Raw genomic sequence first — 121,965 nt, 5'->3', positions numbered from 1 at the left:
ATTCGACGTGCTCTGCTGTTTCTAATTCCTTGCATCCATGCCTCAGTTAACGAAGAACATTGTTGCCACTGCCTCGTGAGCATTCCTTTACCTTGTCCTGATCAGACCGGAGTTGGTGTTTGTTTTGGACCTCAACAGGCAGCAATACTGCTAGATACAGAAGGCGAGAGGTTGAGGTTAACGCCACTCAGCTATGCATTTGGAACTATTCATGTATTTCTGCTCGAGCCTATGTTTTGTTACTTCAGGGCAAAGCTTTAAGCTCCCAGGGGATTGTGTTCATAATCATGAAAAAGACACAGGTCTACAATTAAGTTACAGCACCACATCTCCATTTTCAGGAACTTTTTAGCATTAGGAGTTCGGAGAAAGGACGTTAATGGGAATCGCGGGCGGTGTAGAGAGAGCTTCTCGTAGAAAGAACTGGAAAAATCCATCATTGAATTTGGAGAACATTTGTTACAATATGAATTTTCAATCTTTCAGATCAACATTTTTGTTTCTACACAATTCAGATCAACATTTTTGCCTGGCCAGTGGCCATTTGCTTTTTTCTCTGGGCTGGACTGGTCTACCAAGATGCCTTCTGGCCCCTGTCCTCTATGGCTTTGTGCCATTCGTAATCTTGGACTTGATCCATTTTTCTAATGGAATTCTTTATGCGGTGGGAGAAAAAAAAGTGCCTTCGGAACAAAAAAAAGGATTTGTGAGGTTTTTCTTGGAGTTGATAATATCAAAGTTAGATAAATTAATATTAATATTTTATTAAAAATCCAATTAATTTCATAATTATTATTCTTAAGCAAGACTTTTAATGCAAAAATAAATATTTTATAATATAAATTAGTCATTATAAAACACATCCAACTAACAAAATCATCCATGAAGAAAGATCATGCATGTCTAGTTAGGAGTAACACTGTCTAAAAGGGATTTCAATTTTCATACTTGAATGTCATGTTTGATCGACATATTTATAATTCTTTCATCTTTCTAGGAACTGAGTTGCCTTCAGCTGTACATCAATTGTTATGCTGTCAAGCCCAGCATGCAGAAATCAAGTCAAAGGAAACTCGTAAATGAGAAAATGCAAGACCCAGGACATTCAGGTTAGCCAACCTTAGCTAGAAAACCCACATTCAATAGCATCAGTTAGGGTCCCCGTCTTCACATGAAGATAGGTTGATGCATGGAAAGAAATACCTTCCTCTGTGAAGGGTTTTGACTTTATGCAAGAAGAGCTATCACGGAAATAAGAACCAGTAAACGGCTGGCACAGATAAAAAGAAACAAAAACAAACTACAATAATCAAATCAAGATATTTGTGTAATTAACCAAACAACTTGCCTATATATACAATGTTGGTCCATTCTTAAGAGCAGCAAAGTACCAGCAGCATCAGCACACAAAGCCCTTAAGATGGGTTGCTTCAAATTTATGGTCAGCTGCCTACTCTAGAAGTCCTCTAGAAATTTAAACAGAGAGCACCTCGATTTGAAACAAATTATGGATGAAGCAACACCTAAGTCAAAGAAAAAAAACCTGTTGTTGCGTGTTAGCCAATAAGCCATCTTCACCAAGATGAGTTACACAGATTCTCCACCATAGCCATCTCCATTTTCTTTACTCAATCTGGATTGTGTGGAAGATTTCCTGGGAGACGATTTTCCTGTTTGTGGCTTTGGATTGTGTATATTGAGGTATGTGTAACCAGACATGCCAGCAATAGCCATAAATGCGCCAGATATACTGGTCATTCCTGGATTGGAGCCAAAGATGCAGAAGTTTCCAAGAAGCACAACACATGTTTTGAATTGACCAAGAACAACATGTGAAATAGCAGACGTCGCCCTGAAAATTAAATGAGACGAAATGAACATATAGCATGTGAAATGAACATAAACAGGTAGATATGTCCAGTTTATTTATCATAACTTCCTCTTTAAGATTTAGCAAGTAAAATAATATTAGTTTAAAGACATAGCTGCGGACTTCCATTCATCAAGTTAGTTCGCATGGTGACATCATATACAACAAGGATACAGCAAGAGAGCACACAGCAATATGAACATATAGCAATCAGCAGCCTGATTGTTCTTTAGGCAGGCAGCATATAGGTTGAAAACTGGAGAGGTGGCATTGTATAGGGTGGTTTTGAGGAACAATCATTACCATTGTTTTAAAGGAAAAGTCGTCTTGTTTTTCTCTCCTCCTAAAACAATTGGGACGTATAACGCTACTCTCTCATTTACTTGCATCTTACAGTTAGGACCCTTTACATTGTTTACTACTCTCTTGATTGAATCCAGTTCAATATCAACCTTGCACTAAATTTTTAAGCAGGTACCAGTTATTTTTAAGACTGCACCTATTTGACATCCTTAACGATTTCCTAGCAAAAATTGCTCTTGTAACAATTTACCTCCTGTTTGTAACCTCATAACTAACAAACCCTTGGCTATAGAATCTATAAAATGTAAGTTAATCAATACAAATACAAGCAGAACTGAAAACATATTTACTCTCAGCATAAAGACAACACACAGTGAAGGGATATCTTGTTTCCCTGGTTGCAGTCAAGCAGTAGATTTCTGGTCAGAATTCAGTAGTCACAAACTGGTTTTGGAGAAGACGGCTCTTTGAAATCCAAGGTCAATGAGAGTAAAAACATAATTTTAGCCTGTAAATCCGACTAATAGAAGCAGCTGGTCCAAGAATTCCACAGATGTAACAAGCTTTAAAATTTTTTATTATGAATTATCCAACGCTGCAAAGGGGTGGATTTGAAATTTTGCTAGCTTAGTATATTAGTGCAGATTTCATAGAATGTCTGTGTTTTGAAATTTACCTCACCTTTTCTTCCAATTAAATCAATGTTGCCCCTATGCCTATCAGTTTCACATCTATATGATCACATGGTACTTGTCTCTTCAAGAAGATTTAAGAAAAAGATTCTAATGTCAAAGTGATAAAATTTAGCCCCTGTTAACTCTTTTGCATTTTAACAAACACATTAAGCATTCTGCAACTACCAACAATGATGTCAAGCTTATAATACCATTCCAAGATCAATGACCTCCCAACCCAACTGTGTAATCATAATCAATGAGCCAACACAATTAAGGGCCTGCTAAAAAGTTTTTGTTATATGTTCTCACTGTAACAATGGGGCATAAGTTCAGACACCAATCCTCACAACTCAAGAGTAGATTTAGAACAAAGCTTAACCAAATGGTCCAGCACCCTTTTACAAACTAGCAAGAGGCTTAGAACTGGCTACATGGATCCTTTTCCTGTATGCAATTATGTCATGGACCAAGTGTCATGTCATATTGCTTTTGGTTTACCTCTTCCCTTCTTCACTCCTATCATCTGAATGCAATAACACTTGATCACCTGATTATCCATTGGTCTAAATTGTAAGTGGCCAAAGTATTTTATATACCCTTCCTTTCGTTTACCTACAATAGGCACCACTCTACCTTCTCATTATGCAGTCATTTATTGTATTTCAACGCATGTCCTAACATTCTCATCTCAGCTATGGTCAATTTTTTTTAATCAAGAGACTGCTTCCCGACAAACCAAAACTTGCTACATAAAGCAAACCCTCTCAATTTTATTTTATTTTTAAGTTTCACCTCGAGGTATACTTAACAGCTTTAATGGCACAAACCATTCCTTGCAACAAGAACCATTCTCTGGTAATCAATAGATAATTGTACTTCCCAAATCAAAATTGCCATCTTATATGAAAAACTTATCCTCATCACTTACCCACCTTTAGAGAATCATGGGCAAGTCTGGTTCGCATTCAAGCCCATGATTGCACAACCACAAAGTCACGAACAGATTATGCTTTACACTTGCACAGGTCTCGAGGCCGACAATAGGCTCTGAGAACATTCAAGAGCTAATCTCATTTTGCATTCCTTGTTTAACTGCAATTTCTCAAATCTTCAATACAGATTCCATTTTGTCCATTCTCAATATTTATGGCATCAAATAACCCAACAAGAACAATTTCTAGCATCGTCCTCTTGGCCCTTTCAGCAATATCTTTATCTCAAATGTCAGAAACTGGAAACTGCAAAGAATTCTCTTAAATTGGAGTCACAGCTTCCTCCAGGGTTTTTCTAGAATCTTCTACACCTTTTCTCCTCCACACCCCCCCCCCTCCCCCCTCCCCCCTCCCCGGGTTTTCCCCATCCCATATTTTGTCCTTCATGTATCCACAAAAACATGATACTACTTATTTTATCTGCCTTTCATCACAAGAAAATATGGAATCCCTGCTCATGAAAAAACTTAATTATGTGTTCTTAGGCCTGATGTATCAGTAGAGTTACAGTTATCAACATATTTGATGTCTAAGCCTCAGAAAATAATGTTATACCAATTAGCAAAGCATTTCGAGAACATTTTGGACAGATTAAAGTAAGAAACATCCTTATTCTTTGATTTTGTAGCAACAGTGCAATTATTATAGTTTTTCATATCTAATTACGTTCAAGTTTTTGTTATTATTCTTGCCTACTATAGAAAATTCACCAAAGCCTAGTCTAAACAGTAATCAGAAAATGCACAAAACCAAGTCATGTTTTTGTGAGAATTAAAACCAAGTCAGGCTACATCTGTCATTCATTATGAAAAATGGTAAAAAGTGACCACAGCAATGGAAATAATGTCAGTAAGAAACCAAACAGATATGTTTGTGTCTGCAAAAAGGCAATAAAATGAGTAGCCTGGGGAAGAAAAAATGGTAGATATTAACAGCAAGTTCAATTGCAATAAACCTCCTACGAGAAGAAAAATTTTCAGCAATTTTTTGAGAATTCTCCAATTATACCAAGGTTGCAACTTCGGTTCTCAAATTGTGGACAAAGGACAGTACTGGATAAATCACTAGATGCCAGTTCTATAAAAATGTTGAGTTTCTTTCCTTCAACAAAGAAAGTGCAAAATCATTAAAATGGGGAATTCTCACCCAAGCAATTGAAACTCAATATCCTACAACTATAAATCATAATTAATGTGCCACAACTCAGAGGTTGAAAATACTGCATTGGCAACCATGAACAGAACAGGCTGAGGCCTTTGACAGTAAAAAGAATGAAGAGAGCCCACTTACCCAAGCGCCAAAGCACCAGACCACTGAAGCAAAAAGCCAAGAACAGCAGACAAGAGAATTAGTGCTGTGTTTCTGAAATTCCAATCATAGGAGAAGACACCAGGGGGGTCGAAGAAAGGAATCAAAGTAGCAAGGAAAAACAATGTAATTGGTGTAGTCTTCCACATTAACCTGTTAATTGATTCACAAGTCATGCAAGATGGAAATGCTATTGGGTGGTAAGGAATGAAAATGAGGGGGGTTACAAGGAAAAACTTTAAATAAAGTCTGCTACGTACGCCAAGGCTGTCCAGTTCTCCCGCTGTTGCAGAGTGGACCAGAGAATCTTATTGACTGCACTAGGAATTATCCATGCCAATGCTACACAAGCACCAAAGAGGCTGAATTGCAAATCAGTTACTGTAGCCACAGCAACACCAATAGAGACAACTGTAAGTGCAACCACCTGAAAGATTTCATAGAAGAACCCAGGGGATAGTGTCAACTTAAGTTATTTGCAGAAATTAGTCACTCTACACTCATTAATTCCCACCTAATAGAAATGCCATGTACAAGAAAACTTCCAGAATCAACTTACAAAGCCATTTATGGGTACTCATTCAATGCATGATTTTGAAAGTACATTTTAAAGATGACGGATGACTTTAAACAAAATAAACAAAGAAATTAACACTTCCAATTATATTCCTCCTAGAAGGTGCAAGTTAGTCCTTCAACAGGTAAACTAGAAGTAATGGTACTCATTTAATGGATGGAAAGTATAAGTTCCACATGTCCAAATATGTTGCTAGAGGTTCCATGCCTCAAGATGCAAGGATTAATTGGAAGATTCTAACATGAGCGAACATGACCTTCAGTCTTACTGATCAAATCCTAACTATCAAAGTAGATTTTAGTCTCGCGAAGGTAATAATGATACAAGACTAAAGCATTTATGAGCAAGTCCACTTCTAAAGCCCAAGATATTTTCACCAAAAAAATGTTCATTGATAAACCATTTCTCCGAATAAAGTGGAACTCCAAATGCTATCCATATATGAGTCCATACTGATACTTTCTGTGCCACTTTCAAAATTATAAAGCACTTCCCACATGAATGATCTTTCTCCCACAAGTCAATCAGTTGAAAATGAACAGGAGAAAGATCAATGCCTTCTTATTCAGATTGTTTCATCACCATAACAAATGGTAAAGCCTATTTTTGTAAGGAAGTGCTTAAACGCATATGAGCAAAAACTTACCTTGGAGAAAGAAACTCTCTTTTTAAACCATATAAATTCTGCTAAAACAATCGACGGCGTAACAGCAATCTTAGCCATCTGATAGAAACCAACACTGCAAAAAATCATGAAACATATTAAACACGACACTTTAAACAGGACTACATTGTGGAAAATGGGAATGCCATATTTGACCTATTGTATTTCAGGCTAACATTAGCTAGGCCAGTAGAGAGGGACATAACAAAGCCAAGAGTGAATAAAGATAAACGAGTAGATTTGGACGGAGGAGATCCAGGAAGTACAGAGAAAGCTTTTAAAATGGCCATCAGTGCCCAGCTTAGTAAATAGTGAATAAAACTAAGACATATAGGAAAATGGAAGCCAACTCCTTGAAGCACCTGCCATGAAAAGAAAACAAAGGCAAATCAACTCAAAGAAGCTGCTACTTTTAGCAATAAAAGACGCTGATACAATTAGATATAGCAATACACATTTGCAAATGTTAGAATACGAACCCATTTGTTCATGAAAATAATACCCACAGCAACCAAGAAATTGAATGTAAGAGCAAGGACAGGGCCACATGATCGTTTCTCTTGTCTCTTTGCGCTTTCAGAAAAGCGAAATCTGCTAAATAAAGACGACCGCAATTCTTCCAAAGCTTTTCCTGCATTGATGAGCACAAAGATGAAAATGAAGATCAATCAATCACATTTAAGGGGACAAGCAACTGTAACAAAAACCTCCACGGTTTACACAGAAAGCTACTAGCCAATGAGCAAAGCAATCACCTTGTGTGAACAAAATAATAAACTAATTAACCATGTCTTGAGCAGACCAGTGGATTTTAAATAAAAGAAGAAATAAAATCATTAACATTTAAAGTTGACGACAGTGAAAAGCAAATATATAATGAGCAAAATCCCAGATTTTGAGCAGCTAGGCAGGCAACTCTACAATCTTTCAGTTGTTTTTCATCCCTTTCGAAAATAATAATTAAAATCAAAATCAGCCACTAATTTAACAGAGTTGAAGAGCTACAACCCATATATATATAAAAAAAAAAAAACAAGAAAAACCAACTACATACTCCAAAAACAGCAATTGCAGCAACTAAATAATAGCAAAATTTACATAAAAAAAAAGCCTTGCTAGACTGATACTAACATAAGCTAAATTGATAAATTGAGTGGCATGAAGCAATGCAAATCAAACAGAGAAGGAAACTTCAAGAAATTTAAAGAAAATAAAGAAATGGGGTCTAAACAAATTCCTTAAAAAAGTTTACCTCTTTCACCAGCATCACTGTCTTTCCTCTTGAGTATCTTCCTCACATCTTTCCTTCCTAAGAAATTCAAAATTTCACGGCTATAGAGCATCTTTCTTTCACTAAGCAACTCAATTTCCTGTGTTTTCAGTCCAAACTGCTACCACTTCCTTCCTAATTCTAAACTCACAAAAAACAAGTAACCCGTTTCAAGTTTTTGATAACTACGAAAAAGAAGCACACTTGCATATGCAACACAACTGCCAAAAACTGGAATTTTATTTTATATAATTATTAATAGAAAAATGAAATGCGGAAGATACAAATAAAAAACAGAGAGAGTGACACGTGGGATACAAAGAGGGCGTTGATAGCGGAAATTAGAAGCTGAAAGAGAGGGAGAGAGTGAGGGAGGGGGGGATTCAAGAAACCAAGGTGGTCTTTTGTTTCTCTCTCTCACACATTCTTAATCACACCGACCGAACAGTGAAAAAGTAGTGAGAACAAGAGTGTCTTTTGTGTTTGCCTGTCCGCGTGAAATCTGTTTTGCCTTTTCTTTTCTCTTTCTATGTTTTGCCATTTTTCCTTAGGGCCTGTTTATCGCGTCCGAGGGCCTGTTCTGCTACGTCGGCCGTGTTTTTCAAAAAAAACAAATTAATTGATTTTTTATTTTTAATTATTTGAATATATTAATATTAAAAATAAATTTTTAAAAAAATAATATATTTCTTAAAAAACACAGTTAAAAAAAAAAAAGAAATGCTACGAAAAGCATCAATCAAACTAATCAAAGTTTCTTGATGGGTCCTCCACGGAATTATGCCTTGCATGCCATCCCACCCATCACGGCAGTTTGCTTTGATTGTTTCCGACTGTTTCCTCCGACTGTTTCCTTAATTGAAAAACTACCAGTGATATAACTTATTATCAACCCAAAACTTTAATCAACTCTTAATTTGTGTGCTCAGTTTTTTCTGAGTTTGGGTTTGATGCAAGCCATCCCCATAACATATTAAGAAATTATTTGTTTAGTTATGATCTCATATGGGACTGAAATCTTGGATAATAATTGGAAAAATAAATCGATTTAAAAGTTAAGTTAAATCCCTAAAAGTATAAGAGAGAAAGAAAAAAAAAGGCCAAGAACTATTACAATATTTAAAATGCATGAGAGGTTTAAGGAGCTTTGAACTCCATATTGATACTAGGAATAATTCCCATCTAGGTTGTTAGTTCTTTTTGTCTTTGAAAGTCCTTGAGATTTAAGTTTTAGAACAAAGTTAATTCTTTCATCCGATTTTATTATTAATTTCTTTTAAGGTTAATTTTCGATGTTGTTCAATTGTCAAACTTGAAAACCGAAATTCAATTAATTTTTGTATGTACACCTGTTTGTTTTTGTGTTTTAAAAACGCTTTTGAAAAAAATTAAAATTTTTTTATTTTTTTACTTTAAATTAATATTTTTTTAGTGTTTTTAGATTATTTTGATGTGCTGATATCAAAAATAATTTTTAAAAAATAAAAAAAATATTTTGATAAATTTTCAAGTAAAAATTACTTTAAAATAAAATAAAATAAATACTAATTTTGCACAATCTAAGATCTTGAGGACCAAATTCTGAAAAATAAGGCTTCATCCCAATTCTGAAAAACTCCGTCACATTCTTCTTCTTCTAGGATTTGAAGAAGACAACATCCGTCACATTCTTCGTCTCCAGCACGTGACCTTGTAGGTCTCAAGAGTACCATGCACTTGCGAGGCCACATCATCTGTGTCGGACGCTTGACTCTTTTACAATTGTTTTGGTCATATATTATAACAGTAGTCTATGGCCACGCATTCTACCGTGGATCCCACTGATTTTTTTTCCTTGAAACAATTAAATTTAGCTTTCTCGAGATTCTAACTAAATCATCAGAAAACTAGTTTCAATTAAATTAATTGATTTTATAGATGTAAATATAATATTAATAGTTGGTAAAACTATAATTTAATTTTTTTTAAAAATAATTTTTAAAAAAAATATTATTGGAACATTGACAAATTAGCTTAATCTTAGTCCTTACGTAATTCGTGACATGAATTTTATTGAGTTTAATAATATTTTTTTCTAAATTATTTTTTAGTTATATTCGTTGTTTATTTCTTAACTAATCCAATATTAAATGATAAAAAAATTAAAAAATATTAAAAACAATTAAAGAACTAACAATAAAAAAAACAATATTTGCCCAATGGATGAACTTGTCAAGGCTATAAATCATGTAGTCTGGGTTAGCACGTGAAACTTATAAACCGAGTTATTAACTCCAATGGAATTATAATTTGTTTTTTGAAAAATTATTTTTTATTTAACTATAATATAACAAAAATAAACGATCGCAAAATCAAACACAAACCTAATACTAAGATGCTGAAAACAGTAATGAAAAAACAAAGAAGAAAAGTTAAACTCATCAGACTTTTTCTATTAAACTACTTTTTTTAGAATATGAGAAAAAAAAATAGATGAAAACAAAAGTCAAGTTCAGTAAAAAAAAAAAAACACCCCAACAAAACCATTTTGGGTTCATAATTTTTTTCTTAAAGGAAAAAAATAGAAAAATTGAAAGACAAATGTAAATCAAGATATTTAATATCATAATATGAATAATTTATCTCACTGTGTTTAATGATTTTTTTTTTGTTCAAATCAAATTGAAATAGAAATTGATAAATACATAAGATTTATTAGATAAAATAAAAAGAAAAAACTACTATTCGAGGTTTCATATATTAAAAATATCATAATAAATAAATATTTTTCATTTATAAAAATAAATTTAATATTTAAAAAAACTACAAATGACTAATACAAATCTCTTAAAAAATTAAACAAATCCAATATAATTAAAAACTAATCACTATTTAAAAGAGGATAAATAAGTACAACAAATTACAGATAAGTAAAATACAAATTTAAAAATTATTTTAAACAACATATAAGTAAAGTTTTAAATAATAAAAAAAAAACAAATAATAAGGCCAAGCCTAGTGTTTGGCCCATGACTAAAGGGCCTGCAACGTCAAACCCAGTCGCGCGAGCTTTTTTTGTAACATAATGGGACTCATCCACCTTAATTCAATCTAGAAAAAAAAAAGAAGAAGAAGACAATGTGTCCTCTGCCTCAACAAATGACGCATCGTTTGGTATACCTAGATTCTAATCATTGTAGTGACCAAAAAATCAAGATGCCTGGTGTTTTTCACCTATAAACCAATTTTCGACCTCAAATATCTAGAAAACACTCTCATAACCTTGTTCAACTCATCCTTATCCCTTAAAAACACAAAAAATCATCCCGAAACCAAGAATTAACCCGAAATCCAATTTCTTCCTTGGATCAAATCTGATTTTTTAGGTATCTTCAAGGTAACAAAACACCTAATTCAAATTCTCCTCGTCATATGGAACCATTTGAAATAAAAATCTAACGTTTTGGTGGGTGTAATTGTTGAAACAACGTCGTTCTCTCTTTAGGATGGATTTCGACGATTGCCTTTCTCTCTCCTGTCATCAAATAAGAACTGAAAATAATAAAATTGAAGTTTAGTATTGAAATGAATATTTGAAAAATACAAAGAACCAGTCATCTTATAGCAAAAAAAAAATACAAAGGATAAAAATATAGTTGACCAACAAATTCGAACACGCCACCTATGTGTATTGTATTTCAGTCATCTATCTTGTAATTCAACCCTCACGCGAAAAAACAATTGCAACTTGACTCTAATTTAGGTTCAAATATGTAAATGCAATTGACTCTAATTTAGGCTAAAATACGTAAAAGAAAAGTTTAAGAATCAAATTAAAAATTTTCAAAAATTATACCCTTATAAATAACAATAAAATATAAGAGAATAAAGAGTGATGTGGTTGCCATAAAAAACCATATCTTTTAGCTTTATGGTAAAATAATAGATAATGTGACCCGTAGATCCTTTATTTTAACGTTTGCGAAGAATTTTGTTCATCTCTAGTTATTAAAATAGCAGGCTCTTTGTTTTTCGCCTTTAAAATTATTTCAGGAGAATTCATCCCTAACCCCACGTGTGAACGCCATCTCTTGAAAATACCGGAAGTACATCACTACCTCTAATGCACGTGGTTCCATTCAATACGACTATACATAAGACGACGGTGAGTGATTTGATGTCTTAATACTCCATAACAATTTTACTCGTTTGAAAATATTAAAATAAAATTAATTTTTTAAAAAATACATTTAAAATACAAAAATAACTTTAAAAGTTTGTTTAATAGTGTGGTAATGATCATTTTTTATTTATTTTTACTTAGAAATACATCGTAATAATATTATTTTTTATTTTTTAAAATTTATTTTTGACATCAACATATTAAAACGATCTAAAATTATTAAAAAAATAATTTAAAACAAAAACAATTTGAATTTTATATAAACAGTAAAAACAAACACTACTAGAGATTCATTCCATTGTTTTTTTTTAGAATATCTAGTAGAATAGGATATTCTCTTTTTTCAACCATATATGTTTAAAAATCCTTACAAAAATGATTATTGAAAAATCATACATTGCTACTAAGATCACTATCATCATCATCATCATCATGGAACTCCACCAAAACATAGAATTTAATTAACCACGTCCCGAAAGGAAAATTGTGGTGTTTGATATTGTGATAATTTTTATGGTTGTAGTTTGAAAAAAATTGTTTTATAAAAAAGTATTTTTAGTTGAGGTTAGTTTGGTAAAATATATGTTTGGTTAAAACTGTTACTGAAATTGAGGCTGAACAAAAAATAATTTAATGTGTCTTGTTAATAATACTTTTCAAATTGAGGTTATAAAATAACTAAAACAGACATATATTAATATTGATGGTTTTTAATTGAAATATTGTAGATTTAACTACTGCTATTACATCATGAAATAAACAATACTTTATATAAAGTATTTTTTATTATTACATTAAACTATCTGTGATTACATCACATACAAAACCTATCCGACAAGAAATACAGTTTTCATGGCTTCCCGAGCGTACAACAACATCAAGTAAAATATCATCATGAATAAAATTGAGATTGCGATCAAATTTTGCAAATATTACGTCATCACGCGATCTCCTTCTAATATAATTATGTAGTGTTATTGAATAATGTCAAATATTAATTTTTTGAATAAAACACAATATTTGAGAAATGTTTTTGGATTTTTTTTTTATATTTTACTGGGTCGGACTTGGTTTAATGCATTAAGATTCGAGCCGGGCTTGTTCCGGTCCATGAACAATGAAGACGCTCTCCACTGTTTTCCAAAATGAATAATGAAGAATGAATTAAATAGTGAATACAGGGAAATGCAGCAGAAGAAAAAGAAGGAGAAAGAGAAAGGGAAGAGTAATGAAAACAAGAGGTTGTTTTGGAAATTTTTTATAATGGGAACAGAGGAGAAAAGGGATGAAAATATGGGAAATGGTAGAATTTTTTCAGATCTGAACAATGAAGACCTTTAGGGTTGTTTTGAGAAATTTTTGCAATAGTTAATTATTTACACTGTCGGTGAAGAAGAGAGGAGAATATGTCCACGCGAAAAACAAATCCAAATTGCTTTTCAAGAAACTAAGTTTCAATCTCAATTTTAGATAGTATTCACAACAATAAAAATATGGTTAATATCTAACCAAACACTTATAAATAATATTTTCCTGTAAACACAACCATAATTACAGCACCAAACACGCAGTAGGTCCAACACCTGTCCATGTCGTATGCAGTTCTGAAATCCTTGATCAGTATCCAAATATTTGTTTTTTTATTCCAATTTCTAACTTTTTTTCCTATATTTAAAAGGTTCAAAGAAATCATTTATTTGAGGAAATTGCATTTAATGTGCTGAAACAATTATAAATGTCATTTCATTTTCCTATATACTCACAGGAGGGGACCAAAAAAAAATGATACACATTTAAATGTCGAAATAGTGATAAATTTATTCACCAAACAAACCAATGAAAATTAAAGGTTCATTTAAAAAATAACGATTGAGATTTTTTAAGAGTGTCAACGGGGCTAGGATTTGTGCTGAGACATCTGTGTTTGATAGGCAATTTAATCTGTTTTTAGTTAAAATTTAAGAAACAAAGTTGTTTTTTTTTTAAAATTTTTTAATTATTTTAATATATTAATATAAAAAATAATTTTTTTTAAAAAACAAATTAATATAATTGTTTTTTTTTTAAAAAAACACTTTTACAATAAAAAATAAAAACTCCTAAACTCGCCTTCCCTGAGACCCCCAAACCCCCCAACACTATCAGAAGATTCAACAGATCAATCAAAATGGCACCCAAACCCGATTCCCACACCCTAGCCGCCGCCGCTTCCGACCCATCATCCACCTCCTCCATGGATCCACTCCTCCTCCTCCTCAATTTTCTACCGTACTCCATCCTCCGCCCACCACGCCTCCGTCTCAAACTCCCCACCTTCACTCTCCCTTCCCCCATGACAGTTTTCTCTTTAGTCCTCCTCACCTACTTCATGGTCGTCTCTGGCATCGTCTATGACGTCATCGTTGAACCACCTGGTATTGGGTCAACCCAAGACCCATATACCGGATCTGTCAAGCCTTTGGTTTTCATGGCAGGAAGAGTTAACGGGCAGTATATAATTGAAGGGCTCTCTTCTGGGTTCATGTTTGTTGTTGGTGGTGTTGGCATTATTTTGATGGATCTGGCACTTGATAAAAATCGGGCCAAAAGTGTTAAGGTTTCTTATGCTACTGCAGGGATTTCCTCTGTTGTTATTGCTTATGTTATGAGTATGCTTTTTATTCGGATTAAGATTCCTGCTTATCTTCATTGAGTTTTCAGGGTTTTTTTTTATAGTATTTTAGATACTTTGTTATGGTAGAGTCTGAAATTACAATGCGGTTTGTCAAATGAGGTTATTGTGGATTTTTATGATCTTGGTTATTCTCATTTGATCTTGTGGTGCTAATAGATCATGAAACTATTAATAGTTCTGTTAATAAAAGTTGCGAATTTTGCAGAATCGGGAAATGATTAAAGCTCATCCTTGTTGTCAATGTTCTTGCACTGATATGGTGAATTCCTTGGTGTTTGAATTTCTTTTCTGATGACCGTGGACGAATTTCTTTGCTTCCTGACAGTTAAATATCTAAAATTATTCAGTTGATTATATGCTGAGATGGTGATTGAATGTGTATGTAAGATTAGCTAAGCTAGATTGATGCCTCCTTTAGTAAGTTGAAGTGCAGCTAAGTGCTCTACTTCCAGTAATAGTTTTGGGTTCTTGATTAATCAATTTTGCTGCAAAAATCTGTTGCTTTATGCATTTCTTATGATGTTGAACCACTCATTGTTGTGTCCGTTGACTTGATTAAGAAGCTTAGACAGGTTGTTCGAAGATCTATAGGTTAAAAAATCTCTAGTCTAGGCATCAGATCAAGCCTCTGTAGAGAGACTAGTCACAACTGGTGCAAGCTTCCGAGTGGTGATAATAACAGTGATTTGTAAGTATGAAGGGGGGTTTTGCAAACTGTATTGGCAGAAGAGAATCAGAGGTTAGGATTTATTTGCGAAGTGATTGTATCAAGGATTAACTGCTGTTGCAGTCCGTCGCAGATTTGGAGAGTATATCTGTATGCTTTGTCACCAATTACACCTCCACTTCAAGCGTCCTTTTCCAACCCTTCCTTCCCTCGCCCATAAGGCCATAACCATACTGTTCCCTTGGAGTCCGCCACATGGTCACCCATGATGCCGTCTCCTCCATCTTGCCACCTTCACATATTGTTTGGACAGGCAGGTTTTCTGGGAAAATGGAGGAGAATAAGCTCTCTAGTTTTTTTCTGTAAACTTTTTGTAAGGAGAAGGGAGCAGAGTCGTATGATTTCTCATGGTAAGTCAATCCCTTTACATTTTAGAATTGAACTTTTATTTCATCGGAGGATAATATAAGAATGTGAATGAGATGCTTACTAAATATTTGATTCTAAAAGAATCTGAAACAGATAATATCCATTAATAATGATGCATTATGATATTTATTTACAATTTACAAATTACAAACCAAAAATAAGGCAAACGCATGGAGACCTAGGTAGGAGATACCAAGCCTTGGGGAGTTTTGGTCACCCTCTCCTATCTGACAATCTTCATGCACTGAAGTATGCTAAAAGCTGTCTAACTTCATGATGCAACAAACGGTCTAGCAGCCCTAAAAGAAGTTCTTTGAAGAGAACAGACGACGGGGTGAGAACATCCTCAAGTTTCTAGGAGAAGCAAGGCCTTCAATGGAACGATTCCCTGTGTACTTAGATGATTTCCTATCGTATCCAGGAGAAGCAACCCCATCAAATGAGTGATAATGATCAGGCGAAACATGGAACCACTGTCTGTCTTTCCTGGACCCAATTCTTCTGCCATTGAAGGTCCCATACTTGACCAACTTACCAACCCATGACTTCTTTGTTGGGCTCTTGTGGCCTGCATTCATCTTCTCACTCAAATACTCCTTGACAACATGCAAACCTCTCTCCACCACCTCCATTGGAGGAGAAATGAGTGGGTTCCCTTCAACATATAGCTTTTGCAGCTTCCTCAGACACCCCATGGAGTCAGGCAAAGTTGTGATCTTGTTATAACTCACGTCCAGTTCCACAAGAGATATGAGGACGCCAATGGAGTACGGTAAGGTTTCAAGATATTGGAAGTTTTGGCTTACATTAAGGACTTCTAGATTGATAAGGTTCTCGAGGTCTTCTGGGAGGGACCTTAGATTGTTGAGCCTTGCATCTAGTATTTTCAAAGAAGTGAGGTGGGAGGTAGACATTGGAAGAAACACAAGCTTGTTCGAGTTTACTGAGAGCTTCTTGAGGTTAACAAGCTCAAACCCAATAGTATCTGGTAGTCTGCTTAGCTTGTTAAAGTTGGCATTCAATTCTTCTAAACATCTGAGACAAAAAGTACATAATTTGATGTAAGCATCACTTGGAATGATTGTAGTAATTATTACTTATAATTCAAATTCAGTAATTAATTGCTCTCAATTCATAATTCTTATATTTTATATTTTCTACAACTTCGAATTAGCTCAATTTATTTTCATATTTTATCCTATATTTTATATGTTCTACAACTTTAATAGCTCTTAATTCATAATTCTCTAATTTATCGTTTTGTCAAATATTTTTATTTAAATTGATAAAAATACCCTCACGTGAAATGTTCAAAATTAATATAATCTTTTTTTTTAATAATAATGGAAAATAAAATGAATTTTATCTCATTTTCTTTTTTAATTTATTTTTTAATAAATTAGATGGGATTTGAGTTTTTCAAGGATATTTTTGTTGGTTCGTCCGCAAATATCTATTATAAGAATATAGTGAAGAATTCATAACTGTATATGAAAACACCAACTTTATAAAAACTTTTCATTGATAATAATAACTTTATATTTTTTTTAAGGACTATAATACTCTTAAATTATTTAAATAACAATTATACACTCTTATGTTTCCTGTATAAATTAATTTTTAATTTTTTTTTTCTATTTATTTATTTTTTGCTTTTCGGTGTTTCCTTTATAACTTTTTTCCTTTTCATTTTACTATTTATACTATATTTTCTATACTCCCTTTTCATTTCGAATATAATATCCAATCTTGTGCTTCTCTTTAGGAAAACTACGTACAATAATTTTTCTTTTTAATTATAATAACATAAACTCTTTTATTTTTTTAAAACACCACTATATAAGAACCTTTGATATATATTAAAGGTACATCAAAATATCATAGAACTTTTTTTTTTCCTCGATCCATTATAGAAAAACCCTTTTTCCTTTCCTTGCTAAATTTATAGATTATGGCATTCAGTTTTTATAGTTGATTCAATAATAATAAAAAATGAAAACTTTTTTTTTATATATAGTCTTTATAATTTGAAAAAAAAGGCTTCTATCATTTCTATAATTAATATTTAGCTATTAAATTTATATATATGTATATATTATTTTTTAAGTAGCGAATGTTATATCTTTTACTTTGAATATTATTCATAAATATAGAGTCATCACTATAGTAATGTTTAACAAAGTTTTGATAATTCATATGCACGAACGCGCGTGCCTAAAACTAGTGATTTCAATTATAGAGATATATGAGAAGAAATTAGTTCTGTGAGGGCATATTAAACATTGAAACTAAATTATATAAACAAAATAAGCTAATTACTCTATTATTTCAAAGGAAAGGATACATCTCAAACATATTAAACAAAATAAAACGGCATTGGCAACTATGATGAACACAAATATATGTATAGCATGCCGACATCTACACTTAATTAGCCATCTTAATCTTTTAATTAAAGTCTAAAATGAATTAATTAATGAGTGGTGGGAAAATGGTCAAGACACTTCCAAAGGGAAATCTTCACGATCAAGATCATAATTAATGGAGTCTGAACACATGGATCACTTGCGGATTGTATGAAAATCGTCCCAAAAACTTTTTCTGCTTTAGTGAACCGATTGATAATTGTGCCAAAATATATATATATAAAGAAAACAGCTTTACTGAAGTAAAAAAGATTCACCTCGAATCATAATCTGCTATTTACCTCTCCATTACTATTTTCTGAATTTTAAATATTCCTCAACAGCAATGAGATTTTCCTTGATTTCTTGGTAATTGTTAACCTTGACCGTCCATAATGGTACAAGTCAAAGGTTTGTATTATCCCCACTAGATTATTCTACAACAACAGATATTTTTGTATAGTTCAAAATCGGTGAAATATATTTTTAGATTAATTTATCCATTAGTCAAAACTAGATTTATTTCTCAAAAGTATACTATTCATATAGACCCGATGGAGATGTTAATAAGTTTCTAATAAAAAATTTATGTATTTTGTCTATTATCCGTGAAGTTAACCGGCTAATATATAATTAATTTCACTAGTATTCCTAATATGAAGATATCAAAGGCATATTCGAGAATACACCTCAGGCACACAAAATAAAACAAAACATTTTTTTCCCCAAAAAACAACTATTTTTAATAATTAATAACCTGTTCATTTGATATATATTAAGATTGTAAGAAGGCATACATCCTCAAATTAATGGAACTGTTATTATCGCATATGGCTCATATTACTAAAGCTAGGCCGCAATGATGAGGTAGTGAATAAACTAACAGTAAGATGGAAAAAAAAAAGAAAAAAAACTTTGAGCTATATGCATATAATATATTTCTAAGAGCTGAAGAACATCAGGAGACAACAAACCTGCAATTCTCAATAGTTCTAGGTAGGGACTCAATAAGGTTGCCTGAAACATTAAGAACTTTGAGCTTTGACAAACATCCAATTGAGTTGGGGAGAGATTTAAGCTGATTTGAGTGAACATCCAACACCACCAAATTTAGCATTCTTGCCGTTAAGGATTCCGGTATAATCTGCCAAATTATACAGGCAGAAATTCTTTGATAAGTTAGTTTGCTTCCATTGTTAACCATGAATAAACATGTGCTAACATATCTCTGCAGAGGGTTTTGAATGGTTAACTATACTCAAAACAAACCCTAATTGTTTGAGATCTAAGAGAGTAAAATATGAGAGAAATTAACCCAAAGAAATTAAATAGAACTGGGATTTCCGGAAGGACATATACATGCAGACTAGTATTTTGTAGGAAGCTTAAGACTGAATCAAAGAAGGGGGGGATCAAAAGGAATAAGCTTTTTTTTTTTTTGGGATTAGCAAAAAATAGAAAAAGTAAATTGTTATAAGATTGCTTTCCTTTTTTTCCCCTAAAAACAACATTTTTAATTACTAGGTTCAAACTCAAAATGGTATCAGATGATATTTCAGCAACTCCAAAAGAAATGAATCCTATTCGCAACAATTGAGGCTTATTTCCATAAAAACAAAAAAGAAATCAAAGGGACAACAAAAAAGTTGTGTTAAGATCAATCAAAACTTTGTGTGCGTGTGTGTATACCTGCAGATCATTGTTGGAGAGGTAAAGTTTGCAAATAGTAGCTAAGTTGAGTGAAGGGTGAGGTAGAGTCTCCAGAGACATGCCACTCAGATCAACAACTTCAAGCCTTTCTTCCTCGATTGCCTTCCTTCTGTCTCCATTAATCTTCCTCCTATCCACTCTATTCATCATTTGCTGTTGTCGCTGCTCATACATCATCTTTACAACTCTAAATTAACCATACAACAAATACAGCAGGGTGATTATAAGATATAGGTATTTGAGAGAGAGAGCAGAGGCTATTGTAGCAAACGAAACAAGAACAAGAAAAGAAAGACAAGGGCTATGGTACTTTTGTGTGGGTTATATTTTTATGAGCATTATTTTGAGTCCCCGAAAGCTATGAATATATCTTTAGAATGCAAAGGACGTACGGATGAGGAAGATAACGAAAGGGCATGACGATTTTGGAAGTACTAGGCCGTATTGTTAGGGCTTGCGTGGCTATGTTTCTTGTTCGATAAAAAGTCAACTCCTTCCATTTTTTATCGCTCTCTCTCTCTCTCTCTCTCTCTCTCTCTCTCTCTCTCTCTCTCTCTCTCTCTCTCTCTTGGTTGATGGCCACAGGCTACCCGCTAATCTCGTTCCCTTTTTTGTCTTCATTTTTGTTTTTTTACACTAAGGCACCGTTTATTTGTGTTTTTCATAAAAAGTAGATTTTTAAAAAATTAATTAATTTTTTAGATAATATCATAAAAAATAAATTCAAAAAATAAGTTAAAAAATAATTAATTAATATTTTAATTTCTTTTAAAGTATATCAAAAGAATAAGAACCAAGTCCAACATATAAAAAAAGTTGAAGAATGATGAAATTAATAAAAAAAAATTATAAATGATTTTAAATAAAATAAATAACAATCAAAATAATATTGATCAAATCTGAAAAATTAAAAAGCTAAAAGATGATGAACCAAATTTGATAGATAAAAATCTTTAATTAAGAAAAAGATAAGAGAAAATCAAATACTAATAAAAAGAATGAGAATCAAAGTTGATATAAAAAACAAATTAAATCAAATTTTAAGCGATTAAATTGAAAAAAAATAATAAAAAAAAAATTGAGGATCAAATTTGATATAACTAACAAATAACCAGATATTTTTAAATTTTTACACCTTTTAAAAAGTATTTTCAGCAAAAAAAATATTTTCCTGGAAACCAGATCAAATTTTTATTTGACTGTAAAATATTTTTCGTTGAACAACTTTTTTAATGGTAAACAAATACGAGAAAGTTTAGAAAATGATCTTTAGAAAACCACTTTTCTTGAAACAAACGAGGTCTAAATCCCTAACAGATTGAGCAAAATCAAGTCCCCCAATTATGATGAAACGTTCAATTACATCCTCTAAACTATTTAAGCAATTTCATCCTCAATGTATGGCACATTTATCAACGTTAACGAGGAACGCGAAAGAAAAATTCTTGTAAAGAGTTTAGTTGAAATGAAACTTGTGATGGAGCAATTTCGATAAATGTGGGATATTTTTAGGCTTAGTTCTGTATTTTTGGGGGTGTAAATGAAAAGTCAAATCACAATTGGGGATCTTATTTGAAGTTATCCCGAGAAAAAAATAATTATGAAGCCAAACCAAGTAACCGGTCATAAGAACAATTTTTTTTTTTAAAAAAAGAGAAACCGATGATTAATTAATATAGAGATGGTAACCAATGTGCCATCGTGTTGGCAACTAATTAAAAACATAAATGTCCAATGGTTCGGTGGATTTAGTCGACCATCATACCTATTGATCATATTTTATGATTAATTATTTAATACCATAAGAATTAATATAAAAAAAGAAATAAAAATTCACCTTCGAGATAGAAAATCTATATTAGTTGGATAGAACGAATAAAATAATCCATATTGATATATTTTTTTTCTATATTCATACAACGAGATTTTTGAAAGATCACACAATATATATATATATATTTTTCTTACAGAATTCCTAACTGAAGATTTAAACCACACCACCTAAACAATTTATTAACGTTCTAAAATCAATAATATTTGATATGTTGATCACGGATTCAATGTTTGTAAATTGAATGGCATTTATGCTGTTCAAGGTTTAATTTGTAGGTAGATGCAACGTACACCATGGAATTAATTAATTAATTTCCTAAAATGTCATCGTAGAATGTATTTAACAATCTCCAAAATATCACATTTAATATATAATAAAGTATCATGGTATAATATACATTTACAGTTGTCTTCGCGTAGATGCTGATTAATATATCATGTATTTTTTTAATTAAGAATTTGTGTAATTGTTACATAAGAAATTAATCACGATGTAAATATGATTGTGTGCAGTGAAGAATAGATAATTTTTTTTTTTAGTTTATTGAGCGAACACGATGATGGGTCATCAACAAACTATTTAATTATATTAAAAAAATTATATACTTATAAAATTAAACATCAACTCTAAAATAAATAGTTTTTTTATTTGAAATTGTAATAATTCTATATAAAAAATATGATATTGAAATAGACCATGATATCTTATAGAAAGAAAAATAAAGCCGATTATAAAATTCAATTCCTAGTTAGTCCAATATCAAAGGATGAAATTGAAAAAAAAATTAAAAAAAAAACAGAAATTAAACCTGCGAACATTTTCATGGTCTTTCTAAGATTTAAAAACATTGTTTTTTCCGAAACCAATTTTATAAAATCAAGTTGAATAAAAAACTAAAGAAAAAAAAACACCCTACCAAACCCGTGAATTGTGGCAACCCTTCAACATGACCTAAATGGTTCAGATAAGATGAAGGTTCAAAAACACCTTAATAGAGCCTCCTCGACAAATTAAACTCGTTAACATCAAGATTTATGTTTTTCTTGTCATTGAAATATAGCTGAACCAGTAAATTTCCATTTTAAAGTGGCTTATTTTTTTTCTTAAATTAATGTTAAGAAAATGATATTTTTAATAAAAATTAAAATTATAAAAACCATAACAAATGTGAAGAAAGAAAAAGGAAATTAAGTGAACCAAACATAATTTTTTCGAGGAAATGTTAGATTGTGCATGAGAATATTTTGTTTTTGGAAAAATAATGATAATGATTGTTACTATTACTCATATTTTTTATTTAGAAAATTTAATTTTTAACGTAAAATAATATTCAAATGTTGCTAACGTGTTTTCTAATAAAATAAAATTTTTAATCATGAACTCAAAAGATCATCCATATTGGACAATATATTTTGTAGATATTGATATTATGATATATTGAATGATATTTTTTTAAAATATTAAGATGGTGACATGTTGGACTGATTTAGGTTAATATATCAAATTTGAGATTAAGATTATGTGACTATGATAACCCTATAAAAAACAAATCAAAATAAATTATGAAGGTTAGTTTCTAATCAATCAAATAATGTTCACAACACTTCCATTAATAATAAGTACCTTGTGCATATTATAGTTAAAACAAGACAATGAACATAACTAGGGCATCTTCATAAGGAAACGTTTTTTTTTTTTTTAGGAGTAAACACAATATTTTGTGCCAAGGATTTTGAATCCTTGATATGAATACATGTTTCTCATGAGCTTTTTAAGTTCCACTTGAACTTCACCAACAAAGATTCCTTTTAAAAATATATTAATTTATAGAAGAGACTTGTGGGGAGCATCATATTGGTCCTCTTTTCATAAATCATTAAAGATAACATTTAGTTATAAGCCTTTTTATTTTTATTTTTCAGAGCATGACATTTTTCATTGTCATTTTATTTTTGGAACAAACAATATTTTGTTAGGTTTTTTTTCCGGCATCTACCTGTATTGGTGATGGATATTACACATCCTTTTCTTTTATTACGATTAACACCTCTATTCTAGTTGTGTTTGATGGAGTCGTCATCATTTTTAGCACACCAATCTATTCTGTATAAGACCCCTTGGATTTTCTTTGTATACATTTGCATCATGAAAGGGATATATGTCATGCTTTGGGGCTTTTTCTTTTGTGTATGAAAAAAAAGATGTCATTTCTTAGACACGTTCGCTTTTTCCATGTGAATATGATTCTCTATCATTTTTTTTTACATTAAGAAGACTTCTATAAAGTAGAGAATAAAATTGTTTCCATATTGAGTAATTATACACCTTGATAATAAGAGCTTATATCACTACAAGTTCTAGCAAGTTTTTCACTTTTAATATCTCCTTATTGAATCTTTTTAGATAGGCCCTATTGCTGTCTCTTTTTAACTAGGCGATGAAAAAAGCTTCGTGGAGCTCTTTTTCACGACTATACTAGTGCTAAAGTGAGCAATTATCTTATGGTACAAGTCAATGAAACTAAATATAAAGTTTGGTTCTAAATTGTGTTACCAAGCTCGAGTAGGCCCGTTAAAAGTGGTAGGGAGAGTTTTGTACATGATATTAGTGTCATGAATCACCCATTCAAGGTCACTTCTAACATTATAAATATGCTTTCTAAGGTCAAATAGGTTATCATAGTTATTCAAGTTTATCTTAGTGACTACAAAATCACTAGGGAGACGTGTTTTTAACATATTTGAACATGATGAAGAGTTTCATATATGATGTCCAACATTCCTTATCACTATGTGGTTTTTTTGGCTTTGAACAACTAGAATAGGATTTCAATGGAGAATAGGGTTGTTGGTAAAGGCTATGGCCTATGGCCTTGCCTTTTGATCTATGAAGATATTGTTTTGATGATCATACATGAGAATGTTCCTCGTAGTGACAAAACCTACTTAGAATGATGGGGGTATTGTATCTACTTTTTCCATTTTATTTTGTGTAGTCTTTACTAGAAAATAGAAGTGTTTATATACAAGAGGTGCAAATTGTTGAAAAGTTGGTGACATATGGATAGTGAGAGTCTAAGCTATTGTTGGGTAGCCAAAACATCTATTATGAGTGCTTATTTATTGAGCATGTTGTTAGAGGTCGATCGAAGTTGATGAAAATGATGGAAGGCCTATAACTCTTCTACCCGTGTTTCCATGTTATCAATCATGAAAAGATCTCAAAATCAAGTGTTAATAAAGGGTGAAAAGGGTTTGGATAGAAAATGAGCAAAGCTTTTGTTTATTTTTCCACATACAACACCATTAATAAAGTTAGTGAAAGACTTTTAAATCTCTGAAATTTTTTATGGTTAATAATAAATCGCAGTGGGTTAATGTTATCTTCAAAACAAATTCTCTGATACGAGTTATTTTTTTAATTTTGTTGTTCAATGACCAATAAGTAAAAGAATCACGAAGATGAAAAATGTTTTTTTTCATATGCAGTGGAATGATGAATGTTCTGACCAGTATTGTTTGTTCAATTGAAGTCTTATAAAAAAGGTATTCCATGACTTACCTTTTTCAAGGTGATTAAGAGAGACAACGTTATTTGCAACTTACCTTGTAAATTTACTTAAGGAAAGTTAATAAATTAACCTTCCAGCCAGTGAAACCTATCACGTGCTAGGCTTAGGGTTGGGTGAGTCGATAGCTTTTTTTTTTATCTTTTCAAAGCACTCATTTATTTAAAAATAAAATTATTAAGAAATGAAATAACACGTTTAAAAAAATTGATGAGGTTTTGTTAAATTTTAACCAAATTCTCTAGATTATGGGTTGACCTATACAGTCAACTAAGTTTTCTTGGGATCAATGGAATAGCCTGTCAAAAAAAAGCTCAGGGCCACTAGATGGACTCAGGTCTAATAGCCGTGCTTCAAAGAAGATAGAAAATGAGCTCTCCTTGTTAGAGGTTGACCGATTTGGTCCTCTTTCCTAAAAGAAACTTTTAGTTTGATCCTTAAATACAAAATTATTATTATTATTTTGGTCTCAGTAAAAGATGTGACTGCGTCTCTGCCTTTTGCCCCTGAATGTAACCACTGCAGTATTCCTGGATTCGTCCTGCTTATAACCATTTTATTTCTTAGGAACACCCGTCAAGTCAGTGTCTCCTTGGCGATGACCATGATCACTGCAACTACAATGGCAGTACTGCTCAAACCCATGATCACTGCTCACCGCCTTCTCCTCTTCCAAACCCAAAAACACACTACAATTATTGCAAAACAACAAAAACAACATGGGTCTCTTCTTGTTGCCAGCTCTGCCCGTCAGAGTGATAACTACTGTCAAAATCTGGTCGATGAATTTGACCCAAATATTCCTATAGAGAAAGCCTTGACCCCACCTAGCTCATGGTACACTGACCCTTCTTTTTTTGATTTTGAACTCCATCGTGTCTTCTATAAAGGCTGGCAGGCTGTTGGTTAGTTCTTTACTTTCTTGTTTTTCTCTTCTTCTCGAGTATAATTAAATTGGTTTCATGAATTATAGCCAAGTGTCATCATCAATTTCTTGAATTTTCAGGATATACTGAACAGATAAAGAATCCTCATGATTTTTTCACTGGAAGGTATCGTTTATTTATGTGTTAAATGCCCACGTGTTGAAAAGTGGATCTTTCGTTTGCTTGCTTGTTTTTTCATGAATTCTTGAATTTCTTGTTGAGTTCATGAAACAACAAGGGAAATATGCTTGAAAATGGATTCTTTTTTCTATTTTATATCAGTAGATGGTCTATACGGCCTTGAGCTGCACAACATGGGATATCCCTCCTCTTTTCTAAGTCCCCCGCATCCTGGATGCTAGCAGGATTTGATATCAGTTGTCTTCTTCCACCGGTGATTAACTTACCGGTTAATAAAACTTGGCACTAATGGATTCTTGCATGTGTAACCAATTCATTTGATTCTTATAAAAATCAATGGAAATCATTGAATGCGGATTTTGTTTTGATGTGCATTTCAATTTCCAATCAATATTTCTTTCGTCCACCCCTTTATTCATTGTTTCTGAGAATGAAATGGAGGGTCAATTATATATGGCAGATTGGGGAATGTAGAGTTTCTGGTGTGTCGAGATGATGATGGCAAGATTCATGCTTTTCACAATGTGTGTCGCCATCATGCCTCTCTTGTTGCATCTGGAAATGGGCAAAAGTCTTGTTTTGTATGCCCTTATCATGTGAGTTCACTTTTGAATTTCTTTGGTTTTGACCACAAAACAAATACAAGTGTACTAGCTCACCTGCAAAATTCTAACTTTCAATGCATCTTGGAATAGTTCGTTTTGATTGACCATTTTGTTTATCAAGTGTGTGTTAAATTCATAGCCAGTGGAAACTATTTCAACTTCAACATATAAATACATCTAATTTTTCTTACAGGGGTGGACATATGGGTTGGATGGAGCACTTCTTAAAGCAACCAGGATAACCGGGATCCAAAATTTTGATGTAAATGTATGCTGAAACATATGGTCGCAATCCTATTTTCAATTCATGTAAGACATTTTCTGGTTTTATCGATAATTTTGTTGATTTATCTGATCATGGAACATAGGAGTTTGGGCTTAAACCACTAAATGTAGCAACTTGGGGGCCATTTGTTCTTCTCAATTTGGACAAGGAGATTTTACCTCAGCAAGAAGCTGGCAATACAGTGGGGAGTGAATGGCTTGGTAGCTGTTCAGAATTTCTTGGTGCAAATGGAGTTGATTCTTCTCTAAGCTATCTTTGCAGGCGTGTATACGATATTGAATGTAACTGGAAGGTAATTGTCCTTAACTTGCTATTTTGTCTTGAATTATCTCAAGGTCCTTTCATTTTATTCTGCCTCCTAGTTAATCATGTGGTGTTACATTTATTCATTGTTGTCGGAATGGATTTGATGTCTTCTCGATTAGAACCAAACCTTGTAGAAATCAGTGGCCATCACTATTGCTATCTTGATTTCATAGACTGCTGATGATCTTTTTTTTTTTCTTCTTTTTAGGTGTTCTGTGATAATTACTTAGATGGTGGTTACCATGTACCATATGCTCATAAAGGCCTTGCATCTGGTCTTAAGCTTAATTCTTACTCCACCAAGGTATGCTTCTCTCATCTTCTTCTCCGCATATCGTTCTATGCATTTTGTGTTCTGTATCATATTTCTCTTACCAGTCTAAAAGATTGCTTCAAATGTCTTTTTTTTTTCCTGATATATATATCATTCGTACTATGATTGTTGTCTTACATAAATGGTTGCTCTTTGAGATAGACATATGAAAAGGTTAGCATCCAAAGTTGTGATGGTGGCTCGACAGAAAGTGAAGATGATATTGATCGACTTGGGTCAAAAGCCTTGTATGCTTTCATTTACCCTAATTTTATGATTAACAGGTACCCTCTTGGCGACTGTGTGTTAATTCCCTTGTTATTTCAGTTCTCTGGTAACTCGAGTGTTTTATGGATCTCATAGGTATGGACCATGGATGGACACTAATCTGGTGCTCCCGCTAGGACCCAGGAAATGCCAGGTGATATTTGACTACTTTATTGAAGCCCATCTCAAGGTACTTTCTAGGCATATGCCTGCTTGTGTATTGCGAGGATACAGGATGATATAAATATTGTGTTGTCATTTATCAGTACATAGAAAGACGAAGGGTGGTTTTTTCTTTTCTATTTCTATATCAAAAACAAAAATCAAAGAAGGCATGATTTTGCTCATCTCAACTGTTCCAAAACTACAATCCCATCGGTAGTATTTTACTTGGTGGTTCTTGAAGGGGTTTTAGAGATGGGCTCGTGAACCTGATAAATTACAGGGGTGATGAGCTCCATATGCTATACCTATCATGCATGTGTAGATTGTAAATAATTTATCTGCTTCCTTTTGCAATTCTGGTAACCGATAATTACTTTTATGTGCCGGTGAAGATGTTCATTTGAGGATTTTAAACATTTTGGTGTCAGGACGACAAAGATTTCATAGAAAGAAGTCTAGTTGATAGTGAGAGAGTGCAGGTATGTCATCCACGCTCCATTACCGTAAAAGATTATGGCCAGTTTAGAGTTTATTCTAAGATTAATATAAATATGCAGATAGAAGATATCGTGTTGTGTGAAGGTGTTCAGAGAGGCCTTGAAACACCAGCATACTGTAGCGGCAGATACGCTCCCACGGTTGAGCATGCCATGCACCATTTCCACCAATTGCTTCACTATATACTCAAAGAATGATTCCTTGTTATTATCTAGTGCTTGCTATCACGACCCAAATGATTTCTTGTCTCTTGCATTTTCTGTTGTTTGGTGTGCCTTTTAAAACTGCGATTTAAAGCGTGAACGAAAAGGGTGTGTACCTCATTGGGAACAAGGCAATGGCACAATGTCAGTGTGCTCATAACGGCAGGCAGGCCTGTCTTCCATTTCGTTTCTCAGTATGTATTCATTCAGCTTCCAACATCGAACCCCCTATTACCGAGGCATCTGCACTGTCCAAAACATGAGCAGCGTTTTATCTCATATCAGTGGTGCAAGACAAGCCGGCGTATGGAAAAAAGAGCCGCAGCCACACGAATTCGCCATCTATGATCTATTAAAAATTGCAATTAGAACTGAAACGGTGCAGAGACTATTTGGAAATTATAAGCGAACTTCCACTTCAGATTAGGGATTTCCCAATCTGTTGATTAACTTCCAGCATCAAGACACCGAGTGGAGTCAACAACCATAATTTCCTCATTAAACTTTGGTGATTTGACAAAAATGAAAGCCCTCAGATTGACAAAACATTCCATGCATTAATTCAAAATATGTTTAATGCATTTGATTCCATAACTATAAACACAATCGAGAAAAACGTATGTGCCAAATTAAACTCAAGTTATTTTTCTCCCAGACAATCCTCGTTAGAAACCGGAGCATAAAGTTACTGGTGAAAAAAATAAAAAATTCTTCACAAGTATGTCACCATCCGTGCACATCTGTATCTTCCTATGAAGCAAATATGAAGAAACTGTGCTGATAGACTAGTAAATTTATATTAGCCAGGTTGATGTTAGTACTGTGAGCCTTTTGAGACTTCTACTGATCACCTGAAAGACAATGATTGAAAAATATCAGACTTGATATGCCACACGTTATGAAGAGAAGATGAACAGGAAAAATAAAGGATTCTTACTTGGAGAGTTACCACTTCGATGAAACATCTTCGTAAAGAACTTGTGCAAGGGAGTTTGTGGAACAGGTATCAGTTTACCAATTGCAGCAAGCGGCCAACTGGTTGGAAATAATAAAAAGAGAAAACTACAGTTTAGATATGCAAATATGAGCCAATTGGTATGATAACATGTATGTATGTTTCCATGCGCATCAGATAGTTGATGTGAGCTTTGCTACAGCCTAAATCTAGACATGATACGGGCCTTGTTAATTACAGTTTCTGGAACAGGATATCTCGAGCTTGCTATCTACAGCCATGCTCGTAAATAGCATTTGACGAAAATCATAACATAATTAGTTACTATAATAGAACTCAGAGAAATCCTTGAAGGGCTGCAGTTTACCTGATAATAGCAATAACTGCTGAAATCAGCCACTGTTTCCAATTGAGCTTGACTGTAGAAGTGAACTTCCCAACAAACTCAATAATGATAACCTATAAAAAGCAAAGGAAAAGCATGTTCATGGATAGCACACAGAAGACCCAAAACCTAGGGCATTGAATAAGTTAAAAAGGTCTTACCTGAAGTACAAGTGTTATTCCAACTATAACAATGAAAAGGTGGTTTTTTGTAATCCCTTTGAAAATATTTAATTCATCTGGCTTCCGGGCATTGAATTCATTGAAGATCTGCAGTTCAGAAAATTACTCACCTTATCATGCTTCGTAGTTATGAACTCTTAACAACCAGATCATATCAACAATGCTAAAATGGAATTTAACTGGAATCATTGTGATTGTTTGTTGCTTCATTTTGTTTAAGCGGAGTTAAAGACTAACCTGACAGAGCACAAATGCATTGAATATCAAGGTATTCTTCACCTTGTTTGCACGCTGAGGGGTTTCATGTTCCAACCCCAGTAAGCTCTTCCCTCGAAAATTAAGGACAAGCAACACGCTCACTTGATATGCTGCCTAAATTTTTAGGAACCACAATTGACAATTATCATTATTGTACTTTATGTGAATCAAAAAACACTAAGCACCAGATAATTTCTAGCAATTTAAAATGTTAGCACTGACAAGATATATAGAATAAAACCAAACACTAATGTTTACCTGTATCAGCAGGTTCCTCCACATGATATTTGTAATTAGTGGTTCCCTGAAAAAGAATATACACCATAAAGTAAATCATAGAAAATGCAAACATGATATTTGTAAATAGTGGTTACCTGAAAAAGAATATATACTATAAGGTAAATCATAGAAAATGCAAACACACATCTGAATTAGTTTGACAACAGAGAGCCAAAAGGACCATAAAAAGACCAGAACAGAGGCATTTTGCCTGGGAAATATCCTTGTAAAACAAGGGTTAAAACTTCTCATGCTGCTACGAAGGGCACCACAATTGTTACAGAAGAAACATCTACACTAATATTGAAACAAGTTATCTAGTAACATAAAGCAACGTGGAGCAGGCTAATAGCTGGATTTTAGGCTGAGGTGGGCAGGTTTCAACTTGTGGTAGGGGGGGAAGCCATAAGTCAGGCTCAAGAATCAAACTAAAAACAAAGCCATCCAAATCTCTTAAGAGTCCAGATGAGATGCTGGGTTTCAATTTGTGGTGGAGGGGAGCCACAAGTCAGGTTCAAGAATCAAACTAAAAACAAAGCCATTCACTTCTCTTAAAAGTCCAGATGAGATGCTAGTTGTATCCATCCAATATCCACTTCTAAATTTTCCAAATACAAATTTCCTTTCATCAAATTATAACAGAAAGCAGACACTGTTCTAGCTTAGAACAGCTTGATTTAGTTCTAAGATAATTTAAATTTTATACACTGACAAGGTGCAAACCATTTCAACATTTCGTACCTACGACCAACTGGAGGTCTATGCATCAGGTGATCTGTTGGAGGCTCAGTAGCCAGTGCCAGTGCTCCAAGAGTATCCATGATAAGGTTAACCCACAGGAGCTGTATTAAAAGATAGAACCAAAACATGAATACAGACTACCTGAAACAATTATCTTTTTTAGTTGTGTAACTAGGAGACTGAAAATACCTGCACTGCATTTAATGGGACATCACCAGAAGAAATTGCAGCCACGACATTTATAATAAGAGCTGCAACATTAACCGTAAGCTGAAACTGAATAAATTTCTGGATATTTGCATATACAGATCTACCCCAACGGACAACCTGCATTAAGGAGACATTAAAAATGATTGAAAATGCACTTACAAAAAGAATGAAACATTAATATCTGAGCTCCTGTGACAGGAAGATAATTTGGAAGAACCTGTGCCCTGCAATAGCATAAAAAAGAAAGAATTCTAATTGAAACTAAAATTAGCAGAAAAAAGTGCCAACCTTCACGACTGAAGCAAAGTTGTCATCCAAAATTATGATATCTGAGCTTTCTTTAGCAACTTCTGTCCCTTGAATACCCATTGAAAGGCCAATGTCTGCCTGAACACAAAAAATGAACAATATTATGATAGCAAGCCAGTAACTTGTGAGAAAAAGATTAATGATCATAACCATTGATACAGAAAACATAACAAGACTAGGGTTCTGCACTATTCAGTAACACAGATTTTAAACCAAACCAATTCAAATTTGTTTTGTTAAAAAACCAAGCAATTGTAATTATTAACCAAAACCACTGTTTTCGAAGGAAAAAAAACAATTGAAATTGTCCCACCAGATCATGAAAGGTGGCTGCATTTTAAGCTAATGGAACCAGTTAGGAGAGATGAATCAAATAAATGATCCTAACATCCAGAAGCATTTTATCAAACACTTGATTGACAGAGAATTCTGAATGTCCACCAAACTTCCTCCAAATGAACAGTGTGACGTACTTCTTTGGATGCATGTAACAATCATCACAACATTAAAAAAAACGAGCGTAAAAGAATAAAACAGTTTACCTCATGTAATGCAGGAGCATCATTTGTTCCATCTCCAGTTACAGCAACAACATGTCCCCTCTTTTTCAAAGCTTGCACAAATAAAAGCTTGTCATTTGGAGAAGACCTCCCCATCACCTAAAAAATATTGAATGGAGGATGTTTGTATGAAATTTGATTCTCGAGATATTAGACAATTGGAAAATATAAACACAAAGAACTAATAAAAAAACAGATGCAATTCATACCGAGATCTTCTCTGCGATTTCCACTCTTTCTGTATCTGAATAGTTACGAAACACTCTTCCTTCAATAACATTAGGCTCCACAGCATCTTCTGCTGAATTCAGTATCCCACATTCCAAGGCAATTGCTTTAGCAGTTTGAGGATTGTCACCAGTTACCATGCGTACCTATGTACAAAAGTTCCTTCTTATTATTTCAATAGCTGGCACAATCAAATAAGCATATGTTAAGGAAAATGGGTCCGAGATTCAACACGCATCAACTTGAGTAAAGAAAAATGGAACACTAGACTGTCTAATTGCAACTCTCACAGGCATAACCATATAAAGTTCTATTTTGCATGCAATTCCAGAATCTTGATAGTTAAAAATGTCTCCAAGTAATACATTGATAGGGAAAAGTTCTTCTTGACCCCGGTAACATGAACTAGGGAAATAAAGAGTAATCCACATTTCACTCAAACTTCTTGACAACCAAGAATCTTGAGTTCTTGTTTTGTTAATCAGGACCTGTCTCTCGCGCTTGAAAAGTACATTTATAAAGAATCTGATTGAGAAAGGGAGAGAACTCGCCAGAAAAAGAATTTCCCATGCTTTCATAATCACCTCCCAGAAAAATTCTAAATAAAATTTATGAACAAAATTAATTGTCCTTGACTACATCTATATATATTAAGACTGGGAGAAATAAAAGCACAATCCATCTTAGGAACCAAAACCTGTTTCAGTGCATTACCCTGAATTTGAGAAAACTCTCAAATATTGATTTGCATTTGACCAACAATATTCCAAATCACCAGCATAAAATAATGAATTGCATTAACATTCAAAACAGAAACCTAGATAACACTTATTTTCAACTCAATCAATCCATCTTTATATTTATGGAACATATTGCAAATCCAAAAGAGAGACAAACTATTTGAGCATCAAATATCACAATGACTTGACTCTCGAGAAGAGGGGGAACCAGGACATAGAAACATTGCAATCCATATGGAGCAAGATATCAAAACCATGAGTTTAGTAATTCGAAACAGGCACACAAATTTAAAAATAAATAAATAAATTTTGACCTAAAATATGTGGTCAGAAATTCAAAGGGCAAACTGAATCATTTATATCTGAAATTTGCTTTTTCAAAACAATCATTCAAAGAACAATGGACACGAGTTCAAAGTTATTATAAACCAGCATTCAGCATGCTGAAGAATCAATCCAACAGAGTTTTAAAAATATGAAAAGAGAGCAACAAGAGAAATTGCAGTGTCATACGAGAAATAATCGATAAAAATTGTCGATCACACAGGTTTTCAGCTTACAACATTAGACAAGCAGAAATACCTTCACACCAGCATTTTTGCACAGTTGAACAGCATCTCTCACACCTGGACGACATGGGTCCTGCATAATTTTATATGCAAGTTAGCATGCAAATTTAAATCTTAACAGTCAGAGTGAAATAAAATTCATTTGTATATGCAAATATGACAGCCGAGTGAAACAAAATTTGTTTACATAAATCAACAAAATGAATAAGTTAATTAGTTACATCTCATAATGTCATTAGTTAAATAGCATTGTCGGTGAGATAAAATGAGGATGTCATCATAAACAAGTGGGAATAAAAGATCATCTTGACCATATGGCAGCACATACCTTTATGCCAACAATAGCAAGCAAAACAAGATCATCTTGAGGTAATTCCCATTGAGTTTTCTGTTGTTCATCGGCTGGAACTTTGTCCATGTCATATGTTCTATATGCAATGGCAACACAACGCAAACTACTGGCAGCCATATCTTCAATAGATTTCTTAAAAAACGACACCTGCAATCAACGACCAGTTTCACTAAAACAAATCCTACTACAATGTCAAGATACCATTAACAATAATAGTTGCCTCTTAACATGATCTAAGCAAACATCACTGCTTTTTAGATTTAAAAATGTCTAAATAGAGAGAAGTCTGATAAGTCTGATGTGAGAGAGAACAGAAAAAAATCACAAGGACAAAACTTATCAGAGAAAGCAATCACTTAAACCAACCTTGTCTTGATCCAATGGCTCGATTTTACCACTTGCGTTGATATATTTCGTACATGAGGCTAATACTATTTCGGCAGCCCCCTTCCAATGTATATGCACTTGAGAGTCAGGCTGTAAAATGAAAAAAATTGTAAACACACATCTAAAAGTAAAATACAACATTTTTAGAAGTTCACAGTTTTCAATTTATTTCCGAATTACATATGGACTATATATTGCTACTCAGTGATGTTCAAATGAGTCGAGTTACTTCATACCACAAGAACGTTCTGCACATCACGGTTTTAGCAGAATGGTGCGATGGATGAATCATTAAGGCAACTTTTCAATTGCTATTAACATATACATGAGTTGTTACAAAAAAACACTAACAGTGAACTCTTGGGCTTAACATTCTTAGAAATGGAGGATAGTTTCTACTTGGCAAGCAATCAATTTTTCCCAAAATACAATCTCGCAATTAACTTTGTAAATTTTCTTTTTACTAAAGTTTCTATAGCAAATTAACATTATAATTATATTACCAGTTGTAGTGCCACGCCGCCTTTTTTCTTCTCAGAGTTGAATGGGAATACATGAATGATACTGGATTCAGATCGAACAGCTTCGAAATTCATCCCCAGCTGTAAACAAGGTAAACCCATGATCCGATATAAAAGCTATTACACCTTATAGCAAACGAGATGAAGTTAAGAAAAGTGAGCAAACCAGACCTTGACTGCCCATCCAAGAATGGCCTTTTCTGTTGGTGATCCAGAAATCTCTGGATCTCCACCTCCCTGCCAAAAAGCAGTTACAGCACATCATACAATGCAGAAGATTCTTGATCAGCTGCTCAATTACAGTCTTCATATTTAAGAAAAAAGAGAGAGTAATCCCTTGAACTTACCTCAGGAACAAAAACACTGCCGGTTGTGTTCTGTGCAATGCCTTCCACGAGTAAAGAAGACAAAGTAGGAGGCAACTGTGATTTACTGTCTGGAGGATCAATTTTTTGTCCTCCAGAATAAGCTTCTACAATGGTCATCTGTGAATAAAAGAAATGTTTTTGAAAATAATGCGAGAAGAAAGACAATGATTTACTGTCTGGAGGATCAACACTCATTTCCTCGTGATTTACCTGATTCAAGGTTAAAGTTCCAGTCTTATCACTGCAAATAGTTGTGGCAGAGCCCATAGTTTCACAGGCAGAAAGTCGGCGCACCTGCAATTCAACTTCTATTAAGCCACAGTGTGTCAAGGTTAGAAAAAGCACCAACAATAAAATAGAACATCACATACCAAAGCCTTATCCCTCATCATTTTTCTCATCGAGTAGGCAAGACTGTCATAGAAAAAACAGAAATGTCTATTGTAAGTATAAAAGATTCAATCATAAACCAGCATATGAAAGAAGTCACACCATCTGCCATATAATGGTAAAGTTGGGTATTAATCTGCTACAAAAGGTAGTAATATAGTGCGAGTGTTTTTCTTTCTTTCTTCTTTTTTGAAAAGCACAAAATGCATGTGTTAATGAAAGAGGTTAGTAATATGAGCTTTTGATGATCGTTGATGAAAAAAATAATGGCTGATGTTTGGATAAACAATACTGCCCGAGATATTGGAGTACTTTTCTGAGTAGGGAAACTCACGTTAAAGTAACTGCTAAGGGAAGCCCTTCAGGCACTGCAACTACAACAATGGTAACCTACAATGGTGATAAAGTTAGTTAATCAGAGGCATATAGAAACTAGAGGGAATGTTTGAAGAAAGAATTGCATACCGCAACAGTGAGAATTTTAATGGCTCCATCTACTGCTGTGCTAGCTTTTGTTTTACCCGCTTTAAACTGAGGACTTCCATCAAAATTTTTTGTATGGCCAGTGAAATATCTGTTGGATCAAATTCACAAATTCAACATACAGATATAAAGAGATGTGAAGAGGACACAGAAACAGATATCACAGTTACCTGACCAAAAGGACTATCAAGACAAGCAAAGCTACTGTAAGCCCCACAATACCAATGAAAGTTGCAACCCCATTCAAGCGCACCTGTAAGCAATCACTAATAATAAATATAATGTATAAGATATAAAACGTTAACACAAACCAATATTGAAAAAAAGACCTGCAAAGGTGTTTCTTCACCAGTGTCTTCTGAAATACTAGCCATGAGCAACCCCCATTCAGTATTAATTCCAACACCGGTTACCTGCCAACAACCAGAAAAAGAAAAGGAAAAGAAACGTAAGCTAGCAAGGTAAATAGAAGCCAATAAACCATCAACCCCTCCCATGAAAGTACAGCCTTTGCATCCTTAACTATATTTGTTAGCTGAGAACAAGATTTTCACAATCTCTACAACAAGCAAGAAAAGTTGCATTCCTGCTTCAAAGTGAAAGTCTTCAATAGCTTCAGGAACATTACAAAATTGGTTTTAAATAAGAAACCAGTACGATATTACCAATTAACATGAAAAAAAAAGGAACGAAGGAAAAAAAATGCAAAATGAGCATGAGGAAAATCTACATCAATGAAAAAAGAGTCCTCAAAGTATTCCCCAAATTACCAAAGGTCATTCATCACAATGGTGGTTTCCCTTAGGAGGACTGATATCCTCCCATATTCTTTAGGACATGATAATCATGTTGTTTTAATCTATGCCATTCAAATTAAAGAATGGCTAAGATCTTATTAAATGACATTTCAGACAAAAGCAAATCTAAATTTCACAATATTTGTTGCCACCTGTTTTACATAGATATTCTTCTGTTGGAAGAAAAAAAAAGGAAACAGATCCTATTCTGTCTAGAGTAGCCTATATACGTCTCTAGTTTGTAGCCATCTTAATCACTTACAACATCCATTTATTGTTCATGCACAGATGCACAAGCTGGGTCCAGAGTTACTAATTTGAAAGCAGATTTCTTGTTGTACAGTCTCTCTTTTAACTTGGTCACTTTTTTCTTTTATAGTTTCTACCATAAGTTTGAAGCGTACAGGTACTTATACAAAATATGCAAATAATAGTGTTAGAATTTGGATAAGAAAAGCTTACCCATTCATTAAATTTGGAAGGCTTACATTAAAATATAATGCCCTGCAGAATGTGAGAGGATCCGAATATCCATGAAACATAAAATGAATGGGGTCTGACATGGGTTAAAAACAAGCCCTCGTCCCTTGAGGAAAAACAAAAATGTTGCAGCACATACTATCTGCTTTTACATAGATATTCTTCTGTTGGGAGAAAAAAAATGAAACATATCCTATTCTGTCTATAGTAGCCTATATGCATCTCTAGTCTGTAGCTGTCTTTAATCACCTACAACATCCATTTCTTGTTCATGCACAGATGCACAAGTTGGGTCCAGAGTTACTGATTTGAAAGCAGATTTCGTGTTGTACAGTCTCTTTTTTTTAACTTGTTCACTTTTTTCTTTTATAGTTTTCTACCATAAATTTTTAGTGCACAGGTACTTGCACAAAATATGCAAATAATAGTGTTAGAATTTGGATAATAAGAGCTTACCCCTTCATTAAATTTCGAAGGCTTAGATTAAAATATCATGTCCTGCAGAATATGAGAGGATCTGAATACCCATGAAACGTATAATGAATGGGGTCTGACTTAGGTTAAAAACAAGCCCTTGGTCCCTTAAGGAAAAACAAAAATGTTGCAGCACATACTATCTGCTTTTTCCCGCTCTTTTACTCTTTTTTTTCCTCTTAAATAAATATAAACCAAAAACAATGTTGAGATCTTAGCTGTATCTCTCCACAAGTTGCTTAATGAGCCAAGATGGATTTTTAAAGAAATTCAAAACTATTGTACTTAGCAGAGAAAGAATAAAAATGAGAATGCATAAGCTTTACCAGCATAGTACCACTACCATCCGCAACTTTGCAGCCAGACATTAGAAATGGTTCCCTGGAATTCTTATGAACCTGCAAAGAAAGCAATCATACCTAAATACAAAGTGTGTAATAATGCAATTTCGACATGCTGAAAGATAGGTCCAAGGCTTACAATCTTGCTTTCTCCAGTCATGCTTGATTCATCAATAGCTAGAGAGTGACCAGTAATTAAAATTCCATCAGCAGGTACCTAAAGAAATATGAAGGATGCAGATGAAGTGTAGAAAATGAAACGAAATGAAAAATACCAAAAAATGTGAGGAAAAAGGAGCTTACCTGATCACCAATGTTAAGGGGTATGACATCACCTACAACAATATCATATATAGAAACTTCAATTCTTCTACCTCCTCTGATAACCTACACATGAGCCTTTTAAAGTTAACGTACAGGACATTCAGGTGCCCAAAACTTTAAAAAATGCGATAGTAGAAAAGGCACCTCCAAATGTATGTTTCTCTTCTCCTCGTTTAGATTTTGGAACTGAAGAGACTGTTTGTAGTCACTTATAGCTGAAACAAGAAAACATGGTGAAATTCAGTATGCTCCGTTCAGTATAGGAATAATGCATAGCAACCGATTCTTGTGGATGCTTAAAGTTCAAACTAATATTAGCAAAGACAAAAAAAAAAGCAAAAGATTCATATCCATCAAGAATATATACATCATCTTCATCAAGCTAGTCATTAGAAGAAAATTTGCACTGTTTGCAAAACGACCAGAGAGCATAACCAGATTTTCTAAGCATCTTATATGACATTCAGTCATAGTTGGCCGGCCCCTTAACAGGTCTTTCCTATCATACTGGATAACTCATTCAAACATTAAAAAATCCAATGAAGCAAGCAAATCACAGTTGAAGGCTTCTTTGATCTTCCCAAACAAATGAATAAAGACTAACATGATAAATGATAAGTGCAGAACAAGCTGGTAGATCATAAAAATATTCTGCTAGTACTGAAAAAGTATAGCACTTTATAGCTGCTCGAGAGTTAAAGCGTTATTAACTTATTATACCACATAAGTATTTGAAGACAGGAAATACTAGTGTTATAATGGAATAACACATGGCATTCACAAATATATATATATATATATATATACACTGACGCACTTAAATGGATCAATGTGAATTGATTCAAGATATAACAACAAAACAGTCAATGGAATTAAATGTATCTCCATTTTTTGTTCACTTCCGCATCACTGGTAGTTCTGTTAAATATGCAATATTGTCACTATTTAGCTGCTCTTCTATTTCCAATGTCTGCAGTTAGCAACGGTTTTATGATTACTATTGGAAATGTTTCGTAAATTCAACACACATGCGTTCAGCAACAGATCAATAGAAAGAAATGCAAGCAACACAACACAAACATTTCACAAGGCACCAGGCATCATCATACAAGACCTGCCACAGTTTTAGGACTTTCAGCATAAGACCAAATAGATTTGACTAACTTAACATTAAACTGAATCATATGGGTATTATCCTGAGATTAAAACAAAAAAAAATAATAAGCAATGGAGATCCCCAAATTTGCTACTCTATCCAAATATTATTTTTCCCAATTCAAATACATAAAGCACTATACATGTATCTCCATACCTGTCACAACAATGACAAGGATAACTGCAAAGGCAATGCTGGCCCCATCATACCATCCTTCCTTAATACCCTGGAAGAAAAAATCCAATACACTGACCAAGTAAACAAAAATTTATTGATAGGATGCAGGTCAAGAAACCATTAGAAACATATAGCACGCAAATTGACATGGAGTTCACATCCAAGAAACTATGTGAACTCAGTGGCAATTTTCCAGTATTTTCATGCACCAATGCCATCTTCATTTTGTGTGCTTATACATTTACATGACAGAACCAACGCTTATATCTGTGTGGACACATGCACATGATTCTTTTTTCTTAATCAACCATCAGTGTTATTTCCCAAAAGCAGACCAGATTATTACAACGTATATAATATAAGCACAAGAAAACCAAAATTTATTCACTTCCAAGAAGCGAGGATCATGTTGTCAGAAGTTGAACAAATCAATTCATTGAAACCTCTGAGTGAAGCATTCTTCTGATTTATACTGTCATCTAATGATGGCACAATCAGTTATGCCCTGCAGAAACTCACCTCTGTCTTTATGCCCAGCACCAAAGAAGCCACTGCAGCTATCATCAATATGATTAAAGTGAGATCTTGCCAAGCTTCCCAAAGGAACATCTACAGAAAGCACCAAATTAAATTTAATGTTTTTTCCTTTTATTTTTTTGGTTCAAAGAAGTAGATGGAGAAGGTAATAAAGAAAAACTAAGCAATGGCACTTGAGTACAAATTTGCAAAAGAAGTTACCCAAAAACTCCTTCCTTTTTTCTGAGGATATGTATTTGATCCAAATGCATTCTTCCGTTTCAGTAAATCAGCATCATCTCCATAAATTCCCTTCTCTGTATTAGTTTTTATGGCATCTGCAACTCCTTTTACCTGGTGCATATAAATAACAAGAAAAGGAATGTAAGATAAGAACAGTAAAACAATACATAAAATCAATGAGAAATACTTGTGGTAGACTTACCCCACCAATTTCCTCCAAAGCATTATGATTATGATCTCTCGTGATTGTAGAAAGTTGATCTTGGCTAATTCCAAAATCACCAACTGGGGGTGGCAGAATGTGTAATTCTGCAGTTCCTGTCAACCACAAATTCCAGTTGGTTCACATACAATCAGCATGGTACAACATTCAGAACCATGATACTTGTGACAAGAACACAATTAAAAGCCTGTAGGGCACTGAACATCTCAGACAAAAACAGATAAATCATAAAATACCCATTCAACTAACACACCAAAAGATGAACATGAAATCGATCTATTATACACAATACACAATATATAACTTCAAAACTGCTGCAGTACCACTACACCAGAGTAACCTTCAATTAAAATGAGAAACATGGAATACAAATAAAAAATAAATAAGACCAAGAAAAAGGAATGCCAGAGATTTCTAGAAGGATACGATGCCCTCACTTGAACTATTGAGTGAACAAAAAAGAAACATGAGGAAAAAATGAAACAAAGAAATGATTAAAAGACCAAACAGCATATCTGAGAATTTGAACAAAGAAATGATATGCAATACTGCTAAATACAGCAAACGAAAAGGAACGCAACAAATACAAACAGAAATGAGTGAAAGAGTGATGAAAAAGGAAATTAACAACCACCCTAGTCGAACTAATTGAAACAAGAACTCAAATAGATAGTGAAAACATATAATGGTAATCATTTATCCATAAGAAAAAAAATCAAACATAACCATCGTTGCAGCCTAATTAAAACAAATCATACTGTTGTTACAAAATCGCAAGCAAACCGCATTAAGGATAGTAAAGGAGCAAAAAAAAGGGTACCATTTACTCTTTTCCCCGCTTCTTTGAAAAGATATGCGGCCTAATCAAATCCAAAAAAGAAACATATATTAACAAAACATAACCTCCTGCAATTCAAAAAAAAATCCAAAGCGTTATTTATACCCGTATAGCTTGAGCATGTGCTCTTATCTTCCTTAATATTTGCTGTTTCTCTTCTTCCTTTTTCAAGTCCAATGTATACCGGAATCTTCTAGAAGCATTAAGTACAAGCGCAGCTTGCTACAAAATCCACATTTACATTAATTTTTTTTTTAAAATAGAACTTCAAAGATTAAATAAAAAAGATGTGATTAATTAACTATTATTTTCATTAATAACCTACTTAAAACAAACAAAATAAAATAAAATATACACACTATTATTTTCATTAATAGCCTACTCAAAACAAACAAAATAAAATAAAATAAAATATACACACTGTTATTTTCATTAATACAAGATTACTTTCCCTAATTACTAAAAACTAATCACCATCCCTAAAAACGGAAATAATATAAAAAAATAAAACAGAGAGATTCGAGTTCGTACCCGCCATCGGCGGAGGCGGCCGATGGATACGTTTTTGGTGCTGGGGATATCAAAAGGATCCGACGAGTCGCCGTCGTCGACATCAAAGCCAGTAGAACGACTTCCTTCGGCTTCCAAATCATCTCGCCGTCTTCTATACGGCGAGCTCTTGAACAAACTTGTCATTCAGTTATTTCTGTCGCAGGAGAGATGGCACCGTTACGAAAATTACCTCACTTCGATTCCTTTTTCCACCATTAAAATAAAAAAACCGCTTCTTTTTTAAAACAAGGCAAAATCAGAGAGCATTTTCTAGACTCCAAGAAAATAAATAACATGAGAGTTCTGTTTGCCTCGATAATGCGATTTGAAAAATCATTTAAATTAATCCTTAAACCGAACTCTCTCACTATTGCTTTTTTTTTCTTCTTGATTTAAATATTTGAAAAATGAAAGTCATTTCCTGTACTGAAAAAACGTATCCTAAGCGGCTAAGCCATTTTTTTCTTGGAAATCACGAGAAAAAACGAGGTGTGTTTTGATTTTTTATTATTTTTATTATTAATTAATTCTATTTTCTCAGTGAACACGGCTCGGGGGTGGAACGCACGGAAAATTGGAAAAGAAAATGAATACATAAATCTAACTGTGTGAGAGAGACGGAGAGGGGGTAAAAAAAGCGCGTGGCTTACTTGTTTTCTCCTCCTCCTTTCTTGGTAGAAACGCCTGTGAAAGAAGAAAAAAAACATTAAAATAGCAGCAGTTGAATGTCTTTATTACTGCGTGGTACTGAAGGATGAAAATGAACAGGCTATAATCAGTTTCGCAATTTTTTTTCATTCAAATGTCGTGAAGGATTGAAAAATTGGGCTCATGCAGAATCCGTTTATTTCTTTGTTTTAAGAAATTTTAAATTTTTTTATTTTAAATTAATTTTTTTATACGTTTTCAGATGTTTTAATATATTATATCAAAAATAAATTTAAAAATAAAATATTATTTAAATATATTTTTAAATAAATTCAAGGCGTTTTTGCCACAAGAATAACATCAGTTATTTAAAAATGGTAAGAATGTCTTTTTAAAGGAACCTTTACCGAGAGAGATACTGACTAGAAATACAAGTGACCGGTTATAGGCGGTGGTAGCATATCTTTTAATGCCGTTTTGGAGTATTAACTAAAAAACCAAAATGTTACTGTGCAAAATATACTGTGTATCCGGTGCCTCACACGGCACTGTGAACAAACAGATTGTTCACAATGTCTTTTTTTTTTCTTTTGTTTTTTAATTCGACCCTTATTTAACCAAATAATTTAACAATTTGTTGGGAAAAAATAAAATTAAAAGACTGGTCATCAAAATAAAAACCATGTAGAGAATGAGTGATTTAAAAAATTTATGTTAGAATATTTATTGTAATCCCTATACTTTTTAAATTATAGATATCGGATCCTTTTTATTTTCAAATTAAAAAAAAATTAATTTTGATCTTAAATTTCATTCTTATTATTATTTAGCCTCTAATATGAAAAAGTTGTTGAAATCTAGTAGTAATCAAAACATTTTGTTGGCACGAATTCCGCCATCAAAACATTTGAAATTAGTGTTAAATTATTCATTTTAATGAGGAGAGCTCACATTAGAGTTTTTTTATTTTTACCTCGAATTTACCAATAAAAACAAACTTAATCTTGTTTATATCTGTTTTTTCAAAATTATTTTTTATTTATATTTAAATTACTACTAATTCTCTTTTTTATTTTGTTTAGAGAGCGTTTTTTAAATTATGACTACTTTTTGGTTATCTTGTATGCATTTAATTTTTGAAGAGGTTTTTTTATTTATCTATATATTTTTTTATCTTTTGTATAGATGAATTTTGTTTTTAAAATTAAAAATATTTATTTTCAAATAATATTTATAATATGTGTAGCCTTACATGATATACATTTTTCCCTTTTATTCATTCATTTAGTTTAATGTATGTATCTATTTCTATTATCGTTTGATTAAATAAAAGAGTTATTGTAATAAAAAAAATTAATAAACACAATCAAGTAAATGCCACATGTTACGAGATTAAATATCTTGATTTATATCTGTCTTTTAATTTTTTAATTTTATGTTTAGTTATCATTTATGTTTTTTAACAAACATAATTCTTAATTTATTTAATTACATGTATGCATATACATTTTTTAAATTTTTGCTTAGAATTTTTTTAATTACAAAAATGTGTCAAAAAAACTATATATACAATTTTTTTTGAAAAAAATATAATTAATCAGTGTTGAAGCACAAGTTAAATATCTAATGTAAACTATACGTGACCAAATTCTGATTTTACATCTCCAAGACACCTCTTATTAAAAAAATAAAAAACAAAATGCCATTGATTTATTTTTTTTCACAACTTGCCAGGCATGTAATAGCTTACACTTGCAACTTGTAAAAAATGAGTTTTAAACTAGTTAATTAAGAGGCGTCGAGCATTGTGTTGCAGGGCATTTATTAATTTATTATTTAAAAAAAACCAGCACATAAAATTATTAAAATTAGAATTAATTTAATATTTTTTCAAAACAAATATATTTTCGAAAAACACTTAAAAACAAAACTTATTGCGCTTAGTCCTCCAATAATTAGGGTTTTTTGAAAAAAAGTTGTATTTAATATCACGCGCTTCTCGTGCCTTCCTTAATGTTGTGGTTGTGGGCAATTTGAATGATAGTTATTGGAGGAGCAATTGACTACTGAATCTTACAAAAAGAAAATGAATGGGGCCCGCGTTCTTTTTGCTACTCTACAAAAGTTCAAATAAGGAGAACAGTGTAATCTCAACCGTGAAAAATAAGAATAGTAAATTAATTTATTAAGTCCCTATATTTTTATTATTCTTTAAATTGGTCCTTTTGGTTTTGTAAACATAACTTATAGGTTATAATCTCTTTCTCGAGTTAACTATTAATTCCTTTTTAAAATTTATAGATTATCCTCCTAACTTCGTTTATGATTTGCGAGGGACAGTGGGGAAAAGAGAGCTTTTTTTTTCAGTTTCTTTTCTCTTTTTCTAGTTTTTCTTTTCCAATGAAAAATAAGAAAACTTATTCATTTCTTAAAATTCTGAAAGCCTTTTCAGACTCAAAAACTAGAAAATGTATTAATGTTATATTGTTTTCTTTTTTAATAAATAAATAAATTATGTTCTATGTTTTTTAAGTGAAGAGACTATCTAATTATTGACTAAAACACAATAATTAAACAATAATTTACATTAAAAAAGAATTGAGCCTAGGACCAAGAAAATGCGCTAGAATGCTCCTACCTATATCAATATAAATGATTGAAACAGCTTTGCAGCATGAATTTATGGCAATGAGCATTTTTCTCTCCAAATATTCCAAATCTCAAAGTAATATTTAAATGATTTAATTTTTTTAATCTCTTAAAATTTAAGAAACATGATAATTAAAAAAACTCTCCTGGATTTTCTGTTGCTCCTTTGCTCTCTTGCTTTTTAACTTTTATCATGCTAATCCTTTACAAGGTTTTGGACAGAAAAAAATAGAAGTACTAAAATGAAAAGAAATCTAAAGTAGAGGCACTAAATTAGTTATCATGCTTACCCGATCGAAGTGAACTGCAGGGCTGGAGATCTCCAAGTCGCTCGTCTTTCTTTGTGAAAAGTGGGATGTGATTTGTGAAATCAACCTTCCACTTCAAGGAAAGTTGCCATATAGTCAAAAAGAAATTCAGTGGAGCAAAATAAATAGTAATAATAATTTAAAAAAAACCATTATTTGCAAGAAAAAGTTGCGATCACTCAGCTAGCACCGATACAAGACATAATTGTGAAAGGAAATCAAATCAAATTAAATCAATAAATAAATAAATTCAGTGGAGCCAGCTGGCAAAAGAAGGTGGGACTAGACTTGGAGTCATCGCACAAAATAAATACTAAAATGACATGGAAAAATAAAGAAGAAACTAGAAAGCATGCTGCGCTGAAGCTGTGTAATGTGGGCATGTGACAGCGTGATGTGTGTACCTCTGTATTCACGACACGGTATGCAGTTTTCTGGCACATTTGGCGGATGCCATGTGGCCCTTACAAGAACAGACAATCTAACAAACAAATGGATGGCAGCAACGCGTATTGCGGATCAATTTTTTTAATATTTATACTCTATTTTTTATTTTTATAATAAAAAAAATTACATATTTATAAATTATTTATTAATTGATAAAAATTTATTGTCTACTGTTATTTATTATCTATGAGTTGGATTCGTGTTTGGATTAATTTTGCCGTTACTTTTCTACTTTTATTGAAGAACTCATTCAAAGGCTTTTGTCTGGCCGATTATGATTACTTGACACGTGCAACGAAGAACACTTTAAGAAATTCAAATCTTGTTCATAAGTTTGTTGATTTGCTGCCCGTTTTATGTTAATGTTAGCAATCAAATTAAGTGCAAGATCAACATACAAATTAATTAGTCTTTTTTGAGAGAGAATTAAAGGATAGAAGATCCAGATGTTTTCTTACATAAAAGAGTGTTTGTTATTTATTCAAGTTGTTTTTTAATATTTAAAAAAATATTAAAATGATATTGTTTAAGGTGTTTCTCAATAATTTTAATGTGTTAATGTTAAAAATAAAAAAAATAGAAGCAAAAAATATATTTTATAATAATAAAGTGTTTATTTCAGAAAAAACAAAACATGCCAGCTGGTTGAATCCCTCTAAGTTGATATGATGATGCGATTTGCATACAGAGAATTCTTATAATAAAAAGGATGCAAGGACCAGAAAGCCGAAGAAATCACTTACCAGTTGCCGAAGGAATATCAGAAATTCTTTAACAGGCTTCGAGTAAAAGAGAGTAGAATCAAGACTGGCCTCTGCATCAGCAAGAAAGAAATTTCATGAGTTGGCTTCCCTTGCCTCCTTTTAAATATCAATGGCTGGCACTCCTGCAAATCTGCTATGTATTTGTTCCTCTTTATGGAACAGAATCATGCCAAATCTTGATATATCTTGCTTCTTAAATAAAATCAATGGTAATAATTAATGATGTAAATAATCATCAATAGAATCGGGATTTCAAAATCATCAAGGGGGGGGGGGGGAAGGCGAAAGAGAAAGAAAGATGGCCATTTCAAAACCAAAGTAAAAAAGTAAATGCTTCAACTTGTATCGTATACTCAAGCAACTGTAGCCCTTTTTATCCCCCACCAAGAAACGATTCCTTGATTCAGTAACAGTGCTCAGATTCTTCTCCGAAATCTCCAACCAGCCCATATTAATGCATTGGACCGTGTAGGATCTTGTATAGATGGACCATACCTTAAAACATTCAAGCAAGCCTTCAAGGAATGCAGCAGAGAGCAGCGGTAGCTATTGTAGGAAACGAAATGGCTTGTATGAAATGTATGCACAGATGGACTTCTATAGCTTTTGCTTCCAAAAGACTTGAACCACTGAAGCTTCTAATCGTGTCTTCAATGTTCTAATCTATATAGATCTAGCACTTTTAAGCAAAGAATAATTTAACATATTTGGTATTATAATAACAAACTATTTTTTAAAAAGTGTTTTTCGCTTGAAAAAAACAGCAAAATAACTTTTTTATTTATTTTGTAAAACCTATTTTTAATACCAGCAAACCGTAATGATCTCACAACACCCAAAAAAGTTAATTTGAAGAAAAACAAAACTTTTAACAGGAAATCAACGAAACCTGCAGCAGCAATGCACAGATCTTAATGGTTGCTTGGTGGGTACACTAAGAAAATGAAGGATGTTTGATTAGAAAAATGAAGCCCACTTCCTTTTCCGTTTCTTCTTTATGATATACTTGTTCCTTTGCTTGTTCAGCAGGTTTTTGTAGATCTAAATAGAAAGAGGAATGGTGTGCAGATGAAGCAAACTCCTTGACCTTGAGGGTACGTACTGGTGAGATGTCAAGCCATCATGGCTAGCGTTTTCAAGATATATAGATATATAGGTGAACGTGGTAGATCATGAAGCTGAGTTTGATTTTGCCATCCAAGTATAAGTAGCAAACTTTGTTACTGCACAAGCAATCGTACCAGAGATAAATACCTCGCATGGTTCTCGACAGTTACAGATCATACTGGGCCAAGTTCTCATTTTGCTTCTCTTCGATGCATAATTTGAGCATCACGACATCACCCTCGCAATACGAAGTAATTGTGATTTCACAGTATAACAGGAACCAGACAGACTCTTAATACCTCTTTCCAGGGATCTACTACTCAGCTTGTCAATAATATTATGGTGCTTCAATTCTAGTTTTTTAGCTATCGTGAATATAAAATTTCCCACCTAAAATCATAACTAATCTTGCGGCAACTAAAGCAAATCTTCGTCGGCAGGCATTTTCTCTGCCCATTCCATTTAAATTTCAACGGTTTGGTAATTACATGTCCGCGTTACAGTGCGGCTCCAATAAAAAATAAAAAAAACCGTGAGAAAATATGTTAAATTCATATGCAACTTGATCATGATGGATAGGTCAATCTTGAAATTTTTGTTTGATTTCTAGTCTAAACAAAGTTTAAAATTGAATTATGCAGATGTTATTTTAACGCGACTAGATCAATTTGACAGATACAAAAACAACTTCGATAATTGACCATTGATAAAAGTCTTGGTTTAGCTTTAAAAAAAAATCAAGATGATTTTAAAAAAAATATATTAAGAGGGCAACATATTAGATTGATCTAGGTTTCATGACTTAACCCTCATCAAGTTCGTGATTCAGGTCATTAACTCCACTAGGTTTAGAAACCTTATTTTTTAAAACTATTTATTACTTAATTATACAATAACAAAAATAGATACTTGTAAAATCAAGCACAAATCAACTATCTGGACTTTTGTTTGGGACTGAGATAACCTTATAAAAATTAAATCAAAATAATTTATGAAAATAAATTTTTGATCAAACAAATATTAAAGAATAAAAATTAAAAAAAATAATAAAATAAAGACGGAGAATGCAAATAAAAAAAGGGTGGCATCGCACCACGCTGAAGGAGGTGCATTGCAACCTAAGTTTTCTAGTATAGAGTACTAGTTTAGAGGTTGCGCTATGTTTTAGGTCAAATAAAAAAATAAATGTAAAAATAATATCTAGGTTATGGAGAATTTTTGGCATTATTATTAAATCTAATCTGTAAATCAACTTTTAAATCTCTTGATCGAATTTATTATCTAATCCAGATTTCAAATTAAATTAAATGAGAATTATTCCAACATATCTTATTGGACTTTGTAGATCCAAATCCAACCCCGACACTTAATAAAATGTGTGATTTAGATTTAAAAATATAATTCAAGATGATAGTTTTTAAATATTAATACGCCAATATATTTGATAAATCGGGGCTACAAGAAAAACCAAAGCAAATTATAAAGAAAAATCCAAAATCAAGAACATGTTTAAATATGAAATTGGAAGAAGAAGAAGAAGAAGGAAAACAAAATAGGGGGAAATGGAAAGGAAAGAAAAGAAAAGGGGGGAAATGGTAAAAAAAAAAAAGAGAAAAGGGACTTGCTTTACAATTCATATCAACAATAAAAGGACTCGCTTTACAATTCATATGAAGAAAAAAGAACTAGAAATTAAGATGCTTCATTGTTTATATATATATATATATATATATATATATATATATATAAAAACACCGTAATGTTTTTTAAAACATTTTAGCATTGCTGGATAATAATAATTGTTGTGGTCGGCAAGCGAAGCTGCATTCTTAATTTCGCGCGCAGAAAGTCGGTGCATAGAATTGGGACCCTGTCTAGATTCGAAGATTTTTATACTCTATTATTATAGTTTTAATTAAACAAACATAAACGGCGAATCACATGACAATGTTTGTGTACTCGCCAGACATCTTAATCCTCCGGCCACCGAAGTTTCATGCATTTGTCCATAATTTCAGGTAAATATTAATCTAGAAAATTCATCTTCTCGTCTCTACAATCCAGGCTGAAATGCTAAGGCACCACCAAGGGATAAAAATAGAGTAAATGAATGCGCACTCAACGAAATACACACATACACTCCACGTTAATTAATATTTCGAGCAATTTTATTCCTCGTCAATTTTGTGGGCATTCTCAACATGAACACGAAACATTCACTTTAGTTTTTCTACTTTCTAGTCGGTGCATTTTTTTTATTATTCTTTGAGCTTTTAAAAACTTTATTTTTCCTGTTTTTTTGTTATTGGTCAAAAAAAAAAGAAAAAGTAGTTAGAATCTAATTCACAAGGGAAAATTATTTTTAACACCAATATCAACCACAAAAAATAATAATTTTAATATTAACGATTTTCATTCGATGAGAAGAGTTCTACTAGAATGTTCTTTACATTCTTATTACCTAAGATGATAGATTTAAACTCAAGAAATTGTTTGGATTTGAGTTGATTTTGGATATTTAGATTGATTTTAGCCTTATTTAAGGTCATGAATGGATTTATATAGGTCTTTGAGATGTTTTTTAGGTGTTTAAAGTGATATGTGTTGTTTTTTTTATATTAATTGATTACTATCTTGAAATAAAAAAAATGAATAAAAATTTAATTCTAAAATTGTTTGAAAAACAAATTTATTTTTATATTTTTAACAAGACACTTTGTATCTTTTTTGATGTCTATCTTTTATATTCTAGAAAACTAATCAAGGCAATATATAAATTAGACATGGACGCACCTTCCTTTCCACACAAGGCAGTACTTTACAGCCAAGATTACATGTTTTGTAGGAAAATCTCGTGGGATCAAGAAACAAAAAACAGCAATGAGCACATGCATGTTGTTATTGTTATTAATAGTATTAATGACTTTTTAAAAATTTTAAAATTTAATTTTTAAAATCATTTTTTAAAATTTAATTATTATTAATGACTTTTTCACATATTCATATATTTTTCTAATTTATTCAATTAAACATAAATAATATCTTTACATTTCTCAATTAAAACAAATTATTAAATAAATAAATCTCAAGAAACAAGCAAATTCAATAAAAAAATATTATTTTAATATATTTTTAAATAAAAAACAATTTAAAAAATACCCATTAGAATTCATTCAAATGAAGAAAACAAAAATCATTCAGAAAGGCAGAACACTATACGAGACACAAATTATTCTTGGGAATGGGCGAAAGGCAAAACAGTAAAATATGCTTAAAATCACATGTAATCCCTCTACTTTGTCATTTTGCTCAGATCAATACCTTTGATCTTTGAATTAGCTCAAACCAACCTCTATATTTCTAAAATAGAGAAATTTGAAATCTTACTTCTGGTTATCTTGTTACTGTGACATTCATTTGGTCATTTAATTGGTAAGAATCTTTGATAAAAAGGCTTAAATAATTTCTAATTAGAAGGAAAGGGATTGATCTGAACGAATTTAAAGTAAAGGATTTAATCTAACAAAACATAAAAAAGTAAGGGTACAACATGTGAACTCAACAATTATTTTCTTTTTGATCGTAGTAGTGATTATTTTTTAAAATATATTTTTTTATTTTTAAAAAATTATTTTTAATATTAACATATTAAAACAATATAAAAATACTAAAATATTTAATCTGAAAAAAAAATTAAAAATACAAAAATAAACTTCCTGATATTCAGGCAGCGAGTGGAAAAAACGACTCATCTGCGAGTTGATTTGGGCTAATAAAAGATCATCCCTGAATGCCGTGGACCCATTAAAGACTTGTTTTTTTAAACTGTCAACCAATAAAGTTAAAGCCTCTTTTCTTTCCAAAGCTTGAAATCCTGTCGAGCATCAGTCCCATGTCATTCGGGTTGAGCACTCGTTTGGAATTGCTGTTTAAATAGGGTCGGTTAAAATTTATTTATTTATTATATTTTTAAATTATCTCAATACAAGGATTCTGAATAAAAGAAATATTTTAAAAAGAAACCATACGATACTCCCAAACAATAATTCATTAAAAAAAATCACTCGTGGACAAGATAGACTATAGGTAGACACCTTAGTAAATATATCTCACGCAATTAAAATAATTAGTAAATAAGAGATCATAGTTTTTAAAATGAAACACAAAAGCAATAATCAATTAAATAATAACAAGTCGTAATGTAAAATTGTATCCTCAATTAATTCACCGTCCTGCACGATGCTATTCCATGTGCGTTTTGCTACTTTATTATTAACAAGATGATTACAGGTTATTTTTACCGGTACAGTCAAACCGGGTTGTAATTGCTTTGAATTTGGATTAGAAAGTTATATTTTTTTATATTAAAAAAATAATTCAACTTTTATTATTAGATAACGTTTGTGCACACGTATAATTATCCAGACAGATATATATATATATATAAACCCTACAATTTTGCATTTTGTTGACATCAAATAATAATTATTTAAATATGAATTCGCTTATTCTACAAATAATTCAAAGAAAAAAATCAATTTTTTTTTTCAATTGCCTAAAAATCAATATTTTGAATTTTTGCAAGAAATATAACATTATTTCATAAAAATAGGAAAATATAATAATTCAAAATCTTAAAATCACTAAAATATGTTAAGTGGTTAGCCAATCCATAAACATATTTTAAATTAAAATGTTTTTTTCCGTGTTAAATTAGGTGAGTTATAATTAAGAGTATACTAGTTAATAAGAAAATATTTAACAAAAAAATTTCGTGCGATGTGTATTTTAATTATGAAGAAGTTTATTATACATATATAAAAGCGTGTTAGTGGAGGTCGTTGGAATAGTAATGCTCCTTAATAAGTGTCTAGCAAAACCCATGAATGCTTTTTTGCAAATAAACCTAAAAGGTACCGACCTCTATGTTAGGGAAAAAACAAGAACAAATTATTCAACATGATGATTTTGCATTTGTGAGAAATTTCTATCGATAAATGCTGCGTTTACTGGAAATTGTAACCATTAGTTTTAATTTTTGCGTTTTGAAATAAAGTCTCTTTCCATCATATAAACTTTTTTTTTCATTGGCATATTTAAGAGATTTCTTTTGTGTTAATTTAGATTGCTTTAACATGATATCAGAGCTGGTTTTATAGAACGGGACTTAATTTTTTTAGAGTGATATTTGTTCAGTTTTCACAAATCTGGTATTTCATCTTCCATTTAGTTTCTGCAAATCTGAAATTTCATCTTCCATTCAAATCCTGCAATTTGGTATTTGCGTTCTGTTTTTGTAATTTTTTGTTTTGGAGTAATCGTATAACTTAGAGAAAATATTTGCTCAGTTTCTGTAATATCTGTTCAGTTTTTGCAATCTGATATTTTATTTTCCGTTGCTTTTACATTCTGGTTTTCTTTGTTTTTTGATTATGGCTACTAAAAGAGATGATTCGCTTTAGTTTATGAGTGTGAGATTGGATGGAAAGAACTATTCGTATTAGAGTTATGTAATGAGAAATTTTCTTAAGGGTAAAAAGATTTTGAGATATGTTAGTGAAACTTATGTGATACTTAAAAATACCGAGGAGGGGGATACTACTTTGATAGATGCATGGGAGGCAAGAGAGGTTTAGGATCATCTGTAAAGGTTATTCACGCAATCAATTTTTGCAAAGCAGTATTAATTAGATAATGACATACAAGCTCTTCACTAGAAGAATATAAGTATTAAAGAGTTTTATTTTGTTATGACACATTTTTTGGATCAATTGACTTTTACAGAATTGACAGAATTAAAGGCATGCGGTGCCTATATTGATCGTAGAGAGCAATAATGAATGATACAGTTTTTAACAACATTTCACAATGATTTTAAAGGACTTAGAGGTTCAATTCTGCATCGTTCTCCACTACGTTCTGTCGACTCTATTGTTAGTGAGTTATTCTGAAAGGGAATTCTTTCTGCTTCAAATCCTTTTGTACTAGCAGTACCATCTAAGTCATTCTAAGATCATCAAAATAAGCTTTACACAAGGGTTGCCTTCGACTGTAAGTAGAAAGGTTATTGGAAAGCTCGGTGTCCCAAGTTAAGATAACAGAATCAAGCTTAACAGTCAGTCACAATCTAATGCTCATAGACCCCCTCAGGGTTATAAACCCCTACATCACGAAACTGCAACAATAGTTTCATCATGCTCTATCACAAATCCTAGTACTCTAGCTAAGAAATTTCAAAAGTTTCTCTCCCTACAACTATAAACAATATCTACTTCTTCTTATATAGGCCAGTTGCCTCATAGTTCCTCAGGAATGTCACATTCTGAATGGGTTTTGGATTCTGGTGCTTTGCATCATATGTCTGCATATTCTTCATCTTTTGCTTTTGTATCCCTTTCACCCTCTATTCCTGTTATTAACTGCTGATAGCACTATCATACCCTTAACATGTGTTGGTTTTGCTATCACATCTCACTTGTCTCTTCCTAATATTTATCTTATTCCAAAACTTAGATTGAATTTGATGTATGTTGGTTAGTTATGTGATTTTGGTGTTTATTTAGTCATTTTTTCCTCTCTTTTTTTATTGTGTACAAGATCTGCAATCTCAAAAGCTAATTGAGACAGGTTGTAGGGAGAATGGACTATATATTTTGGATGAGTTAAAAGTGTCAATTGTTGTTGTTATTGCTGCTATTGTTGATTTGTCTTCTTTTCATTTAAGTCATTCCTCTTCTAATTTTTATTTATAGCATTCTCGTTTAGGTCATATTTCATCTTATTGTTTAAGATTTTTGACATCCATATGAGCTTTTAAAAAATTTACAAACTTGTTATATTTCTGATTCTAGTGGATGTAAACTAAAGAAATTTTTTGTTTTACATTTTAATCGAAATATTTCTGTTTCTTATTCCCCATTTGACTTGATTTATTCTAATGTATAAGGACCTTCTTCTGTTGCCATAAAAAGAGGTTCTCGATATTATGTTTCTTTTATTGATGATATGAAACATCGTTCTGAATTCTTTGAGATATATACAGCTTTTCAAGCTTTTGTCAAAACTCAACATTCTGCTGTTATCAAATGTTTTAGATGTGATTTAAGTGGGGAATACAACTTTAATAAATTTTATGAGTTGCTTGTCTTAAATGAACCATTCACCAAACTTCATATACAGATACTCTTGAGTAAAATGGAGTTGCTAAAATAAAACATAGACACATTGTCAAAATTACTCATTATCTCTTATTATCTACTTATGTTCCTAATGAGTTTTGGGGAAAAGTTGTCCTTACTGCTGTAATTTTGATTAATACAATTTTATCTTATCATATTTCATGTTTTTCTTCATTTAATTAGTTATATGGATATACCCATGATTATTCATACTTTAGAGTTTTTTGTTGTACTTATTTTGTTCTTTGTCTTTATGTAGAATGCAGTAAGTTGTCTCTTCAATTTGTTATTTGTGTCTTTTTTGGTTATGGTGAAGGTAAAAGGGGGCATCGTTGTTTTGATTAAATAACTCAGAAACTTTATGTCTCATCATGTTGTCTTTTTTGAGCATATACTTTTTTTTTCTATTTCATCCACTATTCATAGCTTGACTAGATTTGATTTTATTTATATATATCATTTTTCTAAGGATTCTGATAGTTTATCATTTTAGGTTTCTAGTACCTCAGATACACCTCCCAATGTTCGACCAATTTATACTCATCATTTTGCAGGTACTGATATTTTACTCTTCAGCACACGTGAAGCTCCATTCTCATCTATAGTCCTTTAAGCTTCATTTGAGATTATGGATCCACTTCTACATCAATCCACACATATTTGTAAGCCCACGAAGCTACCAGATTTTGCTTATTCTTGTTATTCTTTATTATTTACTTTCTTTTTAGCTTCTATTCATTGTCTCTCTAAGCTCTTTTTCCTATAAAGAGACAATTCTTAATCCTATTTGACAACAAGCTATGGATGCAGAACTTTATGATTTACTCAAGACAAATACTTGAGATTTGGTTACTCTACCTCTTGGTAAGAGTGTTATTGGTTGTCATTGGGTGTATAAGATCAAGATTAATTCTGATGGGTTTATATAGCGATACAAAGCTAGGTTGGTTGCAAAAGGATATTCTCAATAGTATGGTATGAATTATGAGGAGATATTTGTCACTGTTGTAAAAATGACTAATATTCGTATTTTTATTGTCGTAGCTTCAGTTTGTCAGTGACATATCTCTCAACTTGATGTTAAAAATGCCTTATTGAATGGAGATCTTCAAGAAGAAGTTTATATGACGCCTCCTCCCGGTGTTTCATATGACTATGGGTCTATTTGTAAGATTAAAAAAACGTTATATGGTTTCAAACAAACACCTCGTGCTTAGTTTGATAAATTAAAAAAAATGAAAGGTGAAGAAATTAAAATAATAATAATTAACATTTCATAAATTATTTCAAATAAAATAAGTAAAAATCAAAAGAATGAGGACCAAATTTGATAGATAAAAAATTTCAATAAAAAAATGATAAGAAAAAAGCAAATAGCAATTATAAAAATAAGGACCAAAATTAATATAAAAATTAAATTTTAAGAGATGAAATTGAAAAATAAATATTCAAAACAAATTATATATAGCAATCAAAAGTTTGAGAATCAAATTTGATATAATCAGCAAATAATGACATTTCTAAATTTTTCACAATTTCCGGAAAGTGTTTTCCGCCCAAATTTTTCAGGAAAACACTTTCCTGAAAACCAAGCCAAATTTTCCTTTGACTGAAAAGTGTTTTCCGTTGACCAACTTTTCCAATAGCAAACAAACACAGGAAAGTTTGGAAAGTGGTTTCCCGGAAACCACTTTCCGGAAAACAAACACAGCCAAAAGGAAAAACACTTTCCTAGAAATCAAATCAAATTTTTCTTTGACTGAAAAGTGTTTTCCGTTGACTGGAAAGTGTTTTCCGTTAACCAACTTTTCTAATGACAAACAAACACAGGAAAGTTTAGAAAATGATTTCCCAGAAAATGAATTCCAGGAAACAAACATGGCCAACATGGAAAGCAAACCCTTTATTGACTAAGGTAGCACCTTAAAGTAAGATTCAGCCGAAATGAAAAGGCATGGATGAACTATATGATATGTTGATCAATTCTATCAATAATTGCTTCAAGACACCAAGCCTTGAACATCTTGGTTTGTAGAATAGATGTGGGAATTAATACTATCGCCTAATTTCAAAATAAGAATCTCTCGAAATACACTGTATAAGGATTTAGCAGTGTGAACGCCTCCTTTTCCACTCTTGACAATCAGGGCAAGAATAAAGCAAAAGTTTAAGAGATAGAGAGTAAAGAGAGACACACACGCGCACATGATATAAAGTCCAAAAGGGGCAAGTATATACTTACCTTGTCCAGAAACAAGAGGAAAAGATGTGTGTGTGTGTAGATATATATACGATCCTCAAGATCAGCATTCGCAGAATTCGGAGGCCTCTTTGATTTCGACTGAAAATATGCTAGGTATTTGGTTCTGGTTCCTGCTTCCTGGAAATAGAGAAGATACACTTGGTAATGTGTTCATCAAGGTCAAAAGGGAAGAATAGGAACAAAGATGGATCGATGCATGGATGTGGTTATGGACAAGAAATAGCAATAAATTAAGATGGAGGAATCTGTATATAAGCATCAAATGGCTGTAAAGACTGGATTCCCACTTACTAAGGATTTTAGTTGACGTGAAGAAGATGCTAGGCATGTCAGTGCGTACATAACTCGTATATACTTCGCTCATTCCAGTCCGAAAGGGAAAGTTCGTGGAAATTTCTGAAGTGGTGTCATGATCTAATCTATTTGGCTAGAATTTATTTTTTCAAATTTACGAATTAATTATAACATCTCCTCAAGGAAGATATCACCCACTGGTTTGGTCTACTAGTTAGTTTCTTTGATCGTGATCCCCTCTCCTTTTAATGTGTGTTTAAAAACGGGGTATTTGTTATTTTTTAAAGTGTATTTTTTTATAAATATATTAAAATAATATTTTATTTAAATTATTTTTGATATCAGTATATCAAAATAATTTGAAAACAATAAAAAAAATTAATTTTAAACAAAGAAAAAAATATAATATAATATAATTTTTTTATAAATATTTTTAAAATATAAAAACAAACAAAATCATAATTAAAAATATTAATTCAACACTACGGATGGTTTTATACTCATTCATATGATCATCAAAATCAATCATCTTCACTGCATGCTCCTACATCAATTAATGATAAATTTAACAAATCTTTATGGATATTGATCTTAAAATTGAACTCAAGAGGTTGAAAAATTAATTTTTAATCATCAGATCAATCTTTTAGAATTTTTTCTTATTCTGTTTATAGCAACATAAATATATATTCTTAAAAAGTTTACATTCTAGGTCTAAACTCGTGAACTTTTTTTAGTTATACCCTTTAATTATATATGTTAGGCACCCCGAAAAACCACTAATTTTTTTCATTTTCCCGTTCTAGCCTCCCCCCCCTGCCTATTTGTTTTGTTTAGATTGGATTATGTGAAGGTTTAATTACCTACTGAGCTGCAGAGAGCGATAAAAGAGAAGATAAAAAGGTTTAGGTGGGGAAGTTGGCTGCCAACTTGTATGCTGTTGTTGGGTAATTGTTATCTTTTTGATGAGTGCTATCAATTTTAAAATCTAACGTATATATATCCACTTCGCAATCTTATGGAAGCCATATTTTGATCAAACAAAATCAAAACAACAAACAATATTGATAACAAAATCAAGAATTAATTAAAACAACAAACAATATTAATAACAATATATATAATCAATTTAAAAGCAAATAAGAATAAAAGATGGCTTGTCCAAATTAAAAAAGAAGTCTAATTACTTAAATTCCTCCTCTTTCTCATAAACCAAACACATTTCCACCACTAATTCTAAAAGATAGAAAAAAATTGAAAGTCTGTATATTAGATTCCTGTTTATTTATTGGAAAATAATTTCTTTTTAGAAAGTAATTTTTTTAAAAATGAATTATTTTTTTATATTTGGTAGTATCATGAAAAGTAAATTAGAAAATACTTTCTAGTATTTGACTATGTTATGAAAAATAACTTATTAATATTTTATTTTTTATGTTTATTAGAAGAATAAAAAACAAATCTTACAAATTAAAAAATTAAAATCACTTTTCAAGAAACAAACAAAGCTTTAAATAGAAAAAAGAAGTTGGGATACTTAAATAAATAATAAAAATAAAATGTTTATACACTAAATATGTAATAATCTCTATAAATATATGCAACTAATAATGTAATTACCCTTCAAGTAAAACACAAATTACTCTATAAAATAAAAATGCATTACACAAGCACAGAACAACTAAATATACATATGATGTTGTACTTTCATTCCAGTCACCAAACAGTGACCTAAAAGAGACGCGGTTTCGTGTTCGTGGTGTCGCTTCATGGTGAGGACAGAGCATGAAAAGGAAAGACAAGAAAAGCAACATCTCATCTCACATGAAATGGATACTTCTTCCAGTAGATATATGTATATCGTACCTGTTTATGTGCCTTTTACATTGTGCAAAATGAGCCATCCTAGGCCATGAAATCAGATGATGCAGCGGATGCAAGGCCGGTGTTGTTCTTGCTCCCTACCTCTATATATTGCGATAGTTTACACAGTTCATGCGGTAGTGGTCTAGCTACTGAATTTCCTCGAAAAAACTCGAAGACGACGACCTTATCTGGGTCTTTGTGGAAAATCTAGAGCTGCAACCTGTCAAATACAAAAAGACGTGAAACCAAAAGTGCTTGGTGTTAATTTAATACGTATGAACGCAATTGGGTGGTTAGATAAGATATTATTATATTTATATAAATATATATTTATTATTAATAAAAAAATAATTTATTTTTAATATTTATCTAATATTATATTTATAAATCTAGAGTAAAGATAAAGTTTATGAGACAGAAATACTTTGTAAAGAAAATTATAAAATTTTTATTGCATCAAAACATTGTTTCTAAAAGTATACATGGTCGATATTCTCTTAGATACTAGACATTTATTAAAGCAGTAAAAACTGATACATATTGTGTTCTTTCTTTTATAAAATGAAGCGGTTATTCTCATAAGCCGAGATATAAGAAATATCTAGAACTAATTTGTAAGTGCTTGTTATAATATATGTACACTAAACTGACCCGCATAAAAATTTCATATGAAGAAATCATCTACGTCTATGAAAAGGCTCACGTGATGATTGTGTAAGTGATTCTTAGACCTGTTATCACCAAGTCATCTTATATAGAGAATATTATGCTTTCATCATGTTACATGTTATTTTAATGGAGGTAACAAAATGGCAAACATTGGATGCAACATGAACTATATGAAGATACTTGAGTAATTAAGAAAGAATTCATCATTTTAGGTGAATTATAAAAAATATTCTATTTGTTCTCAAATAGTATTGACTGAGAAATATTTGGCCAAGATGGAATGGGATTTGAAAAGAGTTTCAAATCTTATTCAAACTATCAATGACTATTATATAGAGAACAAACATGATTTAACATGACAAACATGCTACATGCTTTAATATTAAATCAGAACATTATTGATGAAAGGATATTAATTACACTGAGAAATCAATCACTGAAAGATTAAGTCAAACCATTAATAACTTTTCTAATATTTAGGGAATCATGATACATTGCTAGATAATGCACATGGTCTTTAAAGAAAAATTAATCAATTGATGAATTGATAATAAATTAAATTATTTAATTTATTTAATTTAATTTAATTAGAATTATATTTTATATTTGAGCCAATATATTAGAAATCTAATGGGTCACATGTATTAAAAATTATTAGTCAAAAATTAAATTGTGATGATTTAAATAAGTATAACTTCATTAAGAAGCCTAATGTAACATATTATTAAAATAGTGCACATAAATATTCAATAAGAATATATATATATATATATATATATATATATATATTTCATTGTTAATTTTTTTTATGATTTTCATAAATTAATTATTCTTTTATTTTTTATGCAGTCACACAACAATTATGAAGATATTATTATTTTTTTAAAATTTGCGCCTTAGATTATGTTAAGTTTTTATTTTTTTAAAAAAACTAGTCATAAAAAACATGTTTTTTTTGTCAAATATAAATAAAATTAATAAGAAAATAGGAATCTTGCCTCAAGAAATAAAATCTTCCATCCATAATTTAAATTATTAGGATTCTTGAGAACATTTAATTTAATTACCATGGTTTGTTTTATAAAAACACATATTAATAAAAAAGGACATTTTTTCATCAAAATAAAAAAATAAAAAATGAGAATTTCTACTTAAAAATATATATTTTCTCACCCATAATTTAAATGACTTAAAAACCAGTTAGTACTAATTCAACATCTAAAAAAACTTATTAAATTTCTCTGAATATACTTAGATTAATACGAGAATATATATTTAAAATCAGATATTCAGTATTGATTAACGCGCTAACTGTTTTGAAGATATAACCCTTACTGTTGAAAAATAAAAATAAAAATAAAAATAACAACAATAAAACCATGATTTTTATATTTTTAATTTTATATATACTGTTAAAAATTATACCCCACAACAAACACAAAGTCCTTACTCCTTAGCACCTCTACAGTCTACGACACTATGCTATCTAACCCGTCTATGGGCTATATGTACGGGATGGTGTGTATATATATATATATTTTTTTTTTAAATACAATATTTTATATTAAAATCGTGACTATTTAATAATTAAAATTGTGATAGTAAAAATTGAATTTATAAATATTTAAATATTAAGATTTTAATGTTAAGTAATTATTTTAATTTAAAATTTAAAATTATTATATGAAAGATTTTATATTAACTTCACGAGACGTTGTATCATTCATTTCTTTCATAAAAAATAAATGAAGGGCAAGGAGTAAGGACATGTCAAGAGTGGGACAAAGAAATTGAAGTAAAAAACATCTCATGTGGCAAGCTTTATTTTCATTGTTCATGCTATAAACATTAATTAAACAACTTAAAATCAGGAAATCAAAAGGAAAGGTGTCTGTATAGTTTATGATTTCTTGATTTACTTAGAACTAATGAGGGAATACATTGATTTAGAAGTCAAATACTTTAATACAGGTAACATTTCCTATTGTTATAGCTTTGATTTTTTAAAATATTTTTTATTTAGAAATATATTAAAATAATATTTATTTTTATTTTTAATAGTTAAATATCAAAATTCTCTCACGATGATGGCAGTCTCACCACATGCTAATGCATACATCTTCCTTACAGCATACTCTTTCTGAAAAAATCATACACCAGAAGACTTCAAACAAGTTGATATAAAGTTATCTTGGAGTGGAAATCCATCCAACATTTGACATTTGAGAAGGAAAAATAATGGCAACTTCCGTAAGGACTATTGCTCACTGTCAATTCGGGGAAAATATTGCCACAAATCTCTGGAGTAGATTGGGCGAGAAAACGGTTGAAATCATGTTTTTTTTAAATTAAAATTTATTTTTATTAATTTTTTTAATGTTTTCAGATGATTTTGATGTGCTGATTTTAAAAATAATTTTGAAAAACTAAAAAACATCATTTTGATGCATTTCTAAGCAAAAAGTACTTTGAACCGCAACTACTACCACAATATCAAACAGGTAATGGGACCAGGCCGAGCAGTGTGACCAGAAAACCAGCCAATTGAACCTGCAGGCAAGGGCGGAGCCAGGAATTTTTCCTGTCCTGGGCTATTAAATAAATATATAAATATTTTTTAAGATCATATTAACTCATGTACATGAATTTTTGAAGTTAACAGTAAAGTTTCAATTCAAATACACTATTCAAAATTTTTAAAAATAAATTTGAAAGTACATAAAATTGAAGTGAAAGTAAAAATAAACTCACTATTAAAGTTACTTCTTTCGATGTTTTGTGGAATATAATTCATCTATAATCGAATCTGAATCGATATTGTAACAACCTCTCAACCGGGATAAAATAACAATCTCATGTTAACCGGAAAACAAAGTAATTAAATTTTTTTCCTTTTTCAATTCCTCCTTCCTTCACTTGATTCTTTATTAGATTAGTGTTTTATAAGTTGGATTTTGTAAGTTTACAAGGTTATTCTCTCACTTTTTTTATTTTTTTCCTTGGATTTTTTTATGTTTTTCCCTTACTTTTATCTATTTCTCTCTCGTCTTTTTTTTTCTTTTTCTATTATGCTTCTACCCGGTCGGCAACATATAAAAGAAAGGAAGAGTTGATTTATTTTATTTTTTAATGGCAAATAACCATTTTACTCTTAATGAGTTGTTTTGCTTTTATTTGAATTTTTTTTTGTTAGCACTACCAAGCTCTGTTCATCCTAAACTTTTAACAAGATTTTATTCAATATATTTTAAGACCCCTCATAAAATTTCAGCTCAATTTGATGATCGGATTGAAAATTATGTTAAATAATATAAAACTGGTTAAATTGTGATTTTTCATCAAATTTCTAAATTTCTCTAAAATTTCTAAAATTTTAACTCAAGTTAAAACATCATATTAGAAGGTTCCATATAAATTTTCAATTTTTTTTTAATAATTCAATCAAGAATTATAAATTTTTTTTTTAATATAAAACTAGTTAAAAAGTATTAATAAAATCTTGACCTGAATGATAGTGAACGCAAACCTATAGCATGCCTCCACCTATGCTGCAGGCTATCTAGCTGGTCCCAATCTACTGGCTGGAAAAAAGAAAAACTAGCTTGACAAACCCAATTAAGTCGAACCACATTGACCCGCTGGTATCGCGTCAATCACTGAGAAAAGAAGAAAGCAATTGTCACTTTCGTAGATTATTTAGGTTGCAAGGAAAAGACCAATGCGATTGAACCTTGTCCCATAAGAAATAATTTTTGGTGGCATCTTCTAAAATCTGAACCAAACAACTCATTTACTGTCGGAACTAAAACTTCGAGGATGATTTAAACCTTATTCTTACACGTTAAGAAAGCAAACGAAGGAATTATATATGGGGGGTTATCATGTGACTGTTCATCGTCAACAAACTCATGTGCTGCCATAAATGCTGCCGGCCTATCATCAATCGTGTCAAGAAGACATCATGGAGCACCAGGGCTTCTAGCCCAGCGGTTTCCTTGTCTCTATCTTCTAGATTCGAGCTCTAGTATGCATGTCTGTCATCTTTACGATGTTTTATATGTTTACTGGATTTACAGGGTATTCAGTAGATCCGAAGATTAGTTGTGGTACGCGCAAGCTGGTCCGGACACCCCAAATTACCAAAAAAAAAGAAGAAAACATCATGGAACAGGACTTGAAATTGTGTTGAAGTTGATAATAGTTGTTTTTTAAAGTGTATTTTATTTTAAAATATATTAAAATAATATTTTTTATTTTAAAAAAATATTTTTAACATTAATACATCAAAATAATCTGAAAATATCAAAAAAAAATTAATTTTAAAATAAAATAAAATAAAAATTTTAAAATATTTTTAAAACACAATGCTAAAAACACCAATACTATATGAAGTAATGGAAAGTTGTGGAAGAAATTAAATTATTAAAGTTCATGCAACAAGAATCGCCCGTATGTGGGTTTGCTCCCTTCCTTCGTCTAGCTCGACGTCTATAATTATAAACAATTATTAAAGTACATGTTTGCATGGACCAATATCACTTTTTTCATCGGTACTCCACGATTCTTTAATTATTTTTAGAAAAGAAAAACTGTTAAGATTTATAGTGTAAACTGTAAAGTGACAGCACAATGAAAAGGATTAATTAAACAAGAAAAAAAATATATCAATTGATGACACTAGTTACTCCACACTATAAAATTTATCTATTTATTATAATTTAAATAAATATTAATAAGTGAACTTGTGATGTAAAGAGTTACGGATTTCCTATCCTATATTATGATCATCAATTCATTTTAAAGCCATAAAACAAGGAGCATTATTATTATTATTATTTTATGATAGAACAGATAGAAACATTTAGGATGTGTCTCCACTACTTTTAAAAAAATATATAAAAAATTACTCCAAATTTATTGCATACACGTTTCTATCTTTAATATTTCCTTCTCTTTTTGACTTGAAACAGTAAAAAAAAGTTCCCATTATAACTTTATATGTCTCTTTGTTGATATGTTGTCGTTAGAATATATGTCTTGTAGATAATTGATTAGCTATAAGTGATATTGATTTTGTCCATGAAATAGCATGTTTATTTTTAAAATTTATTTATATTTAATTAATAAATTTAATGTTTAATTAATAAATTTAGATTAAAGATAAAGTCATTGGAAAAAAATACTTTGTAAAAAAAATTATAAAGTTTTTATAATTATGAGATTTCTATTGTATTAAAGTATTATTCTGAAATGTTCTTAATTGATACTCTATTAAGACTGAACATTAATTAGGTTTGTTGAGAGATAAATATCTTTACATACAAAATGTTATATTTTGATCTCGACTACATATTGTTCTAATTAAGAGTAAATAAGGATAAAAATTGGGTATAACATTAACTATACAAATATATTTGAGTGATTAAGAGAGCATTCATCATCTTATGTGAATTAGAAAAAAATATTCCACTTGTTCTCAAATAGTATCAATTATAAAATCTTTGCGCCAGATGAAATGAGATTTGAAATGAGTTTTAAATCTTATTTAAAGAATCAATAACTATACTTTTCAGAACAAACATGATTTGACAAGGTATACATATTTTATGCTATAATTTCTACGTCAAAACATTCTTGATGAATGAATAATATTTACATTAAGAAACTGTTTGCTAAAATGTTAAGTCAAACCACTTATGACTTCTCTAATATTTAGGGAATATAGCACGTTGCTAATCAATGCATTTGATCTTCAAATATAGATCAATCAATTATTGAATTGATAATAAATTAAATTATTTAATTTATTTAATCCTACTTTATTTATGATTATGATTTATATTCAAGCCAACTTGATAGAAATCTAATGAGTCATGCATATTAAGAACAATTAGTTAGAAAATTAAACTTGGATAATTAATCAAGTATAACTTGATTATGAATTAGTTTTAGATATTAAGGACCATAATGTAATTAATACAGGTGATTATAATTCTAGACCTAAAAAAATCAAGTAGAGACTTGATTGAATAAATTTCTAATATACTTTTTGAAATAATATATGTTTTATTATTCAAGCAGAAAAATTGATATTTTATCATTTATAAGGTTATTAGTGTTTTTCTATAAATAAAGTGTTGTGCCTTATATTTTAGAAATTGAGTTGTACAAATGTTATAGAACATACAAAGAAAAATTTTAAACACAATAAAAAAGTTATCACTCAAAGGCATGATAATCTCTCTCTCTCCTAAAAAGGATTTTAGAAGATTTCTCACTAATGAATCATGTAGATTACTGTTAGAGGTTAGACACTTGGACAATTTATGGTTTGTGATAACGCAACCTTGAAAAAGTTGATCGCACCTCATAAAAGATCTAATCTTCAAGTAATATTTCAATAAATCGTAAAACAACACTAAATTATCTAATGAGATATTGAAACTCTTAATTTTTTTTTAAATTTATTGTTTTCACCGCATGTATTTGTTTTGTTTCAAGAAACCAAACAATGTTTTACCAAAACAAAGAATTAAGTAAGAACCTCTTCAAAGGAAAACGGGTTGCCATTTAAAATAGTTAAGTGTCTTTTATGTGTGGACTCACTGCCTAATTCTTGCTAGTTCAAAAGGACCATGATGTTAATTTTTTCTATATCATGGATTAATTTTTGGATATAATTTATGGGTGAGTGGTTACTTTCAAGAATTAAACTACAAGAAAAAACCCGTCAATACAAGATTCTCAATTGATCACATATGTAAATATGAATTGAAAAATACAAGTATTATGATTTGAAGTATAAATATCTTCTTCTTCTAATTCACTTCTTGTCATTTGACTATTGCTAGCTTAGCTAACAGCTAACTTTGCAAGATGAATCCACCAAGAATGAATGAATCAATGAAGTCACCGCATAATGATAGATTGAAATAAGAGTAATTCTATTGTCTGGGCACTTGCTAGATTTCATTGGTGGCGAGTTCCACGTGAGCTTAATTCTCCATGACGAGACTTGTAGGGCCTAGCTCCTCCTTGAAGCGAGACTCTTGGTTTTGTTTGCCAAAAGTATTTTGCAACAAGGCTGGAAATGCGATAAGGAAGTAATGAATAGTGATGGAATGGGAAGATTGCAGTTTTTTTTAGCTAAAAGCCTTAAACATTAAATGTCAAGACTGCTAAACCAAATGGAATCCTTCTTGAAAGATAACTTGCCGTTTCGGTAGTTTTTGTTTAGTTCTCTGATATCTTTTTTGAATTTCTTTCATTATTTGCTTATTATAATTTTAATAGAGTCAGTTGCTCCATCTGTTTAACAATAATGGAAGCCAAATTCTTTCGCTTTCATAAGATTGTGGGTTTTGGATATGCAGTCATGAGGTTGAACTCACTGTTCTTCCAGCTGCTCGTATTTCTGCTTCAAGAACAATGTAGTTTGCTGCACTGGAATTGACGAGGAAAGAATGCACCAGTTTGCTGCTTCTGTTCGTAGTTGCAAGCCTCCTGAAGTATACAAAGGCAAGGGTATACTGTACATTGATGAAGTGATCATGAAGAAACAAGAAAAGAAATCAAAATAACATGGCCGAAGATGCTTGGTGCTAATTAATACCTGCATGTTTAGGATACTTCCATTGATGAAAGTTCATCAATGCTTCTTTTTGTGAAACAAAACCACGGTTCCATCCGAAGCAATTTTGTAAGTTAGAAAGCAGTTTAGATCAGTCAAATTTCTGCAGTAATAAGAGTTGGTTGTTCCAAATATGAGCAAGATTTTCTGCTTCTTTAATCGGTTTTATCATTGTCATTGTCACTTGCTGGAAATGCTGTTAATTTCTTGCATTGCTATCTGATGTTAAAAATCTGCAGCAGCAGTTATTTATGAATATTGTAATATAAAAAATTAGAAAGAACACAAAGATAAATTTAACATGGTTCGATAACATACTTATATTTACAGGACCAAGAGTTCTATTTTCCCGGTTATATATATAATATATATTTATAGTGAACCCTAAACCGTCTAAAAAGTCTAACCACTTAAAAGATATTAGTAATTTTCAACCATACCCTTTTATTATATGAGAGGGTGTTGTCTCTACACCCCCACCAACTTATCAATCATTCCAAGCATCAAAACCATAAATAAATCCCAAAAACCGCTCCACTCCAGCATGTCTATGAGCCACAAACTAAAACACTGTCCATTTGAGAGCCAAATGCACACCCCATTTTCGCGGTCGGCACTTCAAATGTGAATTATCCTTTACTTCTAAGAGTTCATGACATCTAGGAAAACAATTCAATCAACTCTCTTGAAGATAAAGAATGGTTTACTTCAGGTTTTGTTGGAGGCAACAAAGCGTTCTTATCTCTCTGTTCCTGTCTTCTGCTGTTGTCATTTGCCAAGGAATACAGTAAGCTTGATGTCAATCAGTTGAGACCTTGATCACTCGGTATTTGTAGACTGCCTAGTCCAGTAATAATTAATCCTGGCAATTTGTTTTACTAGTCGCGGTGTGGAAAGATTAATAGCTCTGCTCGAGGTGTGCAAATATGTGGTGGTGGTGGTGCTTGCCTGCACAACCTAATGAAATAATATCTTCAGCCAGAATGTTAAAGCTGCACCGTCGCAAACCAAACCTCATAAACAATCCGATTGCCAACAGGGGTTGGTTCAGTGATAATATGGCCTTTCACCTCACCAGAGTTGCTTGGGTTGAAGTCACGGTAACCCTTCATTGGTCACAACTAGATATCCTAAATTTTGAATCTAACATAATATAAACAATTAAGGTATGAATCTTTTATGTTGATCTCGGCAAAACCATGGCTCAAAATTTGATCGGGAACAAATTTCAGGTTGAATGTGAAAAAATATTAATTTCATAAAACCTAATTAATCTTGTCAATTTTTAATGATTTAGCTTATCCAGTATACCAATCCAAACTCATTCATATTAATATTAATGATTTAAAAAATATATATTTTAATAAAAACAATGGATCCGAGTTAACCCAGTAACCTAAATAAGATATTTTATGAGTAATTCACTAAGTGAGTTTGACAAATAACAAAACAACCAAAACTTATTTTTATATTCGTCCTTTTACCCTTCCCAAAAAAATTACTTGCCTTGGAATCAGAGGTGTTTTTGTCTTTTCACACGATAAATTAGTCATTATAAGTTTGTTTGGGGATATTATTGTCTTTCCCATATTTTAATAAATAGTATAATGACTGAAAAGCTCCCAAAGCCATAAAAAACAACACTGCCAGAAGGGGTATTTTTGTCTCTTTCTTTTTTTGTCTACAGTATAATTACACATATCCTTTTTGTCCAAAAAATATAAAACATGGAATCAGAGGTAATATGGTCTTTTTATCTCGTTTTTGTTTTGTAAATCTCAATTTCAATAAGGGTAATTATGTTATTTAATATTAAATTTATATTATTTATTTTTAAAAAGTTGTTAGTATGTACGACGCCTCCCCATTGAAGGAAAATATATTACCGCCATTTCATTTGATTTTTTTCTTCATAACTTTTTCCTTCCTGGGTAGCGCATGTAAACTTATAGTAGCTGATTTATCGTCGTTGAAGCTTTTTTTTTCCATCATTTCATTTCTCTCTCTTACACAGAAAAATGAACTATGATCCTTATTTTTATTGGTATTTTAGATTCAATCATTTTAGTTTTGATTTTTTTGTTCTTTTTTTTGTTAAACTTCTATTTATTTTCAATTTAATTCTTCAATTCTAATTCGTCATATATAGTATTTTCAAATTGTTCCTTCTTCTTTTGATTTCTTAATTTCTTTTTTGACACTTTTATCAAAGTTTTTATAGTTTTTAATTTTATCCTTTAAATCAAGTTAACGTTTTTTTTCTTCAATGATGATGATGATGCTGGTAGTGTTAATGATGATGATAATAATAATCATGCTAATAATAAAACTACTAATGATAATAATAGTAGTAGTAATAGTTTGTTATAATAATAATAGTAGTAGTGATAATGATAATAGATAATAAAAATGATAATAATATTATTAGTAATAATAATAACAATAACAATGATAATAATAGTGGTAATAGTAATAGTAATGATGATGATAATAGTAATAATGATAATGATAATAAAACTAATTATACTGATAGTGATAGCGATAATGATAATAATAATGATTATGATAGTAGGAGTAGTAGTAATGATGGTAGTGGTAATAACAACAATGATGATGATGATACCAATACTAATATTAATTTAAATAACAATGGTGATAATAATAGTAGGAGTAGTAATAATAGTTTATAATAAGAAGAAGAAGAAGAAGGAGGAGGTGGTGGTGGAGGAGGAGGAAGATGATGATGATGGTAATTATTATTATTGTTGTTGTTTTTATTATTATTGATTATAATAGTCAAAATAATAATAAAAATATCAATAATGATAGTAATAATAATAATAATATCAATAATGATAATGGTGATTATAATAGTAATAATAATAATAATTCAATCTTAGATATTAGATTTGCTGGAAATTGAGTTTCACTATTTTTAGATGTATGGCACTTTAGATCTAATGACTTAGGTTATAAGTTTGAAAAGTTGATGTGGTTTAACGTTCTTTTTTTGTTTTATTTTTTTTTCTTGATTTCATCGTTCAACATTATTTTTTTTAATTACAAAAACCTTTGTGGTTTTCTTAAAATGATTTTTTACCGACTTAACCCGATCTCACAATCATTGACATGAGTTTTGTGGGTTAACACAAGTTGACTTGTCTCTTATTACTTATCATGCATATCTATCACGCTATCTTTGATTGACTTGATGTTGGTTTTTTTTTGTTTTTTAATCCAATTATGTATTTACTTAGATTTTTTTAAATTATCATAGTTTTTTTTAAAAAATTATTTGTTTATTATTGTTGTTATTTGTTTATTTAATTAAAATAAAACTAATTTATTTAAATCGGTAAGAACTATAACTTGAATAATTTATTTTTCTTATTTATTTAAAACATGTTTACATTATCCCAATATCGTTTTTTCTGCATGGAAAATACAGACCCGCTGCAAAGACGGTCCATATCCAGTACCTCGACCCTAAAATTGGATCAGAAATCATGACCTTCATCAACCCTCCGTCCTCTCAAAAGTCAAAACCTCCTAAACCCCTCTCTCCAATAGCTTCGCTTCTCTATTACTCCTTGGCTTCCCTGCCTCCCTCCCTCTATCTGTAACACAAAAAACCAGAAGTTCTCCAAAGGTAACCCAGCCTTCTCTTCACATTTCTTAATTTATTTTTATTCCAGAAGCTTAATCTATAGTTATTTAGTTCTTTTTTTTTTTTTTTTGAAGGAGCTTCAAATTTCTGTTACCAAAATGGCTTACATGCGAAGTCTCTCAGCTCGTTCAACCATCTTGAAACGACAACACAATCTGCGTTTCACATACATTCTCCACGACGACAACGACGACCACCACCACCACCACAAAAACAATCAAGAACAACTTAATCCCACTAATTACGTTCCACAAAGATCCTTCAACATTAATTCAACTAGTTTCGCTTCTCTACTTCAAGAAGCAAATCACTCGCATTTCGCAGGCGCTTGTTTCGTACGCTACATGTCAACCACCACCACTGCGGCGGCAGATAAGATTAATGTGGTGATGGATACGGTGGCGCAGGCGGCTCCCGCTGCGAATGAGGTTGCGATTGCGGCTGCGGATTCTTACTTGCCTGTTGCGGCTCTTCAGCACGTTATTGATGCTGTTCATAATTTTACTGGATTGAATTGGTAAGATTGTTTCCGAACATTTAAATTATACTAGAAATTGCGTAGAATAGGGAATTGTTTGCGTGTGTTTAAATATTAGGTTAAATTAATTGTTTGTTTGTTGGTTTTTGTTGCAAATTTTTTAGGTGGGCTTCTATGGTTGTGACTACATTGCTTATAAGAAGCGCGATGCTTCCACTTTTGATAAATCAGTTGAAAGCTACTTCGAAACTTAGTGTTAGTGGTTTTTCTTTTAAGTTTAATGATATTGTGGCGGAATATGAGTGTTAATGATTTGTTTGCTTGTTGAGTGCTGAATTTGCGTTTGTGTACGTGTGTGTGCGTGTGTTTGAAAGAATAATGCTAATCTAACTGAAAGATTCTTCCTGAAATCGAGAAATCCATCCTTTGGATTTATGTGGTCCACCAGTCAAGCTATTCGATTTATAAATGGGATTTTTGGGGAGTGATTTAGGAATTGTTGTTGTTGTTGTTGATGTGGAATTGATGTATCCTTGCACTTTGTACATTGTGCAAGTGTGTTTACTTGGTCATTAACAGATTGTGTTTCATGTCTTGAAATGTTTGAGTTACTTTTGGATGTTTCTTCCAGAAACCCTATTTTCGAAGTTTTGCAATGTTATGGACATTTTCGAGGATCTCGTGCTAGGTGCATCTGTACAATCTTCTGCTTCTTATTCATTGATTTTATTTTCAGTTTTTAGTAGATCATCTTCTGTGATATTCATTATGCTGTGGCATTTCAGCCTCTTGTTGGGATTTTAAAAGCACAGCATCTAGTATGTAACTTATTAAGTTATAATGCCCATGTGTTTGCTTGGTGGCACCAGTATTAAGGTAGAAGATCAAGTTTCCTCCCTGGGGATAATGATGTCAATTTGATTATGTTTTTTTAAATCACATATGACACATGCAATCCAATGGGTAGAACATTGAGTGCAGTGTATACCTAGATTTCCACGTGATTTTTTCTCCTGCTAACCCTCCACAAAGATCTTTTATTTTCCTCTTGGTGCATGCAAAGTAAAACTTCAGAGTTGATGTCCTTATATCTCATGTGGATTTATGTGTATCCTGCAGATCTTGAGGCCGCATTTGGAGGAGGTTAAGCAAAGGGTGGACTGTCAGGTATTATGCTTGTTCTTTGATGGTTTTATCACTCCTTACTCTATTGACCTCATACTTACATTGTTGGTCTGTTTTCGGTGCCTGTACATCCCTATCCCTCACTCTTTGTTATGTTACTCGAAATTTTATTTGTAACAGTGCATTTTCTACTGGTTTGTCAACACTCATGCACATACCAGTTTGATCACTTGTTTTAGATGTCATGCTTTGTCATTCTGCATGCAGTTCTTGGTTTCTATAAGTGGGCGGTTTCCCCTTGGTTCTTGATATGAAATCCCCGTATAAAAAGGGGATAACTTGAAACAAAAGGGCAATGTAGGCAATTGCGACAAAATGTCCTTGGTTATAGTTGAGCAACTTTTTGTTTGGCCTATGCTTATCTCGGTTTATAATGTGAATAAAACTGAAATGTTTTCAATGATAGCATGAATATAACAAGGCACCAAAAGGTTGATGTAGCTTATGCACACTTTATACAATCCATTTCTTGTTTCAAAATGCTCATCAATCATGTTGCCACTATCTCTGTCTCCATCTCAGGTCATGGACCCTACTGCTGTTTCTGAAGGTCAGAAAGAAATGCAGAAGTTGTTTAAGGAGTAAGAAACCTTTTCATTTGCTCGTAGTGGAATTTCATTGTTTCAAATGATGAACAATTTAGTTTCTTAAAAGTAAGAAATATGAAGTTGTGTTCTATAGAGTAGTACATTATGACCACACTGGAATTTAAATATTCATGCCACATTAACCACCTAGGATGACTTGCAGGCACAGTATTGTTCAAGTGCTATCATCCTGAAGATAGGGTATTGCCAAATTGTTATTTAACTAGTCCTGCTTAGAGGATCATATGTACTTTTCTTTCGGGAAGAGGTTTTCAACTTTTTCATTCTTTTTTTGTTTTAGATGTGCTAAAATGTATTATCATTGAAGCTCAATTACTGTAAGCAATGCTGCAGGGAATATCGAGGCGAGCTATGCATGAAAAGAGTAAAAATAAAAAATGGGTCACCATCAAATTTTATAGAAATTTCAACTAGTCTTTCAGAGGTTCTAAGTAAGGGGCTGATTATGTAACAAGAAAAATAAACACCATTTTAGACATCTTGTCTAAGATAAGTTTTATTGTTTGTTTTTAAATGATAAAGGTGCTTAATGGGTTTATACCTCGAAAATATTTTTTTTTATCCTTTTCACGTATAACTCACCTCGATGTCCCCTGTGACAAGTAGGTCGGTCAGGTTTTATACAGTATAATTATCTTCATGACTGTCAATTTCCCTGGAAAATTTAGTTCGTTTTGACTTGCAAATTGCAGACATGGTGTGAGTCCATTTACTCCACTGAAGGGGATCTTAATTCAAGGTCCTGTCTTCATCAGCTTTTTCCTTGCTGTAAGCTAAACCTCTATCCGTAAATACACTGCAGGTGAGTCTTCTTTTATATTCGATCTTCACATTTAATAAATCATGACAAAGTTTCCCCCAGATTTCAAACATGGCAGAAAAAGTGCCATCCTTTAAAAGTGGTGGAGCATACTGGTTTGTTGACCTCACAACCCCAGATGGTTTATACATCTTTCCAGTTTTGACAGCATTAACTTTCTTGCTGACAGTGGAGGTAGATACTTGTTCTATCCAATTAGGCGGTTATGTTTTTATGCTTGGATATTTTTTGTTCTTTAAAAAAAATAACAAAAATTGCTTGTTCTTGTTCTACTCAATTTTGATTTTTATTATTTAGCTGGCTAATCTGTGCTCTTCTTCAGTGCAATACGCAAGAAGGAATGGAAGGAAATCCTGCTGCTGGCACCATGAAAAATGTTTCAAGGGCCCTTGCTGTTGCTTCAGTTCCTATGACTATGAATTTCCCAAAGGTTATCTTTTGATCACTTGCATGGTATTTGCTAATCACATGGTATTATGAGATCATAATTAAGCTGTTTTCTGCATCTGCATCTTGAAAGTTGAGATTTTCTTTTGGTAATGGTCTGTATAAATGAATGTCAAGGAAAAGTTGTCGTTCATTAGATCCCCCCAAGATGGTGGCTTTAGGCTCTGCTCACTACCCATCTCTTCCCTCCACTGTTATTTGGAGTTTGAGAACTTGTTTGTTTTGGAGTCAATGACAAATTTCGTTTTTGTCATTGCAGGCTGTATTTTGTTATTGGGTTACATCCAACTTGTTTTCGCTTGCTTATGGGTTAGGTGAGTTTTCCAGGTTCTTAGATCTTTTTTTTTCCTTTTTATTATCTGTGCAATCTTCAAAGATCAGTGGAGAGCTTGGCTTTTGACATTATTTTCATCTGATTTTCACTTTAACAACCTTCGGTACTTAATTCTCTACTTGTATTTCAGTGTTGAAAGCTCCTGGGGTAAAAAATTTTTTGCGTGTTCCAGAAGTACCCGTGGCACCTCCAACTACTGGTGCAAAATCTTCTCCCTTTGATCTGTTTTCAGCACTCAAACAACTCTCAAAAGGCAGAAAGGAACCTACCTCATCATTGCCTGTGGAACCACCAAAGCTCTTACAGCATAAAAAGTCTTCATCTTCGGGAATAGGTAAGAGGATAAGCAGTCTAGAGAAAGAAGGCGAACGCTTCCAAAGGCGAACCCTTCAAGGAAGAAAGAAAAATAAGAAGAGGTGAAAATGGTTTCTCCATAAAAGGAAACTGCTAGTGAAGTTCTCAAGTCAGTGTAATACTGCCAAGAAAATTTTTATTGGTTAAGCATGATTCATATATTGTTTATTAGGCTATAGGTTCGGCCTTGTTATTTTCAATAAATTGTTAAAATTTTGATGTACAAAAAATTTTGCTCTGATATCCGATTTTTCTTCTTTTTCTAGCATTCCATGATTGATATTTTCACTAACAGTCCTGACAATTCCAGCTTGAGCTCAGGAGTTGCCATTTTCTCTTCTCAGAACTTGGCCCAGAGCAAAACTTTTGTTTTATTATTATTTTATTGCCGACAGCTCCAAATTGGTTCTTTTAGAGCTTTGACAGCCTGATTCTTGTCTCAACTGCGTTTTTCAGTCTGGCAACAGACTTCTTTTCTGTAAGTGTACTCAAGTATACTTGCACAAATTGAGATGCAGGTATCCTTAAGTATAATACACTTAAGTGTACCTAAGGAGATTTTTTGCCTCGAAATTTGATTCTGATTTTCCCCATTTTAGACCCAACGTATAATACACTAAAGGAAACCTCAAATAGCTGTGAGAAGCTAAACAGAATAGATGGCTTCCATTCTTTAGTTGACTCAAGTTAAGCAAGAAACGGGAAGGCAAAATTGTCAAAAGTTTGATAAACGTACAGAAGCACAAATTGCCACATTGATGAATGAAAAGCTGTGCTTAGCACATGCAAGTAAAAATGTAAAAGGACCAAAAATCAAGATTCATCACTCGAAGATGTCAACACCGATCAATCTTCATCTGAGTAATTGAACTTAAATGAGTGGGATTGCAAATCAATCTGCCCTCCTCTGTATGTCCCACGCTTCTTCTTTGTTTTTTCATGCCTAAAATCCCTGAAAGCGAGAGAGAAATAGTTCAGTAAGAAAATTTTCATAATGTACAGATCCCCAAAATATTGAAGGCCTATAACCAGTTACCTTTTTACAATTTCAATCTTTCTAACAAAATTTTCCTAACAAAAAACAGAAGATGATAAAATGACCAAAAAAAACCAAAACCCTTGATTCTTTAAACATCCTAGGTTACATTAGTAACCACAAAACTCAGCTTTTACTTCCCTTCCTTTTAACAGCAATGCTTGGATCAGTATTACATATATAAAACTTGCTGAAAGTTAAAACTACTGGAAGAAAAGAGGTTCCTAAATTGAAGAAAGTCTAGAGTTAGAATTAGAATAGCCAAGTCAGCAGTTTAGATCAGATCATTAACTCGCCAACAAAATTATTGATATGCTTCCACTGGTAGAAAGAACGACAACAAGATAGCAGGAACAACATTTTGTTTGCACATCTGAAACTAAAGAAATAGAAATGCCATAACTACAAAATGTACCTTCCTCTAACTTGCCCAAGAACATCTTGTGCCTTTGCACCATAACCATCCTCGGCACCATCCTACAGAGAATTTATGGAAATATTAAAGAAAATAAAACAATGAAGGACCAAAAAACTCAAAAACAAATATGGAAAACTTGTCAAACCTTTGCCCAGTATGAATTATCTTTAAGCCTCTCATCAGAGAATACCACCTCATCAACTTTTACTCTTTGAAAATGCTTAACAGTCTTCGGCTGCAATAACATAATTCCAGTCCAAGAATACACACATAAAATCAATAATACACTAGAACATAATTATTCATGCTGATATAGAACGGCTATCATGAATTTTAATAAAGCTTTGCTCATAACAAGAAGAATTTTTGAAGAGCTGGTAAGTTAATCGTCATGAAAAATCAGTTGTTGCTCAAAGCCTGGTTAGACATAAATACTTAAGGTTTTGGCTCCACCACATGGACAAATACGCTTTAAGCACATGTATACAGGAAACCTGATAAACTTATAGCACAGGAACAATTTGAACATGCTTTTATTTGGAATTTTAAAGGGAATTCAGCTTCGGAATTTACAGTTGAAAGTAACAAGCTTCCCTAAGTTAGAGTGTTCAAAACCCTACCTCAACTGAACCATTCTTTTCCTTCTTCATTGATTTCTGCAATGATGATTTCTCTCCATTTTTCTCAAGGTTCCCATTTGCCTGGCTATTTTCCTTCGGTTCTTCTGAACTTTCCATCTTTCTTCGTTTAGAATCTTCAACTGCTTTTTCATCAGCAGGTTGAGTGGCATCATCTTCAGATGGAAATCTTTTCCTCTTCTTGGAACTTTTATTCTCTTTGTCATCCTTCTTTGAGTTCTTAGAATCATCCTTTTCAGAATCTACTTTATTTGATTTCCCTTCATCAAGTGTCTCAACATACATATTTTCAGAAACAACAATATCCTTCTTTTTCTTCCTTTCTTCGTATTTGACATTCTTGTTGTCATTACTGTCAGCATCAGCATCAGAAAGCTTGTTTTTCTTTTTCTTCTTATCCTTTGGTTTATACTCTGTCTCAGAAACAGTTGCTTTATTTCCCTCTGAAAATGCCACATCCTTAGATTTATCTTCTGTTGCCACGGGTTCCAATGAATGGTGTCCAACATTATCAACTTGAGACTCAGATTCCATGTTGCTTTTCTTCTTCTTTTTGTCCTTGCGTTTCTTATCAAGAGATTCACCAGCAACATTATCAGCAGGTTCCTTCAAAGCTTCGCTATTGTCTTGTTCCTCTTGTCCATGAGAATGAGAGTTCTTTTTCTTTTTCTTATTCTCTTTAGACTTTACTTCAGTAGACACTGTATCATTTGTTAAAATCTCTTCAACGCTCTCAAAATCGTTAACTTTATCAGCAATTCCTAGTTTTTTGTTTATGGCATCAGTATCACTCTTCTTTTTCTTTTTAGCAAAGTCATTCGTCTGTATATCTGCAGTTAAATAGAACTAGACTATGAGCTAGTATCAAAACATCTATCATATAAGAAGATTCTACTAACAACGTAGAAAATGATGATAAAGTTGCCAACTAGACAAGCAATTTCATTAATTAAACACACCTTGCACCTGGCTGCTCTCTAGCTTTTTGCAGGTATCGTCACTGCAAAAATAGAGGAAGTCATACAATTTGAGAGTGCTCGTTCAAATTAGACACTTCAATCAAAAAACAACAAAACAAAACTTAAATTCAGGGAAATGCGTGAAACACATTCATTCTTAACGACTGACAGAAAGTTTGTGCATTGTTTTTTATATCAAATAACACCATCTTATAGCCATGGTTATCGATAAAAAAAATCCCTTCGTACAGTATATAGCTCCATGATAGAGATTCATACTGTTAACACGAGAATTACCAAAAATAAAAACATTGATTTTAAAATCTTCCTACCTGGTCTTCGAAAACTTGCAAAACACCTCCTCCAAATCAATCAAGGAATCACCACCCAAATCATCTTTCTGCACAAAGAACACCCAAAAAGCCACAGCACAACACAGACACATAATCCCATTAGGCTTCATTAACCTCGATCATCTCATATACACCCAATACATTAACATCAAACCAAATCCACAAAACCCATTTGTATAAACACAAATTCAACTCAAAACACAAACAAAAATCCAATCATTTTATCTCTCTGACTAAACTTGCATAATTTGATAAGCCAAGAGAGAAAGAGAGAGTGAGTAAATTTGTTTTGTATACCTCAAATTTGGCTTCTGATTTGAATTTCTTCAATGTTTTAGAAAACCCACCAGTGTTTTCAAGATAATTAGCTATAGAGTGAAGCAAAATTGTCTTCTGTTTAGGCTTCAAAGTTTGAGATTCGGTGTTGTTGTTTTCTTGTTTCATGATTGGTGGTCTGTTAGAGAGCAACAGTACTTGGCGAGGCTTAAATGATAAGAGATTAGGGTTTATGTTTACTGTGTTGGCAACTGGGGTTTTGGACATAAAGAGAAAGATGGATAGCTAGGGTTTTGTGTGTTTCATACAGGGAAAGGAAGAGACTACCTGGGTCAGAGAGAGGGAGAGATTAATAAGCTCAACGGACAGAAGGGTTTTAGGGAACGGGTTTGGTTTGGCATTGCTAGGACTTTAGACTTTAGAGCCGCTGGATAAAACTGGACAAATTAAAATAAGGGTAAAAAAAAATGCATCTCAAACCAAAACCCTTAGTCTTCACATGTTGAACTTTTTCTAGAATTTTTTACGAGAATATTTATTTTTTAGAAAAAATTCTATCATTATTTCAATATCAAGCTTCAATTACTTGGGAACGCATGTTTCAAATTAAATTATATGAGGTTAATTTAATATGATTTAATCAATTTGATATATTTAAAAATAATTTAGAGAATTAATAAAAATTTAATTTAGTTTTTTAAAAAATTAAGATAATTTTTTTAAAAAAAATTGTGATAACAATATCTTGGATTGACTAGAGTTAACTTGTCAAATTTATGATCTAAATACTGAGATTAATAATTCTATTTTCCTGAAATTATTTTTTTAATTATATGACAGTTAAAATAGATGCTTGTAAAAAAACAATCCGATAAAAAAAAATAATAGTTTGTTGTTAAGAAAATACATGTTGATGTTTTTAAAAGTTTCAATATAATCTTTTTAAAAAATAAAGTAAAAATTAAATAGTATTTAATAAAATAATATCTAAAATATATTTTTAATTGATTTAATTGTTTAATAAAATAATATATGCAAACCCAAGTTTAAGTTTAAAGTAGTAGGATCTCTCCCTCTAAAAGTTTATATACTATTTTTATCAAATTTTAACTTCTCACATTTTTACTATATAAATAAGAAAAGTTTATTTCTTTTTTACATGGAGTAAAAGTTTTTAGAGGTTTTGAATTTCTCTAAAATATATCAATTAAAAGTTTTTTAATATTAATTTCTTATTTATCAATAATTTATTTTAATTATATTAATATTTTATGTTAAAGAGCTTATGTTGAAAAACAATTTCTAACAAAGTTTTTACCTAGAAAATGAATGGACCTCATTTTTAATTTGATTTCAAATATGCCCATTAACCTTATTTTAAAACATATTTTTTCAACAAATACCACAACATTTTCTTTTTCTTAAAGAAAATACCACGTCATTTTTTCTTATTAAATTCACAATTGTCATGCATCAGATTGTCTGTATTAAACAGTAACAACATAAAATTTCTTAAAACTTTACAAATAAATGCAAACGTGGGAAAAAAAACATTTTCTTGACTCAATAATTTAATAGCCCACTAATAGAAAAATAGAAATGCCTTACGTTTAATTAAATAATTTATATGGATTATTATACATATTTTTCATGTCACCTTAATTTTAAATAGATTATTGATTTTAAACAAATAGTTTTTTATTTACTCTTAAATAATAATCTTGTTGAAAAAGCTAGAAAAAGAACAAAATGAAAGCATACTTAGATTAATGTTGGGCTACTCCAACTCAGGGCCACATGATCTCAAGGGTTGCAACTTACCCAACAAGGCCCATACAAAAATCGACCTTGCTAAGAAACCCTAATCCTTCGTAAACATATATTTTGCTTCAGAGCCGCGAAGTGACGTCTTCTCTCTCTACTGATCGCAGTCGCTACCACCAAGCCAAACAAGTAAATCTCTCAAATCTATCCTCATTCTTTCTCCTCAGAGCTTTCTATCATATCTCCTTTTCTGTTTATCGTTTTGTTTAAGAAATTCTGTAATCACTTCTGTTGGATTTTGAAGCTAAAAAAGCTAGTAACTTTTCTTCTCATTTGGCTAAAACAAACCTCAAGAATCTACCTTTTGGCTGTCATTTTAAAAGGGTTTCTTTGTCTTTGATTTTGAAATAATGGGCTGTTGATACCAGTGTTGAACATTTGTCTTAGATAATCAATTTTGAAGCTATTCTGTTGGGTTTAGAAGCTTAAAAAGCTAGAAAATTGTCTTCTTTTCTTGCTGTAATTTTAGGTGGTCTGCTCAGTTTTAGATTTAGATGTAACGGGTATTTGTAGTTTCTGCTTGAAATGCAGAAATTGATCTATTGCTCCCATCTAGTTTGGGGTAATGCTTTGTTTTTAGAGCGGTAGCATATTGATATTTGGTTGATTTTCGATGATTATTTCGTGTATAGAGAGAGATGGGCGGGGAAGAAGTTAAGGTAGCGGTACCAGAGTCTGTGTTGAAAAAGCAGAAAAGGAATGAGGAATGGGCTTTGGCTAAGAAGGAAGAGAAGCTAGCTATAAAGAAGAAAAATGCTGAAAATCGCAAGTTGATTTACAGCAGGGCTAAGCAGTATGCCCAGCAATATGATGAGGAGGTAGTATAACACGTCATATGATCATTGGTGTGTTTATTTATTAATGGAATTTGTGATGTTTTGGTAATAATATGAATCCTGACTGTTTGAAATGTGTTTTTTTTTGTCTTGATCAGCAAAAGGAGCTTATTAGGCTGAAGCGTGAAGCAAGACTCAAGGGAGGGTTCTATGTCAATCCAGAAGCTAAGCTGTTGTTTATCGTCAGGATCCGTGGGTAAGACTGTTGTAGAAACTTTAACTTGTAGTTCTCATTTTAATGGCGCATTTGTTTAATGTGGATTTTATGACTTTCAGTATCAATGCCATGCACCCAAAGACAAGATCCATCCTGCAGCTTCTGCGTTTGAGACAGGTGATGCTTCATTTCTATTCCAGTAAATTCCTTGATTCCATAATATGGCTCGTCTATAATTGTTGTCAATATTTATATTCATTAAAGTGAACTGCTAAGTGTTGCATTTTAGTAGATGGTGCCGTAAACCTGAGGCTGATTGGTTGAGCGGCTGAGGCATTTGTTTCACTTTGTGTTTTTGGTTTCTTCAAAATATTTACTAAACAAATTAATGAAAACATCAACTAGAATATGAAATATGTGTCTATTCACATCTTTCTTTTAGCTTTTGCAATTATGCTAGCTCAGCTTGTTTAGGAATATTTGTTTGTTTAATACAATTTGTAGTTTGATGTGTTTTTTGATAGGTGGTGGTGTGTTCTAACTTCTCCACAATTAAGATCTCAGTTTAGGAAGTTCAACGACATTGATAATGAGGTCTTTTATAATAATGTGAAAATGTGTGTACTGGTCACAATTATAATTCTAAAGGATTCCTTCAGGTTGCAGTTGTTTGCCATGAGCAACTTTTCAATGATTTAATTTGTGCATGTTCTTTTTCCTGGAGATAAAATGGCTTAGGTACTAGTGCCATCATCTCACGAGAAACTGTTTCTTTTTTGTGAGAAATTGACATGGAATCATGTTTGATTAATCACATTGCCTGGTGTTCTGTTTGCAGATATTCAACGGAGTATTCCTGAAAGTAAACAAAGCAACTGTGAATATGCTTCACAGGGTTGAGCCTTATGTGACTTTTGGGTATGTTTTCATAATGATTCTAAACTGTTTACTTTCTGTTCTTCTTAATGTGCTAAATTTCATGACTGATGCAAATGGATCTAGGTATCCCAATTTAAAGAGTGTTAAAGAATTGATTTACAAGAGGGGCTTTGGGAAACTGAACCAGCAGCGAATTCCCTTGACTGATAATTCAATCGTTGAACAGGTTTGTAGTTTGAACACTGTTCGAGTTATCAATGGCGTTGCCAGAAACTGTTTATGTAATTAGTGAGCATGTTTCCTTTTTACTGCAGGGATTGGGCAAGCACGGAATAATCTGCATGGAAGATCTCATACATGAAATCATAACTGTTGGACCACATTTCAAGGAGGCAAACAACTTCCTGTGGCCTTTCCAGCTCAAGGCACCACTCGGAGGTTTGAAGAAAAAGAGAAACCATTATGTTGAAGGAGGTGATGCTGGAAACCGTGAAGATTACATCAATGAGTTGATCAGGAGGATGAACTAGGTTTTGATGACATTGTTCAAGTTTTGATGTGGTCGTATTTTTGTCAATCAAAAGTTATCAGACATTGGTTAAGTTTAATGATAGAACTACTCCAGTTGACAGGGTGGTGGTTATTTGACCATGAGTTATGTTTAATCTACCACTCGTTTTTCAATAGAAGTTTTGTTAGCTTGTTACTGAATTTTTGCTTTATTAAGCACCAGTTTTATACAAATCCCAGAGGCAATGCTTCGTCATTCCTTCCATCTATCATACTTGTGCAATATAGACCATTGACCTGATCGTAGTTTGCTGCATGTCAGTGATAGCAAGAATAGCTTTTGAAATCAGCATGGTGCCACCATTTTGTACGAAATTTAGGCAATCGTGCCTACTGAAGGGAATATATTCAGGCAACAGATGGGGTGATGCCAACTCCAAGATTTTTTTTTTGTTAAGGATCTTGGGTTATTGTCAAGTTGTTCATATGCTTAGACCGGCTCTGTACACAATATTGGTGTGATACTTAGACAGATGGCTTTCAAATTTCAAGCAGAGTGGAATTGAGCTTGTAAGCTGCCAAAACCTGATTTGGATGTATAATTCAGGCTGGCTTTTATAGTTTTCTTTTGTTAGAGATACAAATTCCTTTTAAAAGGAAGTGATACTATTAAGTTTAGAGCTCATTGACACTAATTTTCTAATTGTTAAAGTTGAATTTAAGTAAAGAGACAAATTTTTATGAATATTTCTCAATCATGAGATAGCATTGGTGTGTGTGTGTGTGTGTGTGTGTGTATAACTTTGATTCGTAAAAGCTCATAGAAAATACCACATATCAAGGGTGATTTACAGCTAGCTAAGATCATTTTATTACATTGACATTCACTAAATATAGAAGCCATACGTGTATTGTTCTGCTTCTTTGCATGAAAGAGCAGCCACTCCTCGCTGTTTAACAACAACCACGCGTAAAAGCACTGCAACCCCACATTTCTTGCATCTGTATTTTAACTAAAAATGAGGCCAAAGAAAGGAGAAAAAAGTAGCAGTAGGAAAACTAGAGGCAGTGTAAGAGTATGGAGACAAAGAAAGAGAGAAAAGAGCAATTAGAGAAGGAAGGGACAGAAGAGAAGAAAGGTTCATCTACAAAGGGTGTTGATGATCCAATGGCAAAGATTTTGATACGTGAATCAATAATTAGTAATAGCAGTGATACAGTTGGTCCTAAAGAAAACAAGCAGGTTGATGTTCAAGATCCTGATGATGTTCTTGCCTTCTCCAGATCAGTTCACAAGATTGACTCTTCACTTGAGTGAAACTTGAAGGCAACGGAGATGATCAGAAAAGAAGTAATTATATGTATTATTCAGTAATTCCTGATATGAATCAACAGTGGTTATAATGACCTTTAGTTAATTAGAGATCAATGTTAGTTGTTGGTATGTATGATTTTACTGCTATGCTTTTATTTTATGCTTGTCATTTAATTTCCTTGATTTTCTTGATACGTCCATGGTTTCTGATGAGATGGCTCAAAAGTTGGTCCACGTACTTGTCTTGACGATCTTCGACACCAATCTCAAGGATTCAGCTACTGAATCCCTCGTAAAATATCCCTTCTCCTCATTTCTTGGTATTGAATACCTTTTTTCTCCTCTTCCAAAACCCTTGCATTTACCCCTTGGTCAGCAAAGAATGGCGAGAGTATTAAGAGCTCTGGCATGTTAAAGTGCCTCAACTACAAAACTCCATCCAGAATGAGTCAATAATCCACCTACCGAATCATGTTAAACTCTTCCAAAAAAAAATTTTAAAAAATATTATTTTAATATATTTTAATAAAAAATATTTTAAAAAATAATAACAAATTACGAACTCCCATTTACCCAACATTTTATTCCAGGATATACAGAAAACACAAGAATGACGTGGGGGAACCGGTGATGCAAGGTGTTCAATTTTTTCAAGAAACAACATGCGGTTTAGAAGGAGAAATACTATGAACAGTATAATATTTGACATATGATAGGAAAATGCATTACAGATCAGTGTGGATTCAGCAACAAAATATGTTTTTTCCTTGTTACTCGAAATCTGTAGACCGGTACCAGATAACCTGGGCAGCATTAAATCCCAAACAGAATTAGTTACTATACATTATCCTCCCTCCATTTTTTAGATTCTCAAATATTGAGTGTACGCAATCTAGCAACTTTGTCCAGCAACAGACAATTTAATTTGTCCAGCAACAAGAATCAAATATGGATATCAATGGCGCCCAGACCAAATATATTTCTTATGGTTTATGTACATCAAACAACTCACAACGATTTAGAGCTCAATTTGTTTCAAATGAGCCCGAAGCTCAGAAACGACAAACGATACTTGATATTTAGTATAATTATTATATAAAAGCAGATGCAACAAAGTTTTTCAAAAAAGTCAGATGCTGGCATCATTTTATTCACTCGTTTTTTGGTTTCTTTGAATACAGCAAGAGCGTGAAAACAGTTCTCCAGGTTTTCTTTATCAAATCTGAGAAAAAGGGTCCAAAAATGCAACAATTTTATATCCAAATGGAACGAGCACCACTTGCTATTTCCATATAAACTCCAACTAGTAGGCCAAACCGGCCCCTCATCACATTGGAAGCAATCGATGCATGGGACTTGACGAGGCAAGAAGTAGGACTTTAATTTGCAGAGGATACAGAACCCGTGTGTAAAATTTATTGATCATCTTCTGCCTTTTGCAAAGGGGAACACATGCAGACATTTATTTGGTGGTGTGGTCCAATCTTCATTGCAATTTCCTCTCCAGTACTATTTGTCTTTCTATATATGATATATCATCTTCTGCCTTTTCATACGAGTTTTAGTCTCTGGAGTGGCAAAAACAAATTAACCTTCCAAAGGGAACACAAAGATCACAGTGTTTTTTCTCCCTATAAAATTGCAATTTGTGATTTTTCTTTTTTATTTGGTTCTAAGAGAGACTAAATGGACCTCAGGATACACGATGGAACGAGCCCTTCTGATCTATCCCTGAATCCCACCGGTACCTTCTAGGGTTGAGGGAAAGAAACTTTATATATGTTTTGTTGATATAAATCTAAATTTGTAAATGGTTGGTGCAGACGATCAATCTTCGTTGAACTTCTTAATGCCCTATGGTTCTTCATGGACAGCCATAATATTTGGTTGATGGGAAATCTAGATAGCTCTAATCGCTGCTATGAGAAGAGTACTAGTTGGCTTTTCCAATAAAATTAATATGCTCTGATCACATGCAACAAAGGAATATTGCTAGGTTTCCTGCATGTCCTCCAACAAATGTGAGGTTGGAGCAGCCTTCTCTTTTCACTGAGAAGGAAGACGCCAAACCTGAAACAATGCATGTGGTTGAGATTCAACCTCCCTCTTCTCAGTGAAAAGAGAAAGGCTGTTAATGTTATGAATCAGAGGCTCGGGGAGGGGGCCGGGGATATGCTCTCCAGCCAATATGTCCCTCTCTCTTCCTTTCTCAGTGAAATGAGAAAGGCTGTTCCAACCTCACATTTGTTGGAGGATAGGAAACCTAGCCACATTCCTCACGTTACTTTCATGAACCAGAGACTCGGGGAGGGGGGATAATGGATATTGATAGAAGCATTGATTTTATTTATGTAAAATATATTTATTATTTTTAATATTTAATTAATAAAGTTAGAGTTAAAATAAAGTTTATAAAACAAAAAAACTTTGTATAGAAAATTATAAAGTTCTTGTAATTATAATATTTATATTGCATCAAATCATTATTTTTAAATGTTTCTAGTCAATGTTCTTTTAAAATTGAACATTAATTAGAGTTGTTGAGACTAGTGTATATTATATTCATTCATTTATAAAAAGAAACAGTTGCTTATAAACTAAGGTATGAAAGATACTTGAAACTAATATGCAGGACACATAATAAGTCTCTCACACACAAGAGCCATATGTTATAATTTAAAAACTTGATTGTAGTAAATTCTAAAAATTAAGGACTACAATGTAATTAATACAAGGATTACAATTCTAGACCTAAAAACATCAAGTAGAGAGTTAATTGAATAAATTTATAAAATTATCAAAATAATATATGTGGTATTATTTAAGAGAAAAATTGATATTTTAATATTTATAGGGTTTTTTGGTTTTCTTATAAATAGAATATTATGCTTTTTATTTCCTATGAGAATATGAGAAGAATATGCCTAAAAAACAAAAGAGAAGGAGTTAGTACTTTAAGATATAATAATTTCTTTATTCTAAAAAGCTTTAAGAGATTCTTCATTGATGATTTGTGTGAATTATTATTAGAGGCTAGACACGTAGACGACTTGTGATTTGACAACCCAACCTTAAAGCAATTATTTAAAGTTGTAAACAATATTTATTCTTCTGGTAATCTTTACATAAACCGCAAACAACGTCTCTAGATCTATTTAACAAGATATTTGAGATTCTTGAAAAATTTTAAATTTACTATTTTCATTACATATATGTGTTTTAAAAAACCCAATAATTAACATTATAAATTCAAAAATAGAATTGTCGGAGATCATTAGCTCATATGATTGAAGGATAAATTAAAGCTTTCGATGGTGATATTAAGTTGTAGGCATGGAGCTTATTGTTATTGAACTTATCTTTGAAATGTGTTCTTTACCATATCTTCAATTGCATATGCCTCTCTACACTCCTTATAGCATTTGTGGATCGCATCAATTTGTTTCCTATATCATTTACATATATAATAATCAGCACATACAAATTTTTTAGGCTGAAATTAGTGGCCTTAATTAGATGTGGGGTTTCTGATTTGCTAAGATCTAGAGACCTTGTAAAAGAGGGAAAAATTCTGAAGCACATGAAACCTAGGCTTAAACAAGAAAAGGAGATGAATCGAGGGAAAATGTTAATTAATGGCCATTTGGTTTCGCTGCAACAGTCACCATGTGATCACCAATATCCGGTGGCCGGCCAACAATAAATTGAATATTTGCTTGGTTAATACTTTTGCTATCATTTTATAGCAATTTTTCTTCTTCCCTTTCTTCTTCTTCGCCTCTCTCTCTCTTTTAATGTTCTCATGGCGATGGAAATAATTAAATGCCATTTCCTTTCATTTTGTAAAAGAAGCAAAGGGAGGGTCACCTTTTTTACTTTACAACAACACCAACAAAATCTTTCACGAGGAACACAATATGACAACCCTTTGCCTTTTGTATGCTGGGTGGATTCTGCTGGTACATGAACGAGAAAATCTGATACTCAAAACATCGGCATAATGTTCTTAGCCATTAGAGATTGATTTGTCTGTGGGGATCGATAAAGATTTCTACATAGGGAAAGCAGATATAAGAATGCGATGAAGGCTTTAAGCGATCCTACACGCCCGATCAACCAGGCAAATCAAGAGCTCGGATGTTCTGGCCTAATTTCCAATCTGCAGCCTTGTCTGCTTCTTTGTTGGTAAAGCAAACTACAATATTTTGCTAGTCATTGAATTTGAATTTGAATTTACCGATTTCTTTTTACTATTTTATTCATATATGATGATTAATAGACCATCAACATTGTGCGATGCTCAAAGTATTAACCGTTCAGCAAACCCTAATGATAATAAAGGATGTACAGTAATTGAATCAAGATCATTTGGCATTGCCTTGATGCTTAAAATATTACTCCCGTGTGTCCCAATTAACGAGGAAAGTTTCCAGTTATGTACAGGACAGGACATGACATGATCAAGACAGAAGAAATTAATTTTGGGTCTAAGATCTTTCAAGTTCGTTGTAACTTTTAGCGATGAGCAAAGGACTATTGCTTGGTGAAAATTCAGACAAAATTCCTGTTATCATACTTAAACACACAGACATGTATTTTTATCTTTATTTTAACAACCTAAACACACAGACATGGTTGTGTTTCAATATTTACTGGCTTATTTAATGTAGTTATTTCCTTGTCTCCTGAAAAACTCTACTTTCCTCATGAAATAAAATTAAGAAATCTATAATTAAATTATTTAGCTTCTATTGTTGTTAGATCCCCATGTTGTTGTTATGAACATAATTTATATACATTCTCACATTTGTGTAATTTAACATGGCCTGAGAGTTAAGAAGTTTAAGAATTCAAGTTAATATTTGATATTGTAAAGTTAAAAAAATTATATATTTAAGAAAAACATTATTTGTTATGGTTTTAAAAATATAGATTTTAAAAATATATGTTTTATTAAAATTACTATGATATGAATTTTTGTATGAAACAAAAAAGCATATCGATCTCTATAATTAAATAAAAATCAAGTTATTTGATTGATTTTGATCCTTTTTTATTATTGTTTATTTTGCTTTTGATACCTTTTGATTTGTTTTTTTAATTTTATTTTTAAATATTTTATTTAATTTTATTTTTTAATCTAATTTGGTCCCTCTATTTTTTATTGTTCTATTTATGTGTTTTATATTTTTCTTGGTTATTTTTTTTTCAATTTCATCCCCAATTTCATGGCTTTTGTTTTCTTGATATATTTTTTGTCTTGATTCTGTTGATTTCTATGTTCTTATTTTTTTCTTGATTTATCTTTTCTCAATTTTGTTCCTAAACATTTAATTTCATTTGATTTTATATCTAGTTTTGATCATCATTCTTTCAATTGGTTTTTTTATTCTTTTTTTAGTTTCCTTTTCAATTTAGCCGCTCATTATTTTCTTTCATTTTATTTTTATACTATATTTGGTCCGTATTGTTTGGAATTTTAATTGTTTTATGGTTGAATATCTTACTTTATTATTTTTTTCAGGGTTGCCTTCCAATATGGCAATTTTTTTATTGAAAATTGATTATTTTTTTAAATTCATATAATTTGACATTTTATTATGAAATCCTTAACTTCATTGTTTATTCCACTTTTATTTTTGTTGTATTATCTTAATCTCATATTTCGGGCAATAAGTCAGTCAAGTTAACAATAGTTGATCTAGATTTGTTTTCACAATTTTTTTAACAAATTTAATTTTTTTTATATAATTTTATTTTTTAACATTAAATTATTGACTCTTAAGCTATGTGATTTTTTCACTTTTTTTTCGATAGGTTATCTCGAGTGCATACTAGTCAAGTTAACCTAGGTTAACTTGCATTTTCTTACTAAGTTTTATTTATGTATTTAACTTTGATCTTTTTTTCTAGATGTGTTTTTGAAAGTTTAATTTTTTTTATCTCAATTTCATGTGACGAGTAACGGACTAATCAAGTTAATCTAGATGGACTCGATTTTTCTTAATTTTTTAATAATTTATTTTTAATTTCATTATTAACTTTGTCATTTCTTTACATCTCTTATTGTTTTATTATTTTGAAAGAGGGTTTTATTATTTTAAAAAAAATTACTCAAACTAACCCAAGTCATTTTACTAAAAAAGATTGCTAAAGCTAACCCAATTCATTTTACATTTTCTTTCTTGGTGTTTTGTTATGTTGAACTTTGGTTTTTTTATTATATATTTTTTTAGTTTACTTGAGTGTTCTTCTTTAACATTTTATTTTTTTATTTTTTTTAAATCTTTGAATTGTCTTGAACATTACAATTTCTTTTTACTTTTTTTTTCTGCAATTTGTTTCGGTCTCGTATCTCATATTGCGTTTTGGTTTGTCTCATATCGCTGTCATCTAATAAGTATTATTTTTTTGTGTTGAAATAATTTGAACTCACCTGCAGCACAACGCGGAACACGTATACTGTATACAGTACCATATCAGACCAGGAGAAACAAAAAGCAAGAACATAACATATTATATGTATATTTGCTAGAGCGCACGCAATTACACATTTAGCCCCTCGTATCCCAATCCAAAACTTCACCAATCCTTTCTTCTATTTTCCTCGACAGAGACTGAATTAATCTAAAGCTGGGTTTTCTATCAATATCAATTCTTTATGCTAGCAGCAGCCTACTCTAATCATAGCATAGACCCTTTGTAGGAGTTAATCTTAGAAATCAAAGGGATAGAACGTCCCGCAAGAATAATGGGATATCCTTCTGAATTTTCAAACATCCCATTTCCCCTCTACCCAACGAAGAAGAAACCCATTTCAGATTTTCTTTCTTTCTCATGGAGAGAAACAAAGGTCTGTAGATCAACGAAAGGAACACAGAATCTCCATAACCACTTAATACAGGTGCCATAATATACATTTAATCATTGAAGAAACCATCCCTCTCTTCACAACATAATAACGAAAGACATGGAAAAAATTATTAACAAAAAAAAAAGAGCGAAGAAGACATGCAAGATAAAGAAGACATCTAGGAATCAGCGATTAAGTAGCTTAATTTTCTTGGTCTATAATCAGAAAGCAACCTCCTTGTCCTTATTAAGGAGATAATTCCAGCCGCCTGGAACATAAAGTACAAAAATATTTTCTCTTCATCTTGTAGCATATGGGCAAGAAACAGAACCTCCACCGGCCTTCAAAATCCACGGCTTGTACTTTACCTCCACAGTGAGGACATGACCCTGAAGCTTGTTGCCTGCCTAATTCCCTCTCTTCTTCGTCACATAAGAACACAAAACACATCTCTGCAGACTCTGCTCTACTGTCTCTTTCTTTCCTGCCTAAAGCTAATTATGTTCGTTTGCTTGGTTGATGATGATCTGAGATTGATACAGTGTGTTTTGAGTTTAGAAGTTGAGAGTGGGAAGAAAAGAGGAGCTAAGGTGAAGAGATTGTTAAGTGCCAGGGGGTATTTATAGGAGGACAGGAGATTCGTTGGCTGATATAAATGGGCATTGATGTTAAACCGGTCCGGTCCGGCCGGATAGTGGAGATTTCCAGAATTTTATTTAAAAAATATTTCTAAAAAAAATTAAAATAAAAAAAATATCATTTTAATAGTTTTATAAATAAAAGAATATTTTAAACAATAATTATTATTATAATACCAAATAAACTCTTAATGTATAATTGATATTATAATAGTTTTTGCTGTGGTAATTTAAAAATAAATTTTAAAAAAATTATAATTGTAGTGTTTTTCTAATAAATGAGAAAGTTTTTAGGGTGATATATTCAAAACTATAAACAAAATTAAAATCAGGTTGTTAATTCAACTTACTAAAACTTTAATTAAAAAAAATCCACTTGATTTAGCAACGTTTTTAATGAGTAAAATGACCCCATTAAGCTCAATCTAGCCAACAATCAAGAAAAGAAAAAGAAACTGTACTTGAGGGTCTAGCTGCTGTGGTCAATCGTGTGACTTGTTCCATCGCCGTCCCGGGTTCGACCCTCTATGTGCATGTCTGTCACTCCCGCGGTGTCTTACCTGCTCCTGGGCTTGCAGGATGTCCAGTGGGCCGTGGGGAATAGTCATGATGCGCGTAAACTGGTCCGGACACCCAACGTAAATCAAAAAAAAAAAAAAAGAAACAATCAAGAAGCATCCAGATCTTGGCCTAAGGAATTTCCTATCTCTGCATTCTAGATTTGAATCTTTGTATACATATTTGTCATTTTATGATGTCTTACTTGATTAGTAGACTCATAAGATATTTAGTAAATTTGAAAATTAATGCAGATGTTTAGTAAATTTAAAAATTAATCATAATGCATGTAAACTGCTCGAACAATGTTGGATATAAAAAAAAAAAGAAACGCTCCGTTTAATCCATTCGCTTTTGGCTGAAACAAAACTTCGAAGTACATGGCTGCTTTTGTTTCATTCGGTCTTGTTATTTCCCTCTGTGCCCTTAACTCCTCCACCGCTTCCTCATCCAGAATTTATTCCAAAATAATACTGATCAATACAGCAGCAAAGAACAGAGTGGCTGCTTCTATAAATATTATATCAAAGCATAACTGCGTCATGTGCCTGGCAGTTTATCGAGTCCCTTCTATTTGATGCGCAGAGGAACATCAACGTTAGGCGCTGACAAATCTTTCGAAGAATTTCCCACGGCTGTCAAGCTTCAACTAGGCAAATCCGGTCCTTTTGCCTCAACCAACAATGGTGTCAAACCAAAAGAAATCAAATAATCAGCGAAGAAAAAGGAAATTAACAACTGGAACGTATAAGCTCGGCCACCGACAACCCTATCTCCCATGGAAACAAACTGACAAAGAAAAGCAAAAAGGCAGCACATTCAGCAGCCATGGAGAGAACAAGAATCCCAACCCATCATCCATGGCACATAAAAAGCAAAGGAAAAGGACACAAAACGGTCTGGTTTCGACAGTAAAGGAAGTAGAAATCGAGACTAAAGAGATGCAGCTGAAAGGAGAATGAATCCCCTTCACGGCACGACGCCATTTAATATAGTTTTTTATCCATTAATTTATCCGGCCGGGTGAACCTCCGAGCTCCGACTAACTAAATATCACGTGTAGAAAGTTTTCTTTAGCGTTTGCAATAATTTTGGTTTTGTTTTTCTGGTCCAATTAACAAAGTTTGTTTTGACCCCCTTTGAATAATACTTCGATAATAGTCGGGTTTACATCACTTTTATAATTGCAGGGCTTCAAAAGAAAGAAAGGAAGGAAGGAAGGAAAAGCTTGGAATGGACATTCCAACAATATTTGAGGTCTATAATTAATATGTAACTTCAGTGATAATATTTCAATTAACCCCTTCTTTACTCTTCCTTTTTTTTCAATTTTTTCCTAAGAAATTTTTAATAATTGTTGAAGTTATCTTTAAATCGGTCAAATTTATTGAATTACGACAACACAATTCTTGTATAAAAAAATAAGTTGAAGGGTTTTTTTTGTTTTTTTTATTATTTCTTTTGTTTTTTTTATTAGATGTTTTTTTATTAGTCAGTTAGGTTGTTTTTTGATTAATTAAGTGATCAACCATATAATCAATTGAAGTTAGTTAATTTGATACTAAGAATAACATGTTTAATTTCTCAAATAAAAAAAAGAACAGAATACTTAAGATAAATATAAAATTAATGCTTAACGCTTTCAGAAGAATATAGGGGATTTTTCATGCTTGCACAGTAAAATGAATCTATAATGTAGTTTCATTAGTATATCAAAAACCAATTATGTATATCAAAATTATTTCTTTTGTGAAGATTGTATTACTTTCATTCAATCTAAAATTTAATATAGAAGAAGTTGAATTTTCATTAAATTTAAATTTTAAATCGAATCCGAAGAAGTAGAATTTTTCATGTAATTTTTAGTTTCGGCACGCGTAGTTCCCTGGAGTTTAACACATAACTATGGCATGCATATTCTTGATTATAATAATAATTATTTTTAAAAATATAAATAATATTTATTTTATTTTTTAAAATTTATTTTTAATATTAGAATGTTAAAATATCTAAAAACATTAAAAAAAACTTTTTTTTTCAAAACACGAAAACAAAGAAACTTCATTTTGATCTTGCATTTCAAAATCGATTTTGAATGAATTTATTTATTTATTTATTTTACTTTAAATTAGTTTTAAACGAGGTATGACGTCATCAATGAACTAAACAACGAAGAAAAGTCATTGAACCACGTTTCAAATATTTGGTCAAACTTGTTGAAATCACACATCCGAATTGAATCTTAGCCATCGCGTCACGTTCCTCCGAAATACCAAACAGAATCAGACTCCCCATGGGCAACAAGTAGCCATCACCTGGTCGGTCCCACGATGCCTTAAACCTCTCGGTCCCACTTTAACAAACCTTGCGGACAAGATTCAACCGATCAGTGACAAGCTAGCGAGCTAATTGGTTCTTCTTTTCTTGGTTGTCCTTCCGAGGCCAAGGATTTTCCAGGAAGTTTACAGTGCAGCCCCGCGTGAAGGGAGAAACCGCGCCCCTTGTTTTTTGAAATTGAAAACCAACTGTACTACTGGCTTTTCAGACTGATGTGAGGATGTGATTTGCCCACACTAGATAATGGTTTTAACGTGTGTACGGAGTGCTTCCCCCACATTATCACAATCAATAGATTTACTTTCTTAACTACTATATAATTGGAAAAAAAAATTCACTTTTTCACTGCATGCACGACCATCGTAGTACATGCGCGACCTGTAAAACCTTCAGTTTCTAATTCTGTATGAAAAGTTTGCCCACTGTGCTCAAGGAGTGCGCTGCGGCTGGAACGTTGATCTCCCCTTCACCTTCACTGTCAAAGAGAGAACCAGCACAAAACCACCATCTCAAGTTCTCAACCACCAAACCAGGCGAGGCTCGCCAACACGCCAGCAACAACTGCCCCTTTCACCAGCCTCCAAAACCAAAGCTCCACACAATAACCTCAGCCTCATTTGTAGCTTCGGGTCTAGAGAGGGAATTGTTTTCCCTACCCGACCAAACCAAATGCGAATCCTGCAAATATTGAAGAGTCAGAAACAGAAAAGGTTTCCGTTGTGTGGCCTTTGGTACTTTCAAGTTGTAAATCTGAACCAGCAAGAAATAGAGAGAAGCTTGATCCAGAGATGATTTTCTAGAGGAATAGAACGTTGGGTTTCACATAATTAATTGTTAATTAATTAGCAACCCGAAGCTACAAATCAACCCACACAGACCCATTTCCTTCTTCCTCTCGACGTTGACAGAAGCCATGGATTCGACCACTTTTTCCTTCCCATTGTTGATTGTAGAAGTAGACAGTAGGGTAATTCGACCCTAATAATGCATGAGAGAGAGAGAGAGAGAGGTTATGACGGTGAAAGGGTATTAATTCGAAGGACACCAGCTTTTCTTTACAGGGCTAGCATGCGCACCCAGTGATCGTGCATATGGTAAATGCACGACTAACAAGTTGCGCAAATACTCCATGCGTAGCCACTGTTTTAGGTGCTAGAGTAGGACTGTTTTCTTGCTAGAGTAGAAATTATTACTAGTTTCAAAAATAAATTTGTCCAATCTGTAGGAAAAAGCTCTTGTGTACTTGTGTTTGTCTCCTTGTTCTAAAGAGAAGATGTCCTTCTAGTGGTTAATGATCAAATTCATCTCCAACAAAAGTATCTAGCTAACCTTGGTTAAAGATGATTTGCCTTCACAATAAATTTCATCACCGTCTATCTCAGTAGAGGTGATATCGAAGGATTTTTCTTTCAGTGAAATCAGATTTTTTAAAAAAAAAAATAGCACAATTAGAATAAAACTCTAGGAAAATAATACCGTTTCAAAAAAAATATTAAAAATATAATATAATTTATCCCAACTGCTATTTAGAATCATGATTTTAAAGATAATAGATTTTGAATATCTTTTTAATATAAACTGCTATTCTAAATCATGATTTTAATAAAAATCATGATTTAGAATAATAGTTGTATAATATAATTGTAATTTTAAATCGTGGTTATGATAGATAAATAATCACCCCTTATCATCTATAATTATCATTCCTTTAAAAGAAAAAACTAAAAAAAAAACATTTAAAAAGCATTTAATTTTTTTTCTTTATTTTAAAATATTATTTTTGTATTTTTAAATTATTTTAATGTATTAATATTAAAAATACATTTAAAAAATAAAAAATATAATTTGATAAACATGTCTAATCTCATTATCAAGTATTTAGCAATCATATTATTTTCTAGCACCGGACTCTAAAAAACTACAACAAAGTACTTTGTATTTAATTATTTTTTCAATATCAGATATTTTATAAAAAAATAATTCAACGTACAAATGAATAATAATTTTTTTTTAATAAGAACGACCACTCATTATACTTTCCAATCTACAATTGCCGTATCTCAATAAACAACAAAAGAATGAATAGTGCAACACCATTTAACTTTTGTTATATATATATATATATATATATATATATATATATATATATATATATATATATATATATAAATTAATGACTCAAATTGCAATTGTCTGCTACGGAGAAGCAGGTAGACGATGCTAGTTTCGGATAACGCGAAAGTGCATGAAAAGGGAGAGGCTAACAAGTTGCAATACTTGAAATATTTATACAAGTGAAAGTTCGACCCATGAAAATTGAAGCCAATACTTTTCTCACCATCTTAAGATCTGATACAATGGCCTCCAAAGTGTTGTCAGCGTATTTATACCGTATGATTAACAAAAGCAAGAGGAGGGGAAAACATCATTACCTTCCTCACATGTTACTGTAACTTCTTTTTAATATTAAATTTATTAAAAATTAAATTTTTTTATTTATTTTAATTTTTTTATATATACTTACTTTAATCTCAGAAACATATGTGGATATTATGTTGTTATAATTTTACAGTTTTTTATTTTTTTCTATCATGTTGTTTAATAAACAATAGTTTCAAAAATAAAAAAAACATAATTATTATGAATTGATATTCATAATTTATTTTAATTTATTTTCTATAAAATTATCACGATCTTAAAAAAAATATAACGATAATAGGTTGGTGCTCGGATTTTTTAGCACATATTTTTTCATATTATTAAATAAAGAATATAAAAAAATAATAATTATTATAAATTAAGTTTCATAATTTGTTTTGATTTATTTTTTACAAGGTTATCGTAGTTTTAGAAAAACATTCAAGTATTGAATTGGTGCTTTATTTTGTTATATAATTAAATAAAAATAATTTTAAAAAAATAAAGTTATTAAATTCAATGGAGTTCACGACCTAGATTTCGGGTTTGGAAAGTTAACTTAAGTTGATCTAATGTATTGTCGTTTTAATGTTTTTTTAAGAAAAGATACCATCTTAAAAATATTTTAAAACCAAACCATGTTTTTATTGATTGTTCGAGTTTTTTTTAATTTACAAAGTCGACTAGTTCATCTAATAATAATTTATATACAATTTAATTTAAAAGTTGAGTTAAATAATGAATTTATTTAAAATATTTCAAGTTTAACTCGTTAAGTTTAGATTAATGACACTATAAAGACACGATAAAGAGTTTCCAGTCACCTGAAACATTATTTTTGTAGATATAAATTGTTTTTGGCCAACTCGGAGAATTATCTAGACTCCTTACCTAACAAAACGCCCTCTAAATCTCATTGACAGTGTATCTCTTTGTTGTTCTTGATGATGGCATGTACAAATCTATACTGTCTTGACCTTTCAGGTTGAAACTTTTATGATAAATCCATACTCTATTTTGTTCATCAACTTTTGATTAGATTGATAGTCTTAATTACGTTTGGCTGAGGAGCATATTCATCAAATCTCTAAGCTTTAGGAAGAACACTGGCCTGACTAATGGATTACCAGGCTATTGATTCAATGGATAATCATTTAAAAAGTTAATTAATAATTGGGTGTCGGTCTAAATTAAGAAAGGACTTAATTTTCAATCCAGTCTGCTGGGTCATGTTGTTTAAATCATGGTCATAATTGGATAATTTTGAAAAATATAGACTCTCTTATTTTTTATAGTTTAATTCCTTTTGACCCTTGTAGTTTGAAGGTCCAATATAGCACCCTGCCCAAAATATACATTCTTCTACCCCACGCCAAAGATATATAAATAAATTGGAAGAGAAAATCAGAGCAGATGACAACCTCCACTCAGGAAAGGGATCCATCGAAGAGGATGCAGATCCTGTCATGTCAATCTTGAGACGGAAACCTTGCCCTGCCCCATTAGAAAACTACAAATTCGAGTTTATTTTCCTTAGGTTAGGCAAAAACTACAAAACAACTCCCCTGGTTCTGGCCCAAATGAAAAGATTGACTCCATGTGATGCGTGTTGAATATTTATGCTAAGAATTTCATACATTGAATTATAATTTTACCTTTATTACTGTTTTTTAAAGTATTTTTTATTAAAAAATATTTTTAATATAAAAATATTTAAATGATTTTTATCCAATCCTGATTGATTTCAGGCTTAGTTTTAAGTGAGACTTGTTCTCCTGGGGATGGCACACACTTGAGGTATGGCAAGATATTTTCTTAAAGTTCATATTAAATTAATCATGGGGGTATTTTCCATGCTTTCACTTATTAATAAGACACAAGTGTCAACTTTTATCTGCTCATCCTCTAATTTGACTTTTGATCCAAAAAATTCACTTGAATAACGTCTGTGCTATGTAAATATTAGAAATATTATTATTAATTCGAGTATTATTAATTTTAGAATTATTAAAAATTTATATAGTTATTAACTTTAAAATTAATAAAATTAATTAAAATATGTATAATGTAGCTCAGATATTTATATTGATATTAATAATAATATTATTATTATTAAAAGAGACTTTGATGGGTGCTTGTCCCTCGGGAAATTCGTCTTGACAGAATTGCAGCTAGCATTCGTTTTATTTATTTCCTTTTAACTTCTTTTTCTTTCATACTTTTATTTCCGGAGTCCTTGTGTGTCAAACTCAGAGATAAGTTTATTCACAAATTGCTGCCCCTTAAAACCCATTTGGCCTTTGCCTGAATAGCAACATTTTCAAATTTTACAAACTCTCCGGGTCAAAAACCCCGATTACACCTCTTTAAGAAAATCTTGAAGGAATTGTTAACGAGCCTGTGTCTTGCTGAGTGTAATATATTCATAGATCAAGATTTATTTTTTTTAGCACAAAACTCACAATAGTAATGGGCCCATATCTCACACCTTGTGGGTTCGAGTAGAGCACTTCGTACACTCCAAGCATCATGTTGCGGGCATGGCCACACAGCCTGAGCGTAGGTGCTTGACAAATGCCTAGCCCTTTTTGGAGCCGGGCAGTGATCCTGAGCCCAATCTCAAGAGATGTGTTTGGTTTCTTTGGACCCTTGTCTTCTTTTTTAGCCTAATAACATGGTCTGATATTTTTTGGACCAATTAGCGTCTTAAGTCTATTTACTTCTTCCCTCGTTAATACACATACAAGAGATATATCTTTCATAAATGTTATTATATTAAAATTACTTTTCATTCTCTCCATTTAAGAAAAAAACAAGGTTCAAGGCTATAAATATCTTTTTAACTATCCAGGCAAGAAATTTAACTTTTTACATTTAAAAAACATAAATTCAATACAAGAACAATTTTGTTCTTAGAATTTAATGTTCTCTAGCATATTTATTACTTCTTTTCTAGGAGTAAGTAAAAAAACCGAAAAACTAAGAAAACTAGAAAAAAATAACTAAAAAAACTGAACTATAAAAAAAATCAATCGGTTCAGTTTTGGTTTTATAAGTCTGAAACAAAAAAAACCGAACCGAACCTAAACCGAAAAAACCGAGCCAAACTAAAAAATCGAATCATACCAAAAAAACCGGTTTTTGTTATAAAATAACCGAACTGAAATTGATCGGTTTGAACCAGTTTTGGTTTTTTTGAAAAAAAACCAGTTTTGTTATTTTTTTTATAAAAACTTAACCGAACCGAAAATAATCATACCTATTCTTTTTTCAAATCTTAAAAAAGATGATTTTGTTTTGTAGGTATCCAAAACATTCATCTAGATAATTTACTTTACATTAGAGAAGAGAGTTATTTGAATATTTACTTGATCCACCCATAATTCAATCATCAAAAACCTTATTCTACAATCATTCTGAATTTTGAAATTCATCAATTATATTAACTTGTGGTTTGGGTAGGGTTTTATACTAGCAATTATTTATTATATTTTAAAAATTAAATCAAGTATGAATTCATCAACCTATCAACCTCTCTTATAAAACTCCCATCAATGGAATCACATTGACAACCACTAAACTCCCATACCAATCAAGTTGATAAGAACATAAAAATCGCAATCCACATTCTAAAAATTCCATTCCAATCAAGCTGATAAGAACATCAAAATCGCAGTCCACATTCTAAAAATTCCAAACCAAGTTCTAAGATCCATGTTTCCAACCAGCGATAAAAACATTGTCTCGGGCCCATAAGACATCATGTCCAAGACCCAGTGATGTTTTAGGCTTGTCATGGCTTCACCCACATCACATGCACACGGCGACAAGTCATAACCTCGAGAAGACAAAATCCCCACGAACTTCCATACTCTTCCAGAAAGTACCAAAAGGAGTCTTTACCATCTTCTAGCTTTTATACTGAACATACTTTACCTTCAGACATATCCATCGTCTGCCTACTCACAATTCAGACACCAAAAACCATGTCAATAGTTCCAATTGGCAACCAGGATGGCACAATCACAAATCCGTTCTCTTTAAACTCATGGGATCCTGAAGATTTCTTCACTTCACTAGACCTTCGGGACCCGTTTCAAAACTTTCCATTCCCTTCCGTACTTTCCACTCCATTTCCTTCATTGTCAAGGCAAACCCAGGTAAACTGGAGGGAAACATCAAGAGCCCATGTGTTTAGAGCTGTGTTTCCTGATTTTGGCAGAGAAGATGTGCTTGTTTACATTGATGATGATAATATGCTTCAAGTAAGCACCCAGGATGGTAAGTTTATGAGCAAGTTTAAGTTGCCTGATAATGCTAGAAGGGATCAGGTCAAGGCTGATATGGTGAATGGTGTGCTCACTGTTACTATTCCTAAGGAAGAAGTTGCCAGTTATAGGCCTAATGTCAGGGTTGTGGAGATCGAAGGTTCTGGCTGAAAATAATATAATAATTAAGGACTATAATGTAGTTTGTGTGTGATTAAGCTGTAATTGGAGATTGTATGAGGGTGATGGTATGGCATGTGTGTCTTTTTGTTTAGCAAGTGTGTGCAATGTAATGGCTTTGTCTTGCAAGTTCAACAGTGGCTTGGTGTTTGTGTTAAATTATTAATCCTGTGATAGTGTGATGTAAACTGAACGTGATTTACAAGTAATTAAGGACTTGTAAAGAATGGAATGTAATTCTATCCTTATCTAGGAGATTGTTCATCTCGAAAATCAAAATTTCCTTGTGGGTTTTATTAATTTAGTAACAAAATTGTAAATCACATTCTCTGAGGTGTTGGCTTACAGGTTGGTTTGTCATATTATTATTAAACTCTGGGTTTTTTTTAGGAGTTATTAGTAATTACATTTAAAAAGAGTGGTATTCGGTATTTTTATCTACATCCTTGGAAGAAAAGAAATTCCTTAGTTTTAGGAGTATTTTGTTTTTATTTTTTATTTTTATAAGTCAAATTCTTAAATACCCTTAAAAAATATTTTTTCTTAAGTATGGATACAAAAACACTTTAGGTATTTTGCCATAGTTTTTTTTTAAATTAGGGAGTAATTGAGTTTTTTAATATATAAAAATTATTATTTTAATTTAAAAGTGGTTGGTGCCGCATGTGACTTTTCAGTGGTACGTGTAACGCTTAAAAAGCACCAAATATCATCATCTTTCAGAACGGTGCTTTATTGTTTTTATTACAGTGGTGAGGTGCGTGTTCGCATTTGAAACTTGGTAGAGTTCTGGCAACATGTTTTTTCCTTCATTTTTTTTCTTTTAAAAAAACATGTTGGTCATTATAAAAAAAAATAAAAATAAAAATTTATTTATTTATTTATTTGTTATGTTAAATTAGATTCTTATTCTTTTGATTGCAATATATTTGATTATAAATTATTTATTGAGTTATTTTATTTTTCAATTTTATTTTTTAACACTTGATTTTTATATTAGATTTGATTCTCCTTCTTTTAATTGCAATGAATGTGGTCTTCAATCATTTATTGAGTTATTTTTTTTAATTTCATCCATTTATACTTGATTTTTTCATTAGATTTGTTCCTTATTTTTTTTAATTGTGATGTTTTTGGTCTTGAATCCCTTATTTAATTAATTTATTTTTCAATTTTATCCATTGACATTTGATTTTTATATTAAATATGGTCTTCATTCTTTTTATTGTTATTTTTAGTTATTCTTATTCTTTTTTTAATTGAAATTATTTTTCAATTTCATCCTTTATGATTTATTTTATTTTTCTTTTGTGTCAAATTTGATTCCTTTTCTTTTCGAATCTATATTTTTTAAATCACTTTTTTAAATTTGCATTTACAAGTTTATCTCTAATTATTTTGGTTGGTTGAGATTTTTGCTTTGTTAATTTTTTTAGGTTTGTCTTTTATGTTGTGATTCAGCCTCATAATTCGTATCACGAGTTTTGAAGATTGAACTGAGTTGGCTTCAGTTATTTTTAATTATTTTTTGTCAAGCAATATTTAATTTCATTTGAATTTTTTATCTAATTTTGGTTATTATTCTTTCAATTATTTTTTTTCCCTTTTCTTAGTGTTTTTTTCTTTCAATTTAGCCCATAATTATTTTCTTTCATTTTGTTTTTATACTATATTTGGTCCGTGTTTTTTGGTTTTAAATTGTTTTATGGTTGAATAATTTACTTTGTTATTTTTTTTACAGTTGCCTTCCAACCTTCCAACAGGGTAATCATTTATTGAAAATTGATTTTTTTTTTAATTCATCACTTGACATTTGGTTATTAAGGCCTTAACTTGTTAACTTGATTGTTTGTTGCACTTTTTTTTATTGAGTTATCACGAACTCATATCTCGGGTAATAGGTTAGCCAAATTAACTATGATTGTTTTAATTTTTTTTTCTTAGTTTTTTTATGAAATTAGTTTTTTTCAATCTGATGTCATGAATTAATTAAATTAATCTGAGTTAACTCAAATTTTTATTTTTAATCTCATATCATGAATGATGGTGAGTTAATTAAATTAATCCTAATTCACTCATAGTTTTATACTCTGAAACAAATGGGCTCGGCCCAACGGTAAATTACAAGCCATCAATCTAGTAATTAATTGATATTTGACACTGCCACCTCAGCACCCATCAAACAAACAAGGAGCCCACTTCAACTTTCTAGCAATTTCATTCTCTCTTCTATTTTTTTTAAATGGCAAACTGTATTTCAAAAAAATCTTCACTTGTCCTATAAAAATAAAATACTAATTCAAAACCCACCTTTTTTCACATGTATTTTAGATTTTCTATTTTTCTCTAATTCTTTCCTCTCAATCTCTCACCATCGTTCTTATTTTTCCGGCCGATTTTAAAAAAAATTCAGAGATAAGCAACGATTGAATGAATGATTCTCTCAATTCGACGGCTGTGATCGAGAGTTAACACTACAAATCATGTGGTCCTCCTTTTGGAGATCCAGAGATCGTTTCTCCTTGGATGAACTCAGGTTTCTCTCTCTTAATTTTCACTCATTTTTCTTTTTATTTCACTAATTGTTGTGAAATTCGCGATTTTTTCTTTTGTATTTACTGCAATCAAGAGTCCAATTCTCTGTCAATTTTTCAAGTTCTACACACTTTCAAGTCAATTACGTCCATTTTCTTACTTTTTTTTTAATTATCAGTAAAAATGTCACTGTGCTATTTAATTTTGATTTTTTGTTGTTGATGAAATTCTAATTTTTAATTTTTGGTTTACTTTGTTTGCAGATATTTAACTGACCAGCTGCAAAAGGTTCAAATTGTAAATAATGTTAATAAGGTAAGTAATTTAGTAATAATCAACCATGAATTTATTTTTTTGTCGGTTTTTTTTTTTTTTTTACTCTGTTAGAACCTGATTGTGTGTTGTTATTAAAGAACTTTGTAATTGAGACGTTGAGATCGATATCGGAATTAATAACATACGGAGACCAGCATGATTCGAACTATTTTGAGTAAGACTCATGAATAAATTTATAATTTTCTGTTTCGATTGTTAGATTTCGATGATTGTTTTGTGAATTCTATGTGTCTTTCCTCGTGCTTTGTAGTTTTTTTATGGAAAGGCAAGTAATGGGGGAGTTTGTGAGGATACTTAAGGTTAGCAGAATTGTTTCCATTTCGCTTCAGTTGCTGCAAACAACGAGCATTATGATTCAGAACTTAAAATCCGAGCGCGCCATACGTAAGTTGGTTCTGGACAATGTTGGATTTGTTTAAAGAGGTTTGAGGTGCTAGGTTTTTGTTTTTTTATTGCAGATTATATGTTCAGTAATGAGCATATTAATTTTTTGATAACTTATACGTTTGATTTTCGGAATGAGGAGTTGTTGTCATACTACATTTCTTTCTTAAGGTATGCTTTTTTAGTCATCGTTATGGTGGTAGTCAAATGTTTGTTATATCCTTGGTTTCGTTGACTATGATTTTCAAATGGCATGTTTTGTGGTTTGTGAAGGGCAATAAGTGGGAAGCTTGACAAGAATACAATTTCTTTGCTTGTGAAGACTCAAAATGTAGGTTTGTCTGTCTTTTGTACTTTGTTTATATTGCATGATACAACTGTTTTAATTTTTTATTATAAATTTTAAAAGGTAGGCTGGTATTTTGTTTTTCAATTTTCCATGCACCAATGCTTGTGCTTGAAGTTTCAAATAATTCTGCATTTCGATAACAAATAATGATGAAGTTGAGATTTGACATTAGTCCATATTTTAAGAGGGCCATCACATAGCTTTTTTGTGGCCTTATTGATGAGGATTATTCAGTCTGAATGACACTTTCAACAGTCCACTTGAACAGCACTACCTAGTTCCTTTGAGTATTACCTGTTGATGAGAAGTACTGAAACTGAGATTTTAGGGCAGCTGGTTGGTTGTAAGTGGTTCAAGCTGGCAAGAAATGCATGGCTTGCTGCCTAAACAGCAACAAACCCTCAATCCCAAACTCGTTGGGGTTTGCTGCCTAAACAACGCTTGTTATGTTAGTTCTACACCTTTATTCACTTAGTTTCTACTTGGCTATGTTAGAAATCAAGCCATCTCTGTGCATGCTGTAGCTTATAGATATTTTCCTCTGCTGCCTTGTTCATGTAGGAAGAAGTTGTTTCTTTTCCACTGTATGTTGAGGCAATACGGTTTGCTTCCCATGAAGAGAGTATGATTCGCACTGCAGTCCGTGCTCTGACACTCAATGTCTATCATGGTGAGTGGGTGTTATTCTATCCCTGCTCATTTTGTTCCAATTGTTTTTCTCATAATGTTATTTTGCAAGCTAAACAAGTTTTCTTCAATTTCCTCTTGGTTTTCAGTTGGAGATGAATCCGTGAATAGATTTGTTGCAAAGGCCCCTCATGCTGATTATTTTTCAAACTTGCTTACATTTTTTCAGAAGCAGTGCCTCTATCTAAATGGAATGGTCTCTGAAACTCTAAAGTAAGAGTGCGATAATTAAAACTTTATATGACATTGAGTTGAGAGATCTCGCTCCTAAATATTGTCTTTTTGTTGCTGAGACAGAAACCTAGACTCAGATACAACCACTGCGATTCTTAATGTTGTGGATGAAATTGAGGACAATCTCTACTATATTAGTGATGTTATTTCTGCGGGGATTCCAGAAGTTGGGAGGTTAATAACAGTCAACATTTTGCAACTTTTGATATTTCCTTTGCTTCTTCCATCTTTGCAGTTGGATGCTGTTGATGTATGAACTTGCTCTTATTTCATGCTTTCATTCATTCCTTAATCTTTCCCTTTGAGCTCAAGGGCTTTTAACAGTTTGTTGATGCACTTTATGATTATGTTATACAAATTTTTCTTACTTAACCTCTGATATCTTGTGAATTCAGGATATTCAGATTGGTGCTATCACTTCTCTGTATTTGCTCTGTTGCATCTTACGCATAGTTAAAATCAAAGACTTGGCAAATACCATTGCTGCCTCTCTTTTCTGTCCACCGGAGGCTTTTGTTCCAGATTCTGAGACTAAACTCAATGGTCATGCGCCTGATCATGGGCATGAAATCCAACAGACAGAAAATAAGAACGTGATTGAGGTGGATGGATGTTCAAAAAAAATCTTGCCGAGCTTGTCTAGTTCTTCTCTAGTTCACCCTGAAGATATTATCTCAAAAGGTGTTTCTCGTTTAACTTTGAGGTAAAAGTTACTAAATTCTGAAGTACTAAGTCTCTTTCCACTTTCCATCTCTTCACTCGAAGTCCAATTTTAGTCTACACTTTTTTTTTTTTTTTGCTCTATGAGGTGACAATAATGTCTTCTTTCTTTAACTGACTATCTCACCGAGAACTGGCTGCCTTCTATATGCTGCTTCGTGAATTGAACAGAACCTTCTGATTTATTAGCTTTCTAATTTTTCAGCTTCTGTTTGCTATCCCTTCTAATTTTATCTCTATCTTTGTAATACTTCAGGGATGCTTTACTTTCATATATTACAGCTGGAGATGATCTTCAAGTTTTGAGTTCTTTGAGCATCTTGGCTACATTGTTGCAAACAAAAGGTTTTCTTCTTAGAATCATTCAGCTTCTGTTGCTACTGATTTCTATTGCTGTTATCTTATTGGTATCTCTTTAAGTAGAGTTAGATGAAACAATGCTAGATGCTCTTGGAATCCTCCCCCAGCGCAAGCAACACAAGAAACTCTTGCAGGTAAGTTGTAGATATATCTTTCCCCTCAACTTTGGTAGATGTGGTGGAATTTTTTTTTTTATTTCTCTTCATTACTGATAAATAATATTCATCTCATATTCCTTGCCGCTAAATTGTGAATTCAATTATGGTTATTAGCTAGATGTTATCAACAACTTTCAGTTATTAACTGTTAGCAGCTCTAAGATAGCTCTGTATTTGTTAAGATAGCATGAATTTTAATTGTATCTAATACTGTGGCTTTCAAGATCCTGTTGTTGTTAATCTAAACTAATATTTGGTGGAACCTATTATATGTTGATTGGTTAAGGAAGTGAAACTTAATCAGTTTTCCTCCTCTCTGCAGCAAGCATTGGTTGGTGAGGACTTGAGGGAAGATCAACTTTTTTTGTCAGGAAGGAGCTTTATAAGAGATGGATTTAGTTGTGAGCTCGATGGCTATCTACAAAATCTCAAGGTAATGATTTCATTCCCTTTTCTCTCCATCAAAAGAAATATTAGCAATGGTGGATCTTGTGCAATGGGAATTAGGAAAAAAATGGAATCTCGGTTATATTGAAATCATGTATCGGAATTGGTGCAATATGTGAAGGATTATAGTATTCAATTAGGAGTTGATATTGATTGCATATAAGATTATAAATTCAAATTTAATTTAGTTGCAGGGCAGAAGGTTACGTTAACATCTGTTCGAATTAGTGCAGCTGGTATTGTATTGTGCTGCTGTTGTACCCTGCTTTTTTTTTTTTTAATTATCTTTATTTTGAGGAAAAATTAGGGTTTTATTGTACAGAGTAGCCTCAGGTTGATTCAACCACTCCGATCTATCATCATCATCATCATCATCATCATCTATACCTAGATGTACAACGTCCCTCTTCTCTGTGGAATCAAACTGTTTCACTACTTATATATCCATGCTCAGCAACTATTCTTTTGTAAAAGCATTTATAATTGAAAATTTCATTTACTGTGATTTCTTACACTTCTGTAAAGTTTATCCTTTTCTAATTTTCTTATTACTTCCTATCTTATTTTTGGGGAAAAAAATCCTTTCATTTCCACATGTTGATTTTTCTCTCTTCTATTTCTTTAAATAATATATAACAGGAGCAGTATGGGGTAGCATGCTCTTCCTTGGAGGTGGGAACAAGCCCCTCTGTACATAGATTTCAGGTACAATTTTCTTTTTGGAGTCAAATGTGAGCTCTTTTAATGAATCTGTGGCCTATCAATCTGAATATCTTATGGGTTAGAGATTTCTTTTTTATTGGTCTACACTATGGTTGTCTGAGGCAGCAAGAAGAAACAGGAGAAAAGTACAATTTTTTACCTTTCTTTTCTGAAAAATTATGATGTGGGAAATTATGTCCTGAAAGCTTCTATTGTTCATACATGGACTGTACCACAAGCCGAATGTAACAAGTTGAAGTTCCTCTCACATAGCAGATGGGAATTATGCTTGCCTTTTTGTTCTTTGTTGAACATTGTTTATTCTAAGGAAAATTGATATGGTTCAAATTCCATTTGGTTACAAAACGTTAATGAGCTCTTCTTTTGGAAGCTGTGCTGTTTGTGCTTGATGCTTGATCGGTCATGAAATGTGTTGTGCAGGTGCTTGATGCATTGGTTAGTCTTTTTTGCCGGTCTAATATATCCCCAGAGACATTGTGGGATGGTGGTTGGCTTCTGCGTCAGCTACTTCTCTATAGTGAGTCAGGATTCAATAACCAGCATCTTGAATTACTGAGAGTAAGTTATACCCCACAGTAGATTGTTTGAATAATGTGTCAATACATGATGACCGCAACAGGTGCCAAATGCTGCTCCTAGTTATGAGAGTGCAACATGATGGGACCTTAAATATTTGTTACTTGCAGCCATTATTTGAAACTACGGTTTTATGCTACCGAGTTTCATGATGCATGTCTTACATTTGTGGCTGTTGTTTTGTTTCTTTGGATGATCTAGTAATATGATTATTTAATATCATTATTTTGTAATGATTCAGTAGACTTCTTGTACACAGGATTCATATAAGAATTGCACTTATGCTCTTCTTGAGGAGGCCAGAGGTACCTGGCCCGATCTACTTGTAACAGTCTTACGTGATGAATGGAAAAGGTGCAAAAGAGGTATTTGGTGGAACTCTTAATATTACAAATGGCTTGTTTGTCTAAGTGATTGACTGATGTATTTGACAAATAAATTTTGCTCTTGTAGCAATGGAAGCTCCATCTCCTCGGAAAGAGCTGAAGTGCATGCTCTTGCCATTAGACAAGCCCTCTTTTGATGGTAAAGCTATTGTGCAATAGATGTGCTTTTGGATGTTCTTCTCCCATGCATTATAGGGTTGTGGCTTTGTTAAAAAATATTCATTCAATTTTCCTATTTGACTTGTAGATGTTCTTCCCAACAAATCATCTTTTGTTGCTGGTGAAAGAATGTGCAAGGTGGTGAAGGTTCGTGTTCGCATTTGCATTCTTTCTCATTGATCTATTTATCTTCCAAGTAGATAAAGCTTAAGATTAAAATAGATAATGTGTACTGATATCATAGTTTCAATGAACTTAAAGATACTCTCTGTATGTACACATGCATTCACAACCAGTGTATTCAACTTTTGTAGGGATTCTGCTGTGTTTCTTTCTGTATTATTGCAGTTTCTAATTTCTGTTTTTTTTTTTTTTTTCCTTTTTCCATTTCAGGTGTTTGTACTTCTTCATCAACTTCAAATTTTCTTCCTTGGTAGGGCTTTACCTGAGCAGCCTCCTACTTGTCCTCCAAGTGATATCCTGGAAAATTCCCGTGCAAGAAATGCTGGCCTGGATGTTTCAGGTCCAAAACTAGGCTCTGAGTTGAGACTAGGTCAGTTTTCTATCTTGTCCTTAATATGATAAATTGATGATGACGAAACAATGACGACAATGATGGTGAGGGTATATGATACGATGATGGTGCATGTGTGAGTTCATGCGGGTTGTGTTGCTTGTATGATTATTGGCTAGACAAATGGTAATTCAGTGTATTTGACCTATTGCTTCTAACTTCTAAAGTATGGCTTTATTTTCTTGAAAATTTGTTGTGGGAGTCATGTGATTAAATTTTTCTTGGTTAAATCTCTCTGGTCACTGCTATATGCAGTTGATGCCGTGCCTTGTAGGATTGCATTTGAGAGGGGTAAGGAACGCCATTTTTGCGTTTTAGCAATCTCTGTGGGCGCATCTGGGTGGATCCTACTTGCAGAAGAACTACCCTTGAAGAAACATTATGGAATCATCCGTGTTGTTGCTCCTTTAGCAAGTTCTGATGTATGTATGGATTTGTTGTGCCTTCTAGTGCTTAATATTGCTTCCTTGGATAAAAATTATTGATTTTTTGTTTTTGTTTTTTATAGCTAGGCATGTATGCACAAACACATTTTCTTCTATACATAATTAAATGTAGCACATATTTCACAGAGCATGCACAACTCGATAATATGACCTACACATTTTCTTCTAATATTCTCACTGTCCTATAAGTTGGGCCTTGGTTGAATGATTCTAATTTCACAATTGCTTCATCTTTCTTGATTTGTGTCTTCAGCCTACAATTGATCAGAAGTATTCAAGATGGTTACACTTGCGAATCCGTCCATCTACTTTACCCTTTTTGGACCCTGCTAAACTCATTACTCATGGGAAGGCCAAGACAAAAGCTCCGGTGGATGGGAGATGGACCTTATCATTCATGGATGATGAATCTTGCAAGTCTGCTTTGTCTATGATTCTTGAGGAGATTGATCTGCAAAGCAATGAAGTCAAGAAAAGACTAAAACCATTGCTCAACCATGAAGGAGCTATAGATGTTCCAGACGCTTCTCCACATCCTCCAGATGATGCTTCCCCATCAACTGCAACACCTTCTAATTCATTGTAAGTTTCTACTTGGTTGGAGTTCTGAGTAATAGTTTGCTTTATGCTTTGGGTGGGAAAATATTATGCCTTCTCGCCCTTCCATATATGTTTATATGGAAACAGTAGATATACCCAACAACATAGATTAGCACCCCAATTTAGCTGTTAATTGTATACAAACTTCCTTTGCCCTGATTTGTTGTTGCTCTAGGTGGCCTTTTTTTCACATTCCTTAGCCTCTAACCCTAGGCTTCTCTATTATTTTTCCTAATTTTGTATTGTGTTACATTAATGTATATCTGAGGCAATTTGATAGTAAAAGCTTCATGTTTATTGATATTTAGAACGCGTGTTACAACTTTATCAAATTTCTAAATGTTTAACCTAAAGCTTCCTTGATTCTATGGGTGTTAACCTTATCCTTCCTCCACAACTGACTGTTCTAAATACAGTCATTGTGCTCCTTGCATGCATTGATTAGCTAGGTACAGAACACAGTAGATTGCTGCTTGAACTAGCAGCTCAAACTTGATTTGAGCTTGAGACGACAGTTACAGGCAGGGTTGGCTCACAACAAAGTCTAGGAAAACTTGACTGGCTTGAATAAAATAGTTGAGTCGCGGTGAGCTGAGCTTAATCCAGAAACTGAGTCACAGGTGACTGAATGCATTATACAAGACAAAAATTGAAATTGATGAATAAGTACCAAAAAATTAATACAGTAGGTTTTTTGCTTGCTATATTGATCTGATCGAGCTCATTCTCGCTAATAATTGATTTAAGCCATACTTTTCCCTTTAATGTAATAAAAACCAAGCCCCACAATTTACTGAATAGAAAACAAGGAGAAAGGTAATTGGTGGCCAAAATGCATGACTGTTAATACCAGAAGGGAAGTGAAAGGGAAGATGGAATTTGCAAAGAGAGTTGTTGCGAAGCTGCAGGTTTTACATTATCTTCATTATTCATTCATAAGTGTTCTCTGCAAGTTCAAGCAGCTGAAGGTTTCATTCTTTTCTCACTTTATCATGTTGGTACCCTGTTGCAATTATAATTTAGCAGTAACAGAACCAATGCTTTCCTATTCATTCTTTGTTTTTAGAGGACCACCGATTTGATTTTCCAAAATAATTATGGCAGTGGAGTTCGGGTTTACATCCCTTTTTTTCATCTGTCTCTCTCCCCTTTCACTTTCTGGGATAGCTTTTGGTGGGGTTTCATTCTTTTGCTGATCTATATGTGGCCATGTATTATTTTCAAGTCCCTATCAGCATTCCTGGTCTTGAACATTAAAGGGTGAATCACTCTCACCGTCCAGGTAAAGCTGTCTTCCTGTGATTGCTGTGTACATGTGGTGAGGATTCACATTTATGGACAATTTTCAACGACCTAGTATTTAGTTACTTGGTGCTCTTTACATAAACTAATGTGCCTCTATATTGAGTGGTCCCAGGGTTTCATGCCTTGTATGATAGAAATTGACATGCTTAAATCATTTAAGAATGCTGATTTCACCGAAACTTCCCCCCGAAATCACCTCTCGGAACTCTCATCCATTGAATGGGCGGCCCTGCAGGTAGATCCCACAAATCACTTTGTGGTGGGTTCTTGGGATGGTGGTTTCAGTAAGAATCTTGGGGTAAATTTAGCATTACTCTAAGAAGTTAAAAGGCATCTCTGGATTTCAAGCGTTTTGATTGAAGAAAACGCCGAAGCTTCAGTGAGAATCTGTATCAAACTTTTGAGGTTGGGGCGGAGCTACAAATTAGAAATCCTTCAGATCTATAAACGAGCTCAGATATGGTTTTCCACAGGATTAGGAGGGTCTTAGAAGGAACATATTTCTGTGGCAAAATCATCATGAATTGACGGTGTTTAAAGCATGCCAACAATTTAAATTCAAAGATTCTCGTCCATTTGTTCCCCCTTGGTCTCTTGTTTATTTTGACAGGCGTAATAAGCATTTCTGCTTATTTAGCAAATGCATTTTCGCAGCTCGGATCTCGGATTCTTGAATATTCAGAATTTAGCATTCCAAATATCACTATTTCTGTTCACATCGACTCATTCCATTCCAGAAATAATCACAGAAAATCATCCTATCATGTTAATAGCTTTTGATAGCAATCTCTACTTCCCAGTAACAAATTCGGTCTCAAGGGAAGGAAATCCTAGTTCCATGAGGCTCGGGCGGAAGGGACAGTGGGGTTGATTCATTCGGAGCCGGAGGAAAGTTTGTTTCCTAGTCATTCACCGGGGCGGGAAAGACCCCTAAATGGCTTCATCGTTTACACCCAACTGAAGAAATACTTGTGCGGAACTTCCTGCATCCATTAGCACCCCCCCCCCCCCCCCCCCCCTTTTTATTTTTATTATTATGGTGGAAGGTGGACAAGCAAAGATAAAGACACCACCAATCAAGTCTCATGAAGCACTGTAATGGAGGATGTTAAAAATCGAAAAACTGGTCTAAATGCAATGGCAAGGAACAAGTGTCCATCATCACTCCCCAATCTTTCTTTAATTAATACGCTAGGACACTTGATAGCTTTTTTAAAGCAGTGCTCATCTGAATTTAAATGCACAATAACAAAAAAGCATATAAAGATGAAATTATTGTATGTTCTATCATGGGAAGACAGACCCCACTCCCGCCGTTCGATGCAATTATACCTTCGCTTATTATTACGAGTCCTTTAGGTCAAAATAATGATGCTACTTAGCTTAAAGAAAATAAATTTCTTGGGCAGAAAGTGTAGTGTTTGGCTTGTAGTGGAGAGGGGGGCTTCTTTTTGTGTGAAGCCAATCGTGTTTGAGAATGAAATATTTGATTATATGGAAGGGTTGTTCATTATTGTTTCAGTCAAAAGAGTGGATGAATTGGAAATTAAAAATAATCATAATTAGGATAACATCTTTAATTAAGAAGACTTTCTTAAGAAGTGAGTGAGTTCCACATCTTCCATGCTAAAAACCTTCCACTCTGTGCTTAATCTTACACTACGAGATGTATTTATTAAGCTGTTTAGGTTCTTAAGGTGTCAAATTCTCATCATTGCTTAGGCAATATGGTCTCTCCTTTTCCTTTCTTTTGCTTCATTATTATCTCATTATGATTAATTAAGTTTGTAATGAGGAATGGATCATTGCATGGCGTTTTATATGGAGCAATAATTGATGGATGCTGAGAACACAGCTCAAGTTGAATGTCTCCACTGCATGATAAGCTTGTATTAAGAGAATTAATTAAATGTTAATCTAGTCTAGTGCACTCTCCTACAAAAATTAACTAGAGGGCAGGATTCGGGTTGTTGGAATTGTGCCTTCATTAATAACTACAACAGAACAGAAAAAAAACCTGTCTTGCAAGAAGATTTAGAATGTCAAGTGCCATAGTGACTTCCTCCCAAGAACTGGTTCAAAGATTTCTTATTGGAGGAATCCTACTCTTTGCCTCTGTTGGCCCAGCAGAAGTGTGGAAGAGCTCTGCTATCTAAATCCTAACCTTAGCCTTTAAAATCTTCAGTTTTATACTAGTCTGTTGATGCATATAATACAGATGACATTTGCTAAGGTGGAGGAGTGGTGTCAGTGGGAGAGTATCCTTTCAAACCAGCTTGAAGTTTGAATAGTGAGAAATGTTTTAGAGATTAAACAACCCATGTTAAATGCCATAAATTAGTCACAGTTTTGCGTATCCAGGAGCTCTTATGAAAAACGCAACTCTGGACTCAAACATTGTGTGCATATCTGTTTTGCTTGGCCCAGGATTGCATTCCCTGCACAATGACCTAGTTGCTGTCATGCTATGGAACTCAGATGATGGTAATGAAATGAATCTAGAGGATGTAGCAGGAAAGGCAGAAGTGGGAAAAAAAAGAAACAGAACACATCCTATTATGAAGATTAGCAGTTACACAGGGACATTGTGATCCAATGTCATTTGGTGATGGATTTTACAGAAGAGACTAGCTAGGCAGTCAGTCCGTGAAAGAAACCTGGATTTTCTTAGGGAGACATGTACCCATGAAACCATCCTCAAAAACTCTATCACTTGTAAACCCAAAACAAAGCCTAACACCTATACCTTCTTCTTTACCTCCCAATTTAACTGTTTTCAGGCTTGTTTGAAAGATGTCTTTTAGCCATTTCTCAAACTGACTATTCACAAAAGTACCTGACCCTTCTAATACCTCCCCTAATACCCTCTCTTCAATGCTAAAGTATACCCCGTTTTGATCCCCAAAAACCTCATGAAAATTTCTCTTGATCTTGGACGACAAAACCCCTGTCATTTCTCTATCACGACCTTGATTTCGATCGAATACAAAACGGTTCTTGATCATATCAAGAAGTCCTTTTGGACTAAGGTGATCGGATGAGGTCTCACGAGTCAGATCACTTGAAATGAGGCTGAATTCCCCCGGTCTTCCCTTGCTTTCATCGTCTTCGTCGGCCTTCAGGTTGAGATCAAGGGTGTTGAAACTTGACTGTCTTGAGAAGTTTTTCTTCTTGTTTCCATTTTCATCAGGACACCAATAAGCATTTTCCTTTTCATTGACTCTTGGAGAATTAGCCTTGCTTGAAATCTCCCACTCAGCTTTTCTCTTGTGGTCAACGTTGGGTGTTCCAAAACTAGCAGTTCTTGTTTCATTCACCTTCAGTGTCATCTTGATAACAGAATCATTCATCTTCCTGTCTTCATAGACGGTGGAGTCACCCTTGGACAAGATAAATATTACTTGGCTGCCATTTCCCTCTCTTTTATTACTTGATTCTCCAAATCTTTCAGTTTCAAATCCATCAGCAAGGAATTTCAAGAACTGTATATCAGCCAAATCTACATCTTCCACAAAAACTGCAAGTTTTTCTTGGTTTCTTAAGGTTCTTGCAAGCATTTCAGAATATGAGGTCACCTCATTATCTCTTTTCCTCATGTTCAAGTGTAGCAACAAATCAGCAGAGCCTAATACAGACTCCGAAATTGCAAGTGCCAATCTTCTTTTTCCAAGAGTGTCATTCCCTTGAATCAGTAACCAAGTGTCTTTTTCGGTTGACCTGGATTCAACCAAAGCATCCACTATTGAAGGAATAATTTCAGACTGCCAAGGGACATTCTCTTTCAGTAGTTTGCACAAATGATCACTTCTCCCTTTTTCCAGTTTGCCTATATCAGAAAACAAAGAATTACCAAGAGCAAGGGTGATCTTTACTTCCTTGCCTTCAGAATTCTTTAGAGAATCCAAGTTTGGTTCCTCTGGTTCATTCTTTTGAAAACCATTAACAAAGTTGAACTCAATATGGCATGATTGCTGTCTTCTAAATTTAGGCACATTACTGGAGCTGTAGTTTGGTTTCAAAGCTGAATCGGCAAAGGAGATTGAATTTGAATCTGGGAAGAAGCTGTTTTGGCTTGGCCACCAAGGATATGATGAAGCAAATGAGTAGTTTTTTCCAAGCATGCTTTGATTGTTGAATAAAGTAGAATTTAAATTGCTTTGCCTTCCTTGGTGGTGTAGGCTGTGGCACAATCTGTTCCATTTTCTCCTCAACTCAACCAATTCATCCTGAAAATTTAACTAAAGGTTTTAAATAGATCATCCAGTTGATATATATATATATATATATATATATATATATATATATATATATATATATATTCTGTTTTTAAAAAAATGTTGTTGAAACAAAAATCCCTCATATTTTATTACCTTTTGAATGGAATTGGTGCCTTGAGGTTGAAGCCAAGGAAGTAAATGTTTCTGCTGTCCTGATTTAAGCAATTGAACTTCTTTCTCATAATTAGAGGTGCATTCTTGACAACAAGTGAATTTATCCTGTTCCTCCTTGCCATTATTAATGAATGGCTTTGTTTCCAGCACATGAGATGGGTTATTGGAGATGCTGCCAATGGCAAGTTCGTTATACAAAATTCATATTAGTAAACACAGATAATCAAGGTCAGGGAGGGCAGACGCAAAGTGGACAATAAAAATGCAGAGCGGTATACTACTACTATCTTGTCTAGGGCCAATAAAAATTTAAAACATTCATCTAATAGTAATGTTTCAAGGTTGTTGGAGTGTCAAAGTTTTAGTTCTCCCTCCCCGAATCTGTGTGTGTATTTGTGTGTAGTTGTGTTTTGAACTGAGCATTATGAAAATATAGTGGCAAAAATGGAGTCAGTGCTATAAGAATTAAAAAGACAACAGAAATAGACCTGTCAGAAAAGGAAAAGGTTGATTAGAAAATGGAGGTCCAGAGTAGACTCTATCCAAGTATCGACTAAGATCTTTGTTCAAAATGGATGATTCCTACCTATATATTCTTTCAAAGAAATAAAGACTGATCAAATTTGAAGTCACTGATCATCAAAAAAGTAAAACAAATGCAACCTTGAAAACCCTTCATTTTTACTTTTTCTCTTTTTTTTTCTTCTAATGATTCTGCTATAGGAAAAATCTGCAATGTGCAGTTGCTGCATGTATCCTGACAAAACAAAGTAACATAAGGACAATGATTCATATCTGTGATCTGTCTCACCACCAAACCATACTTTTCACAGTGGTTTTGGCCTCATTCAGACCATAAAGGTATGCACAGCAAGAAAAGTACAAAAACAAATAAAGCTTCAAGAAATTGATGACAATCAATGGGAAATTCATGCATTTCTCCATCCAGATATAATAACAGGTATCAGACATGAATTAAACAAAATAATAATAACAACAATAGAGCAGGAGGTTACCTGGATGCATGGAGGCTCAAACCAAGTCCACCTGAAGGAACCGAGACAGCTTGAAGTGCCCATTGAATCTCAATAGATGGTCGTCTCATCTGGCACTTCATGTATGTTTGATAACTTGCAGTGGCCATTAACCATACTTTTGTGTTTGAGCTACTATATTCAGATAGTAGCCTGCCAATTTCTGTGACTAAATGATCTACTGGACTATAACCAGATACCTCTCCATTACCGACAGTTTCTTCAACAGCCCATTTCAGGTCCCCTGTATAGATAATGGCCCCACTTTCACCTAGAGAATCCACTTTTCTTTTCAGTTCTGAGAGATTCATTTTAACATCTTCCTTCTTCATGAACCTCAAAGAAACTGGTGCAAACTGGAACTCAATAATCCGAGTTTGCTTCAATTCCATTGGAACCTCTCCTCTCTCTAACCTTCCCATCAACTCTGCAATAAGACCTTCAGTTACAGGTACACAGTCACCAACTATCACAACATTCTTTCTCAATAAAACCTCCAAAACCAACTTGATATCTTCCTTCACAGAACCAGAATCTGTGAAATAGTTGCTTGAAACTTTCTTCTGTGGTGAAAGAAGAACTGGGTTTTTCTCAGAAGTGTAATTCAAGAAATGGGTTTGCCAAAAGGTAGTTGGGTTAATGACCTCTTTTTGAGTTTCAGTAGCAGAAGGGGAACAAGGTGAAGAGAAAACCCCACCGGAAGTACTATAACACTGAAACACAGAAGAAGCCGAAGAGTCCTCTATATTGTTTTTGACGGAAGTGCTAGAGAACCCAGCCTCTCTCATAACCCTACTAACACTAGGGTCATCTAAGATGGATAATATAAGCTGTTCAAGCTCAACCTTAATAGTCAAAAGAGGCTGCTGCTGCTGCTGCTGCTGCTGCTCTATGCAACCCCTTCTTTGATGTGCTTGAGCTCTTTTAAGGGCAGCAATCAAAGCATTGGACAAAGATGGCTGGCCATGAAGTAAAGGAACAGGAGTTGTTGGAAGTCTGTTTAGTGCAACATTAAAGCAAAGCTCAAGAGCTCTGCATTGAAGAGGATGTGAAGTTTGATGAGGCTGTGATTTGAGACAAGCCCTTCTCAAAAGACTAGTTCTTGAGCTCAGCAAGGTTGCAGCTACATGCAAAGGAGTGACCTGAGCATGGCCTCTCCTCCTTGCCAAGCTAAGAGAGTGCTTCAATGCTGAAGCAGCCTCTGCTGTGAGGGTCTGCTGGACCGTACAAGCTCCTGAGCGCATAACTTGGCTAAAACCCACCCCCCACGCCACCCCCTTTGAAAGAAACCTATGTATTGTCAGAACTAAACTTCTCTCTGTACTTTGTTTTTTCTTATGTTTTTCTCTCCCCCTTACACCACCCCCAGCACCTCTCTTTCTTGCAAATCCTAATGCTTTAAGCTTGAAAAAAAAGCTGGCTAATTTCCTCTCTTGTGCTTAGAGGAGAAAAACTAGAACTACCAGCTCGGTTTTGGAGGCTTGAACTGAAAATGGATAGTGAGATGTTTTGAAAGGAGAGCTTAGAGATCTTAGTAGAGCAAGTCTCGACCGCTCCACCTTCTTTATACTCCTTGTTGATTGCTGATCTTTTTATTTATTTTTAAATACAGTAGGGCAGCTTCTTTTTTTCCTCTTCTTATTTCCACTTATCCATTACTTTGTTTCACTGTCCTGAGTTTACAGTTAACAGGGCTACTGCTCCATCTTTTTATCACCTCCCTCTCTCAATGGTACTCTAATAGGTCACTTGATTTATTTATGTTTTGGTGATAATTATGATTAAAAAAAAAAGAAAAAAAAGAAAAGGGTTACCTTTAACAATCATATTCTTTTTGTTGGGACTTGCAAGTATCAAAACCATACTGTAATTAAGATCTTAATGGCATGCCATGCATGATAGACTCATAGACTCATATTATATTTACGAGTTATACTAAATTTTCTCCCTATCTAGGTGATCAAAAGCTGCAAAAGGAAGATTTCAATCTAAATCTTACTACTTAATTTGTTTACCTTCTTCAAGAAAAACTTATGTGGGTGCATTTAATATTAATACATAGGATAGGATTACAAGAGCCAAAACAATATGATGGCTTTGCCAGAGGCAAAATCTTTTGTAGGATAGCATTTTTGGTGCTAAGTGTTGTGCATATTTTTAGCGAGGGAATACTAATCAATTAACACCGATAGGAAAGTCGAATACTTTCTGCTGTGTTATTTCTATGCAAATTAAATGGTATTTCATGAGAAAAAAGGGGTCAATAAACAGTACCCACAAGTCAGAAATTTGTGCAGAGGTAGAGAGATAAACTCCCCTTTCGTTTTCCACACATCCTCTTTGAATGAACAGACAAACCAGCAGAAATTCAAAAAAAGTAGTAAAGAGAAAAGGTGGATCAAAAGAAGGCCAGACAGTGATGAGAGATAAAAAGGAAAGTTGGAATTTATTTATTTTTTCCTTTTCATGTTTATCATTTGTTGCTTCTATATAAACGTTAACTATAAGTTTTCATTGAAAGATAAAAGGGTAAA

General features: G+C 32.5%; 12 protein-coding genes across 23 annotated transcripts; 6 read left to right on the top strand and 6 right to left on the bottom strand.

The window, feature by feature from the left end:
- Positions 1-414: 414 nt before the first annotated feature.
- LOC133687974 (nucleotide-sugar uncharacterized transporter 1-like) lies at positions 415-8,201 on the bottom strand. Of its 2 annotated transcripts, XM_062107333.1 has the most exons (8): positions 7,644-8,201; positions 6,871-7,022; positions 6,548-6,753; positions 6,374-6,467; positions 5,411-5,577; positions 5,133-5,303; positions 1,544-1,852; positions 415-683 (listed from the first exon to the last, which is right to left on the bottom strand). In XM_062107333.1, exons 1-7 carry the CDS (start codon positions 7,732-7,734, stop codon positions 1,588-1,590), a joined length of 1,146 nt encoding a protein of 381 aa, XP_061963317.1. In that variant the 5' UTR covers positions 7,735-8,201; the 3' UTR covers positions 415-683; positions 1,544-1,587. The 2 variants fall into 2 exon arrangements, with proteins under 2 accessions (XP_061963317.1, XP_061963316.1); XM_062107332.1 differs by lacking the exon at positions 415-683 and having other exon boundaries at positions 1,281-1,852.
- A 5,707-nt stretch (positions 8,202-13,908) lies between these two features.
- On the top strand, positions 13,909-14,704 carry LOC133688103 (uncharacterized). Its single transcript, XM_062107493.1, has one exon. The coding sequence runs from the start codon at positions 13,991-13,993 to the stop codon at positions 14,513-14,515; it is 525 nt and encodes a 174-aa protein (XP_061963477.1). The 5' UTR covers positions 13,909-13,990; the 3' UTR covers positions 14,516-14,704.
- A 956-nt stretch (positions 14,705-15,660) lies between these two features.
- Positions 15,661-20,135, bottom strand: LOC133688102 (plant intracellular Ras-group-related LRR protein 6-like). Its single transcript, XM_062107492.1, has 3 exons — positions 19,688-20,135; positions 18,973-19,142; positions 15,661-16,628 (listed from the first exon to the last, which is right to left on the bottom strand). The coding sequence occupies exons 1-3, from the start codon at positions 19,883-19,885 to the stop codon at positions 15,893-15,895; spliced, it is 1,104 nt and encodes a 367-aa protein (XP_061963476.1). The 5' UTR covers positions 19,886-20,135; the 3' UTR covers positions 15,661-15,892.
- A 5,461-nt stretch (positions 20,136-25,596) lies between these two features.
- Positions 25,597-29,006, top strand: LOC133689291 (choline monooxygenase, chloroplastic). Its single transcript, XM_062109102.1, has 10 exons — positions 25,597-26,015; positions 26,117-26,162; positions 26,638-26,773; positions 26,976-27,050; positions 27,151-27,360; positions 27,583-27,678; positions 27,850-27,971; positions 28,051-28,144; positions 28,548-28,598; positions 28,677-29,006. Exons 1-10 carry the CDS (start codon positions 25,709-25,711, stop codon positions 28,812-28,814), a joined length of 1,275 nt encoding a protein of 424 aa, XP_061965086.1. The 5' UTR covers positions 25,597-25,708; the 3' UTR covers positions 28,815-29,006.
- Positions 29,007-29,357: 351 nt separating this feature from the next.
- Positions 29,358-58,407, bottom strand: LOC133689290 (calcium-transporting ATPase 10, plasma membrane-type-like). 5 transcript variants are annotated; one of them, XM_062109099.1, is made up of 38 exons: positions 58,202-58,407; positions 47,654-47,724; positions 46,446-46,536; positions 43,509-43,542; positions 42,838-43,012; positions 42,412-42,528; positions 42,289-42,328; positions 41,448-41,563; positions 41,225-41,356; positions 41,006-41,095; positions 40,466-40,535; positions 39,298-39,368; positions 39,133-39,216; positions 38,969-39,046; positions 38,815-38,886; positions 37,067-37,150; positions 36,908-36,990; positions 36,720-36,828; positions 36,589-36,644; positions 36,236-36,278; positions 36,075-36,158; positions 35,844-35,981; positions 35,668-35,733; positions 35,479-35,577; positions 34,955-35,065; positions 34,565-34,735; positions 34,250-34,309; positions 32,909-33,073; positions 32,682-32,798; positions 32,119-32,217; positions 31,810-31,947; positions 31,621-31,721; positions 30,859-30,904; positions 30,580-30,714; positions 30,322-30,429; positions 30,143-30,234; positions 29,758-29,855; positions 29,358-29,671 (listed from the first exon to the last, which is right to left on the bottom strand). In XM_062109099.1, the coding sequence occupies exons 5-38, from the start codon at positions 43,000-43,002 to the stop codon at positions 29,661-29,663; spliced, it is 3,249 nt and encodes a 1,082-aa protein (XP_061965083.1). In that variant the 5' UTR covers positions 43,003-43,012; positions 43,509-43,542; positions 46,446-46,536; positions 47,654-47,724; positions 58,202-58,407; the 3' UTR covers positions 29,358-29,660. The 5 variants fall into 5 exon arrangements, with proteins under 5 accessions (XP_061965083.1, XP_061965084.1, XP_061965082.1 ...); XM_062109100.1 differs by lacking the exon at positions 58,202-58,407 and adding an exon at positions 48,564-48,799; XM_062109098.1 differs by lacking the exon at positions 58,202-58,407 and adding an exon at positions 48,170-48,491.
- Positions 58,408-72,107: 13,700 nt separating this feature from the next.
- LOC133688903 (mitochondrial inner membrane protein OXA1-like) lies at positions 72,108-76,842 on the top strand. The gene is made up of 10 exons (XM_062108546.1): positions 72,108-72,330; positions 72,423-72,865; positions 72,991-73,081; positions 73,946-73,993; positions 74,534-74,592; positions 75,312-75,387; positions 75,482-75,613; positions 75,762-75,869; positions 76,146-76,200; positions 76,351-76,842. The coding sequence occupies exons 2-10, from the start codon at positions 72,447-72,449 to the stop codon at positions 76,638-76,640; spliced, it is 1,278 nt and encodes a 425-aa protein (XP_061964530.1). The 5' UTR covers positions 72,108-72,330; positions 72,423-72,446; the 3' UTR covers positions 76,641-76,842.
- A 379-nt stretch (positions 76,843-77,221) lies between these two features.
- On the bottom strand, positions 77,222-80,671 carry LOC133690366 (suppressor protein SRP40-like). The gene is made up of 7 exons (XM_062110642.1): positions 80,276-80,671; positions 79,958-80,025; positions 79,626-79,666; positions 78,649-79,496; positions 78,174-78,263; positions 78,026-78,087; positions 77,222-77,526 (listed from the first exon to the last, which is right to left on the bottom strand). Exons 1-7 carry the CDS (start codon positions 80,519-80,521, stop codon positions 77,421-77,423), a joined length of 1,461 nt encoding a protein of 486 aa, XP_061966626.1. The 5' UTR covers positions 80,522-80,671; the 3' UTR covers positions 77,222-77,420.
- A 1,386-nt stretch (positions 80,672-82,057) lies between these two features.
- LOC133687863 (large ribosomal subunit protein uL30x-like) lies at positions 82,058-84,727 on the top strand. The gene is made up of 7 exons (XM_062107198.1): positions 82,058-82,207; positions 82,711-82,896; positions 83,013-83,110; positions 83,191-83,248; positions 83,910-83,989; positions 84,074-84,176; positions 84,265-84,727. The coding sequence occupies exons 2-7, from the start codon at positions 82,717-82,719 to the stop codon at positions 84,478-84,480; spliced, it is 735 nt and encodes a 244-aa protein (XP_061963182.1). The 5' UTR covers positions 82,058-82,207; positions 82,711-82,716; the 3' UTR covers positions 84,481-84,727.
- Positions 84,728-92,637: 7,910 nt separating this feature from the next.
- Positions 92,638-93,228, bottom strand: LOC133690368 (uncharacterized). Its single transcript, XM_062110644.1, has one exon. It carries the CDS (start codon positions 93,076-93,078, stop codon positions 92,875-92,877), a length of 204 nt encoding a protein of 67 aa, XP_061966628.1. The 5' UTR covers positions 93,079-93,228; the 3' UTR covers positions 92,638-92,874.
- Positions 93,229-102,408: 9,180 nt separating this feature from the next.
- Positions 102,409-103,186, top strand: LOC133689169 (18.5 kDa class I heat shock protein-like). Its single transcript, XM_062108949.1, has one exon. It carries the CDS (start codon positions 102,566-102,568, stop codon positions 103,016-103,018), a length of 453 nt encoding a protein of 150 aa, XP_061964933.1. The 5' UTR covers positions 102,409-102,565; the 3' UTR covers positions 103,019-103,186.
- A 2,077-nt stretch (positions 103,187-105,263) lies between these two features.
- On the top strand, positions 105,264-113,011 carry LOC133690031 (protein TRANSPARENT TESTA 9-like). 6 transcript variants are annotated; one of them, XR_009841390.1, is made up of 22 exons: positions 105,264-105,563; positions 105,826-105,877; positions 105,976-106,052; positions 106,149-106,282; positions 106,357-106,453; positions 106,556-106,613; positions 106,960-107,079; positions 107,193-107,301; positions 107,408-107,531; positions 107,616-107,802; positions 107,948-108,255; positions 108,529-108,617; positions 108,696-108,766; positions 109,113-109,223; positions 109,877-109,942; positions 110,381-110,518; positions 110,796-110,901; positions 110,990-111,061; positions 111,170-111,228; positions 111,475-111,634; positions 111,930-112,077; positions 112,355-112,465. XR_009841390.1 is itself a non-coding variant. In XM_062110171.1 (22 exons), exons 1-22 carry the CDS (start codon positions 105,511-105,513, stop codon positions 112,685-112,687), a joined length of 2,691 nt encoding a protein of 896 aa, XP_061966155.1. In that variant the 5' UTR covers positions 105,268-105,510; the 3' UTR covers positions 112,688-113,011. The 6 variants fall into 6 exon arrangements, 5 of the variants coding, with proteins under 5 accessions (XP_061966157.1, XP_061966155.1, XP_061966156.1 ...); XM_062110171.1 differs by having other exon boundaries at positions 105,268-105,563; positions 111,911-112,077; positions 112,355-113,011; XM_062110173.1 differs by lacking the exon at positions 111,930-112,077.
- A 3,521-nt stretch (positions 113,012-116,532) lies between these two features.
- Positions 116,533-120,996, bottom strand: LOC133688008 (protein SMAX1-LIKE 4). 2 transcript variants are annotated; one of them, XM_062107373.1, is made up of 3 exons: positions 119,414-120,996; positions 118,377-118,569; positions 116,533-118,244 (listed from the first exon to the last, which is right to left on the bottom strand). In XM_062107373.1, the coding sequence occupies exons 1-3, from the start codon at positions 120,673-120,675 to the stop codon at positions 116,646-116,648; spliced, it is 3,054 nt and encodes a 1,017-aa protein (XP_061963357.1). In that variant the 5' UTR covers positions 120,676-120,996; the 3' UTR covers positions 116,533-116,645. The 2 variants fall into 2 exon arrangements, with proteins under 2 accessions (XP_061963357.1, XP_061963358.1); XM_062107374.1 differs by having other exon boundaries at positions 116,533-118,232; positions 119,414-120,992.
- Between the last annotated feature and the right edge of the window lie 969 nt (positions 120,997-121,965).

This window comes from Populus nigra, chromosome 3 (assembly GCF_951802175.1).
Source record: "Populus nigra chromosome 3, ddPopNigr1.1, whole genome shotgun sequence".
Classification (NCBI taxonomy): Eukaryota; Viridiplantae; Streptophyta; class Magnoliopsida; order Malpighiales; family Salicaceae; genus Populus; species Populus nigra.
The sequence above is the reverse complement of the archived record's forward strand: the minus strand, read 5'-3'. Positions and strand labels throughout refer to the sequence as shown.

Bases quoted from the DNA above. Each gene is read 5' to 3' on its own strand.
- LOC133690031 (XM_062110171.1), top strand. From the start codon at position 105,511: ATGTGGTCCTCCTTTTGGAGATCCAGAGATCGTTTCTCCTTGGATGAA. The intron at 106,454-106,555 runs GTATGCTTTTTT...TGGTTTGTGAAG, and splicing joins TACTACATTTCTTTCTTAAG to GGCAATAAGTGGGAAGCTTG. The intron at 108,256-108,528 runs GTAAAAGTTACT...GTAATACTTCAG, and splicing joins GTTTCTCGTTTAACTTTGAG to GGATGCTTTACTTTCATATA.
- LOC133689169 (XM_062108949.1), top strand. From the start codon at position 102,566: ATGTCAATAGTTCCAATTGGCAACCAGGATGGCACAATCACAAATCCG.
- LOC133689290 (XM_062109099.1), bottom strand. From the start codon at position 43,002: ATGACAAGTTTGTTCAAGAGCTCGCCGTATAGAAGACGGCGAGATGAT. The intron at 39,217-39,297 runs GTGCCTTTTCTA...GCTCATGTGTAG, and splicing joins AGAGAAACATACATTTGGAG to GTTATCAGAGGAGGTAGAAG. The intron at 35,734-35,843 runs GTAAGTTCAAGG...GCTTTTTGGCAG, and splicing joins GCAGTGTTTTTGTTCCTGAG to GGAGGTGGAGATCCAGAGAT.
- LOC133690366 (XM_062110642.1), bottom strand. From the start codon at position 80,521: ATGTCCAAAACCCCAGTTGCCAACACAGTAAACATAAACCCTAATCTC. The intron at 79,497-79,625 runs GTGTGTTTAATT...ATTTAACTGCAG, and splicing joins AGAGAGCAGCCAGGTGCAAG to ATATACAGACGAATGACTTT. The intron at 78,264-78,648 runs GTAGGGTTTTGA...ATGTTATTGCAG, and splicing joins AAAAGAATGGTTCAGTTGAG to CCGAAGACTGTTAAGCATTT.
- LOC133687974 (XM_062107333.1), bottom strand. From the start codon at position 7,734: ATGCTCTATAGCCGTGAAATTTTGAATTTCTTAGGAAGGAAAGATGTG. The intron at 6,754-6,870 runs GTTCGTATTCTA...TTTTCATGGCAG, and splicing joins TTATTTTCATGAACAAATGG to GTGCTTCAAGGAGTTGGCTT. The intron at 1,853-5,132 runs GTAAGTGGGCTC...TTTAATTTTCAG, and splicing joins TCTGGTGCTTTGGCGCTTGG to GGCGACGTCTGCTATTTCAC.
- LOC133690368 (XM_062110644.1), bottom strand. From the start codon at position 93,078: ATGTGTTTTGTGTTCTTATGTGACGAAGAAGAGAGGGAATTAGGCAGG.
- LOC133688008 (XM_062107373.1), bottom strand. From the start codon at position 120,675: ATGCGCTCAGGAGCTTGTACGGTCCAGCAGACCCTCACAGCAGAGGCT. The intron at 118,570-119,413 runs GTAACCTCCTGC...TGCCATTGGCAG, and splicing joins TTGAGCCTCCATGCATCCAG to CATCTCCAATAACCCATCTC. The intron at 118,245-118,376 runs GTAATAAAATAT...TAAAACCTTTAG, and splicing joins GCACCAATTCCATTCAAAAG to TTAAATTTTCAGGATGAATT.
- LOC133688103 (XM_062107493.1), top strand. From the start codon at position 13,991: ATGGCACCCAAACCCGATTCCCACACCCTAGCCGCCGCCGCTTCCGAC.
- LOC133688903 (XM_062108546.1), top strand. From the start codon at position 72,447: ATGGCTTACATGCGAAGTCTCTCAGCTCGTTCAACCATCTTGAAACGA. The intron at 74,593-75,311 runs GTAAGAAACCTT...TGCAAATTGCAG, and splicing joins ATGCAGAAGTTGTTTAAGGA to ACATGGTGTGAGTCCATTTA. The intron at 75,870-76,145 runs GTTATCTTTTGA...TTGTCATTGCAG, and splicing joins TGACTATGAATTTCCCAAAG to GCTGTATTTTGTTATTGGGT.
- LOC133688102 (XM_062107492.1), bottom strand. From the start codon at position 19,885: ATGATGTATGAGCAGCGACAACAGCAAATGATGAATAGAGTGGATAGG. The intron at 19,143-19,687 runs GTATACACACAC...ATAATTTGGCAG, and splicing joins TCTCCAACAATGATCTGCAG to ATTATACCGGAATCCTTAAC. The intron at 16,629-18,972 runs GTTTGTTGTCTC...TTTTTGTCTCAG, and splicing joins AGAACTATTGAGAATTGCAG to ATGTTTAGAAGAATTGAATG.
- LOC133687863 (XM_062107198.1), top strand. From the start codon at position 82,717: ATGGGCGGGGAAGAAGTTAAGGTAGCGGTACCAGAGTCTGTGTTGAAA. The intron at 83,111-83,190 runs GTAAGACTGTTG...TATGACTTTCAG, and splicing joins TTTATCGTCAGGATCCGTGG to TATCAATGCCATGCACCCAA. The intron at 83,249-83,909 runs GTGATGCTTCAT...TTCTGTTTGCAG, and splicing joins AGCTTCTGCGTTTGAGACAG to ATATTCAACGGAGTATTCCT.
- LOC133689291 (XM_062109102.1), top strand. From the start codon at position 25,709: ATGACCATGATCACTGCAACTACAATGGCAGTACTGCTCAAACCCATG. The intron at 26,774-26,975 runs GTGAGTTCACTT...TTTTTCTTACAG, and splicing joins GTTTTGTATGCCCTTATCAT to GGGTGGACATATGGGTTGGA. The intron at 28,145-28,547 runs GTACTTTCTAGG...TTTTGGTGTCAG, and splicing joins TTATTGAAGCCCATCTCAAG to GACGACAAAGATTTCATAGA.